This window comes from Rhodnius prolixus, unplaced genomic scaffold, assembly GCF_049639745.1.
Source record: "Rhodnius prolixus isolate KJV_2025 unplaced genomic scaffold, Rpr scaffold_3, whole genome shotgun sequence".
Lineage (NCBI taxonomy): Eukaryota > Metazoa > Arthropoda > Insecta > Hemiptera > Reduviidae > Rhodnius > Rhodnius prolixus.
The window spans coordinates 35,604,022-35,725,917 of record NW_027411603.1 but is presented as its reverse complement, the minus strand read 5'-3'; the positions used below and the strand labels follow the sequence as shown (position 1 = coordinate 35,725,917).

General features: G+C 31.7%; 6 protein-coding genes across 8 annotated transcripts; 3 read left to right on the top strand and 3 right to left on the bottom strand.

Annotated features, from left to right (window-relative positions):
• Nucleotides 1-744: 744 nt before the first annotated feature.
• LOC141452246 (ADP-dependent glucokinase) lies at nucleotides 745-13,506 on the bottom strand. Its single transcript, XM_074124177.1, has 8 exons — nucleotides 12,963-13,506; nucleotides 11,756-11,946; nucleotides 8,544-8,640; nucleotides 8,286-8,422; nucleotides 6,195-6,358; nucleotides 6,013-6,119; nucleotides 4,292-4,469; nucleotides 745-1,031 (listed from the first exon to the last, which is right to left on the bottom strand). Exons 1-8 carry the CDS (start codon nucleotides 13,289-13,291, stop codon nucleotides 804-806), a joined length of 1,431 nt encoding a protein of 476 aa, XP_073980278.1. The 5' UTR covers nucleotides 13,292-13,506; the 3' UTR covers nucleotides 745-803.
• Nucleotides 13,507-17,549: 4,043 nt separating this feature from the next.
• On the top strand, nucleotides 17,550-20,894 carry LOC141452242 (heat shock protein 83). Its single transcript, XM_074124170.1, has 4 exons — nucleotides 17,550-17,689; nucleotides 17,903-18,044; nucleotides 18,305-18,423; nucleotides 18,799-20,894. The coding sequence occupies exons 2-4, from the start codon at nucleotides 17,904-17,906 to the stop codon at nucleotides 20,720-20,722; spliced, it is 2,184 nt and encodes a 727-aa protein (XP_073980271.1). The 5' UTR covers nucleotides 17,550-17,689; nucleotide 17,903; the 3' UTR covers nucleotides 20,723-20,894.
• A 1,436-nt stretch (nucleotides 20,895-22,330) lies between these two features.
• Nucleotides 22,331-51,433, bottom strand: LOC141452241 (sortilin-related receptor-like). Its single transcript, XM_074124169.1, has 34 exons — nucleotides 51,072-51,433; nucleotides 50,692-50,937; nucleotides 50,442-50,594; nucleotides 46,753-47,022; nucleotides 46,380-46,636; nucleotides 41,846-42,056; nucleotides 41,549-41,734; nucleotides 41,205-41,478; nucleotides 39,808-40,000; nucleotides 39,520-39,723; nucleotides 37,912-38,086; nucleotides 37,594-37,832; nucleotides 37,286-37,511; nucleotides 37,021-37,173; nucleotides 35,677-35,866; nucleotides 33,813-33,919; nucleotides 33,179-33,305; nucleotides 32,211-32,360; nucleotides 31,991-32,127; nucleotides 30,655-30,783; nucleotides 30,376-30,571; nucleotides 29,943-30,170; nucleotides 29,261-29,409; nucleotides 28,838-29,135; nucleotides 28,496-28,710; nucleotides 27,469-27,706; nucleotides 27,293-27,391; nucleotides 27,045-27,200; nucleotides 26,697-26,956; nucleotides 25,638-25,741; nucleotides 24,110-24,283; nucleotides 23,805-23,995; nucleotides 23,428-23,625; nucleotides 22,331-22,745 (listed from the first exon to the last, which is right to left on the bottom strand). Exons 1-34 carry the CDS (start codon nucleotides 51,294-51,296, stop codon nucleotides 22,684-22,686), a joined length of 6,420 nt encoding a protein of 2,139 aa, XP_073980270.1. The 5' UTR covers nucleotides 51,297-51,433; the 3' UTR covers nucleotides 22,331-22,683.
• Nucleotides 51,434-52,019: 586 nt separating this feature from the next.
• LOC141452244 (beta-1,4-glucuronyltransferase 1-like) lies at nucleotides 52,020-55,384 on the top strand. 3 transcript variants are annotated; one of them, XM_074124172.1, is made up of 8 exons: nucleotides 52,020-52,160; nucleotides 52,962-53,052; nucleotides 53,168-53,386; nucleotides 53,464-53,664; nucleotides 53,737-54,072; nucleotides 54,638-54,829; nucleotides 54,911-55,078; nucleotides 55,155-55,384. In XM_074124172.1, the coding sequence occupies exons 3-8, from the start codon at nucleotides 53,222-53,224 to the stop codon at nucleotides 55,347-55,349; spliced, it is 1,257 nt and encodes a 418-aa protein (XP_073980273.1). In that variant the 5' UTR covers nucleotides 52,020-52,160; nucleotides 52,962-53,052; nucleotides 53,168-53,221; the 3' UTR covers nucleotides 55,350-55,384. The 3 variants fall into 3 exon arrangements, with proteins under 3 accessions (XP_073980273.1, XP_073980274.1, XP_073980276.1); XM_074124173.1 differs by having other exon boundaries at nucleotides 52,962-53,076; XM_074124175.1 differs by lacking the exon at nucleotides 53,464-53,664.
• Nucleotides 55,385-56,759: 1,375 nt separating this feature from the next.
• LOC141452243 (uncharacterized) lies at nucleotides 56,760-59,239 on the top strand. Its single transcript, XM_074124171.1, has 2 exons — nucleotides 56,760-58,368; nucleotides 58,890-59,239. The coding sequence occupies exons 1-2, from the start codon at nucleotides 56,892-56,894 to the stop codon at nucleotides 58,892-58,894; spliced, it is 1,482 nt and encodes a 493-aa protein (XP_073980272.1). The 5' UTR covers nucleotides 56,760-56,891; the 3' UTR covers nucleotides 58,895-59,239.
• A 2,111-nt stretch (nucleotides 59,240-61,350) lies between these two features.
• On the bottom strand, nucleotides 61,351-62,898 carry LOC141452245 (nuclear pore glycoprotein p62-like). The gene has a single exon (XM_074124176.1). The coding sequence runs from the start codon at nucleotides 62,670-62,672 to the stop codon at nucleotides 61,578-61,580; it is 1,095 nt and encodes a 364-aa protein (XP_073980277.1). The 5' UTR covers nucleotides 62,673-62,898; the 3' UTR covers nucleotides 61,351-61,577.
• Between the last annotated feature and the right edge of the window lie 58,998 nt (nucleotides 62,899-121,896).

Sequence of the window (121,896 nt, the reverse complement as noted above, 5' to 3'; positions counted from 1 at the left end):
TGATTTTTTTAATTTATTTACATCAAAAGATTTTTTTTATCATTATGTAAAAATTTCATTCAATAACAAGAAAAAACAATGAGAAAAATCTATGTTAAAATTCAATTTTTTTTAAACTTATAACTAGAAAAACAAAATTATATTTATATCACAAAATACCTAGCGAGGAGGCAACTTTACACAAATGTAAAAATTCTTTTTCCTACTATTATGAATCTATTATTTATAAAAATCATTTTCAATTATATAATTTTGAATAAGGCACGGTCAGTAATAGAGTGCAAATTCGTTCAATAAATTGAAAAAAAGTTCAATTTCAAGGAATGATTACAATCAAAATCAGAAAGTAAATTGGAGCAAATTTAAAAATTTTATTGCAGCTCGTTAATGCAATAAAAAAAAGATTTAATAATAATTAAGTATTTAAATATTACTTATTGAAATTACTTAGATCAATAATCAAAAACTGGAAATATAATAAAGTAGAGAAATGCTAAAAAATGGTCCCAAAGATTGCAGAATAAATCTTCATAACACCTAATAATCATAAATTATTTTAAAGTCATTTTTAAAAAGGTTAACTCTAAATGAACGAGAATAAAGAAATAAAATGAATATTTAAGGAAATATTTAATAGTTAAGGTGGGTTGAATGCAAAAATATCTACCATATTTGCACATCAAGTGACATCAAAAAAACCTAAAACGTTCTCGAAATAATTTAAAAACAATTTATGACTTCAGATTTTTTTTTATTAATGAATAGAATTTTCTTTATTCTCAGTTATTTATTTAGTCTTAACGCTACAACTGAACAGCCAAAGCAGCAGCAGATATATTATCTCCGCCTCCTGCAGTTTGCGCAGCATTCTTACAAATCAAACCTGCTGCTACGCAGAGTAATATGTTTTCCTCTTGCCAACAGGGTACCGGTCGTTCAGGATCTAGTTCAACTCGTCCAGCATCATTATCTTTTAGAAGAGATCGCGAAAAACCATCATCCATGAGTAATGTCGCACTTTCAGCATCAATCTGAAACATTTTAAATTATTAAGCAATGAATATTGAGCAATGAAAAAAAAAGAACACGTTTATTTTTCATCAAAGCTATAATTTGTTTTTAAGCAATCCGGCGATCAGCCTTGTTATTATAGATATTAGCTTCAGATTGGAGATAGGCTGAACATGTTGTGAAGGAGCTCACATCTCTGTGAAATCTGTTATATGACGAAGTTATGGTTTCGCTTACATCAACTGATAGCAAGTGTTTATAATATGCCTCCAAAAAAATCATTCATCCAGTTTTTAGAAAATATCCGAAATATAAATTAAAAAACTTAATTAAGAATCCAACTTCCAGATCTCTTCTGAACAATGACTTTCGGAGGGGGAGGGGGACTCAAAGTAGCTTGCCAAAGTAGGTTCAAAGAATCCCGTTCGCCTCCATACGAAGAAAGTCGCAAAAGATTGAAAACAAGCATTTAACAACCAATTTCATTTTAATCACCTTCGGAGGCTGAATAATTCCGTTAGACAAAACTGTGTCTCTGACCATCCAAAATCTATTTTTCAGAAGTCCTTTTTTTTCCATTCTCCTCTTTATAAAAGATTCCTCAAGAAGAAATAAATTTTCTAAACATTAAATCCTGGTGAAGAAATATGTTTAGACAAGAATCTGATGATGTTTAAATGGAAATAGAAGAAAAAAGATGATAAGAGTTTTTAAACTTTAAACAGAAGCAAAAATTTTCTTTCTTCTTAGGCACCGGAATGAAGACCTAGGCCTATTGAAACTCAAAAACGAGGAAATTCCCTAGAAACAAGAAAACAAGTGCGTTACCTTGGTGTAACCCTTGGCACAAAATCACATGGAGACGGCACATCAACACAAAACTTCAAGAAGCTTTCACTAAAACTGTTATACCTACTAATTACCAGTAACACACCGCCAAAACACTCTTGGCACTGTTCTGCTCTACAAGACCCTCCTGAGACATCTTTTAACAAAGCCCTGTCCAGTATGAATTACGCTAGCAACGCTATGACGAAAAGACTACAAACTTTTCAATATAAAGTACTACGAATTGCACTAAACGCCCCCATGGTTTACTAGGAACACACAAATATAAAGAGAACTCGACATTCAAGCCATTCACACCCACATAACCAAACTATCTGACAACTTTACCTCCTTAGCGAGCTTACTTCTTTAAGAAGGCCAAGACTAAAGACCTTTGAAGAACCCCATGAATCACAATCTGTTTAAAGCTAATAGTGAGCTGGCCAATATTTAATTTGTAAAAGTAAATTAAATTCTAATTAAAAAAGTAAAATGTTAAAGATTACTTGATATATATATATATATATATATATAATCAAATTTTTACAAATCGAAAGAGAAAATTCCACTTAGTAAAGTTTCAGGGAGAAAAAAATAATTATTTTCTGTACATGTACAGGGTGAACCAGTAAGTATAGGCCTGTGTGTAGTACATCTAAAGTGGAGTTCAATGACGTATTGGCCAACTTCATATTTTCCACTGTTCTTGAGTGACGTCACTTTATTTATTTTTTCTAAAATCATTACTTTTTTCCAATAAACATGTTATTACTCAGAAAGTTTTAGTCCGAATTCGATTCCGATGACACGGTTAGAAAGTCAGATAAATTTTCTAAAAATTGATACCATTTCGAAGCATAAGTTATTCTCAAAACAGCCTTAATCTTCCACCTAATGCTGGAAAAATAAAAGTAATCGAAATTTTTAAGAAAACTCGTTAGGCCCTTACGTGATCATTATCAGACCTAGGTGCTAGCACTTTTTATAAAAGTTTCCTTATTTAATGGGCTTTCAAACGGTATATCATTTTCCAGGATTCCTTTTATCTTCATATGGGAAATTACGATTGTTTTACAAGAAAACGTATCCACGAGCACTCAACAGTGTTAGTTATCAAGTTGTTTAATTCATTGAAAACTCTTTTAGATGGACTAGTAGTCAATTTTTAAAGTAGATTGTCTTAAAATAAGGAAGTCAAAGGTCACAAATTGCACTGAAAAAAAAGAAAAAAAAGGTGAAGGTTTATTCACATTCCCTTCCTTTTCAACAGTGTAGTGTGTGAAATTGTAATTTGGAGTAAGTACACATGAATTTTTGTTTATAAAAATAGTACTTGTTTAAAATATTTCCTAACATTTTCTCAATTATTTCAGAGAGATCGGAAGTAATTTTATTTATTTTAATTTTATTTAAAGTGCAATTTGTAACCTTTGACTTTCTTATTTTAAGACAATCTACTTTAAAAATTGACTACTGGTCCATCTAAAAGAAACTTGATAACTAACACTGTTGAGTGCTCGTGACACGTTTTCTTGTAAAACAAACGTAATTTCTCATACGAAGATAAAAGGAATCCTGGAAAATGATATACCGTTTGAAAGCCCATTAAATAAGGAAACTTTTATAAAAAGGGTGCCAGACCTAGGTCTGATAATGATCACGTATGGGCCTAATGAGTTTTCTTAAAAATTTCGATTACTTTTATTTTTTATTTTTCCAAAAACTCATTTTCGTCAAAATTGGACTTAACCCCTTTTTTCCGTGTAGTCTTCATATACATATATATGTACATAAATGTTTTTGAAACCTGAATACAGATAAGAAGAAACAAATTCTTTTATTGGAAACCATTTGAGATGATAAAAAGAATATTTATTGCCACAACTGATAAAGCCCATCATAAGATAAGGACCTTACTAAACAGATTAAAATCAAATTGTAAGTGTAGGCCATGAGTACTTTCAATTTAATAAAGCTTTTTGAGATGTTGTTTGTAAATCTCAATGAAGTGGAACAAAAAATGTGAAATACCACTTTCAAGAATAATTTTCTAATGATTTGCAATTATAATAATTCTTTCATTCATCTTCAACAAAAAATATAAGCGATAATCTGCTAAGACGGCACTTCAGAAGAGGTCCCCTCTTGCAAAAATACCTTTCATCTAATTTAAAAAAAAGAAAAAAAGTTATAGAGCTAGTTTCTTGAAAATCTCAACAAAACAAAACAGTAAACTATTTGGTAAAGTGGCAGTTAAGGGATTTTCTTAGCTAAGTTAACTAAATGAACTTTGATTTAAGTTACTTGATAAACGCACACCCTAAACACCACTTTTTGGCCACAGTAAATCTCAACTCAAAATAAATATCACCACCGGTAAATAGAAGACATTATCACCATTTTTTTTTTTTCAAATAATATTCAACTAAATAATTTAAAAAAATAAAAATACCTCAGGCGAAGCGCATACATGTCTATAAGCCGTTAATGAAGCTTTGGCAGCAGCAACATCAGTCTGTTTCCAAGTGGAATCTATTTCAGTTAAAACAGCTTGGAAAGCTAAAGTGTGGACGTGTATCCTTGTTAGCGGCCTGCTATCACTAATGTCTTGAGTTTCTTGCCTTATATTTCTAAAAATCGTTCAGAAATTTCAAGTAGTTGTCAGAAGCATTACTAATACTATAATTATTTTCTTAAGCTTAAAATTTTGTAAAAATAAGGGAAGGGATTAGCTATGAGGTTAGCATACTGGACTCCCGCGCGGAGGTCCCGGGTTCGAATCCAGCTGCTGACCCTTAGATTTTCTCTTCCTAGGAGCTTCTTACAGCTCACTGCCTGGGTGATGGACAGTTTTGTCTGTAACGAGAGAACACTGTCCGGAGGCCGGCAGTGCACTGAAAAAAGCTCCGGGCGCCAATAACCTTAGATGTTGACGCGCCTTAAATCATAAAAAAAAAAAATAATATCGGTTTCCATAATTTTAGAACACAGAAAATAAATTTTGAGTCGATACATAAGGCAAATATGTTCAATGAAGGCAAAGAGTTCGATGAAGAAAAAGATTTCATAAAACTATTATTGTAAAACCAATAATTACAAATAATGACGATTGTGCCCTTATGCAACTATCCTACCAATTAGTTTTAATTATATAATAAAGTATAATTTTCAAATAATTATGTAAAATAATTAAATTTGGCGCCACGGTAGCCGAGCGGTTAGAGGCGAGACCTGCGAAGCTAATATGTATTGTGGTACTGGGTTCGATTCCCTGTCTTAGGCCTTGGATTTAATTTAATGGTTAATAAAAGAAATTTACAGTAAAGTATGTTTGCTAGTCGCCTCCGTCCACGACACCTAATTGGTAGTTGGACGTTAAGCCCCACCTGAAAAAATAGGCGATTACTTTACTTTATTAATTAAATAAGAATAGAATCCACAGTGAGATCATTAATAAAGCTGAACCTATATTTCCTTGCTTGCTGGGCAAAGTTTGTGCAAATATGCAAATCATTAAACTGAGGTGATACATATTTCGCAATTAGACATCCCTTTTATAAATCGAATTCAAAGAGAATGAAGCACTCATTCTGAAAACAATACAAATCGTTTCTACAATACAAATCGATTATTCACGAAGTATATCGAACATTTTTCTTTGTGTCTAGCTTAATCAATGCATGGTGCACAAGTTAGCCATCTCAGATCGGACGTTTTCAACTGGTTAATCGAGTAGAGTCAACTTACTGTTTTATAGAAATGATTAAGCAAGCTAGAACGTTTAAAAAAAACTCTTTACATGACTTGACAAATTGGCAAATCTAAAGGGACTTTAGAGAAGAGAGAAGCAATCCATTCGACCCAAAATTCTTTGGCATTTCTCATCTCTCATTTAACCATGTTTCTCAACGTTAACCGAAACGATGAAATCCTAGCGTGATCTCTTAATTTCATATAAAAACTAGCATAATTGTATTCAAAAAGCCAGGTAATATCATAAACTTAGGATCCACCCGAAGATTTTAGCATTTTAATTGAAAAATAAACAAATATATAATACTTCCTAACTAACAAAATCTCTATACTTGACCTAAATAGGAAAATCAAATACATTAAAGAATCTTTAAACAAAATTATTAATATCTTGAAAATAAAATCTAAATTGCATCTTACCTATAAATGAATCTCATTTGATCTAAGACAGAAGCCACTCGTGGCATAGAATTTGTTACTATGCTAACATTACCGTACATATAAACACTATACAAATTTGCAAGCTCCTAAAAAAACGCAACACACTTAAAATTAAACAGACAAAAATGAATTCACAATTGAAAACAAAACAAATTCCTTACTTGTTCATTCATTCCTAAAGAATCTGCATAAGGAATTACATATTCTCTTAAAAGTTTAAGAAGTTTTTCTTCAGTAAATGATGCCATTTCAAAGTGTATTTTCGTAGATTTAGGTACACTGAATATTTGGTCTCGAATTTGCCTTATTTTACGTTCACGAACACCTTTAAATTATAAAATAATTTTTTCAATGAGTGCTGAGGGTTGCAAAATACTAAGGAGGCCTAATATGATTTAGAAACTCATAGGCATGGTGATTTATAAGTTATATAATTTATAATTAAACTACATAAAATTTAATTATATAAAAGAAACAAGTAATTCCATTCCTATTTCAAAGCATTCATTGTTCTTTAAACCAAGGATGAGCAACACGCGGCCCGCCAAGCATTTCTAAAATTGAATTTATTTTAACGACTTTCTCCCATCAATATATTGTTATAAAATTAATTATAATAAAATGGTAGTACATACTAAACCGAAATATTTTTTTATGGCGAGTTACTTGTCGACGACGTTTTTAAACATGCAATACGATCGCGCCGCGTCTGCGCGACTTTTTTGTGACGAGATACACATTTGTCGGTGACTTGTCAAAAATGCAATACGGACGTTTCGTAAATTATTAATAAGAGTTAATCTATGTGCGGCCTGCCAAAAAAATTTAAATTTAAATTGGCCCATTGATTAAAAAGGTTGCTCACCCCTGCTTTAAACCAATAACTAAGAAATTAGAATATAAAGAGAATTAACCCTTTTTTATAATTTGTACAATTCAAAAATACAATTCAACGTGATTCTGCGTAAGGCGCTTCACTTATTTTTAGTTTTTGAAAATTATGCAACTTTTTCTGAATTTCTTGGAATTCTTGGTACGATCTCTTGGTCAGAAAAAGTTAGATTTTCTTAGCAGACCTATCATCCTTCATTCATATGAGATATCCCAGTCATTTACAGCTTCTATTCTCAAGAGATGTGCCTATCATTTATGACACTGTAGTCTTACAAAGAAAGATAAATTAATGCAAATCATACACACTTCTAAATCACCATGTAAATTGTAAACTCTTCCAAATCGCCATGCCTTTGAATTCTGACTCATTTTAGGTCTTATAGATCATATAGTTTTTCTTCGCACCATATTTCATTCCCCTGTAAACGCCTAAAATATTCCTCACCAAATTAGCTGGTTTTCTTTAAGCTTTTAGGATTCAGATGTGTAGGTTTCGACAGGCCTTACTAGAGTTTTGTAAACTCTTGTGGGTAAGTAAATGTAAAACTGCAGTGACTGATATGGCGCTTTCTCAGGATCTTAGTGCGATTAAAATGCGCCCTACTATAGAACCGAGATATCAGAAGCTAATAACCGTGTGTAAAATATAGTGTTGCTGGCGTTAGGATTAAAGCTATTTATCTTCTAAGCACTGGGTTAATTACAGAACCAAGAAACAGGAAGTTATTAGCCGCGTGTAGTATATGGGTTACAATTAGATAGCCTTGCTGGCGGTGGGTTTGAAGCATTTTTCTTAGCACTAGGTTTTTTTTTACCAACATTTAGACTCATTGGTTGTGACTCAACTTCCAGCTTTTACTTTTCCTTAAATCCTACCTAAGATGAATATATCGTCAGCGTAGGCGAGGATTTACGTTGATTTGTTAGAAATGTATAAAGCAATATGGAGCCCACTTGGACTCCATGCCTTAGTCTAATTTTTACCTTAAACGGATTCGAATCACTCTAGGACACTTATTTTGCAAGATGCCTTGTCATGGAGCGAATAATGGCACAAATGATTTTATTATAAGCGTAGCGAGGAATACGTGAATTATTTTGTTGAAAACGATGTATCAGAAGTTCTTCTGAATAGAGAGATGTTTATATTTTATATACGTTAGCTTAATGGCGCGTAAAATTAAAAGAAAATATATGATTTTTTTAGCTAATAGTTTATGAACATCCAACAACTCTTATTAATAATGGTTATATTAATAACACATTTGGCAGTCACGATATTAGAACTAGAATTAAGGAGTTTAGTCAACTATTTCAAATAACTGTAAATAATGAATCACAAAGAAAACTACACTTACCTTCAGGAAAGTAGATATTATCCAATAATTGAAGGCCACTAATAATAAATAAATCTGGATTGAATGATAGCAATGGAGTCTTCAAATATTTCATGGAATGAAGTTTAGGATTGTGTTTATCATTATGAATGATATATCTGAAGATTAAACAGAAATTATTGCATAAATTAAACATTAAATCGCATAAAATTATGCTAAAAAAAGAACGTATTAATAAAATACATTAAATTAGGTAACGCACATTCCCGGACTTCTTACCGATTAGCTCTAGGAGAGGTATAAGGGCCCCACGTTTCGCCAGCTTTATACTCCAATATTAAGTGGATATCATCTCTTTGGACAGAACCTCCAACAACTATGGAACAATGTTATTACATGGCAATCACATGCTTTTTAAAACGCTTTTATTAAAAACAAATTAATAGATTATGTAATATATGTTAAAATATTTAAATAATATCCAAAAACTTCAATTTTAGTCACACTAATAAAACACATTGAAGTAGAGAATTGATTCTTAGAAAACAATTTTCATAAAATTATTTCATGCAACTTTTGAGTTTGAACCATAAAAATCGCCGTCAGATAGAATTAAACTTAATTGTAATCTGTGTTAAACGTGCAAGACTTCAAAATAATTCTGAAAGAAATTGATATACAGGAAATATAGGATATATTTATTACATGGAAAAAATTTAAATTTAATATTTGAAAACGTCATTTTAAACAGTTTATTCGTCCCTTCAAGTAAAACACTAAAAACCCTGCCTATCCACAGTGTTTACCAGCTGTAAGATACGAACTAATTTTAGAAAATTAATGTAGAATTTTATTAGGTACTTGAAAATTAATCGGATGGAAAAACTGAGTACAGTCAATATATGGGAGTTATTTGATAATCATATTCAATATATTTTTTAAGAAATTAGTTTTTACCATCGCTGCTAGTGACTTTGATAACGTCAAGACTAAAACGTCACTTACAAATTCTTTTAAGGAAATTAGACCGAAATAAATTTTGCCTGAAGCAACTAATGTTGAACAAATTTTACTACGTAAAAATTTAATGAACGTTTATTTTGAAAGTGGGGCAAAGTCCATTTTTGAAAAAAATTAAGATAATAGTAATTATAGATAAAACTTAGTATGATCTTTTTATCTGTAAACAGAGTTTAAAAAAATTCAGAATCCTAATATTTGGGAGATGGAAGTTTTAGCTCTGAACAATATTGTAAATATTAATTTGAAAATGGTGCAAGTCCATCTTAGGTTGAAATTATTTAACCGTACAGCAAAATTCAACTCTGGTTGCTGTATGGTGAAGCAAATGTGATGGTTTAACATCATGTCTTATCTATCTATCTTTGGTATTGGTAATCGGTGATTGTACAATATTTCATAAAATTTATTAATATTTAATAATAATATGTACATCTTAATTTTGTGTTTCGATAATAACACCAACATCCGGAAATTTTAGTACTATTGGCAACACTCTGAAAAATAGTAAATTGTATAACATTCGACTTATATTATCAGGCTATCAAGTAAGTTGTGTTGTTTTGTGCTCGGTATACGAAAAAAGTTTCATTAATTGAAAATTAATTACGGATTGTGGTTTATTTTATAAAAAGAAAAAAATGGCTGAAACCGAATACAACGGTAATTATAACTCTGATGCATCTAAAAGTGAATTTGGTAGGTAACAAAAATAAAAATACTTTTCTGGGTAATAACACCATTTCAATAAAATCCTCATTTGCTAGTAATTTTATTATTTTTATTATGTTTGTAGAAGTAAGACCCATGACAATCGATAATAAAAGAAGAATCTTGGAATCAGAATACAATTCAGACCAAAATGATTCAAAAAAAGAAGAAGAATAGTTGAACTATTGATTAGTATTTTGTTAAATATGAAATATTATTTATTGGAATCAACGATTACAATAATTCATTAATTTTGAAAGTGAGGCAAGTCCATTTAGTTATAATAAATCTTTATTTTTCTTAGCCAGCACTATAAACACTATTGGATTATAAACTTACATTATCTAACACCACAAAATACAAAAAATATGTCTATTAATATTTACCAATATTTTTAAATTTATTGAACCACAAAACCTTAAATATCTCGAAATAACAAAAAATGGACTTGCCCCACTTTCAATATAAACGGCACATATACAGATATGAAAGGGTAAGATCCAATTAAATTCCAAAGATATTAAATTGCAGACAAACCTATTTTTTTTAAAAAGACCTTGCTATTTTTCATTCATTCAATTAAATAATATGATTATTATTACTCTTCTTAAATACTAAGAGCCTTCCACACTTATGGGTCTGCACTGAAAACAAACGTTCAATTGGATCTTCTGTAACTCGGAAAATATTCTGAAAGCCTACATGGTTAGGAAAGAATCAATTTAAGTGAATGAATTGCAAGTACTCATTGGTTCGATGAAGAAAAAAACAGGCCCATTTGCCCTTTACAAAAATAAATTAAAATTTTTAGATTTATTATCCTAAATAGACATCCTAAGGTAGCTTAAAAAAAAAAGAAAAAGAAAAAGATAAACTAATTTTTAACAGTTGGGAGCATGGTTACGAAAAAACTGTGTAAATAAAAAAAGTAAACAACACAACAAATCAAAATTTTACTGTTACGATTAGATAAAAAGGTTAAATAAATTTTAACATGTGTAAAACGATTGGAGATACTATACTTCTTCCACCACAGTAATTAACTTCATGTACTACTATGACAAAAGGGTATACAAAAACGAATCAATATGTTATAAAGTTATCACGAAACATAGATTTTAAATCCTAAGCTTTGGAAGCTGCTCATTCAATGAATTGCTGAATCATGGACTTGAAAAAAATAGCATGACCAAATGTATGTATTTTTTGAATTATTTTTAAATAAACACGTTTCCACAAATTTCTCGAAAATCTACTTCAGCAATGATTCCGAATGTTGCCCATCGACAACCAAACGTATTCACTTTTAGAAACAGTGATGTAAAGTACAGCACAAGGTAAAGTTATTGATCACTTAAATGATGTGCAATTACTCTTAAGTAGTCTTATATGTAAGTGATCTGCCCCTTGCATAATGCCAGTCGACCTGTCAATTCATGAAGAGATTTGATGAAGTTTTGTAAATATCATTACAAAATCTACAACTTTTGCTACGTCTTCTTGCCAAATATCGGTTTAAAATTATTTCTCATAGCAGCATTGGGGAAGGGGATTGTATCTCTGTGATTCGTCCTCCAAAAAAAAAAGACAATAACGTTTCAAAGAATTCATCATTTCAGTTTGTTAAAAAAACTGTAATAATATTTTACCTTTTTAAGAAATGTTGACTCAGCTGGCATGTATAGGAGAATAGAGATGTCAACAGTAACATTTGCATAACGCCTAACAAACATTTAACCATTACAGTAAAAAAATAATACCTTTTGTATACGGCGCAATAAGTTCTAAATGCCTAGATGTAAGCGAGGCAGCTAGTAAGACTTCACAGCCTTCCTGGCTCATTCTCATCGCCATTACTGCGGCGTTTCCTCCAACACTGTATCGATAATGTGGTAATTGTTCTGCTTCTTTTACCAACAGATCAAATAATGTTGAATTTGTCATATAACGCCTGAAATAATTAAGTTATGTATATTTTTTAAAAACATACAAAGTTCATTATCTTTATTGCGAGATATTAGAAAAAAAATTGTATTACCATCTTTGAGTAATCTTACAATCATGTAAGGCATTACTTCTTCTTTTAAGTTACAAATTAATAAAAAAAAAAATATTAAGTTAAATAAGTTATAGAGGTGCATCTTTTAAGAAATAGGCAGCTTCCGAAAAAATAGACTCACTGAGCAACCATCAAGATAAAACTTGATGAGCTGCCGTGTCAAATCGAAGTACAAAGGAATTTGCTACAAACTAGCGGGATCTAAAAAAAAACACCGTTAGGAGCCATTTCCAAATTATGGGAAAAGGAAAACAAGATGTAGGATTGTACCGCATGAATCCTAGCCTCCACGGAAGGAAAAGAACATGCATAGTTTCTTTTAAAAAATTCAACAACTTGCTTCAACAGAAGAAAAGTGACTTAACGAGAAGTGAACTTAAATGGTTGGATCGCCTTAAACGGTATTGCAACAGCATTTGTTACGTCAGAAACGAGAAAAATTTATGGAAAATTTGATGTTTTCCGAAACTATCAAGAAGTAATATAACGAATTCCTTTCCAAGATCTTTCTATGTATTTCAATTTTTCTATAATTAGGAGAATAGAATACTAAAACATTTCTTAAGTCGCAAAAAGTTTTGATGCACCAAAGAAACTTGACCACTCTTTTTCCATCCGAATAAGAGTTTAATCATAAATATTATAAAACGGTACCCTTGAAGCTGTTGTCATTAACGGCCCCTTCTTAGAAATGTGAGTTTAATAAATAAAAATTATTTCGGCATGAAGTAAATTCGTTTTGCCATCAAAAAAAACTCCCACAGCTAGACACACTTCAAGGATAAAACATTTCTTCCGGAAATTAAAACCCAGGTAAAAAATAAATAAAATATATGGAACAATACAATTAAATAAGCGATTAATTTAATAAACATACAAAAAAATGATCAAGATTAAAATATGCTTACTCTGTAGCCGCACCATTTTGAAAATAATATGCAAAAGATTTCCTTAACTCTTCCAGTGAATTAATGTTATCAAAATGTTTTGGAGAACCAATTTCTTCATCATATGCAATTAATTCTTTTCCTTTCACAAATAAATCCACGCAAGCACCATAGCCGACAGCAACTTTAGGGGACAACTTTGTATGTTGTTCTTCAACCAACATTAATCCATTGATTACATCCTTCAGTCTGTCTTGTAAATCATCAGAAGGATCCCTTATGTATATGGATAATAATATGCATATTACAGTGCAAGTACCAACACTAAGAAAGTGATCCGTGATACCCATTATGGAAATTCTTGAATGGAACTTATTTAATTTGAAAAAGTAATATTATTTAAATTAACTATCTCTGAAAATAATTAAGAAATGACAATAAAAAATGTAAACTCCATTTTCTAAAATATAGAAAATAACTCGTAACTAAATCACTCTCGACCACCACCGTACAAGGAAGTCTCGGACTTGACTGCTTCCTCACTATAATTTCAATATAAACTAACTATAACCTTACCCTACTTGAGTTCTTATCACAAGGTTAATACAATCGACTATCGAGTACCGCAAAGTGATAGGCTATTTGAGCAGAGTCGGTCCACTAGAACGAATCCGATGGTGGAACGAGTTGATTCAAATCCCTATTTTAAAAAAGTGATTCCGCCCCGCCCCAAAAAATTAAGGCAAATTAATGTGAAAAAATTAATACTGAAGTTACTTTGACCTATGATTAGAGTAAGAATATCTTACCAAGGATAGGCGGGTGTTGGTCAAGAGCGAGGCTTTGTAAGTTGGGAGATCCCCAATTCGAATCTCGCGTATGCAGTCATTCATAATACTTAATACATAATACTTTTTTTATTAAAATGTAGTCATACGCGGAATTCGAACTGGGGATCTCCCACTTAGGCTGGAAACATAGTGGAGCGGCGAGCAAAGCGGCGATGATAGCGAAGAGCGAAGCGGCGAAATCAAACACAAGTAAACATATGGGACCGCGCATAGTGGCGAGCAAAGCGAAGATAGAGCAACTCTATCTATTTCTAGTTTTTGTTTTTGCCGCTTTCCTCTTCGCTATCATCGCCGCTTTGCCCGCCGCTCCACTATGTTTCCAGCCTTACAAAGCCACGCTCTTGATCACTAGACCAACACCCTGGCAAGATATTATTACCGTAATTTTTTTATTATTTTTTTTTTTTTATGATTTAAGGCGCGTCAACATCTAAGGTTATTGGCGCCCGGAGCTTTTTTCAGTGCCCTACCGGCCTCCGGACAGTGTTCTCTCGTTACAGACAACACTTTCCATCACCGGACAGTGAGCTGTAAGAAGCTCCTAGGAAGAGAAAATCTAAGGGTCAGCTGCTGGATTCGAACCCGGGACCTCCGCGTGGGAGTCCAGCATGTTAACCTCATAGCTAATCCTTTCCCTCATATTACCGTCATAGCTAATCCCTTCCCTCATATTACCGTAATTAAAGTTCAAGAAGTCTTGTATACGGGTTACATTAAAATGATGTGATGGTTGCTTTTATTTGATGATAAAACAATTTATTCTGATTCTCCCACAACCATTACACTACATTGCTTAAAATCTTCAATTATTATTTGCGTCACAAATAACATTTTTTGCAGTCAGAGAACCTCCTAAAACGTGTAATTCTGTTGGAAAATTAATATTGAAAACCGATCATGAATAGATAAAATTGTAACTTTGATCTTAAATATCTCGACAAATACGAGTATTAGGGATATCGAAGCGTGGTCAACGTCATTTTTCACATTTTTTTTTAATGTAGTTTTCATAATCATTGTCAAAACCAGTGGTCCTTATGAAGAAACTCCGAACAAAGGTTTTTGTTCTTAACTCCGCCAAAAATGAGATACAGCATCGGGAGTGGAAAATTTGAAAAATAGACTAAAAGAATCATATAGTTTGTTTAAAGAGTTTTTCCGGATTTCCGCTTCCCTAAAAAATTATTAGCGATTGGAGCGTTTTAAACAGATCACCCTGTATATTACACTTTTACGGCAAAAAACTTGCATTTCCAATGGTAATCAATTTTGAAAATTTGGCAAGAACGTAACACCTATTTATACATTTTAATTTAGTCATTAAAAGAGGTTAACGATGAATACTTTTGGTTAAATTATGAAAATGTGCTCAGAAAACTTTAGTTTAAAATGGTCACTGATTTACATATTTTCACGTGGAAAATATACTTGGACGTTTCTTTTATAAAATAGATTTTAAAAAAATGTGTAAAGTATTAAAGTGTTTACATACACTGGGCCAAAAAAGTCTGTGAACACTAACCTAAATTTTATTACTTTTATTATTATCTTATTAGAAACTTCTTTTATTTTCAAATGAAATATACTATTCGATAGAGAGAAACCAGAGTTTTTCATTTTATATTCAATCTTTTATTTTTGTTCAGCAGGAATATCACAATTAAATGTTTAACAAAACAACACCCCAAACGAATGCAAAAAAAGTCTGTGAACAGCTGTATAAATATGTAAAAACATTAAGATAACAAACAGAAAAACGATTGAATAAAGTTTCAAAGTTCTCTATTGTATTGTAGAAACCACTACAGTCAGTTTTGTGAATAAATAATCTAATTAGTACATATTTAACCACTAATATGGAAGTTCCCAGACCAATTCGAGAACTTATTGTGACGTTGCGAAATGAAAGAAAAAGTATTCGAGAAATAGGGAAGATAGTTCAAAAAAACCCTTCAACGGTGCATAATATAATTAAAAAGTACGGAAATGTGATTAGTAGGCCACGCAGTGGACGGCCACCAAAACTTAATTCCTTTCATAAACGGCAAATTCTGAATCTGTTCGAGAAGAACCCAGGACAAGCGCTCAAAAAATCAGTCAAGAATTATCAAGTGGTTATGTGTAAGCGTAACACCACATACAATTAGAAATAAATTACATGAATACGATTATTGCGGTCGAGTCCCGAGGAAAAAACCTTTAATCAATAAAATAAATAGTAACCGCCGATTGGATTTCGCGAAAGAATATGTTTCTAAGCCTTCTAGTTTCTGGGAAACCGTAATCTTTTCAGATGAGTCGAAATTCAATGTATGTGGGTCTGATTGACGACAAAAAGTGTGGCGAAAAAGAAATGAAGCTATGAAAATGAAAAATATGAAGCCTACTTTTAAGCATGGGGGAGGCAACATTCTGGTGTGGGGTGCATGAGTGCTAAAGGAGTGGGCAAGTTAGATCTAATTAATGGTATGATGGACCAATATGTGTATGTGGATATATTAAGACGCAATTTAAAAGAAAATTCAAAAAAATTAGGGTTGGAGGGAACGTTTGTCTTCCAACAAGACAATGACCCGAAACATACCGCACTAAAAACTCGGGAATGGCTTTTAAATAATACACTCTGGCGCCTAAACACCCCTCCACAATTGCCAGACCTTAACCCAATAGAACATTTGTGGGATGAAATCAGCCGCGAAATAAATAAACGAGGAATAAGAAACCGTGAACAACTAAAAAACGCTATTTTAGAAGAGTGGGATAAAATTCCAACATTGACGACCACAAAATTATTAGGATCGATGAAAGCTCGCTTGTTGGAAGTGATTAGGAACATAGGAGGTCCTACAAGTTTTTAAAATTTATAATTCACGTACAATGTGTAAGAATGATTTATTTCTGCAAAGTGTTCACAGACTTTTTTTGCATTCGTTTGGGGTGTTGTTTTGTTAAACATTTAATTGTGATATTCCTGTTGAACAAAAATAAAAGATTGAATATAAAATGAAAAATTCTGGTTTCTCTCTATCGAATAGTATATTTCATTTGAAAATAAAAGAAGTTTCTAATAAGATAATAATAAAAGTAATAAAATTTAGGTTAGTGTTCACAGACTTTTTTGGCCCAGTGTATATTTTAAAGATTTATTCTTTGAGTATAAATTGATGACTAATTCCTCAAAACTGTTGAAATAATCAATAAAATACTAAGTAACTAAGTTAATTCTTTTGTTGGCTTGTTATTACTAATTTTCCTTATTTTAGATATTTTTCAGTCATAAATTTATTACGTCATAAATTATAGTAAAAATTTCCCACTTTTTTTTTTTACTATAAAGGACAGGGTTAGCGCAGAATCTTCTTGAATGTTCTAGTCAGTATCAAATTTGCGACAAGTACCAAAACATTTTCAGATATTTTTCCAAGATAATTAATTATTTAATTACTTGTTATTTTAGATTCTTTTAAATAATTCCTGAATAAAAAGTATTGTTACTGTTGTGTTGGTTCTACAAAAAATAAAAGAATATTAATACTTTTTAGAAAATGTTAATGTGGCGGGAAATGCCTAATGTATCTAAATACCTTCTTAAAGCTTAAAAAATAGTTTTAAGGGTTAATTTTGTGATAATTAGAAAGAAAAGTTCAATATTTACTTTTGTAAATACATATGTCTATTCAGAGTTTATGATCCCATTTTTGAATCAATAAAAGAATGGTGCTACGAAGACGGCGCAAACGCCAATTTTATTCCGCGCCTAGAATATTCTGGAACCTTCCAGACTCTTAGTTATGTATAAAAACGCCGCTCTCGCCCGCATTGCGCCATACGTATAGCAAAATTCCCGAAGTGGTCAACGGATTACCGTGAACTTCGTTTTTTAAAACCTAACTAAAAGTAAGAAATTTTTTCTTTTTTGAATTATCTTTTTATTGATTAATTTATTTACTTATAAATTCACCATTTGTTATATTTAAATTTTCGTAAATGAAATGATTAATCATATGAGTTGATCTTTAATATTTACTCATATGTATTAATTAGTCTTTTGTTTTTTTGATCCTTTTGTGTCCAGTTTAGCTCTAAGAATTTGTTTTGTTTTTGTTACAGAATGCCAGAAGACGTAGAAATGGGCGAAGTTGAGACTTTTGCCTTTCAGGCAGAAATTGCCCAACTTATGTCTTTGATCATCAATACGTTCTACTCAAATAAGGAAATATTTCTAAGAGAATTAATCTCAAATTCATCTGATGTAAGTGATTCTGTAGTGTAAATTAGCTTTTTCACTTGAAATATATACAGGAACTTCATAATTTCTAGATTTTCGTAAATTTGGAATATTTCCCGTTTTACTTGCTCTGATCAGCGGAATGCCCTTACTTCGTTTAAGACCAAATAAACCAAATCCCCCTTTCCATCGAACTTAACTAGTGGTACGATTCTAAAGTTGAACCTATGATATTATTTTTCATTTAGTAGGATTTTAATTCTTGCAAATTTTACATATTGTAGGCTTTGGATAAAATAAGGTACGAGTCTTTGACGGACCCATCAAGACTGGAGAATGGGAAAGAATTATACATTAAGATCATACCTAACAAAAATGATAGGACTCTTACAATCATTGATACGTAAGTATTATTTGCATCAATATTATACTCAATTTTTTGGGTTACAGTTACAGGATTGTCATTTTTCCAAATCTGTCTGGTACTAATTATCTATTCTAATGAGAAAAATGCTAATTTTCTACAAAATTTTATGTTGGTTCGAAATTTCTTCAATTCAAATCGTTAATCGATCTGAACTTAATTATATCTATCACGTGAAGTACTAGAAGTAACGCCACCTGAAAGTAAAAACCTTTATTCCCCATACGATATTTGGAATTTTGTCTATTCCACAAAATTTAATTTTGGTATGAAAGCACATTGCTTAGTGTAAAATCAACATTTTATTCTAGAAAGACTTAGGAAAGCTAATTATAATTTTTTTTTTTTTTTCAGAGGCATCGGCATGACAAAAGCAGATTTGGTGAACAATCTGGGAACCATTGCTAAATCCGGAACAAAAGCATTTATGGAAGCTTTGCAGGCTGGAGCTGATATATCCATGATTGGACAGTTTGGTGTCGGTTTCTATTCAGCTTATTTGGTAGCTGATAAAGTCACAGTAAGCTCTAAACATAACGATGATGAACAATATCTTTGGGAGTCTTCAGCTGGAGGATCATTCACCGTTCGACCAGATCCTGGTGAACCACTTGGTAGAGGCACAAAAATTGTACTGTACGTTAAAGAAGATCAAACAGAATATCTAGAAGAAAGAAAAATTAAGGAAGTAGTCAAGAAACATTCTCAGTTCATTGGATACCCAATCAAGTTACTAGTTGAAAAAGAAAGAAATAAGGAAATCAGCGATGATGAAGCTGAGGAAGACAAAGATGATAAAGGCGAAGGAGATACCGACAAAGAGAAAGCTGAAGATGACCAGCCTAAAATTGAAGATGTTGGTGAAGATGAAGAAGAAGATGATAAAGAGGGCAAAGATAAAAAAAAGAAAAAGACGGTGGTGGAAAAATATACTGAAGACGAAGAATTGAACAAGACCAAACCAATTTGGACTAGAAATCCTGATGACATTTCACAAGATGAATATGGAGAATTTTACAAATCTTTAACCAATGATTGGGAAGATCACTTAGCTGTTAAGCACTTCTCTGTAGAAGGACAATTAGAATTCCGTGCACTTCTGTTTGTACCTAGGCGAGCTCCATTTGATTTATTTGAAAATAAGAAGCGTAAGAACAATATAAAATTGTACGTCAGGAGAGTGTTTATTATGGATAATTGTGAAGATCTTATTCCAGAATATCTCAACTTCATCAAAGGAGTTGTTGATAGTGAGGATTTACCACTAAATATCTCCAGAGAGATGCTGCAGCAAAATAAAATACTCAAAGTAATCCGTAAAAATCTTGTGAAGAAATGTCTAGAATTATTTGATGAACTTGCTGAAGATAAAGATAACTACAAGAAGTTTTATGAACAATTTAGTAAAAACCTCAAACTTGGAATTCATGAAGACTCTCAGAACCGAAAGAAACTATCCGAATTATTAAGGTATTACACTTCAGCATCTGGCGATGAAGCTTGTTCATTGAAAGATTACGTTGCTCGAATGAAGGAAAATCAGAAACATATCTATTTCATTACTGGTGAAAACAAAGAGCAAGTAGCAAATTCATCATTTGTCGAAAGAGTTAAGAAACGAGGATTTGAAGTTGTTTATATGACAGAACCAATTGATGAATATGTAGTTCAGCAAATGAAAGAGTTTGACGGTAAACAGTTAATCTCGGTTACCAAAGAAGGTCTTGAACTACCAGAAGATGAAGAAGAAAAGAAGAAGAGAGAAGAAGATAAAGCAAGATTTGAAGGATTGTGTAAAGTAATGAAGGATATATTGGACAAAAAGGTAGAAAAAGTTGCTGTGAGTAACAGACTAGTTGATTCCCCATGTTGTATAGTTACTTCACAGTATGGTTGGACAGCAAACATGGAGAGAATAATGAAAGCTCAAGCTCTGAGAGATACTTCCACAATGGGTTATATGGCTGCTAAGAAACATCTAGAAATAAATCCAGATCATCCTATCATTGAAACTCTTAGACAGAAAGCTGAAGCAGATAAAAATGATAAGGCTGTAAAAGATTTAGTGATTCTACTTTTCGAAACATCTCTATTATCTTCTGGATTTGCGCTAGAAGAACCGCAAGTACATGCTTCCCGTATTTATAGGATGATTAAACTTGGACTTGGTATTGAAGATGATGATGTGGCAGGAACTGAGGAACAGCCAGTAGTAGAAGATATGCAAACCGTTGAGGGAGGAACGGAAGATGCTTCGAGAATGGAAGAAGTAGATTAAAAATATATCTATTAAGATATTATAAGAAATACCTGACTGATTATTATAAGTTATTTCTATTTATTAAAAATGTACTAAGTTGTAATAATTACTTTTTGTTGCTTGTACAAATAACATTTAAGTATTGCCCTGTGATCTACTTACTTAGTTAAATTTTTTTTAAAAAACATAGTAAATCCATTATTTGTATTAAATAATTTCGTATATTTTTCAATAAAATCGTTTAAAAAAAAAATACTTTTTTCTTCTTAAGTGAAAGACTGTCAGTCTGTCAGAGTTACTGCAGTGAAGTAATAAAGTGCCTTTCAAAATGAAAATAATAAAATCTTAGAGATTTACAAACTTTTCATAAATACAATACACTAAGCAAAAATGATCTATATTTGAAAAACAAAACAAACTGGTTATCTCGTTCAATAAGTAGCAAGCACTGTATGACGATTTGTTCTAAACTGAAAGTGCAACAATAATTCATAAACATTTTTAATTTATTAATGGTTCTTCTTTAATTGCCTTGGTTAATAGCGATACTGTTATACTGGGATTAAATTCCTCGTGTTTATACAGGGTGTTCATTTTAAGACGGCTCAAATGCATTTCATGCTTAAACGGTTGATCTGAGTGGAAAATGGGAGAGGAAAAATTTGTTGCCCGTCACCTCTAGTTTCAGAATATGTGACTTGATTTTAATTCCTGCCCGCATACGCGGCTGACGCGCGACCAAAAGTGAAGGGTTCGCAGTTGACTCCCATTTTCATATACACAGTTTTAAAGAGTATAAAAAGTAATGAAAGAAACCGGAAACCGCAATTCGATATCTTCCAAATTAAAGGTGCTAGGCCATTTCAAAATCTGGTATTTATTAATCATATTTCAATTTTTTAACTTGTTATCAAAGAGAAAGAAGAGCACGCGATAGGTCACTTTTTCATCCCCTTTCTACTAAAAATATTGCCAAGGCGGTAAAGCTAGTATTTTTCTTAATATTGGAAAATAAGTAGTTTTCTGAGTCATTTTTCTAAGAAAAATCAAATGTAAATCAAAAGCTTTAGATGTTCTCATGCATACAAAAAATGGCTAAAAATTAATTTTACATCTGTTACAAACAAGGTTTAATAATTATTTAGTAATTTTAAGAGTTACGTTTAATTACCACAAAAATTGGAAACCTCCTGCCACATACATATTTACGTGATCAATATATCTTTCATTTAAAGGATTAAACTTATTCCTTAATTTATCAAATAATGCACTTTACTCAACTTGTAAAGCATGTACTGTGGCTTCAAAGGTGCCTCCTCAGACTCGCAAGCCAGGTTAGCCAGGAGGTTATCAACTGCTCTCTGTATCTGAGGAGGCACCTTTGAAGGCACAGTACATGCTTCACCAAAAAACTTAAGCAGAAATGAAGTAAAAAAACAACCATCCATTTTTTAGAGTCCACACAGCTCTTTTCTTCATAACGTTACGAACTACATATATACATTCACTCGCCTCGTACAGAGCGACGTTTTTTTTTTGTGAACTTTACAAATGTGGAAGATGCAAGCTGTCAGTTTTGTAACAAGTTTGCTTTTATTGGCTTTAGTTTTAGAAGTAAATTAAATATTTTGAATGAAATACCAGTTTTATTAGTTCAAAAAGTACATTTGCTCACTTTTGCTTTTATACACCAATTTACATTATAAATACAATAAAAACCATTTGACATGCGAATCTTCTGGCTTCTAAATAAAGCAAACATATTCTTTTAAAAATAATTATATCAATACTATAATAAAACCTCTTTGGTAAACTCTATAAACTTATATAATACAAATTTAAACAAACAAAAAGTAATTTACTCAGATTTATAATCTAGCAATATAATCTTCAATAGTCTCATAAGTCAATCATTTCTTTTCACACAAATTAAAATACTGGTAAAAATAATTATACTTTTATCACAGGGGCAAGCCTTCTCATGCGACGACTAGTGGTTCGTCATCAGAAAAGCCACGTATCACAGGGGAGTCTTCATCATCTAAAATAATTGTTTTATTTACATAATATATTAACACATACAAACACTTGATTTGAAATTACAAAAAGGAAAAAACAAAACCTTGTGCCTTATGAAGAGATATCTTTTCAATTGTTAATTAGCACTTTACTGAACGCTTGTTTAAGCGCAAAATAAACGAAGCCTTTTGGTTACGGGGTTGGGAAGCACATGTAAAAATGTCTAAACATTACTAAATAGAACTAGAATATGAAGAGGGTTTGGGAGCAAACTGGATTCACTGAACTGGAATGATAAATGGCAAAACTATGAATGAGCATGACATTAAAAAAAAAAAAAAAATACCGGTATGTGTCTCTATATTTTGCTTGAACACCATCAGAAGAGTTTTCAAGTTGTGCTTTAAAATAAATAATTGCGATATTTAAACATTTTTTTGTTTATTGCGATCTAATCCAGGGATTCGGGCATTTAAACAATCAGAATATTTTTTGTCAAAGAAGAAATTAATAATCTTTATGTTCATTTTACCACAACGATATTTAATTACTAACAAACACTATTGTGTACCAAAGTTTATCATAAAAAAAAGTAACCTACAGTTTGCAAATTGACATTCGTGGAACATAGATAAGAAGCTCGTGAATACCCAGAAGCATTAATAATACAATTTAAATACTATACTGCTTAAAACCATACTCACCAAGACCATCTGAAGTAAAAGTTGCAGCCCCAGATCTGGTACTGTAGTGACTGTTAGCAAAAGAACTAAACGTATTCTGCAACCTGCGATGTCTCACTATTAACACTGTTAATAATGCCAAAAGTAGCGCTATGACTAGTGCAGATACAAATATGGAGGCATAAGTAGTGGATGTGATTGCCTGTGCTGCCCAATGTTCTAAAAATATATAAGTTTTATTAAATATTTTATTACTTTTAGGTATAGTTCAAAATTTGATTTGACATATTTCTAAAAAATAATGATAATATTTGAAAATTTTAAAAAGACATAATGTGCAATTAAAATATAATATTCTAAAAGAACTCTGGAAGATTTGATTAAAACGTAAATATTACCAATCGGCATTGAGGTTATTTCTGACAAAGGTGATTTAAACCCTTTATCGGAAACCGCTCTGACAGCGAATGAATACATAACACCGTCTTTTTTATTATGAAGAACATATGGCGATTCATTCGCTTTGTAAATCTCAACCTTGGATTCGTCAAAATCGGGCCCTTCACTAACTAAAACTTCGTAATAGTGCCTAATAGAAAAAGGAAAAAAAAAAGTAAAACGCTAAATTCAAGTATCTGTTAAATTTACGATGTGGAATAGGTACAAAATAAACAATTTCAACTCATAAAAACCTTTTACTCACTTAGGCATTTTCGCAATTCCTTCAACCTGAAGAGACCAATAAATAATAAAAGATGAATTTTGCGGTTGTAATTCTACTACTAATTGATGGGGCGAAGGTAAAGCAGGTGCCCAAACTTCCACTTCTTCACTTGGAACTGAATTATCCACATCAGTTTGGACACTTACTCTGTACCTGTAGCAGTACATAGAGTTACACAAATATTAATTACCAAATCTCTTTTAATTACTAAACATTGATTTTGTGTTCAAAAAATTCCTTTTTACACTTTAACTACAGCAGAAATCAGCGCAGACTTTTACATATTAACAATCTGCACAGTTCTTTCGGATATTTCTGTACTCTGTCTAATTTTAACCTCCTTTAAGGATCTATCAAGCAATGAATGTGTAAATGTTTAAAATAAAATGATATTTAAGTAATTTTGCGAATTCAAAATGTTAAAAGTTGCGTTTTTTTTATTATTATTATTAATGTTTCAGTTTCCAGTTAAATTTTTGTGGATTATGGTACTTTATTAACACCACCGGAAAGGCCATCTCACTGCTGAAGAAACTTATTCATTCAGAAACATTTATAAATCAGTTTTAAAAGTTCAGGTATCAGTATTCCAAGCCAATGTTTCTGTAGTAAACTAAGGATTCTTTAAGAAAATCACGTAATAGGAACTGAAATTTAATAATAAAGTTCTCCTAAGTTCAAGGGAGAGTTCATATTGGAGTGTTATATCTGGAAACTTTTGCAGTCCAGAAAAAGACTATCAAGTTGACAAATACACGTACAAAGGTTACCCTTCTCACTGTAGCGTTTTGGAGAAAGAAACTATAACTAGTAGAAATAACGTGTATTCTCTTTAACTGCCAGTTGGAAATGGATTAACTCATTTATATCGCGTACTACTAACTATGTTAGTACGAAAAGAACAAAACTATTCACGTTAATTGCGAACATTTTCAATATAATAACTTTTTAAAACAACAACATCTGACTTAAGCTGATAAAATTTCTCTACTCCAGATTGATGATGATGATGCTGAGCCCCACATTAAACGACACTAATTTAACTTGGATGGAAATTTTTTTTTGACACAATACCCTGAAAACATCCTCGGTGATAGGGTAGCTGCAGTGTAGATTGTCGACAAAAGTTTGGTTGGGTGTATCCCTTGTTTTCAAGTTGGGAGGGAGTACCTCGGCTTTTTGATTTACATAAACATGATTTAAAATGCTGTGACTTCAGATCAAGATTATAAAAAAAGAAATCAAATCGGGAAAAATAATACCAGAAATCTTTTGTAAATAATACAGAAAAAATAACCGAATAAAATAAATTGTACGTAGGTGATACACCAAAAGTGGAATTGATTCACAAATTCTAAAAATTGGTGCGAAAAGGACAGGTTCATCACGAACGTCCATTGAAAAGAAGAAACTAAGTAATTTGTGAACAAGATACTAAAGGAAGGAATAAACTTTAGAAATGGTTTTTACGTGTACAGAAAGGGTGAAAATATTAAACAAAACTTACTTTGCTCCATAGTAAACATAAATTTGATGAGATAAATTGGTTTCATTTGTGGGTAATAGTGTAATTGAATAATTCCTTCCTAGAGACAATTCTCTCACTGAAATCTAAAAAAAGGAATAATTAAATCATAACAATACAAAATAAGTAAAGTTTAAAATTTTTCAGCAACTGAGTCTGTTCTCTGAGCTGTTCATTTTTAATTATAAAGATAAATATTTCTTATTTCGGGACTTATAGACTGCCTAAGCTCGCCAATACACACCTCACCTTACAACACTTGTGATTGGGTGGGTATTGGATATGTAGTTAGAAAGGTTACCCTAATTTAATGAATTTTTAAATTCAAAAGTGGAAATATTTTGTTTTAACAAATAAAAAAAAAGGCACCAGATTCAAAATGACAGTACCGATTAGTTAGATGAAGTACAAATCATTTTATAAGTAGAAAAAACCATCGACAGATAATTAATTGATCCAAAAAAAGCGCTTTTCACATTACTATCAGTTAGTGCACAGTAAATGATAATAAATAACTTAGAGCAATTTGTGGAGCAAGAAGCACAAAAAATTCCCGTTGGAAACGCAGTAATGCTAGTCGTTCTTAAGATATTCATTCTTATTAAAAATTTTACACTTCCGCCTTAAAAACCAAATATATGAGAAACAATGGGATAATTCTTCCAACAAATACTGTAATTGTTAATTTCTTATAAAGCAATAGAACTATAGATGTCTGGATATTAGACACATTAGATGTGCCACAGAAAAAACGCTAGTGAAAGGGACGATTATTTTGTCCAATCTAATTTCATTCTCTTACAGTTAGATAACAGGTGTAAATTCATAGTTCACAGATAAACAATTAATGATCAAATATGTATGTTTCATTCTGAATGGACTTAAATGATTCCATTTATGAACTGTTCATTCTCTAACAGGTAGATAACAGGTGTAAATTCATAGTTCACAGATAAACAATTAATGATCAAATATGTATGTTTCATTCTGGATGGACTTAAATGATTCCATTTATGAACTGTTAAATTAAATAATGCTTACCATGTACCCCACTTTGTCTCTAATAACTGGACAAGATGATGACCATGTAATCTCCATTAAAGAATCATTTCCAGGAACTGGAGCCAGTCCAAGATTTTTAGGTGGTGCCTTGGCATTATATTCTGTTACTACTGAAACAGGAGAAGCTGAAAGTGGACCTTGTCCTAACGGGCCAAGCACAGATACGTCGAATAAATAGCTTTCACAAGCTTCAAGGTTATGAACAGTAACGCTTGTGTTTGTTGTATCGATTTTGACAGCTAAAACATAAAATGAATATAACATAAAATTATTAGTATTGAGGATAAAATTATGCGTAAGGGGTTTCTAAAAAATTTGAGAGCATACCATCGAATAGGGCTTTAGGAATTTTTGAAAAATATATTCCATAGTTCCATTTCTCTTTCCTTGTATCTTTTGGCGATTCCCAATGAAGTTTAGCAGAAGTACCGAGCTGTTTAGAAACTTGCACAGTTAGTCCCGGAACAACAGGTAATTCTCGACCTAAAATCAAGAATAAATATTTAATACTTATAACTGTATTTGCTAACAAATTTTGAAAATTTTATTTGAACTTTTGAAATTTTATTTCGTACCTGGAGTTTCAACAGTAATGTAAAATTCAGCACCATGGTATTCTTTATTGTAAGCATTAACGCGGAATGTGTATTGTGCTCCTGGAGCCAGATTTTTATCTGAAGAAGTGTAAAGTAAAATATTTAGTAATTGTTTGTTTTAAAAGCAGTAAATATTTCTGCGGAAAGAAACTTACATATATAATGAGAAGCAGTAGTTGTAATTGCAGGAAGTTTCGCATAAGGTGGTGATGTTAATGGTTGAACTAAATAGCCTTCTGCATTCGGGGTTGGATCCCATTTCAAAGATACAGAAGTCTCATGGACGTCTTCAACAACTAAATTATGTATATTTCCTACATTAGCTTCACTATCGCTAACAATGCTCACAACATTGGAGATGTTAGATTGCCCGGCGTCATTAACAGCCGTAATCTGTAATGCATTTTATTTCTGTAATTACAATAAGGTGAAGAAATTATTAAATGACCAGGGCCAAAAAAGGAATGAAGTAAAAGATCCGTCCTCTTTGGTATTAAAAAACACGCGATTGTTAGGTAAGCGGATGGGTTGAGAACACATAAAAGAGCTAACTAAATTCTTGTATTATCGGATTGCAAATCGAAGTTGCGCCTTGGCCTGGGCAAAGATCAATTCCGCAAACTGACAGGTTTCCTTTCGGGGCGTTATTAGCTTAGAGGGCACCTGGAGAAGCTAGGTCCAAAAAAATGAGGAGGTAACTGCAATATAACTGTTGACCTACTATGACGCCATTATCCAAGGAAGGTTAAGTCACCTGAGATGTTACCAGATGCTAGTCAAACGGATGTATTCATTTAATGAATTAATTTTTTAGTTTTTTAAGATTTATAATCCGAGTTTCTTCAAACTAAGTTAAATTATTGCGTGTAATTGGTATTTACTAAAATTGTTTATTTGAAAAAAATTAGATTAGAAGTACTTTTGGGGCGAATGGGATGGTTGGGCCTTTATCTTAAGCGCCATTCCAGTATCATGTAAGGACTTAACACCTATTTAATGTTAATAAGGCCTAACCAAAATTCAAATTTCAACAAATTAAAAGATTTGAAGACTGTCCTGTCGATTCTGCCGGCCCAACTTATACGAATTTACACAATAATATCAAATTTTTTATTTTAATTTTTTCAATTCAATCCTTAGTACTAATTAAATAAAATTTCAGAAAAATTCATCAAAACTTACCCAAAATTTGTACATTACGCCAGAAGTAAAAAATTCTGAAATTGTTGTTTCTACTTTTGTTGAAGGTACTATATATTCTGCAGGTGGTACAGGCGGTGAAGTGAATACAGTATAATGAGTGATTATACCATTTGGCTTTCTAGGAGCCTGCCATTTTAGGAAAACTTGGGTTCCATTTTTTTGTAAAACGCTTAAATTCCAGGGTGGGCTAGGTACTGAAATATAAATAAAATTAATATGAATAGCTTTTTCTTACAACATGAATCATAAATCTCACTAACTATAATAACCTATTTTTGGCAAAAATGAAAGAAATTAATGTAAGTAAAATAAAAAACTCACAATCTTCTGAAGTTGTGGCTGTTAAAAAGAATGCAGGAGGAAATTCGTTCTCTGATCCATTCAAACGAACAAGCACAGTAAGATTGTATTTTGTAAATGGAAGAAGGTTTGTATAAGTATACTTATTCTCTGTCGTCCACTTTGTGCTGTTCATCCACTTGGCTAGTTTATTCAGTTTAGGAACTTCTGAGATAGACGGGAGGAATTCTAACTTTATGCCAGGAGGTGTTTGTATCCACCAACGTAAAGGGAGAGATGTAGAATTTTTTTCATGTTCATCTACTACCATGTGTACCACCTTAAGTATAAGTATATTAAGTAAGTAAGTGCACTTATTTCAATATGCAATAATGCATGAATATTCAATTAAATAAAAATATTAATGATCAAAAGGTAAATTATAAATTTACAAATAAATCGAACCTGATAAATTCTATTAATAGAGTTAGTACAATTAGACTCATCTGTACCGTCGTAACAATCTTGGTGAGCATCACATAATCTACTAAGCGGATGACATCGGCTACCATCACAAGAGAAAAAGCCAGGACGACAGCTGGGATCAGCAGGTTCTAAAATAATAATTTTCATCATATTATAATAAAAAGTTTATAAACGCAAAAAGACTGGTGGGAAAGTCTTTGGATCTCCCTACACTGTACCTACTAGATCTCTAGACTGTACCTACTAGATCTCTACACTGTACCTACTAGATCTCTAGACTGTACCTACTAGATCTCTAGACTGTACCTACTAGATCTCTAGACTGTACCTACTAGATCTCTAGACTGTACCTACTAGATCTCTAGACTGTACCTACTAGATCTCTACACTGTACCTACTAGATCTCTAGACTGTACCTACTAGATCTCTAGACTGTACCTACTAGATCTCTAGACTGTACCTACTAGATCTCTACACTGTACCTACTAGATCTCTAGACTGTAAGCTACTTTTGGCCGCCTGAATTAGAAACAATCCCTTGTTTTCATCTCTAATATCTAAACCTTTATAAATTCAAAAAAGAAATTTTTATGCTCAGCTGGCTTTTAATGTAGCTGCTGATAAAAACAGAAAATAAGTTGGATTTTTATATGGTACTTACTCGCAGCGGCTGTTGTAGATGCTACATTGTCACAAAACATTTCATCAGTACCATCCGGGCATTGCTTAATTCCATCACAATATTGCTTCATAGGTACACACCAACCAGATTTCTTGCACCGAAATTCATCAGTATCATTACAAACGGAAGCATCACAATGTTTTTCATCTTCACCATGTGAACAATCTGGTAGCCCATCGCAAACCCAAGATTGCTGAATACAAGCACCTATGCATACAAAATTTCGTTATGATTATAATTCTGCCGGGCTATTTACATTATCACATCCAAGGCCATAATCAAGTTTACTCGTTACTAGCACTAACTTGTTGTTTCAAGTTTTTCAATTACAACAGTAAATGTTCCACACAAATTTTTTGCGCCTAAGGAAGCTGGGATTTTAAGAACAGTTTGGTTAAGATGAAAATAATACCATTTTCACATCTAAATTTGTTTGCAGAACAAACAGTTGGATGTTGAGTGGCTGATGAGGGCGCTACAGTAGTTCCAGATTCATCACAACCCAATTCATCTGAACCATCCCCGCAATCATCTATTGTATCACATTTCCACCAACTAGGTATGCACAATTTATTGGTGCATTCGAACATCCAATTTAGACAATTTTTCTATAAAACAATATCAGAACAATTAATTTAAAATTATTGAACAAGAATCTACAAATTAAGAAAGTTAACAATGTTTAACTTACGAATGACGGAGTCACATCAGGTACAAGACTATGATTACAATTCTCTTCGTCACTTTCATCACTGTCGCCGCAATCATCGTCCCCATCGCAACGCCAAGAATCAAAAATACAACGGTTTGATTTCTTGCACTGAAATAATTTACGATAAATCACTTTAAAATAATAATAATAATAATAGGGAAGGGAAGGAAGGATTAGCTATGAGGTTAGCATACTGGACTTCCACGCGGAGGTCCCGGGTTCGAATCCAGCAGCTAACCCTTAGATTTTCTCTTCCTAGGAGCTTCTTACAGCTCACTGTCCGGTGATGGACAGTGTTGTCAGTAACGAGAGAACACTGTCCGGAGGCCGGCAGTGCACTGGAAAAAGCTCCGGGCGCTAATGACCTCAGCTGTTGATGCACCAAAAAAAAAATAAATAATATTAATAAAACAAAGATCCATTCTACTAAATGTTTGCAATAGTAAAACACTTTTGATTTTGTTTTTTGTCATTTTACTGTGAAGCTTAAAATAAGTTTAAATTCAATAATACTGAGCTGAATACTTACGTTCACTCCACTATTTTATTAATAAATAAAACATTTTATCAATTGACTCTAAAAGAAATTTACTTTTTATACAACAGCTCTAGGCAACGGAGCAGTGTCCGTAGCGAAAGAACACTATCTGGAAGCCACTAGAGCACTGGTCGCCAATGTCATAAGAAATCATAAATTATTATTATTTTTTTAAAGAAAATATCTGCTTATGTTGAATTCTTCATTAGAAAGTTCTTTTTTATTTCAAGGTCAATTTACCCACGAAAACTGATACATTTTACAGATTTCGGCTGCCAGCTAGCCAACACCAGATATTACTTTTACATTTATCGTGTTGCACAAAGTTTAACTGTTATTAGAATAATTATACATATAGCTTTTAAGGATAAAGTTATTTAGATAAAAGTTTTCTCAACTTAAAAGTTCAATTTCAAATAAAACTTCTGTAAGATATAATAAAATATATAAGTTTAACTTTTTAGAAGAAAAACTCTTATGATCGATCCCTGGTTTGAAAGTGCTTTTTGTACATGGCATCTCTCCCTTATTACAGTTTTTTTTTCTTTTTAATTTAAGACATCTGAGGTCATTGAGGTCAGTGTGCACCATTAACTACTGGACGATGCTTTCCAGTTATCTACAACACTGTCCATTTCCGAACAGTGAACTGCCTCCTAGATCTTCCTTATTATTATTTTATTTAAAAAAAAAAAAAAACCTCAAAGAATTCATGTTTTTGGTTGACTTTGATAAATTTTACAAATAATTTCCATATTTTAATAATAGTAATGTTACCTGGAATTGCCAAGGTTCGCATGTTGTTTGTTCACACCTTTCTTCATCTGAATGGTCAGCACAATCAACTTCTCCATCACAAACCCACAGACGTGGAATGCAATTATAATGTGAGTTCTTGCATGCAAATTCGTCACCTTGAAAAAATAAATAATATTATTGTTTTGAAAAAATTCAGATTGTGGCACAGAGAAACAGAAAATGAAAAAAAAAAACTTACTTGTACAGTTGTTAATCTGAGGAGTAACGGTAGGACAATTCTTTTCATCAGAACCGTCTTTGCAATCATCTTCAGTATCACAAACCCATCTCTTGGAAATGCAGTGTTTATTATCACATTGAAATTTATTTGGAGCACATTCCTTTACAGCTGCAATCAGAATGCGTAGTAAAGTACTTAGTTACATACATATAATAATAACCCTAAATAAAATAAAATACAAATTACATAAAAAAAAATACAGGCTTATTTTCAACATCAAACTAAAATGATTTACTAGCAATAAGTACAGTACGACTGAATATGATTCAATCAAACCTTACTTGATCTTGATTCGCCTTAGCGGTTGTAATGACTACTAAAATTATCAAAAATAAAATTTAAAGGGAAGAGATTAACTCAGTGGTTAGTTTATTGGAAGCCCATGCGGGAATCGCGAGTTTGGGACGAATTTTGTATTTTTCTTCTTAACCAGGAGCCTCTAGGACCTTCTATCAAGTGATGGCTAATACTGCCTTTAACGAAAAAACACACTTTCTCTATCTGAGCCTGGCAGACTGGCGAAAATCTATAAACAATACTAACCTAAATGAATAGAATTGAAAACAATATGAAATAAAACAGTTCTCGAAGTTCTTTGTTATTAAATACTACCATAAATATGTTGATACCTATATTCAGCTTCTTTCCAGAGAACAATAAGCTGCTACAAAAATCGTAGAATATGGTTTACACCATCGTACTAAATCGACAGAGAATTTATTTTGAAGTTAAACAGAAAAGCAAGAATATGTACCATCTGATCTTACATGACTTCAATGCACAGCACGAAAAGTGATATGTATAAACATAAATCTACCTTTTAAATATGTATGTTTAAGGTAAAAAAAAATTAGATCTCAAACTTTTGACCATAACATAATATTACTTCCTAAATCTTATATCAAAATGCTATAATGAATGCTTACTACAATTAAATTCATCGCTGCCATCGTCGCAATCCTGTTCATGGTCACAATACCACGAAGGTGGGATACACTTGCCATCTTTGCATTGAAACGTACCAGGTGCACATGACTTTTCCTCGCAATTTATCTATATTTGTTAAAAGATAAAAAATAACAAATAAATAGAATAAAAATAAAAAATAAAGCGATAAAAAACAGAAATACTATCATAAATTAGTTTGTGCTCTAGCCAGAAATGAGTTTAGATTGGTTAGAGTCCCTTGGAACATAAACAAAAATGGCCTCCCAAAAAAATATGGTCACCGTAAGTATCTTAGCATTTCCCAAAGTAAACAGCAATCAAGGCCATAGTTTTTAAATGGCGTTAAGACACCATGATTATCCTGATCAAAAGTACAAATACAGCTTGTACGAATAATTAAAACAATACTTATTTTTTCAGGCGGGCTTTACGACCAACTTCCAAATTAAGTGTTATGGACGGAGGCAGATAGCAATCGCAAGTCAAGACAGGAATCGTAATTTAAATGTACCTACTTAAAAAAATTTGTTAACTTGCAGCTGTCGTATATCAATATTTTTCTCAAGATACTAGTAGAAAAATATTTAAATTACTGTTTTGATTAATATTTACCTCTTCTGAATTGTCGCCGCAATCATCCTCTCCATCACATTTCCACAAATTTGGTATACAATTATTGTTTGAACAGCTGAACATATTTGCGGCACAAGTTGTGGCTTCTAAAAAAATGATTACATTATAAAACTGTTATTTTAGTTGAATCCCATCGTCTTTCCCTACAGAAGGCATGAGTACTTCGTGGAGGTAGTGGAAGTAAGCTAATAACCACCGGATAGGCTATCAGTTGGAAGTAAGCCAATAACCATCTGTAGGCTATTGATAGAAAAACGAGATCATTGTAACAATAACTAGAAACTGTTACTGATATTTTACAGAAAGCTTTCTGTCGACCTTAATCGTCCCTTAGAAGTACGTCATAGTATAAATGTCAGTTCCTAGAACAAAACTCAAGTCTTTAAACCATATAAATGACAGGAGCAGAAATTAACCTCCTTTTGAATATAGAATAGATGGGAAACAAAGCAGATCTTAAAAGTCAAGAAAATTAATAAATAAATAAGCAAATAGCTTCAAAAATGCGAAACTTAACAAAATTAAGCAAAAAAGGAGCAATATTAGTCACGCTTTAAAGCGTTTTTTCTCTCAGCGGTTAGGAGTTTAGAAGCCCTAAATCCACTTCAAACCAGTTACCAGTTAACTGTTTATGACGATTATATTCGTTATGAAAAAAGTGTGAAATTTTGTTATGACGAGTATATTCGTCATGCGTTTTCAGTAGTGACCATCGTCAGTTAATTTTGCAATTTTAGCTAAAAACTAAAATATATTCGCAAACTGCAAGAAATTTGGAATATTTTAATACCATCTCGAAATAAAAAGAACTAATAGATAGATATACTATGAATTTGTCTTCGTAAATGTATTCTTGTCTTTTATTAGTCATCACTAAATCAATAACGAATTCACATATTGTGTTAGGCTAGACTATGCAGTAAGTGGCGCGCCTGGTAAAATAAAAAACAGGTTGATGATCCTTTTGTTCCCTATTTACCTGTATTCAAGAGGCGGTGTTTTTTTTCTATCATGTGCAGGGTTCAAGATTTAGCGATCATCCAAATTGCATCGTGGGTTACTAACCTGCCAAGATATTTCCCTGAATAATTGTTTGTATTTTATCATCTGGTCAGGGATTCATTTGCATAAATACCAGTCTGTAATGTTGCAACCTACTCGAGATAATTGCAGCAACCCAATTTCATATAAAACATACTCTGGGTTTGACGAATATATTCGTCATCGCTTAATTTATAGGACGCACGTAGGGGACATCTTCCAACAAGATCGAAACAGTTAACTGGTTAATGAGCCCCCAACAAACAGAACAAAAATAGTTAAGAGGCGTTTGAGAGGTAGTGTAATTAATTAATATGTATTTTATAGATAAACAGCATCAGATCCTAAGCCGAGCAATAAAAGTGTATAAGATGCCTGTTGTAAACAATATTTTAACTTTTCCCTGTTAAATATTGAATTTTAAAAACCGGTTCTTAGCGAGCATCTAAATAGAAGAGTCAATTTAAGACAAAAGAAAACTCTATACGCCATATTTGTTTAGTTGAAAAACCAAGTTTGTCGGCCATTTAGCTCGAAATGAGTGAAGAGTATCTGACTTATTAAAGTAATATAGCTAAATAGATAAATAGAAAGAGTGGGAGAAAGAGATCAAATCAATCATTATTACGATTATTTCTGTTTTTCTAATAATAGTAAGTAAAGTAACCGCCATTTTTTTCGACGGGAAACAACGTCCAATCACCAATTAGGAGTTGTTGAGAGAAGCGGAAGCAATACTTTTTTAGATTCAAGCCAACTAAAAATATAGGATGCCAAAAACAGAGGGAGAATTCTCACTTACTCTTTGCACAAGTATTATTTTGTGAAGGAATAGATCCATCTGGACATAAGCATTTCCCTTCTTGCAATATCATTCCATCGGGACATGCGCAAACAGGCTTTTCATTATTGGGTTGAGCAAAACACAAATGGGAACAAGTATGTGATTTGTTACAAGCATTAGTACCTTCCTGAATTCCATGTGCATATACCTGCAATTTGTATGTTTATAACAATGAATTAATTAAATAAAAAAATATTTCAGTGACCATATTAGGCAAATAAACAAGAAAATACGATACTAAAATAATCTAATACAATCAGTTGCAAAAAATTCTATTAGCTTTTATCAATATCTAAATAAGTTTAAATCTCTCATAAAATTTTCTGATTTTTTCGTTTTTCACTCGCTAGATCGAAGTCTAGTAGCACTACTTCAGCAACGTTTTGAAAGAACTGAAGACAAAAAGCTGTAAGAGTAGACTCCAAGCTCTGAGAAAACGGTTTGCAATTTTTTTTTGCCAGTTTCACTTGTTTCATTGTTTTAATTAGGGAGAAGAGGGAATAAATTTTCAGTAATTTTTTAAACGTTTAATTTTGAACCCAATTCTTCATTGGAAGAGAGTAACCGATACATTATGCTGTTGTAATATTTTTTCACTTAGCAATTGGAAAAGACTTGAAAACCACTTTTAAATTCTTAGTGATGATAAGGCTAAGGATGTTACTTCTCGAGGAGGAAAAACCAAGGCCTGTGAGCATTACCCAAGAGTCGCTCTCCAGCATTAAGAGTCTGATTAAAAGGACAGGTCTGGAGGGTGAGCTCTAAAGTGGGGCCACAATAGATCCAAAGGGGTCGCAGTGGCGTAGGTCTTGAGGCCGCTCTAGTTTAATCTAATCTAATCTAGTGATGATAACCTCATGGGTAGCCTTATAGGTTGAATGAAGCTAGTTAGTAGAGGCCCATCGAGATTTATAAGAGATCCTGAACTTCTCAATCAGCACCGAACTGTACGGTATGGATTTTGGTACTGCTTCAGTTCAGAATCTCTTGGCATTTCTGAAATCCACGAGCCATGCAGAGTTAAAAGTTAGATTAGACATGCATGTCTTATGCAAACAGCTTCTCAATAGGAATTTTCACTACTAATACTTTTGGCCTTATTACTCTCCCTAACCACCAGAAAAATATATTTATACCTCTACAACTTCAAATATTTGTACCAATGATCATGAGAGCCATTGCCATTAAAACATAAAAATAATTATATTGTAAAAGCCTGTTTAAAATGAATATATGACTCAGTTGTTGGGATAAACTGTTGGCTTATAATACGAACACCAATATTACTTTAATATTATTTACTTTTAAATCCATCAATCCAGGGAAAAGTAGAGCAATTGGTTGGATTCCAATTCCAAGATCCTTATCAGCGACAAATATGCTATTCTGATTCCAATCATCCCAATATAAATTGTCTTTATAAACAGCTACAGAAAATGGATGAGCAACTCGAGCCTGTTTAATAAATTTAATTTTACCATAATTTTACTAGAAAAAACTTAATTTTAATGACGTTATATTAAAATAATGTATTTAGATTGAAAACAACGCTAGCAAATGGACTCACTTCATTGGAAATAACTTTTCTAAAATTTCTTCCTTCCAAATCAGCAGTTGCAATGTAATCAAGTTTAGCGTCTACCCAATATATATGTTCGGAAATGTGATCAACTGTAATTCCATTCGGCCAAACCACCGTAGGCTTAGTAAATAATTGCTTAATTTTCGATCCATCTAGACTTGCTCTACTTACAGACGGATTTTCTGTGGACCAATCCGTCCAATACATGTACCTATTTAATAATTTATCCGGTTTAATAAAGCCTTTTGTTGTTTTACAAATTATGACCGTAATAAACTAAAAAAAGCACTAACCCTTTTACTGGATGTAAAGCAATTCCTCTTGGTTTAATAAGTACAGTATTATTAAGTATAGTGCGTCGCATCCTTCCAGAATTGTGGATGTCGGTTCTCACGACTTCTATTTTAGCATTTCCACCATCAACAAAATACAGGAGATTTGATATCCAATCTAGTGCTACACCTTCCACTGAATCTAATTCAGATTCTACCAAATATTCAATATCATCTGTGCCTGATTGTAAGCACTGCCTCTACAGAAGAAAATAAAAATAAATGGTTGAATAATCTAAATCTCCCAATACTTACTTGACCCTGGTTAAAAATACTTACCCCAATTTTATCAGTAAGAATGTCAGCAAAATAAACACAATTATTTTTCATATCAAAATCAATAGCTATTAAATTTTTTAAATCTTTAACAGGTAATACTTCAGAGACTGGATTTGCAATATCGAATCTCACTATTCTTTCTTTTTGTGCCAATAACAGGAATTGCCTTTTCTCACTGAAATATTTTTGAATAGTACATTAAATTTTCATTAAGATAATGTTACTTACCTAAAAATCTTATGAATGAAACAATTTTATCTTACTACAACCTACATAATTAATATTTCTTTCAAATTGTAATTTTTACTCAGATTTATTTTAAAAATTGAAAAGTTTACGTTATTCTAATTACGGAGGTCAGAGTTAGATTTAGTCAAAAGGTTTATTCCACTGAAGAGCGATCCGCTTAAGGGGATTCTCCGGAATTTAGAGATTAAGGAAAGCTCACGATATTGCAGGCAACCTGGTAGTCTTCTTCTGGGGGAGAAACCTTGAAGGTTTTTTTTCCTGATTGTGGATAAGTTTAGAGGGATAAAAGCAATAATACAGTTAATAATAAAAAAATATATCCGATAACAAAACTTCCATATTCTTTTTCTGAATCTATCAATATTCATTTTTAAGAGAAGAAAGAAGTTTATTATAATATTTAATCATTACATAATTTTTTTGATCTGTTTAATTATATGATCACCGCACTTATTTTAAAACAAAAATTAACCGGTCAATGTGAATCTGAAAAAACCTGTAATAGGCCATCTTGCTACAATGATCAGCTTACGCTAGAATACAACTAATTTTTTTCGGGTCAGTATATCTGCAAATATTATCCGTAAAGCAATTTATAAACAAATTTTATAAAATTATGTTTATAAATCAATTATGTAAGTAAATTATATTAAATAGTAAATTATAAATTTTGTTCTCTCATTACCTCACTTGTAAAGCACCGAAAAACCTCATGATAAGTTAAATTTAAAAACTCTATTTAAAATTGTTTGTAGCCATTTTCATTTATAGTACACATTTTTGCTTAATAAAGTAAATCTACTAATTATGATCCAAATTTAAATTATTTATAGAAGTGTAATTTTATCGTTACTATTGAATAAAGCGATATTTACTTTCCTATCTTTACTTTATCTACTTTCCACAAAGTAGTGAAATAATAATGCAATTAAATTTAATATGCAAAAATAACATAATGGAAGAAGAAATTAAATAAAAGAATTATAATGACGGAATTAAAAATGTGGTTTATGTAATTAAAAGCAGATATTGTAAAAGTAATTATGTAAATACACTAGTACAAGCTGTGATAATGGCCTTCATAGAGATCCAAAGTTTTAATGAAGAAATATGGTCACGAATATAAATAATTTACGTATTTATTGTATTTATTGTATTGTATTGTATTTATTGCATTCAGAGATAGATATATATATTTTGTTTTTAGCTGCTCAGTTTTTAAGAACTGAATCTCTTTTATAAATATGAAATAAAGAAGAGACTGGTCGTTCATTCTTTATATAATTTTGACGGAGCCGCTCTTACACAACTGTCCGGTACGATATCTTGAATAGATAGGAATAAAATTTTATCACTTACTCATATGGACAGGGTAGAACGTCAGGGAGATAATTTCTTTCAAATCCTCCTACACATACATCTCCGTCTATTTTTCTGTAACCTTTTGTTCTATTATAAAATTTGCCTGGTTCACATGGCGTTGGAATTTTATAAGGATCATGAGTAATAGATCTGTTTCTAATACATTCTGCCGAAGAAACATGACGAATAAATCCGAAATCACTAAAACATATTCAGACAAAATGCATTACTTAACAATATTAAATTTCCCATGAATTTTCATAACGCAATTATATTCTGCCATACCATTCGTAATCTTCTAAATCGCACATACAAGTTTCAACCCCAACAGGACGATCATAATCTCTACCATTAAAACATTTTGTGTGACGTATCCTGCGTTCATAAGTTTCTTTTCTACCCATGACACAAGCCATTTTCATATTTGTGGAACTTGATGGAGACCACATCTTATAATCATCCTTGGTACAATTAAGTGCTAAAAACAAAAAAATAAATAAAATTCAAATATCTTATTGCAATGCTCAAGTTGACTTCTCTAACGAAGTACATTTACGGCCCAACTTACACAGAATATTTATCCAAAATATCTAATAAATAGAAATTATAATATTTTGAATGGAAACCATAAAATGTAAAATTAAAATGTCACTTTTGGAATTAAATCAGATCCGTGTAAACGTCCTCGTATTGAAATTTTAATCAGTAACAGCTGTAACTAGAGAGCTCTTTAATTTTTTTTGGTAGAAAATTACTAAAATCGTCATCACTAATTAAGATCCTTCTTGAATAATGATTACTGATCAGATTGGCATTTGGTATAACAATTATTGCCAATAGAAATTCTGACATTCAAATAAATTCTGCTTCTTCATTATCCAACCAAACCACAGGCGTTCCTCAAGGTCCTATCCTTTTAATCCCATACTTTGGTGGTCGGCAATCTATGACCCACTGGGAAAATTTTAGTGACCCAGTAAAAAATTCTTAATTACGACGATCGGTAGGTATTCTTGCCAACGAATTAAAGTGTGCTGCTATTAAGATGTGCAGCAAAATGTGATGAAATTCTATTATCATGCAAGACAAAGTAAACTCCTGTACAATGGCTACAATATTACTTTTCCCTTTACTCTTACAAGCCTCGAAGATGACAATAAACAAACTTCTCCATTACAAAGTTGTCATCAGATCGATGTTACTCTACGCCTGCTCTGCCTAGAGTACGTCCAGTAGTAGTAACATCAAGAAACTCTAGACAACACACAACAAATTTAGACTTGCGACTGACTCTTTTCGACGCACTAGAATCAACTTCGTCAGATTCTGAAATTCCTTTCCACTCGAGATTGTCACGAAATAGCCATTCCCTACAGACTCAAAAGAATTAAAAACATGACTTTCTCTACTTTCTCTTCTTGCTGCAAGTTTTTCTATCCTTTTTCGCAGCAAATTATATTCTTGCCTCACCCTAAACGTTCCATAAACTGTAATGAAGGTTGTAATGTCAATAGACTGGTAATTCATTTTTTGTAAGTTACGTTCACATTTAGTAATAAAGTTTTATCTATCTATAAAGGCCAAAATAAAGCATTCATCTACCATTAAACAGCATCTGCTACGCGTTCAGATGATATAAAATTTTCTTGGATGAATTTGTTCTCATTAATTAATGTACTTACAAAATGCATTTCGTAGATCAATATTTACGATCAGCCATTTATGTTGTGTGGGTTTTGAGCCAAATAATGTAAAAACTGTTGTGTTTTCACCAGGTTCAGTCATTAAACCATAAACTCTAATATTTTCTTCAACAAATACATGAGCATTCCAAGTTTCACCTTCATCCAATGAATAATGAATTTCATTAGTTTCACCAGCAGTTTTAAAACCTTTGACTGCAGTTATAATACCACCATGATCTCCAATATTGAATAAATAATTTTCTCTTAAGATCTGCAATATAAAAAAGTGTAAATAATATAAATGTTAATTAGGCACTTTTAAATTTGAAAATATAATTTACCTTAATCCAAGAAAGGCCAGCATCTCTGCTAATGAATATACCTGCATGCCCCTTTAACGAAGTACCTATTGTTCCAGCAGCAATAATTAGACCTGGCGCTGATGATGTCGTAAGGATCGGGGGTGATCGAGTTACTGGGAATAAGTAACTAAACTTTTGGGACAGATGAAGCCCACAACCGTTGGACTGCAAATAAATATTAATTTTATAACTGAAAATATCCTGGCAGCCGCCATATTGGTTTTGCTGTCGGCTTACATATAATATATAAAAACTAAAATAATTTTTATTACATACAATGTTACAGTTGAGAGATTGTCCTCTTTCATCAACTTTTGGTGGTATAAGAGGTTTCCATTCACCTCCCCAATCAAACGTGATCACAGTTGTTAGATGTTCAGGATTTAGATTTGCACTTTTAGCAGTTGACGTAACTTGAGAAGCAAGAAATATGCCATGCATTCCTTTTACTTTGTGAATATCAGCGAATGCGCCATCAGCTACATCACTTTAAACCAATTTATGCTTTATATTAAATACATATTTATACTTATATGTGAATAGATAGAGAGTATAAATGGTCGAAGTTACAAATATTTCCTCTTAAATAAAAAGTTATGAGTACAACAAAATTCTATAAAATATCAACTTTCAACCTTTTACTATATTTTAAAGTGTATAATAGTGCTTCTTTAACGAAGGTGGGGGCATTTCGAGGTTACTTGTGGACGAGAAAAAATTATTGGTAAACGAGTCCCTTCATTTCATCCCTTTATCTGGATATCTTAAGCGAGTGAATGAAAAACAAACAAAAAAATGAAAACTCTTGAAACATTACTGGATTTGACAAGTATATGACAAATTCGATTAATTAAAAATGTAACTTTGATGTTTCTTTTTCAATTATTTTCTTTCTTTAAAAAAAAAGTGCATTTTTACAATAGTGATTCCGAAATATTACTTTCTTCAGTGTTACATTTCTTTTGAACTTCCAAATTAACCATTCCCTTCGGTTTTCTATCCATTAATTGTGGTTGTTTCTCAGCTTGGTGTACACCTAAAATTTGAACGTTCTCGCTGAGTTTTTATCTGTACCGTTAAAATAATTTTCTTATTTTAAAATAACAATAATAAAATTGTGTACTATATTTTTTTACGTTAATGCCATAATTTTAGGGACTAGAATATTATAATTTAGCAATAATATACTTATGTGAAGAAGAATTTTCATATTCAACGGTTATAAAAAATAAATTTAGAAAGTAAGTACATAGAGCTTCTTGGTGTCGAAATTAGTTAAATTTAAGCTATCAAGAGGTTTTTATTTTTTAGATATTCTGTTCGCACACACGCGCGCGCACACACACACACGTAGCGTGCGGCAGGAGAGAGGGTGAGAGAGGAGAGAAAGAGAGTGAGATCTGGAAGGTGGAAGTATTGAAACGGTATCAAAGTGAAGTACGATCAATCTTGCTACACATTGCGACATGTGTGGTGTGGGACCCTTTACCATTAAAATGTTAAGACTTCAACTAAGAATACCTTAACACAATTAGTTTTATTAATAGATGATAATAATAATGATTGACTCAGAACACCTGGTAAAAAAATAGCTCACAACGCATCACCATCAAACAGGCACCAAGATGACACGATAGCGTCTGGTTACTCGCGGAAACAGTAGAGTTAAGATAAATTTGGTACAGGGTATCTCTAATCTAAGCTTTGGATTTTTGTAATAAGATAAATATACAGGAAAAAGTAAACTGTACGTATCCATCAAATTTGATTGGTAGTGTGACGTAAAAACCGCCTAAAGAAATGGAATGCTTTAATTTACTTAAAAAAAAAAACAAATTTATTAATTGCTGTAGATTTTAGATTTTCTTATTAAACATTCGTCTACCTGCGAGTTTTCGTTTTGTGAAAAAAAAACCACCTACATACACAGGCCATTTTCCAAAAAAAAAAAAAAAAAATCACTTTTTCAGACTCAGCGCAATCAAAACGGGTATTTCCAGTGAAAATTTAAGTTATACAATTTATTATGATGGCACTTACTTTCTCTGACTAGTAAGAAAATAAATAAATAAATCTGAGAAATTTAAGGACTTCCATCCTTAAAAAACTATTCATAATTTTGTCTGTTTTGTTTTTGATAATTTTCATCTCGGCTTTTTTTATTTCTGTCACACATTTTTTTAAAATTATAATATAAACAACCTCCAAGGTATAATAAACAATAATGATTAAATAAAAGAACTTAAGTTACAAATAACTTAATGTTTGTCTTAGATAAATAAACTCATCATATTTTGTTTACAGAATTTTAGAAGTGTCTTGGTGTTAAAATTGCGTAATCATTTACATTGGTGCTGCCAATAGTTGTAGTCAATAGTTTTAAAATAGAATAATATCCCTGAGACAAAGGAAATAATATATTCTATTTCATTCAGCTTCGCTTATCGTGATTTCACTAGTTACATTAAAAAATGAAAAATATAACTTTTGTTATATACGTCAAACCTACTTCCCGCTGGCCTCAGCAATAAATGGCACCCGGATGCATTCAATGCATTCCACGTCATTACTGAAATCCGATAATAAAATAACTAGATCTTTTTAATACAATTTGTTTTTAACTTAATAAAATATCTTCTGAATTCTGATGGAAGTTATAATTCAAATTATGAACTGCATAAAATTTATGACGAAAATAAATAATATTTTATATAATATTTATTATTTCTAGAAAAATGCTTCAAACAGAATAAAATGTACGGATTTTTTTTTTTTTTAAAGCAGCAAATATTTCTGTAATCCTACTTCGTTCCATGCTCATAATACAGGCTTATGTTAATATTTTTATGAGGATTTGACCAAGTTATTTGAGAATTTTATAAATTCAACATGCTCAGTAAATAATCTGGTGTGAACTCACATACAACTTTCTCTTACTCTTAAGTTTCATAATTTTTTTTTTCTTTCTAACAATATTCATATTTCACTCTCATAATAATGTTTGTATGTGAGTACAACACATGCATGCTGTAGCTTAAGTATATACGAAGTTGCCGAAAATCTAATGGAGTAAAGAAAGAAATTTACTTCAAACTAGTATTTTTAATAACAACTAAAACCCTCGCTTATCAGGACACCAGAGATATGATCGTACTTATACAAGAATGATACTTAAGAGGGGAATCTATTCATCCCCTCCTAGGAAAGATGTAACCCTAATAGAATTTGCCGAGAAAAATTGTTCAAATAAATATTTATAAGTTTTTCATCATTGCACGATGTTTTATTAAAGTGTCCAGCAATTTTAGAGAAAATTTCAAAGTAATGAAAAACTTATTCAGTTACGTAGAACATTCGGTCAAAAGATTTTCATGGTATCTGGAAATTTAGTCCCACCTTTGATTATTTTTAACATTATATACATAGGTGATAAGATAGTATGATTAACAGTAATACCACCTTAGAAGAATCCTTTGATCACATCAAAGTGCCTTTAAACAAATTTTTCATAAAAAATGTTTTAAATAAAAGTTACATACTACAATCTCAGAAAAAAAAAAGGAGAAGAATAACTTATATAATTTTTCTTTAAATTTCTTTATCTTTTTTAATAATAATGGGAGAAATTATTATGTCAATAATTCTTATTAAAATTACTATGAATCAACTAAATGTTTAATTCATTTTTAATAGATTAGAAAAGATAATGTTGACTTAACAATAAAATATTCTCTAAATATTGCTATCTAAATATACAATAATGTATATTTCGAACTGCCAGAAAAACTGTGATTTTATAACAGTCACATTAAATTGATTAAAAATTCTTAGTTTTCGCTAAATTTTAAAGAATTTTTAGAGAGTTAAAGAGTTAAAGTTTTAAAAAAATAAGGCTAAGATTTATTAATTTAATTTGAAATTGGATTTCTATTTTTAAAATAACTAGTAAAGAAAGAGCTATATTTTATGAAATTCTTTTACTCGGGAAATTCATCATAACAAATATTACTGTCTATGCTCATAACTAAACCAACTAGATTATCTTCTCTTTTTTTTAAAAAAAGGTGCGTCAACAACTGAGGTTATTATCTGAGCTTTTTTTCAGCCTCCGGATTGTATTTTTTCGATATCACAGTAAGCAGCAAGAGAAAATTATCATTATGTATCAATATTTTTACGAAATCAAGTATTTTTTTTTTCATAATTTGGTTTTATACCGTCCTTGCCTTCCAATGATATTTACATTTGAATGAAATGAAATTTATTTGATAAAATTGAATAAAAAAATCTCATTGTTACAGTAGATCGCTTTCTATTTATCATTTAATACCAAAGAGGAAATCTCTGAAAGAAAAACATCCTGCAAATATGTTTTTAAAAAAAAACATGCTGGTAAAGAAAACACAAACCGAAAATCAAACTATTTTCTCGAAATCTACAAGAGGTTAGAGTACTTCCAATTCAATTTAGTGGAGGGGGAAATAATCTAAAAAAAAAAAAAATTAAATAAATAAGCATGCTATCTTTGACTCAAAAAAAAAAAAAAGACAAGCAATTAAAATTTAAAAGTAGAAAATGAAACTGTTGGAAGTTTTAAAAAAAGTCTAATAATAGCAACACTTAAAATATATCGTTCTATTAGCAATACTTTAGTTGATTAAGGTTTTTTATATCACTTGTCACTAGAATAATAAAAAGTGAGTTACCTAGTAAAATAAAGACAATAATGTTAGATAAATAAAAAGTAGGTTGAAAATGACACTATTAAAATGATAATAAGTGCATAATTAAATATTATTGCAATGAATACCTTAGCCAAGATTCTTTCCATGTTGTGCCAGGAAGATAACAGAATAGTCGCTCTAGTGAAAGTCTGAAAAGGTATTTATCAGACGAGGTAACTTCGGATACATAAAGATTAGAAAGAGTAGCAGTATGTGCAACAGCTACTAATAATCTTTTATCTGTAGCGTCCGCTACATGAAATCCAGCGCATTCTAATTCTGAATCAAATATTGCTTTAAAAAATTTACCTCCTTGATATGAAATATACAATTCATTATGAGTCTGAAAATAAATAACAACAAAACTAAAAATAACAATGAATAATGAATGCATTACCATGAATTATCTAGGTTATGTTTGTACTAATATTATTTTTAAAAAAATCAAAAGATAATTACGGGAGAAATCCTTCTACTAGCGAATAAGAAATCACCATTATTAGTGAACTGCTCGATATTAGAAATAAGTACTTTTAAACGTGGTTTATCAGTAGTATAAATATCTATCAATGCTATAGCTGTAGAAAGTGATGGCTCGATTCTCTGAACTAAGAGTGATCTGAATGGCTCATCAGCCCAAGGGTCATACCATCGTTCAGCCCAAAAATACGATTTAACCATCTCTTGGGCTACAGAGAAAGACTGACCAAAATCCCGTGTAATCCAAATCTAAAAAAATAAACAAATCTAATAATAATAAATCAAATAATTATACAAAATTCATTTTTATTATGTTATTGTACAAAAAAAAAAAAAAATCGTAAATATTCTCTTGTATGTGTTTTTTCGAGCGTTCTTATTTCTGACGTCTTATTAAGTCAAGATTTTATTGTTGTTCTTTGTCCTTTTCCTCTTTAACATCAATAGTGTACAAGCAATAGTGAACCTCTATTTACGAATCGAATACTAATTGGAAGGTGGTGAAAAACTAGCAGATAACAAGTCAAGCAAGAGAGACACTGAGTGAATTGAATGTAAGAAAGAGAGATCAGTAGTGAAGATTATGTAAAAATCTGTAGGATATGACTAATCAAAAAATAGGGTTAATAATAATTGTGAAACGGTAGAAGACTCTGCTCTTTTTAGGAATGTTTGACAAAAAAAAAAGGAAGGGTATTGCTAGGAATTGAAGGGAATTCATTGGAAAAACGTTGCTGATAGTAATTCTGAAATTGCTGTTATAAAAATATAGTTACAATTAAATTAGTGGGTTCAATGTGGATGGGCTGAATAATGGAATATAGGCCAATAAACTGCTGACTTCTAATAAAATTAATTAACAAAAACAAAAATGTAACATTAAAAATATATATATTTCTTTAACTGCCCATTTTTACAATAGTAAAAGTACAATAGTAAGGTTCCAAATATCCATTTTTAGTTCCCATAAAAGAGAAAAATGATTTTTTGAAAATTACCTCTGTGTATGTTTACAAATCTCAAAAACAAAAAACAAAAAATCCGCAAGAAGTTGAAACTTGATCTTCGCTTAGGTGCTACCTACCAGAATGTGCGATAAGTTTCGGATCAAAAATTAAGCGAGGTTCTTAGGGAATGGGTGAATATACGACCTCCTATAAATTCTTGATTCAGAATATTTTACGGTTCTATCGTTATTATTTAAGCGTATTAAATGTGTAGACAAAAAGTAGAGTTAGAATGATAGTACTTAAACGAGTTTTCTGTAATTATCTACATCTTGATGGTAGCCTAAGGGTTTTTTTTAAAAAATTTGAACATGAATGTAGGGTATGATATTTCTTTTTTCGCGGATTTTAATCAGGATTTGAGGAAATTACGACATCCGCTTCCTTTAACAGTATCATTTACTTAGACTTATCAGTGTGAAAGGAATTCCCCAAATTATTCTAGTTCCTTCAAAAATCATTTTCCTAGAAAAATGGATGGGAATCTGTTTGTTATCTTTAGAATAACATATGTGGATACAATATGTACAGTTATAAAAAAAATTGGAACCAGAAAATTTCCCTCAAAAAAATAAATAAATAAAAAATAAAATAAAACAATCAACTTTTTAAAATTGCAATTTAATTGGTTAATTATTCCTCAGAAACACTTTATAGCAACGTCTATTTAGTGCCTTCTCCTAGGTACTTCAATTTCCTCAGAAAACGTTTAAAACAAAATATGTTCCAGTAATGAGCGACTTTTAAGGATTAATCTTTTGGGCTACTTTTGAGTGAATCGCATAAAACTGAAAAAATTGCTTCAGAAAAACAAATTTCTAGAATTTGCCAAAAACTTAGTATGAACACGACAATAGTATAAAACGGAATAAAAAGTTATAGAGCTTTCTATGACTTCATTTTATATTCGGTTCGAAAACTCGATTCTACTTCTAATTAGTAGATACAGGTAATTATATATTTTATAAGGGAATGGAATTGGTTGTATTTATTAAATATACTAAATGTAAAGGTTAACTTGAATTTAATTTACTTAAGAAATATTTTGGAAAAGAAAAATTTTGTTTTTATGGAAAAACATCCTTATCATTAGCAAATATTAAGTCAGATAACAATTCATTATCTATTTTTAAAATAACATTAAATAATTTAAATTTTTTTATTTCCTTCTCAGAAAACTCAGAAATACGAAATAAATTTCTCACTTATGTTTTTAAAATTGCCTAAAACAACTACCCCTATAAAAAATATTTAACTAATAGTTATATAGCTACGAATAAAAATTTTTTTTACAAAGTTTAGACGAAATTATAAAATTAAAAAAAAAAATTGTAGAAGCCGTTTTCAAGAAAGTCTCAAAAATTAAAAATAGAGGTAAAAATCCATTCAGTACATTGATGCTTCGAATCGGGGGATTTTCAACTAACTCAGAAGTTCAGCAATTCATTGAACCTCCTTCAATAATAAATGAGTGTTTGGAAAACGTTTTCTAAAAAGGGTGTAACCTTAATCCTTCTCCCAAGTGAAGAATTTTTCGAGAAAAAGTTCAAATAAAAGTTTTAGACTTGTATGTGTGTAATAAGAATACCAACTTAAATAAAAATTGAAGGAGAAAGAGAAAGATAACCTCAAGAAAGTAAAATGCTACATTCGCTTTCTCGAAATATAAAATTTCAGCTTTATGTGATTTTGCGTTTTAAGATATTTTGTAAATAGTTAAAAAGTCACACAATTCCCCCCCCCCCCCAATTCTTACTCAAAAGACCAAAACAGATTTCCCCTGTGAAAAATTAGACCGATCCTAAAAGTATGAGAAAATGAATAATAAACGGTCAGCCAAATTTTTCTGTTTCTGTAAAAATAATTTCCCTCTATCTGTATCTCCGTCCAGTTTATTTTAAAGCCTGTCTGCAAAAATTTTCCTTGTTTATAAAAGTGATTGGTCCGCAGAGAAGGTGACACTGATTCCATTAGAGAGTTCACTTTCTCAAATTCTACCTGGTTTCAGATTTTCATTCACCATTTTGGAATTTTAGTATTCACAAAACCAAATTTAAGAATCAACCTCTGATGACGGATGGAAAACTGAATGGTTTACTCAATTATAAAGTTCCTTCGAAAAATATTTCACGTTTTCCGGAAAAAATATAAAATAAGTGATATTACTTCTTGGATTATGTTAAAGAAAAAGGTCGGAATTCTTTCGCGAAACTAGAAACTGATAAAAGAATAGTTGCATTTTCGGTGATAGATTTTGACGTGAGTTACTCAGATCAGTAATTTTCAGAACTTTCTTTTTTCTTTTTGTTACTCACTCACCCGGCTTCCCACAAAAAGTGATGAGAGCGGCGAGGCTACAGAAATACTTCTTTACTAGAAGTACAAGAGCAATGAAACAAATTGAAAAATCGATGACTCATATTGTCGCAGTGGCTACAAAACAAGGCCACTAAGGGATAGTGACGTCACTTTTTTGATAGCTTCAAACCTATTATCACTTAACTACACATTTATCTAACCAATTTTATTTCTTAATAATCGTGAGTATGTCTATTACGAGAAAAAAAATACACTCTCACAAACAAGCACACAGTATTTCCAAAAATACATGCCACCAAGATACAACACCAATATAAACACACTTAAACGAATAATACTTACGGTTTTGTCAATACTGTAAACTAAGAACACTAATGGATTTTCTGGATAGAACAAAATATTTGCGGGCTGGAACTTTAATTTTATTTTTGTAAACACTTTTCCAAAATCTTTAGTAACAAAAAGTGTTCCATTAGTTTTGTCCATGAATACAATCTAAAAAAATTAAAAAAAAATATATACTAGAATTTTTATATCTGAATTCTTTGCACCTTCATGATGTGCTCAGTTAATATACAATAAAAATACTCACAAATTTCCTTTCCTTATAATACGTGAAAAATTTATCAACAGAGGCGTATGTTTTGTTATCCAACTTAAAAGAGTCAGTTTTATTAATGAAAGTGTTGCCATAATCGTATGAAATGTATACTGCAGAAGGACTTGGCTGACTATCTACTGCTGGCAAACTATTTCGTGCCAAACAAATTAAAACGTTGGACCCTTGACCAGCCCAATGCACCAGTAACTGTTGCTGAAATGTATTCAGACTAGTGACCTGAAAAATAAAGCAATACAATTGAAAATAAATTACTTTGCTTAATTTTCTGTTAACAGAATATTTTAGAAATAAAATAATTAAACTCTATGTTACATTAAGAAGATACATTACACTGCACATTAATTACTCACCGCAGTAGTTATATTCGTTTGTTGTGGAGTGTTTCTCTTATGTAAATAATGTTTAACAATCTTAAGATCGTCTAATGAATTAATTGGTTCACTTAGTTCAAATGTAAATATATCATTATTTTGTTCTTTTTCAACGGATATAACATCATATCCACTGACAAAATTTGTCATTAGGATAATATAAAAAAAGTTCATCCACAATAAATACCACTTGTCCACAGTCATTGTTACACTAATCTTTAAAGCATCGATAAAAAAAAAAGGATATATAAGTAACGCAACAGTCCGGGGCAATACTATCAGGGAACCACAAACAATGATTAAGCACTACTCTAACACTAGGAGACAAATGCGTGTATTTACCGCAATAAGTGACAGCTGAAAGAATTTTTCACAACTCATGTATCGTTAGATGTACATCGATAAATCGATGATTAATTAATTGAGTTTTTGTTTTACGTTGCAGCCTGGAGTCAAATAATTAAATAAACTAATCACAAGTAAAAGTTCAATCACAACGATTAATGTTATTTAAACATTTTTGCAAGCATGCATCTAATTCTATGAATGAAACAGGGATTGTATGAGTAAATTGCTATTTTTCTAAGCACGTAATTTATAGTGTCTTTAAAACTGTCACACTTTAATAGGAAAAGCTAATGATGAACTTTAAAAAAGTTTTTAAATAAAGGGTAACAAAGCAATACGCGTTTGAGGTACTTAAAAGTAGGAGTGATTTTTTAAATTATTTTACAGTAACATTTATTAATTTTATAAGTAAGGTGGGGCTTTATTTTTTCCCAAAACCTTTAAAACATTGTACATTTACGTTTTATATCTTAAAAATCACTGCATGAATAAATTTGAAATTTTCATTAAAAAAAAAAGTGTCTTCGAATCATAAGAAATTGAAGGGAATTTTTAAAGCGTTCTTGCAAACGTGTTTAAAATATTATTTGGCTAATGTCATGTTTAAATAAGAAATTACTAAAAAGCCGAAACCTTATATTATTTTGTATTTTGAGGTGTATTTGTACTGCCCTTGATTTGACAAAAACTAAATGGGACAAATTCCACATAACAATGATGGTAAAGACTTATGATTACTATTCAATGTTTGTTCTTATAAAATTAAGTAAGACCGTATCAATTTTGTATTAAACAGTAATAATTGAGTTGAAAAATAATTAGAAATAGGATTTAATAACCAAGAGAAATTATGATTTCCTTTGTGAAAACAAATTAGTGATTCTGATGCATTGTTTGGGTTTTTGTTTACACTGGTAAAGATACTGTACAAAATCAGTATCCTTTTTCAATATTTAAACAATACTCAAGAACTGCCCTCAAATTTTTCTTTTAAACTCCAGTTAGTTCGTAGCATTCGATGATAGCTATTTTTTATGATGAAGTGAATCCACCTAGAAGTAGCAATGCAATGATCCGATGTATGATACTTGTAAATGAAACTGATTTTCATATGTTGGTTTTCATTGAAAAAGTTCAATATTTTTTAAAAAATAAGACTCTACTCTTCAATTTTGCTTTGAAGTCTGTTGATCAGGTGGTCGTCTGGACATCTGAAATTTTGCTCATCTAGTCTGTTTCTTTCTGCTGACGCTGATGGTACTCAAACTAAGTTTAACTGTGCAAAAATGTTGCAGTGATGAATTGCAAAGCCAGTGGTTTCAATGACTGCATATAGGTTCAGATCATGTGTCTAGTACATTTTCGCCATATATTTTTGTTTCTGAGGAAAGAGAATTTCAAAACTGTAACGGTAAAAGAAGGAAGCAGACTGAGATGGACAAGATCAGGGGTGTCAAGAGTCGCAACAATTTTAACATTCTACTTTTTATTCCATCAAATTAACTAATATGTTTGGATTAGCATATGCACTGAATTCTGTACTTCTTGCTACTGAAGCTCGCCTTTCAATTCATGCTGAGGATTTGGTCCGACTCCGATGACGTGTCACGCTGTAAGTTTTTGGGCTGAATTCAAGGTTTGATAGTATGGCATTAAATTTAATTTTCATGTCCATTAAAAAGCTTAGTATTTTCACCAACCAAAATTTTTTAAATGCCTTTGTCTAGCTGGATTTAATATCTTCCTGGAAATGAATATTAATACAATGGAAAAGGGCGTATATGATGATAGCAGGATCTTGTACCAAATTGATATTGTTATTAACAGCTGTGGTTGCAATTTTACAAATAATTCATCTGGTCCTTTTGAACCATTTGGATTCAATAAAACTTCAAAATAAAATTTTAGTTGGAGTTAAAGAATCTTCTGTTTCCCCTGAAATTGAGGTAATGACATTTATTTATTTTTATCCATTTTATGTTTGTTTATGACTACTATTTTTCATGTTTTCTGCGAAAATTAGGTTAGATCTTTATATTCTCAATTGGAAGCTACCTTAAAAAATAAACATATACTTGACTCAACCGGAGTGTTTAGAATTGCGAATGTGGAACGTATTACTAAGCGTGCATTTTTTTCCATTCCAACTCCAGATGTAACGCTTGTTACTCAGTGTTCTTTTGACCATATATTTAAGCTTGTTCCGCTGTCTAAGAGGTGGCAAGTATGTTAGCTAGTATTTGTTATTATGATTATATCATTGATTTCCTTTTTTGTACCACTCTTATTTGTTTAGGGTGCTATATCTGTAGCTGTATATGCTGAAGAGAAAGATGTTTATGAAGCTTTATGGAAAATTGCACATTTACAATCATGTTTTCAAGTTTTTAAAGAAAATGTAACTTTTTCAATAGTATCCCCGGTACCTGCCAAGTCTACAACTCCTTCGTCTCTACCTACAAGCGTGGAAGACAATATTTGTAGTTTCTTTAGAGAAGAACACGTTCAAAATTACGCATTTACTCAAAGATATCCAAATAATTTATTGAGGAATGTTGCTCGTAGAGCAAGTAGCACTGAATTTGTAATTGTTATTGATATAGACATGATGCCAAGTGAAAGCTTAAGACAGGTTAGTTTTAAGACACGAAGTTTTACAGGGTAATGCCTTTTCTTTTCATTTGCATGTTTATCTTTGTTTATGGAATGAATGAGTGGTCCTCATTTATTACGTTTAGTGACTTACAAGGTATATTTTGGATCCTACGGGAAGTCAATATTTGAACATAAAATTATTTAAACGTTTATTTGAAGTTACAGGGATTCTAAATGCTGTTTTAACTCGGACAAAAGATACTACAGATACCATTTCTATCCATTGCCTTTCTTTTTATCATAATCTCCAGCAGGTTTTACACTGGGAAAGACCCTTGTACAATGCTTCAGGTGGCTGGTTGAACAAAACGCCTTTGTTCAAACAAAGCTGCTTTCTCATGCAGCTCTTTAGCCTACTAAAAAATCGGGAAGTCGCTCTTGTCGTCCGCTAAAAGATTCCTGTTTTGCTGAAACATGATTACCAAAAAATATGTTCATTATAAATTATCAGTGTCTTATACCAACCTAGTTCTAAATTAAATTAAACCATCTCATGTTCAACCACAATAAATAATAATTTAATGTTCTTGTACATTTGATAGGATTTTCTACTATTTGCTACACAAAAAGGTCTATTCAAGAAAAATCATATATACGACAAAACTGCATTTGTAGTACCTGCTTTTGAAGCGAAAGATAATATTGAACCGCCACTTCACAAAGCCCAACTTATAAGTCTCGTTGAAACAGGAGAAATTAGGCCCTTTTATTCACAGATTTGTTCTAAATGTCAAGTAAGTTCTGTTTGTTGATAAAAAAAAAGTGCTTATTTTTCTTCTTTTTTTTTTGTAATTGAAGAAATTGCATCATTACAGGCATTGACAAATTATGAAGTTTGGTTAAATGAACCCATTGGAGCAGAATTGGCTCCGTTATATGATGTAATTTGGAAGGATCCTTGGGAACCCTTTTACATAGCGAGAAATAACGCTCCTCTTTACGATGAACGATTTAAACAATACGGATTTAACAGAATCAGTCAGGCAAGTTTATTTAAATTGTTTGTTACCAAAATAGATAAAAATTATGGATTTGTTTTTTATAAACTGTAAATTTCAGGTATGCGAACTTCATGTAGCTGGGTACACATTTTCAGTGTTGAATAACGCATTTCTTATTCACAGAGGCTTTAAAACATCTGATTCCTTTCATGAAGATAAGGACAAAGATCAAAATAATAACAGACATTTATTTCGACAGTTTAAAGCAGAATTAAAATTTAAATATATAGATTCTTCTAGAAGATGTTATTAATTACTGATACTGGCTAATATAATTAAGTTTTTAACTATTGTCTTTTAGCTCCATTTACCTTTGTATTTTTTTTTTTTTTTTTTTGTTGCACCAATCGGCTTAAATGGTTAAAATTGCAATTTAGCCCAGTTAGTTCATTTTTAATGAAAAATTATATTCGAACATTTTGTTCATGCCATTTAAAGAAAGAAAGGGGATACTTACTACCCGGTTCAGCAAATTTTAGAGCAGGACTTGGACCTCCTCAACGATTTTTCCCTATTCGTTTCAGTCGGCGGCCTTAAGGCGCGATCTTCTCATTTCAACTTGACGGAGATCCACGTAAGAGCATAAAAGAAAACAAATCTCTACGAGAGAAAAGAATTCCATAGCATTTACTTTCTAACGTCAGTGTCAGTTTATAATATTTTCATTCGAAAAAAAAAATTCTCTAAAAAATGCACCATATCTTTCCTAAATTTGCTGCATTTACTGTATATTAGCGGAACTGGCCAATTCCCACAGAATCTAATCTAGGAAGGTCATTAAGCCATGAAAAGGAGCTTCTATTAATTTTTATGAGGAGGATCTTACTAAAGTTGTTATTGATCCTTGAGTACAATATCCGTTGACCCTTAACAAGAAAGCTGTGATTGCCCAGACAAAATGCTCCTTTTTTTTCTATTTTTGTGAATGAAAAATTTTCACAATTTCAGACGGAGATGAGTAAAAATACCAAAAAAACAATGTTAAAGAAAGTTTTATATTCCATTGGAGACTGGTAGGCTTACTTGAGTGAGCATTACGGTTTATAATGACTCCTTACAACTAGTCATGGTTCTTTAAGAATAAATGCAAGAATTTCCATTCTTTATTGAAGAGAAAAAAGCTAAGTTGCTCTTTCGTGCCACATGGCTTTTGAGGAATTTCTTAAAGATTTAGATTGTCACAGACAAAGCTTTTTTAAAAATTTTATTATTATTTTTTTTAATCTTTCATATTTTCTGAAACTTTACCTTCTTTATTTACCTAGTAAATAATTAAAGTTAACAATTTGTAACTGTTTCTTGGTGATTACTTTGCTTATTAAAATTTTATCTTGGATGGGGCGCTACCTACGGAACGTACAAATTATATTTTTTAAACTTATGTAAACAAAATTACTATATGTATGATACGAAGCCGGGAAACTGTCTTAAAATGTTAATGACGAATTTGTACTTTGACGTTAATTTATAATTGGAAAACATTGATTGCTTGTTAAAAACGGTATTTTAAAAAATTAAATTTAATCATTTGCTTTAAATATGTTAGAAAAAACGTTTTTTATTTATTTGGAGAAATAAATGAATCTATTTATTTATTTATTTAATTGGTAAGAAAATCACTTAAATAACAAAATTATTTGTGAATAAAAAAACTTGAATATGTTGGTATAATTGTACAATTAGGCCGGTGTTTTGGTACACCTTCCGCGTTCTATTTATTGTTTGATAACCTTGTCTTACATAAAAGTGTTGCAGTGCTACTAATTTTTGAAAAGTTTAGTTATTGAATAAAACGATGGATAATGCTGAAGAAGTAATGCACTCTTTAGAAGAATTTTCGAAGCTGAAACCAAAGGACATTCCTCGTGAATTAGATGATTATTTAGGGTATGTTGCTAAGACAGGAGATCCTGTGTTTAAATGGTCTATTATTAAATGTCTTTTTAGAGAAAAACTGTTGAATGTAATTACTGATTTTTATGAAAGTACTTTGACAATTGAATTACCACCTTGCCCAAATGTTGATACTTTCAATTATGAAAGAATGAAAGCGAACTTGTTAGAAAAGTTGGATTCATTTCATGGTGCACCTTTTACTGTTCAACGAATCTCAGAACTACTGACGAATCCTAGAAAGGAATATAACAGAGCGGATAAATTTATGAGGGCAATAGAAAAGAATATTTTAGTTGTTAGTATACGTGAACCTGGTAGGTATTCTGAAATTGATGGAGATAATCAGTCAGATCCTTCTTTTAATGGAATTCCAGAACCAAACGATTCTTCGTTGGAGACTAGTTTTACTTGTAATGATTTAGCTGATCCAGATTCTTCATCACAAGTTTATGAAGTTGTTAACTCGGAAAACCATGATCCAGCGTATACTGTCAATGTTGATACTAGTGTAGTGTCAGAAATACAAATCTCTGTGGAGGGTGAGAACTTAAAAGAAGATGGTAATGGTTCTGGTACCTCATCAGATGATTCCCAAGAAGAAAACGTTATAGAAATAAGTAGAGTTCCCGAAAAAACTGAAACGACCAATGGAAGCGAGAAGGAAAATGAAAGCGTAATTTGTTCCACTATAACATCTCATACAAGTGAAGACGAAAGGCAAAGCGATAACGCTCAGAGTTCTGTTAATGATACAGATGAAACAAATTGCGATTTGGTTCCAAACACTTCATGTGAAATTTCATCCATTTGCAGGACTGAAACTGAAAAAGATTCAGATATAGGTTCTTCAACTGAAGACAATTCTGTAAATCCAGAAACATCTAAAGCTGCATCTGTTGACGTGGAACCAAGTAACCAGTTAAATGCTGTTTCAAGTGTAAGTAACGTTGAAACTGACGCTGAAGAACATGTCTCCTGTGTAGAATCCGTGGATAATAAATCAATTCAAAAAGAAGCAACTCCAGTGGTAGTTTGTGGTTCTGTTCTTTTGTCAGCAGATGATGCTTCACTAGTTTTTGTTGATGATAGGTCTGTAGAATGTGATACAAGTAATTCATTTGATTGTGAGAATAACTGTGATTCAGAGAACAACGAACAACACAAAACAAACGAAGAAAACCTTACTTTAAAAGATGGTGAATTGGAGGATAGTGAAGTTTCTTCATGTGTTGATAATTTAGAACAAAAAGATGAAGAAATTGGAAATGATGATAACTCAAGAGAAACTTCAGTAATTCATACGACCAGTATCCCGGAATATACAGAAGCTATGGAAGTAGAAGAGTGTCAAATTTCAAATGCTGATGAAAGTCCAAGTAAGTCATTATAAAATAAAATTCAATAGAAACTTTATAGCCTTTTCGGACATAGATATTCACAATTGGAACATTATTGTATATAATGTTGAAACTTTGATGTGAAATAGTAAGGATTGCTTTAATTATGATAGATGAATGAAACATACTTGATAATTTTTTGATACTCAATGCTAAAAAATTTTTTTTGTATATTTAATTACCCATTATATAACCTACAACCATCATAAGGTAGTCTTGGTAAATGGGTACAACTTGTGTAACCCAGTACAGACTCAGCGAGTGTAAACATAAATGATTGTGTACTATGGGTTTACACCGCAGCTTACCATGTATCAAGGCAACCTGATGATGAGTAAATGTCTGAAAGTACAAAATGAAAGCAATCATTTTAGGTAGGACCGTTGTGTAAGGGTTATGTAGTAGGCTATAATGGAATAAAGAATAAGTTCCCCTTCATGTACAATTTTATATATATTTTATCAAAAAGATAGTGTTATAATCTTATTGTTGCTTTGCAGATTGAAGATGCAAGAAAGTAATGCCACATATACACAACGTATCTCACTTCCTAAACTTCCTCTTCTCTATTGTATTGCAAATGCTATTGTTCCTGGAAAGAACAATACATGTGTACCTTAATTACGTCAGAGTTTATTTATTACTAGTTTTTAAGCAGATGTGATTTTTATGACAAATTCTTATTTTTGTAAATATATTATGAATTAAGTAACATTACATTGTTACGTAGTCTCTAAGTACTTGATTTTTTCATTTAATGTTATTTTAATTGAAACAAGAAAAATAAATATTTTTTATAATTCCCCATAAGTTTACAAAACCTTTAATGGGTTTAATTTAAAAAATATATCTGGGCGTTCGATATTAATCCCACGAAAGGTTGTTAAATGTTTATAAACACAATGTGCCTAAAGTATCCTAATATTTATGTGTTTGAAATTCACTTTTAAAATAGAATTTTTTATTTGTCGAGCCTTATTTGCAAAATTTTTATAAAAATTTAAATTTGTAAATATCGCCAGTTGAAAACATACTTTTACAACTTTTTTTTTTTGCAGTTCTAATGAGTTTTGCAAGATATGTTTAAAGTTTGTTGTTAGTGACTCTTAAGAATTTTAGAAGTAATTTCTTTAATAGATTTTAATAAGTGTTGTGTATGGTACAAAAGATTAAAATATCTTCATGCTAAATTTGTATGTATTGTACAAACTAAATATAAAAGTTAACTTATTAACCCATGAAGCATTATTGTTGATAAAAAGAAATCACTGCCTGCCAATAAAAAATTTACTTCAAACGAACACTTTCTGGTTTTAGATTGCCATCTAAAATAAAAGTTATGTATTTTGTTTGTTCATTCTTATGTACCATTACAAACCGTTACACCTTGATAAAAAGCCAATTTTTGATAATGAAATTTTAAAAAATATCGTCTTGTTGCCCAAATTTTAAGTTAGACTACACTACTTTGCACCTAGTGTGTCAAGTATTTCAGTATTTTCTTCATAATTCATAGTTTTGTTGATAAAATTTTGTAATATGGTTTATGCTTTTAACCTACGGTTTTAAACCTCTCTTGTTAAAATTTATTGTCTATAGTTCGATTTAAACTTTATTTGGACTTAAAATTTCGCGGATGAAAACTGTTTTGACCTACAACTTCTCGGTCAATTTCTCTTTTTAGTAATTACTTTCAAATAAGATACATTTTCTTAGGAATTCTATGTGAAAAAAGGGAAAAAAATGAGTTATAAATAACCGATAATGAAGCAAAACTATATTAAAAAATATATATATTGATTACAGAAAATCGAATAAAAACAAGGGTTCCTAAGGTAGCATTCGATCAGCAGTAATTTATAATATTTTGGGTATTTGCCGATTCTTTTGTTTAATTTGGAATGGATAGCACTAAGTTTTGCAGGCGTTAGTGCGTTAAATACTTCAGAATTGATAGCATGTATCATTGTGCTCTCCGACAGACACCCCAGTAACACATTTAAAGTCAAGCCAGAACTATTTTTTTTTTCGGAATTAAGTAACTGTACAGCTCAAAGTAAATAAAATATACTAGTTAAAGTATTGATTCTATGAAGTTAATGCAAGAACCATGAATAGCTTAAAAAAGAATATGATTAAATAAAAAAGATAATAATAAAATAACTTTCAATGTACACTTCCAATATACATAAATTTACAAAAATGTTTTAAGAATACTTACCTGGAATGATTTTATTTGTTTAAAAATTTACTTTGAGGAAGTTAGCCTTCCATATTTTATCTGCCTCTCGGACAAATTAGTCAATCTTCCACTATCTTCTAGGCAGAAGATCACTAATTGATGATCACTGTAGAATTATCAGAAAAAGCTAGTTTATTGATTTCAGCTGAATTATAATTGTGCTTAATTGAAAAACTCTCATTTATGGAAACATTGAATAGTAGTTTTTGAAAATACTAGAAGGTGCAATATTTTAGGATAGTTTAGTTTTTAGTTTTGCCTTCATATTTCAGACCTCTTAAGAATATATTTACCATAAAATTTCAAATGTATCCATTCAAGAGTTCATGTCTCACTATAACTGGAGATTGAACAAAGCAATAGTACATTACTTTACGCTTAATTAAAAAAAAAGGTGCTGAATGCATGACCAAGGGATTAAGAATAAAAGTTAGTAGTAGACAACAATTTATTTGTATGATTCCAGTAGTCCACTTTTTTTTTCTTTTAATTAAACATTACAAAACTTTTATTTAAGCTAGAAGAAATATAAAAAAGAATTTTTCTAGATCCAATGAAACTAAGCATTTTTCCTAGAAGTTAATTCAAGAACCAATAGTTTAAAAAAGAATATGATTGAAGTAAATGATAACACAAAGTTTGGTCACTCTAAACTTTCAGAATACCTACATTTACAAATATCAGTTATTACAAATTCTTCCACGGGATGGGTTTGGCAGTTACAATGAGTAAAAATAAAACTTGTTTCAAAGCTATAACTTACCCAAACCTCGTTACTTTACATAATGGACAAGTTACTATTGAAACACACGAATTATTGCTGGATTAACTATTATTAGGTTAAAAGAAAGAAATACACAAATCACTAAGATCTTTGAACTTGAGTGAAAGTTATAACATTTTCATCAAATAGGTAGGCACTTAAATATTTTGAAACTATGGCGCTTCAATTCCCTACCTGAGGTAGATTTTTCTTCATCTGTTCTTGAATCTGAGAAAGATAAGTAATATAATCATAAATTTGGGTAGTACTTTCATCGACCCATTTAAGAGATTCCATATGTGCGTTGAGTACTCTTCCAATCTGCATCACAGGATCATCACTTTCACAAAACCGCAAACGGTCGTTTAAATGTTCAATAACCTCTCGTAATTCTTCGCACATCCTTCTTATTTGAATGTCGACATTAATAGCTTTTTGGTAGACATCATGACGTGAAGGCTGTGAGAAATTATAATTTTCTACTTCTTTCTCACATGCTGAAACAATTGATTCAAAATCTTTATGCTCTATAGCGATAAAATCAAGATCATAACTAAGTTGTATCTGTGCAGATTTAACTGTCTTCACAGTTTCTGTTAACAACAATAACTTTTCATAGTTTTCATTTATAGCTTTATCCCAGTCATTTAATTCTCTGGCTAACTTAGCGAATTCTTCTTCATTGTCTGTAAGTTTGCCAATCAACTTATTAACTGTGGTTTCAAGCTCTTCATATGTCATTTGGGATACCTGTTTGTCAGCAGTAGTTTGAGAAGGCAAGAAAGAAGAAGTTCCACTTGCCTGTGTAGTACTAACCGTAGTTGTTTGTTGCGGTAGTTGAGTAGTTGTAGTCTGGGTAGTTCCACCGGATATTGTAGTCGTTCCGGTACCCAATTTTTTCTCATTAGAAATAACGCTAGGCAAATTAGGTGGCTGGGAGTTACTGGCAATATGCCCCTTCAACTGGTTGAGAAGTCCACCTCCAAAAGAGAAACCCGATGAGAGATTTGTAGGTGCAGAGCTTGTAGAAGTTGTACTGGTACTTAGTACTGTTTGTTGAGTAGGTTTAAATTGAAGGGTTGACATTGACCCGGTTGTAGCGACTGCAGGAGTTGGAAGAGTGAATGAAGGTAATGTTGCTGGTGTTGAAGTAGTAATTAAAGTACTGCTGGCTGTGCTTGTGGTGGAAGATGTTATAATACCTGTAGCAACCCCAAGATTCTGGGCAGCTGTAGTCGTAGGGCCAGGTTTCAGTGGTTGTTCTGGATTAAAACTCATGCTTAGAAAATGATAGTATCGAATTAGAGAATGAATGAATGATAAATTAGCAAACACGAATTAAAAAGTTATTTATAATGAAAAATAATTTTTTTTTTCATTACTGAATGAACTTGACCACAAATATAGAAATTTCATTTACAGAATTTGTATGTTCACCTCAACAATATCAATGTATTACACTACTCGAACTTAATTGTAGAATTTAGTGGTTTCCGAAGTAGAAGGTTATAAAAACGTAACAGCGTGTGTTTACAATTTACTATATTTTTGACTAATAAATATATTTTTTATTTTATACTTTTTAGATGAAAAGGTGTTCCATTTATTAAAAGAATAGATCTTATTCATAAAACAATTTATAATAGTTTTGATTTTGTTTTGCGGCGTTTTTCCTTAATTTTGGAAATTAAGATTATATTAAGATAGCTCCTTAATGTGATTTAATTAATGAGTAATTCAATAATTTGATTAATTTATAGAACGATATTAATCTTTTTAGAAGAGCAAACGAAGGAAGAGTTAGGCTCTTTTTGTTAATTTTAATTTAGCGAGCCCCCACAATATTTTTGAATTTTATGTCACAGATTGTGAAATGCAGAATATGGTAAGGTCTAAATTACAAAATTGGCGTTCGCCTTACGCTTCTATAGGAATATATTTTTCTTTAATTTATACATATTTATAATTATTTCTTCTGTTGAAAAAACAGTGTACTGGGGCAAAGGAAGAATCAAAGGGTTTGGTAACTTTGGATAATTTCAACTAGCTTTGGTTCAAATTAATTTTGCCACTACTTTCGATTATAGGACAATTTTTGTTGATCGTATCAAAACAACAGATGTAAATGATGAGAAATTGTTTGTAAGTCACGTCCCAACTATTTTGTCTTAGTTCTCTTGATCGAGGTATTATAAATGTACATTGTTCCGAATCAGGACATGGGACACTTTTAATTAGCGCCCTTCCTACTTCAACCATTCTACAATAATGCATAACAAGATAGAGTACGAAAAAAGTCAACTGGATGCTTTTTGTGACCTTAAAGAATGAATGTTTGAAGACCTAACCCTTCAGAAGCTCATATCCTCGCTTCTTTCTATAAAATCCGTTGAAAAACGGATGAATATCGTTCATCCAGTTTAAATTGTTAAAGAAGGTTTTTTAAGAAGTGAATGAAAAGAAGGAAGGCCAATTATCGTTTTTGAGAGAAAAATGTTTGATAAATAAATGTTTACTCAGTCAAAATTTGAAGGAAGCCTGGTATTGGTTCAAAATTATTATACCAATTGGAGGGTGGTAAAGGTCTTTCTTGATTATTAGAAAAGAATTACAGAAGTATTTCTAGAAATTATTAAAAGGCAAAAATCCAATTTAAAGTTTTAACAATCCTTTTTCGAGAAACCGGTGGATCCAACTTTAGTGGAAGAAGTAGTTAACGCATTAAAAAAAACAAATCCCTAGGCCCATAAAATTAGGAATATCCATAGAACTCTACAAGTGATTGAATGTACCGCTGTTTGTCAAAGTTACTAATGAAATATTATTTAATTTTGAAATTAGATATGAAATCACGTTGGAAATAGAATAGGAAGAGAGAGCGTTAGCGGGACAGGCGTTTTAGAAAAGAGAGATTTTGTGTATATAATGTATAATATCTCACTCACTTGTTAGGAAAACGTTTCGCTTGTGATAACCAGGTAAACATGGTTTTTGTAGACCTTCAGCAAACTTATTTACTTAGAAAGCTGTTACTTATATGCTTAGGCTTAGGATTTCAGTTTGGCGATGATCAGTACATGTTGTGGAAACTTTTGGAATAACTTTGTACGGGTAAGTAAATCTTAAAAAAAAAATATATTGAAGAACGCAGAATATCATATCTCAGAAGCAAAAAATAACAGAAAGATATCTACTTCCACAATTCGCCACTAGGTTGCTGCACTTTCGTGCAGTAGAGTTTGCAACATTATTTCCATGTAGTATAGAAGATACACTAACTGCCAAATGAGAAGACTTCTTCTTTTTTTCTCTAAACATTTCGTAGGAAGCATATTCTATCACCTATACTCTGTGCAGTGCTATACAGTATAATTTATTTAAATGACAGTAGCTTAGCTTTCTAACTAAGATTAGGGAATGGTTTCGATTCCCTTTCTTGGCCTAGTTTTTTATTAAGAAATTTTACTGTAGAAATTTATAGTAAAATATTTTTGCTATTTGCCTCTGTACAAGACATTTGGTAGTTGGGATGTAAAAGACTCACTGAAGTGGAAGGCAAAGTTTTGTCTTAAAAAAATCATATATTTAAAGTGACAAAATATTTCAATTTAAAACAAGCTCTTCTGGACTTACTTACTAAGAAGTAACTAAGTTTTGAGTCAGTGAACAACACGAAAATCGGTAGCCGGCCATAATGGAAGAAAGAAGCCTGTACGACAGATACATTCAAAGATAACTTACAAAAATTCTTTTAATATGGGCTCTCTCAATATCTCGGAATTCCTCTGAATATCATCTCTCCGAAGCTTCCTTGGCTTACCTCTTCTTCCACTTTTGTTCAGATTCTGATGCTCTGCACCTGTAGAAGTTCAATACTAGATTTTTAGTTGCATAGAATAGTAATGGTAGAAAGAAAGTCAAAATATAGTATAGTTTATTAAATATTTTAAACTTTAAATTGTTCGACTGCTTGTCTGAGAGATTTAGATAATGCTTTGAAGAGGCGTTGTTTTGTAAAGATGTATCTAAAGGAGGCGTTGTGAGTATCATTATGAAATGAATACTATTTGGAAGTTTTACGCCGATGAACAGCCACATATTCCAGAATACTTTGCTTTCAAATATTGGTTGGAAAAATGCAGTTCTGCATCACGATGATGCGGATTAGATTTTATCATAATCTCATCGTATCAAAATTACCTAACACGCATGGGCCTGCGGATTCGGAAAGGGTAAAGTAATTTTAAACTACTATATTTTTAAATGATGTAATAAAAGTGTTAGAGCCTGTTTAATGCCTTGACAGTGTTTAGGATACAGGGTGTTTGGAGTTGTTCATTGAATATTTGAAGCTGAGTAGGTGTATGAGTATTAGTGAATGGAATAGCCTACCTCGCATGTGGGTCACGAGTAGGTAGAACAACCCACAACCACTACCCTTTTTTTCTACAAACACTGAAACATTTGAAATTGAGAGTGTCATATCTATTCACATCCACTACATGCTTACATTTAAAAATATCAACATCACTAGCCTACGTAACTACCTATTGAAGTGTGGGCAATTTCAATAAAAAAGTGTTTAGATACATATTGCTATTTTTAAGTTATTTTCATCTTTTTAAAGCCAAAAGTGTAATTATTATTATTTTTTTAAATTTTGCCGAAAGCCCTAAGCTAAGACGCGGTCTTTTATGAAGCGATTTTTAATCAGTTTTTTGTTATTTTTAGATTTAGGGTAAATTTAGCTGAATTCTAAAACTTACCAGGTTTACTCGTGTATAAACGCTAAGTTCATTCACATATATTCATTCATAATATTCATTATTCATTAGTTCAGGATAAATAGAGAAATTTATTTTTTTTTATTCAGAAATATTTTTTTTTCTCATCAGTATTACAAAGTTCAACAAAAAGTTTACATTATTGTTTTATATATATATATATATATATCAAAATATTACTCTTAATTCTTACTAATATTTCGTCAGCCTCGATTTGTACATCCTTCAATGGAATAAGAACTCTTTAATTCCTAATTTCTTTGTAAATTATTTTTTCTGACTCCAAATTAGGCAGTGTTATAAGTAAACAATTAAGATTTTCAAGGTCATGTACTGCATACGTTAAAAAAACAAAAAAACAAAAAAAAAATGGCTTTTTGTACTGTTTAAACCTTATGCAAATTCTGTTCAAGTGAATAAAAGCTAGTACCTTTTTTTTACCCTCAATACTCTTTTTTGGCTTTGATCGGCAGAGATTCACTTTCCCACAATATCAGTGCCTGAGTGGGACATGTTCTTGTGGAGAATTAGAAGGCGGCGTAACTATTCCCGAAGGCAAACCATCTTCCTGCCACACAATAGACCATGGGGACTCTACCATCATCATTACGATACCTCGACCACCACAAAACTCTTTCCTCAACTCGTGAACCTGGAAACAGAACTCAAGCGGGCTGACTCACGATCCTAGTAGAGATAACGTAGAGAGACTATGTCTCCTATTTAAGGCCTAGAATGGTCACTGGCCCAGTTATGCAAAACATGGCCTACGGTTTCTTCGAACCTTCTAGAATCAGCTTGGACTTTCAACACCATTACAGGTGAAGATGGTTTTCCGTAGCAAGCCTGAGTGGACAGCGCAAAGTAGACTGACATCAGTCTCTCTACAATCATAACGTTACTCAGTCGTCTCATCACACAAGCTATCCAATTCCTCGCCAGTGTCCCTATGTGATTCACTGTAATTCAATTTATCATCCAGGTAATGAAGAATGCATTCGCTGTTTTCCTCGAACTAGAGAACTGTGCCTTTGATTTTCTTTATTGTCAAATGATTCTCCTTGCTGTATCTATAAAACTGAAAGAGAGCTTATTCTGTTCGTTCATATCTCAGCAACAGTTTCTATCAACTAGTGACTTAAAAGGAAATACTTAATTCAAAAGTTTTTGAGGTTTTAATCCAATAACAACAACAATCCTATTACAAATCTACTATTAAATATATTAAACCGTTCGCGACGGATTCAATTTAACTTACGACTTTAAGTTACACCAACATCCAATCTTCATAGTACTTTAAAACTACACATCAAATTAAGAGTTCTATAAAGCAGAGAAATGTCTGAGTTGGTGATAAAATTTTAAACTATTGAGTGATCCATACAAATTGTTAAAAACAATAAATTACAAACGTTTACAGAAGCAAATAATCAAGCCTAATCTTTTTTTTTTTTAATTATTATTCAGGATCAACAGTCGTATATATTTTTTTTCAATAATAATAACAGGTCCAATTATGTAAATAGCATTTTCTTAATGAATTAATTTCAAACTGTTTATATAATAATATGAATAAACATTGTTATTAATTATACAAATTTATGCAATAAACTGCCCGAATCACTTCACCAGTTTGCACAACATTTACTTCTGTTTACATACAACTATTGTATAAATAATTTTGTCAGACTAAATATTTATATGTTGTACATGTTTCTAGGTTCCTTCAACAGGTTCTTTATGTTTTTGTTTGTTTCTACTAAAGATGGCCATTTGGAGATCAGATAGTTAAATTTATACAACACATTTTACTTAAAATATTTTCTTTTTTTAAAATTAATTTGTTATTAAACCGCCTACCTTCCTAGACGACAATTTAGATTGTTTTATTTTGTTTTCTTAATGATCAGCATAATTTCCCCCCCAAATTTTCTATGTTTTATTAAAATGTTAAAAGATATTATTTTTGAAGTTATTTATTACAGCCTTCTAAAGAAATTGTTTTAATTAGAGCAGAACTCAGAAAAGAAGACCATTATATTTTATTAAGCACATCAAAGCATTTTTTGTTAAATTTAAGTGTGAAAAACAAAATTAAAACTCATGGAAGTTTTTAGAATGTATTGCTAGAAACCATCTCGGTTCTTGCACTCTTCAAGAACATATGACCTTAATCATCAAAAACTAGGAAAATATTCTGTATTTTATTCAAGAATCCCGTTTGCTTATTGTTAATTTACAGTTGCAAATAAAGAAACTTACATTGTTATATGTGATCTTAAAACATTTCAGATAATACTCTTTTCTAAACATGACTCAAGTAAATAAACTAGAATTAAGCGGTATAAATGTAAGGTTAAATAAAAGGGTCAAAGTAGATGGCCCATTGTCCTCTGTATGTGATATCTTAATTATATATAATGCTGACAAATTGTTACCCATACTCTAGTGATATTCAACAAACACACTTCTAAAAAAAAAATTAATTTTAATCTAGAGATACAATACTTTACAATATGTGAGGGTTGATACTCACTGGTTGATTCAAAACTTGTCATAATGGTTTCCTACTTTCTACATATGTATATAAATAAAGAACGAACCGCCAAAGAGTTATGAAATTATGTTTTGTAGTTTTGTATTGAGTTTTTACTTAATATTACAACTGTTAACAGGAATATCAAACATTGCTTCAAATTTTCGATAGAAAATAGAATTTTCAAAGGAAAAACATATTTTGAAATTCCTGAATTAGATAAATTAGTTTTACTTGAGTCTGTCAGCTTTTAGGTGGGAAAATTCTAACCAAAAAAAAAAGTAAAATCGCAGTAAGAACCAAATCCATTTTTATTTGGGTATCCACAACCTTTTATAGAAATTGAGACAATGCAGTTATTAAAAACCGTATTTGAAAAGCGCTTGGAATATAAAGGATTTTTTTTAGATACATTTTAGGATTGATTGAGTGTAATCTTAATTCATTGTATACACAATTCAGCAACATTAAATTTGATCTAAATATCCTTATACTCCGTATTCAAAGAAAAGTAAGGAAAGGCGAATATTTTTTTTTCAGGCAGATTACCATTCCTCCAGGAGAATTAATTTATTCCAACACGTGTCGTTGAGTAGGTAAAAGCATTATTTACTTATCTCTACGATTAAGAATTCTTTTTTTAAACAGTATAAATTTAGCAGTAACCTGTGGGTTTCTTACTAGGAATCGACAACGCTATTCAGTAATCATTGTAACAAAGTCCACCCCTAAGAACGAACCGCCAAAGAGTTATGAAATTATGTTTTGTAGTTTTGTATTGAGTTTTTACTTAATATTACAACTGTTAACAGGAATATCAAACATTGCTTCAAATTTTCGATAGCAGTTTTTAAACTGAATTTAAAATGAAAATGTAGTTAAAAAGTTATCTTTTATTTTAAGCGAAAATTATAATTAATATTTATTTTACTTTTTTTTTTTAGAGAAATATCCTGATATTAATGATCACTTGGTATGAATGGACTTACAAATTGTACACATAAAGGGTTGCAAACGCACGGAGTATAGCTAATTATCGTTAGCATCCTAACGCTCTGTCAAATAGATTTAGATTTGTGTAATAGGTTATGGAAATGTCTACTTGTGTATTTGTTTATTAATTCGTTTCTCAAATGTTACTGTTGATAAATTATTTTGTGCGCACTACAAGTTTAAATATTCGGTACATATTTACAAATAAATAAATAAGTTACTTCATATTATATCAGTATTTCTCTTTTATCCATATAATTATTATTTCTTAGATACTATTTTTTTTAGTAAAAGGCGAAAGATTTATGCGAGAGACCAGAGATCAGAGGCCAGAAAGACCAGAGAGGCGCCACGGTAGTCGAGCGGTTAGAGGCAAGACCTGCAAAGCTAATATGTATTGTGGTACTGGGTTCGATTCCCGGTCTTAGGCCTTGGATTTTATTTGATGGGTAATAAAAGAAATTTACAGTAAAGTATGTATGCTAGACGCCTCCGACCACGATACCTAATTGGTAGTTGGACATAAAGCCCGCCTGAAAAAATGGGTAATTACTTTTACTTCTATTTGTTTTCTTAAAATGTTGCTTAAAATCAGGAATAAGCTGTTTTCTCATTATAAGTATGAGAACGTAATTCTATTCTTTAGTTATAGAAGTAAATTTCCAAACAAAATTAATTTATGTAATTAATGTTCCTTCTGGCCGAACTTGAAAGAACAGCTAAGTATTCATAATGACATACCCAATGCAAATCGTTATTAAGTTTAACATTTAAATTAGAAAAGGCTGTACAAAAAAATAGTCGCGACTTTTAGCAAATCCAAGAAAAACTATGCGACATCCAAGTGTTCACTCTCTGAGGGTATTCAACAGCACACAGGACCACATTCCTTTGAAAAAGTGGCACAGTTTATTCATCTAAATTGCCAGGTAAAAATGGACAGCAGTGAAGGCCAAGAAATTGGGCAGAAAATATTAGCGGTTAATAAGTGCTACTATGAGTTAGCAAGGCTCCATAACCTGGATTTAGTGAGTACTTATAATTTGATTCATCACATTATCTAAAGGTAAAGCAGTTTTTAAATTTAATCAGGTTTTTAAAAATTTAAATCAATTTTAATTTCAAAGTGATAAATTGTTATGAATAACGAAAACATTGATATAAAATTGAATTCAACAACATTTCTAAAGCAATAAATTTATTCATTGTAATAAAATGCCGATAAGGTACGACGTCTAAAACAAATGAGGCCCTCAGGGCGGTTTATATTTTATGCTGAACATTTGCCCGCCTGGATAATTATCCGTTTAGTAATTAAAACAGTAATCATAAGTCAAGCTACAGCAAAGAAACATTTATATTGCCTTAAAAAGTTATAGTAAAGAGTTGAGTGTATGTATAATTATTTATTTTCATTGTTAAACTTACAGTTGTAAAAGTTGATATGTAAAAAATTAAAAACTCTTGCTTGAGGTTTTTAAAAAGTAAAAATTCTTTGACTTTATTGAACCTTAAGTTAAACATTGATTGAATATTTTCTGCCAACAAAATTAAACAAAAAACACATAAGTATACAACATGTTTTATTTATATTCTCTAATTCTAAAACAGTATTTATATTTTATACTGGAACATTTTGTTTAACAAAAATTGCTTCTTGTATTCTTCATTATTCTAAATCTAAGAGAGATTATTACAATCATGCTGATTTTCAATTTTGGTTATCACTAGAAATATCTGCTTTAAAGACTGAGTCTGAAAAAGGGGTTTGCGTGGGGTGACAGTGCGTTACTGCAGAACTAGTCTCTCTGAAAATCTCTGAAATTTCTTCCCTTTTTGAACAATATTATTAGTTTTATTCTATCGCATTAGTAAGTTAGGGCAATTAATGCGTTGCGTTTCACAATTTTTCCGCTCAAGCTGGCAAATGGTAAGAAAATATTTGATTTTTTGGGTATATGCCTGTGTGTAATGTTGAATTAGAGTTTTCCAGAGGATTCACTAAACCTAATAAGCCATATACGCCCACTTTCGTCGAAATGTCTACATGTATTGGCTAAATGTTCAGGGTGTCCATGGTAAACACGTTATTGTTAGACTAGGTAACCGCAGGAACATCAAGTTATATAAAGAAGTGACTATCAGAGCTCGTAATTCTAAGCAAATTAAATTTTACACATTTAAGTAGGCTAACCAATTTGTTTGGCACGAATTTTGACTCATCGGCTTAAACTTAAGATGCGTGCTGCTAGGATTTGATTCCCACGCTGATACGAAAAATTGGTTTGATGAACTGTGAGCTAATTATATAATTAATGTAGAAAATATAATTAGTTTGTGCTCAGCTACAGTATGCATAACTTTATTTTTATTTTAATAGACAATATGAACAGATAATTAGTGTGGGATGACTGACTACAAGATATATTTATTTGGAGGTAAGTGTCCCTGTAGAGTACTGTTTAATGTATCGCTATTTAACATGCATGGAAGTATGCGCTCAGTAACAGCAATTATCAACAACCACACAAATATATATAAATAAGAAGATAAGATCTTAAGTACAGATAGGTTAGTCCTACAATAGAGGCAAGACTAAGTATCTAATAGGTGACGATCTTTTATCTCATCCATAATTTTCCAATAATTAATGATTTCCTCAAGTTCATTAAAGATTGATTAAGGCAGACTGAATGACTGACATTCTTAAATAAATTTTAACTAACTGTTAAAATGTTTTTAAATTACTTAATTACTGCTTGCCGAAGACAACGCTCTGTACGATATCAAATAAGTAAATTACAATCAATTATTAATTCAGAAACTACTTCCATCCGCAGGGCATAATCTAAAAAAAAATAAAATAATAAATTGTACGAGTAATATTAGTTACTTGCTCAAGAAAAAACAATGTTAACTATAAGAATCTCATTTTGCTAAGAATGTGCAATCATCATGCGCAAAAAAATTGATAGTAACCAACTCAGAGGTTAATCTAACGATATTCTTCTCCGAATTTTAATTATCAACAATAGAAAATTAGCAAAAACCCTTCTTTGAAAACCCAGAGTGATTTTTGTTTCATTAAAAGAATTATTATTTGTGTTGAAAAGTGGACTAATCAATTTATCTGGAAAAATCGGATTGATTAGGCCGGTAGTATCGACCTCTGAAGTGTAAGATCATAGGTCATAACAATCATAACAATGATGTTATTGGTTTGATGACATTATAAGGAACTCGTTTAATCATATGGTCCCTACATGCCGTGCAATTGAATCAATATAATCAGATATATCCTATATCTTAGATTAGATTAAATTTAGGTGGCCTCAAGGCCTGCGCCACCGCGACCCCTATGGATCTATTGTGGCTCCCCGACTTTAGAGCTCACCCTCCAGACCCGTCTGTTTAATCAGACTCTTAATTCTGGAGAGTGGCTCCTGGGTAAAGCTCTCAGGCCTTGGTTTTTCCTCCCCGAGAAGTAACATCCTTAGCCATACGAGCCCCTCACACTGACACAACACGTGTAGTGCTGTTTCTTCCTCTTCCTGACAGAACCTACAAAGGCTATCATCTGCCAGGCCCATGCGATGCATGTGCTTTCTGAGCCTGCAGTGGCCCGTTAATAGGCCTACAATTATCCTTATAGCCCCACGGCCTTGACGGATTAATTCTGCGGTCAGCCTCGGCGAGTAGCCTCTGATGAACTCCTTCGCCTGTCGCAGCCCAGTGGTAGCAAGCCACCACTCCTGAGCCTTACTCTGCACCCATGCATTGATGGCCGCAGACTTAACACATTTCGAAACCCCAAAGCAGGGCTCCGGGCCAACGAAGTGTCCCGCAGAGCCTTCCCGGGCCAATAAATCTGCCACTTCGTTCCCCTCGTGTCCTGAATGTCCAGGTACCCAAACTAGAAAGACCATATTCTGGTCACTAATTTCCTTCAGGGCACCCAGACAGTCCCAAACCAGCCTTGAATTGACCTGGAAGGAACTAATTGCCCGTAGAGCAGCCTGACTATCCGAGAAAATTACGACCTTAGAGTTAATAATTCTTCGCCCTTTAATCTCGGTAGCACAGAACCTAATTGCAGCTAGCTCAGCCTGAAAAACTGTAGCTAGTTTTCCTAGGCTAACCGAAAAGCTACATTTCGGTTTCGCCCCGTACACTCCCGCTCCTACTCCCTCCTCCAACTTGGAGCCATCTGTGTACCACAATCCTATATCTTGCTATACCTTTCTTTATTTAGAGGACTGAAAAAACAAAATTATAAAAGATAGGATCCATTAATTTGTTACCTTCTGAACCACCTCCACTTTTTTTTGAAGAGCAACGAATTGTAAGCTCTCACATATTAACAATTATACTTCAATTCTAACGTGGCCCCTCAATTACAGAAAAGGTTAGCTAAATTTCGAGAAGAAGATTTATAAATTGTGAGTAACTAAAACAATTTTGAGCTTTAAGCTTAAAAACATTTAAACACTCTGGTATTGTATAAAATTTACAAGTACTTAACGGCACTAAAGTTGTTTAAACAATTGTACGGTTTATGTGTTAAGTTTTTAAGATTTCAGTGTGAAGTTGATAAAGATCTCAGTACAAAAAAACGAAGCTCTTGTCTTAAATTTTTGAAAAATAAAAACCTTTGGTTCTTTTTATAGCTAAAGAAAAGCATGCTCCTTTACTTCTATCGCTAAAGTTAAAGTTTCCTCTAGCAGGCTCTATGGTAAGATGTTAAAAAGAAAAGCAATTCAAGAATAGAAATTTGTAAGTCAGCCCACGGTTTGTTTCGATACTTTTTTTTTCACAAAGTCGGAGGATTTTACCAGCATTTCAAAGCGCTTATTTCTTTCTTCTTAACTCTATTGAGATGGTTATTTTATTTTTCTTTAATTTTTTTTCTGTTCACCTCAATCTATCTCTCTCTCTGTGTCAGGCGGGACCACTAACTGTAAAGTAGACAAAGGTGTAAAATAGGAACAAAAACAATGGTATAACGTCTCCGGAGTCTTTGCTAATTTAATTCAGTTCCAATCTTGTTAACACGTGTTTACCACTCATGTAGCATTCGTTTCAAATTGGGTGCCGCGTGTTAACAACCGATATATGCGCATAAGTTGTGAACAATGTTTTTGCGCACAAAAGTAGTAGGGATTGGTGTTGTGGAGCTGTCACAATTACCACTACATAGTCCACAATTAACATACAATATGGGCAACTGGCTTTACTAACGAGCTGCCAAAACGGTTCCTTACGGGATTTATATTCCTTCAGAAGCAGAACTTCTTCTCTCCTCTTTCTTCACACCCTTGCCTAACTTACACCAGTCGGTCTGATCTTATCTCTCTTCTGTAGTTTTACCACCCTTCGTTCTTAAAAACATACTCACACATATAAGAATGTAAATATATATATAAAGATTCTTACGCCCTCGTTCACCTTTGGCTATTGACACTCTGCTAAGCAATAACTTATAATCAAACAAGAAAGTATAAAACTTCTGCGTTTCTCATAGTTAACTTTAAAACGACTCTGCTCGAAAACTCATCTCTTGTCATATAAATATTCAGACCTCACAGCGGCAGAAGTAATAATAAAAAAGAGAATATCTATCCTTAAAGTGACACTTACGTAACATAAATATGCACGTTTATAAGATAGTTATTAAAATTTTATTATACGTTTAAACATTCCAGTTCATGTATGGGCTTAGATAAAAATATGACGACTACCTGGAATCAGAACCTGTTAGATAAATACATATCTAGCTAAAAAAAAATACTCCCAAAGTTTAAGCCCCATAACTAACAGTGGCAACGTTTTGTATTGTCAGGCTACAGTTTATTTTAATCAATTATACTCTATTGGTTTTTAAATATTAATTTTTTACTCCAATAGGATAGGCATAAAAATTGAAATAAAATTATGCATTAAAAAGAGTTGTAAAAATTAACTTATTGTATTCCTTAATTTTTGTTCTCTTATTTTCATTATTTCTTGAGCATTAAACTTGATTTATGCTTATGTGTGACGATATTTGACAATTAAAAAAACGAATGACAAAACATAAAAGGAGTGTTCAAAGAATAAGTAGTTTTATTAATTCTAGGTTTAGTTCACGATTAAACCACTAGATAGCATAAGCATTCAATTATTTGTAATATGTAGAGAAAAAAAAACATCTTGGCAGTAGTGAGTTTTATAAAATAAAAAAGGGGTAGCCCTTTGTAGTAGAATTTCAAAAATAGAACAAATTTAATTTTATTGTGGTCTATAGGATTAACTCAGAATGGGGGAAATCTTAATTAAAAATATTTAGAATTAGTCAGTGGATTAACTGAAATCTGTGCTGAAACTTGCACTAAATTTTCATTACTTATGCTTGTTGCTGAATGTTTAACTTAGAATTAAAGATAAGTAGATAAATTTCTCTGCAGTAGGCGTAAAACTTTTAAGTCTGGCGAATTTTACCACCATAAGACTTGACAAGGTGGATTACCACAGTAACTGTTTTTGATGTTCTGAAGGAGTGCGACCATTCGGTAGTTAGGCAAAAAATAGATTTAGATTTATGGAAAAGATAATTATAGCGGTCATTGAAGTAGTTACTTTTTTGGGAATCTTGTAATTGTAAAATAATAATTCTTCCAGCTAATTTTTGAATGTCATAATTTTTTAATTGTAACCTGCTGAGCGGAAACAATTTTAATTATAGCGCATGATTAAAATAATAAATTTCTACTATAAAGACATTTAAGTTCATGTTCCTGTAATATATTCGAGGTGCTTATATCACGAAGTTTCTAGATGAAGATGGTTAAAATAGTTTAAAATTTGATGGAATGATTATTCTGTCCTATGACTAAGTCTCACAACAAGAAGAAAAACAAATGGGTCAACAAAGAAATGTTCACCAAGAACAGTTCACGTGCCACAATTTCTTATTATCATGCTAATATCTATTAAATAACTATTTTATGCTATTAGATCGTGTTGTTTAACTATCGTGCTATCTACTCCTTCTTGCCCATCTCTGGGTTATGGTGACTCTTCACATTCGAGTCATCATCTGCCTCCCTCTTTTGACTATCAAATATTTGTAATATTCCGTAAATATTTATGACTCTGCACTGTATTTAATTCATTTTTATCGTCTTTCTGTTGCCAGTACAATATCTCAGACTTATTTACTACTATAGTCTACTATAGTAGGTTCCAAACTGTTGGACACGAGGCAATCACAAAGGGCGAGTTTAATTTTTTATCAGCAATAACTTTTTTTAAGTTCAAAAAAGCCATAACATTAGAAATATTAGGTAGGTACCTTATTAGGCTATAAAATAAATAAGGAACGATAGAGAAGAGATAAATAGTATTTTTAAACTGAGAAATTCGCTGCCTACATAATCGATTGCACTATAATAAATAAAGACTATATTTTTATTTTCTGTTGCAAGATAAGGACATTATTGCGGTCATGCCAAATTTTATAAATTGATTTTTCACCGAAATTACCAGTCTTAAGGACCCTTGAGTCCGGAAAAGTGTTTTTTAGAAAATGATCCTTTTGTGGGTATGTTTTCAAAGCCTTCATTTGGAAAATAAAGTAAAATAAGCAATGAATAGTCTTCTATAAGGCGCCACGGGAGCCGAGCGGGTTAAGAGGCGAGACCTGCAAAGCTAATATGCCTTGTGGTACTGTGTTCAATTCCCGGTCTTGGCCTTGGATTTTATTTAATGGTTAAATGAGAAATAGTGCAGTACGCTTGCTAGTCGCCTCCGTCCACGACACCTAGTAAATGGTAGTTGGACGTTAAGCCCCGCCTGAAAAAAATATGCGATTACTTTACTTACACTTACTTACTTTTTTGGTCTTCTATATCGACCAGAAAGAGGCTATTTCTGTCTCTGTCAACTATTAAAAATAATGCTAAAAATAATAATAATCCATTAAACATAATGGTTGTTAGCTCTTATTTGGAACATTAAAGATATAAAAATGGGGAAAAATACCTGTTTCAATGGTGCATAAACTAAAGATTTTCATCAAACGTTTTTCAAAATGCAATCCATTCATTTAATATATTCAAGCCCTTTTAAAATTCTAATTTTTAGATTAGATCCTTCGGGAAGTTAGCCAGTCAGCTTTTGTTTCCGCTATAGCAAAGGTTTCTGTTGCCATTCTTTTGTTGGAGCTCTCCTGCGTTCATTTCTGTTTCATTACACTTAAAAGTCAGAAGAGGAACTCCTAGATGAAGCTTGAAGGCACAAAATTAACCGTAGTTGGATCATCGCAAACTGCTGATAGATTAGTAATCATAGAAAGATTTATTTATTATAAAGGAAACGATTTTTTGATGTGCATACACCAGCATGCATATGTGAAGCCAAACTAGTTTTAACTATTCTTAAAAAAATAAATTAAAATCTGTTCTATTTTCTGCATAATTATCAGAATAACCTATACATTTATTAGCCTTTATTCCTTAGAGAGAACATGCTGCTAGATCTACTTTGTTCTGGAGAGACGCTGCCTTTGATATTCTCTTAAAGGAAACGCCCTTGATCGTGTAATATCACCATCATATCACCAATTAAAACATTTTTTGAAACTAACCAGCCAAATAGCTGAATAAGTTTAGTGTTATATTTAATTTTGAAACGAGGCAATGTGTACTGAAACAATAACCAAAACTCCCACAAATATTTATACCGTTTTAAACAAAAAGGCTAAACTATCTTATAATATATTTACAAAATATTTCTAGATTAAATTTTTTATATTGATTAGTTAGTAAAAAGGATTGTTCATGTATAGGTTGAATGCTGATGAATAGATTGAATGGCTAAACTCATGATTTGTGAAATTTCTCCCACCCAATAACCTCGTTTTATTGATTCTTTTTTTGGGGGTAGTTGAGAAGATTACGCTGTTGTCTTTTAAATGGACATGCACCCTTTTTTATTACTATGGATTTCAAAATTTGCTGTCTATCGCCAAATATTTTCCTTATCGTTAAAACCATTGCAATTCATTCAATCAATTCTTAAAAATTTTTATAAATCCACTTTTCTGCTTTATTAATAATGGAATTAAAACAAATTTTAATGTAAGAATAATAAATAAGCGACAATACAACGTTAACTTTTTTATTAATATAAACATTTCTGTAGTATAGAGAAAAGTATTTATTAATGATATTTAACTTATGTCTGCAAATACATAATTTTCCATTAGTAAAAGAGATTACCTGTTGATGTACATTAAATAACAAAAAACAACCCACTCATTGTTATAAAGTTCTATGGAAAAAAAAATAATTAACGAGGTTTTAAGTTATGTGAAAATGATGTAAATATCATACATACATGCACGGCCATATACAATAGTAGTGGGTTTGGTTCGGTGACGACGGGAGATAGAAATTATTATTTCTTGTGTAGAGGGCAGAAGTTTAGTATATTAGAGATAGATTCTAGCTCAAAGTTTTTTTTTTTTTTGTTGGTAACGATCAATGTGGTGAATGCTTTGGCAAAAAAAAAAAAAAAAAATTGGTATCTATCTTAGGTGCTATCATCGGATTCGACCTCCAACTTAGGGTATCTATTAGCCGAACGAAAGAGCCACTTTAAATAATTGATTTTTCAAATTTTTGAGCAAAAGCACTTCTACAACTTTAATTACAAAAATTTTCCATAGAAATTTTGTTTAAAGGAACTTCTAAGCGAGAGGGTAGTTGGCCATTCTTCTCAAGTGCCAAAAAGTAGTGTTATGTTTGGACTTACCATCTACCTATTTAATGTTAATAAGAATTAGTTCCAAAAGTTCCATTTCGAAAAAGAAAATGGCTACCGAAAGTGCCACTTTATAGAAAAGCATTTTGGTCTTAAAATATTTAATTAAAAGAAGTGTGCGAAAGTCATAGCAAAATTAGTAATTTATAAAGTTTAATTCACAAGTATAGTTAGCGAAAGAACAAAAATAATTTATAATGTACTGGTCAACAATAAATAAATAAATGTTATTGCTTTGCAGTCAAATTCAAAAAACAAATTTTGTCAACAAAAAAAAATATTTTGTTTGAAATTTCGATTTCTTAAAAAATGTATTTCTTTGTTTTTATTCAATATCAAGATCTATTTCATTCATAGTAAAATTTTCGAAACTTATACCATTCATTCACAATTTACTTATTTCTTGTTCATTTGAAACGATTTAATATGAATATAAATTGAGACATTTATGCTAGTTGAAAAGGCAATCTATATTGCAGGTAACATTTTAGAATGCCTACCACCGATTCCAGGAGCCAAGCTGTGATGTTCTCCATTTATTTTACACTTTCTTGTTTATTTGTGTGTGTGTGTGTATATATGTCTGAAGCACTTTCTAAACATCGTTTACTGTGGGAAATATGTAAATTTATAAAGACCCACAAGACCACAAAACTCTATCGGAAGCCACCTAAATATTTAAATACAAATGTTGATTTCTTTTAAATGATTTTTTTAAAAAAAACAAAATCTTTTTGTATTCTTTTGTTTAGTATACGTTCAATTCATTTTTATAAAATATTTTATTACAGATTTTTATGTTTATTTTAAATAATAAAAAAGAAGTGGCAAAATATATTTATTCGGTAATAATTTTGTCTATTATTTTTTTTTTTTCTATAAAAAGGATTCGATTCCATTATTTGTTTGTCTTGCTTAGAGTATAAAATGGCAGGAATGGAAATTAGTAACTTACAATAAACTTATTAGGTCATTTGTATGCAGATAAATTCGTGAAATAAAGTAGCCAGTTTCATTTCTAAGCTCTCAGAAGGAGGTTAACATTTTTTCAAAATCCAGTCAATCGTAATTTTCAATACATTTCTATATGATCCTATTTTAAAAATCTCATTTTGAGATGTCAACTTCCGGCGTCTGTCATTTAAAATGAAAACATATTAATGAAATTTCAAATAATTTAAACTCAATTTTTTCTAAAATTTAGAAGGGACTAGTAACCTGAAATTTGTGAATATTTAAGCAATATCTATTTTATTTTATTAAATGTAAAACTTGTGGTTTGAATCAAATCTTAAGCATACTCAGCGGGGTGATTCTATGCATTTAAAAAGTATTTATGTTAATAATTTAAAAAAAAAAAATATTTATTATTCAGGCTACCTTGAGGTTACTCAAAATACAAATTATCTTTAGAAAATAATATTTTAAAATTAAATTAATTGTATCCCTTGAAAATAAATTAGTAATATATATAAACCTCAAATTTTATATAATAACTTCATAAAAAAGAAGTTCAGTAAACTGACCATAGAAAAGTTTAAGTTTAGCTTTCTCTTGTAGTTGTTTTGCTGAACTGTTTTGTTGACCATTGTAGACCATATTTGTAACATGGGCTTAACTGTAGAACTCTGAAATACATGAAATATTTTATTAAAAACGGCTACTACAGTTGGCATAATTTGTATTAGAGTTCTGGAGTCTTGTTTGCAACAAAATGCTCGTGCTCAATTGGTGTTACGAGATTTCTAAGCTGTGAGATTCAGTTTAATTTCGAGAATTTATAAGTTCATGAGTCTTAAAGAAGTATTTACAAAAGATTCTAGCGCATCTGGTGGGCCCTGCCAGTAATTACTGTAATTACAAGTCTTATTTTATTTCTCATTCAATGCAAAAAAGCTTTATTTGTTTAAGTCTACTTTCCTAAACACTAACCATAAACTTTTTATTATAGTTTTATTAAGAATGAATGATTAAGTTCTCTGTTTGTAATGAATTTAAAACCCAACATAACATTGGCTAAGTCCAAGGAGATTATCATGACAATAAAACTACTTACTACACTCGGTATTTATCTTGTAAAATGAAAATACCAACTTGTAAATGTACATTATATTATAATTTAAGTAGGAGGACTTGGGGGTTATACCATTACAGATGTTATCTTACCATTCGTTGTGAACAATGAAATTTTCTTAAGTATTTTGCACGCTGCCTTATGTAAGGCAACACTACAGTTTTTGTATAAATCTTCCCATCAAAATTATTATTATTAATATATTTTTTTTTGTCTAATAAAGTAAAGTTTGTTTAATGCTCTTTATTTTACGATATGACATTCAAGGTGCTAATAAAATTATATATTAATATATTATATATTTATTACTTTTATCTAGATTTTTATGTCTTAAACCCTTGTTAGTAATAAACAAACGTTAATAAATTTTTTAACTTCCAATTTAACCAAACACGGAAATTCTAAGCATTACAGTAATAAAATTACCTATGTCACTCGTTATGTTTATTTAAATTTCTTTTTATTATTTTGTCATAATTTTAATTTTTATTAAATTATAGTATTAAGGTGAACTTTGAAATATGCGCAATGGAATGTGCTATCCTTCTATTATAATTTGTTTCTGATAAATATTTTTACACCTAATAGAATTAATTTTTAATGAATGAATGAATGAATTATTATTCGGTAGTACCCTACAAGCAGTATAATATACAAAACTAGCTGAATAATTGTAACGAAAAAATGGATTAAACTCTTCAGTCTGCATTTCATTTACAATACGTTAGGTTGAAACAGTCACAATTCCTAGATTAAAGATTTAATTAAATCAATTTGCACATTTTCTAATCTCTAAAGTTGAATCCAAGTTCATTTGAACTTGATGGCAATCATAACAAAAAGACTAATCAGACCTTCATTTTTGAAGTGAAAAGATAGAAGTAAAAAGCCCAAGATTACTTCTAAGTTTTTTTCTAATTGAAAAACATTAGTACGAAGAGATTTTTTTGTAAATGACTCAATTATAATGGTGAGTAATTTCAGTCTCTGCAGAGAAAAGAGACAAAAGAATTCTCTTAAGAATATCTTTGGTTATCCTAAAGGCTGGTGAATTCTTCATCTCATTCTTTTATCTTCATTTGTAGTTTTTGGGTTCTTTCAACGACTAGGCGGTGGTTTCAGTCTTATAAATGAATATTTCAGATATTAAGAATGCTTCAGTGCCTTTTGTTATGATTCTATCTGCTTCCAGAAACAATATTGTGACTTGCTTACTTGAAACATATTTTTAAAGAATACGCAGTTGAATAATTGTTTTTGCGAAAATGATTGTTCGCTAGAAAAACAGATTTTTCTTGAAATAAGTTGGAAAAAATTGAAATTTTTAAGAAAGAATAATTCAACCAGAAAATTAAATTAAGGATATATATTTTTGTTTAAAATGTGATAATTTCTGAAACTGAGGAAGTAAATTGGCATTTTAGGATCTACATTCTAAAACTATCGGTAGTCAGTTCACCATAGCATAACCTACATACTTAGTACACCTTCATGTATGACAGAACCAGAGGAGGTACTGGAGAAACGTCTTAAATTGATTTAAAAACGATTTTTCAAGACAAACAAACACCAAACAAATTATTTCATCTTCCATTTCATTTTTTGATTCGTCTTATTCTTTACTTATTAAAACTCTCTCAAAATTTGTTAGATAAATAATAAACGTTTAGCTGAGATGAAGTTAATATTTAATCAAATATTATTTATTTGTCTATTATTATTATTGCCTAATATTATTATTGGTCTATTAATGAAACTTATCTGTCCATTGTCTAAGAAAGTCTCAACTATTTCGACTGCGATAGCCCAACTTCTTCAAAAGGTTTCCAAGTTTCAAATATTATTGAATTATTTGATTTCTCCAGAGCTATCGGTTGGGACAATCTCGCTCTATGATTTACATAATCTAGGCTAAGAAGAAAAAAAAGTTTGAGTTTAATTATTTAATTCTAAACCATTTCTTAACAAGAAAATAATAAATATTCAATAAATTTTGTATTAAATCCCCTCCCATATTTAAATTATGATAAGAACGGTATTTAGGCCACCCTTTGCCAGAACTGCAATGTCCTCTAGCTTCTATTTACCTGCTTTAACACAGAAGAGTGCTGTACTGATTTTAGGATGAGTGGGATGAAAAAAAGGCCTCATTTTTCACCACCCAATAAATATTTTTCAGCAACAAATTTTTCAGAATTTCCACTTCAAAAATTTTAAAATTGTTTATATTTTTGGCATAATGCATCCTTTTGTCCTTGCTAATGGAACAATTCTCACGATGCTCCCACATCTTTGCATACCTTGTTAATCAGCCTATTGTTTTATGTCCTCTTAAATTAACTAAGAATTAACCCTAATACTAAATGAATGCAGTTTTTTCTCCTCTTCCATCCCTCTTCCTTGCTAATTAACATTTTTAAATTTAACGTTAAAGGAAGGGCATGTCGTTTATCACAACAGCTATTTACGTATTCTAAATTCAATAATAGTATTGTAACATTTTACTACTGTATACTTTAAAGTTTGAGTGGCCCAATCGAAATAGTTTACCAAAAACGCCCACTTCATTTATTTTTCTTCCTTCATTGTGTTTACAAAACCCTCTGGTCATATGCAGATAGCTACATCTAGGCCGGCCTACACAAGGTCGGATTTCTTTCTACCTCAAGGATGTTAATATCTTTTCTAATAAATATTGAACTATCACAAACCCTTCCGTTGTACTTCATGTTTGATTGATTAGCTAGTTTATATGGCGCAGTCGATAGGACTGGAACCTACGCGTTTATAGAGAGAACCTGATTTCCAGACAATCACTTAAGCAACGAAGCTGAGCTAGTAGTAATAAGAATGAAGCGACTGAAACAGATGACAAGGAAACAATCACACTGCAGAGTACTACAGATAATTGACGGGGCTCTAAAACAAAAAGGATCTACCTGATTCGCTTTCAACATCTAGAACAAGAGCTTCATTGGACGAAACATCTACAATTAAACAAAATATGAAAGATCCACGTTTCACCCAAAACATTAAAAAATTTGACGGGTTGAGGATTACCCTCTTTTCGGGAGTAATTAAGACTTGAGATAGCATTCATCCCAAAGTGCCGGTCCCCAGTTATTGGGGCGAAATTAGTCCTTCGTCAGAAATGTGGTCTGGCACTAGCGATTGTTTATCACAATAGGCTGGTTACTCCTGAGATTTGACTAAAGGTACTTGGCAGTTATCAGGCAGAGAGAGCAATTCTTTTCCTAAAATTTTAATGTAGAACATTGTCTTCTTTTTCTGAAGTGAGAATATCATCCTTAGTACTGATAGAAGGAGATCACTGAGATGTGGAGGTGAATACATTATATCCTGCCTAGAAATTCTCTGAAGTAGCTTTCTTGTTAATATTTAAGGACGACGATTGGTGAGAGGTGGCTTGGCTTTAAGAAGAGGTTATTCCTTATTCCTTACTGCTAGCTTCCTAATTTTTGCTCCTCGAACTACCCTAGATACCTCTGTATGTTGTTTCATCACCTGGAGCTTCGCCAATGTTCCTGTAAGGGCAGGGAAACTAAAGATTTAATTAAAGGTCGCAGTTCAAGAAAACAAAATATATATTGCAAACTCTTACACCCAGCTAAAAATTCAATTATCCTTAATTTCCAATGCACATTATGTAAGTATTGGTATATTATAAGGTTAAAGTTAAAATGATAGAAGTGATAAAATTTGCATAGATTTCAGATTAATAGATTATTATGGTTTAATGTAGTTCTATTCTCTATGTTTGAATATAATTGTCAACCATTACAAAGTAATATAGAATTATGTGTACGTTCTAAAAACACAGTAATAACTTCTTATACATAAACATCTATTCATAATGTACGTAATAAATAAAGAAGAGATTTTTTTATTAACAGATATTGTTTTTATGATAAACTTTAATAATTACTATTCATTGTAAACATTCAAATTAAACTAATAAGTAGAAAAGTTTTAAATAAGAATAAAAATAAATAAATTTGTAAAAGTAAAAATAAAAAAAAAGGTCAGTAAATAAATATCAGAGTGGATTTCTCCAGTTGTAACAACTAAATGGATCTGGATAGATGTAGCTGGAAGAGGTCATGTATTTCCAATAAGGTTGGCGCTCGTAAAATATAAAAAACAAGATACAAGAATCACTAGAGTCAAAAGCGGTCTTTGACTACAAGAAATACAACAGAGGAAGCGTGGGGATGGAGAGGATCTGAAGAATCCCGGCAGGATATCTTAGACCTAGAATGTACAAGGCTCACTATTTAGACTATAGTTTATTATAAGAAAACTATGTATAAATGTTTTGTGTGTGAGTGTCTCTAAATATATATATATGTATAATCTAATTTTCATGCAGTAATACATTCTGATAAATTATTTATAGAAATAATTTAAATTTAGAAAGAATTTAACATAATTTTTAATATCCTGCCGTGTTAAATTCTGTATTTTATCGATGGTAGATAATTTGCTGTTAGAATGAACTACTATTTTACTTCTGAAATGCCCTAGTCTCTGGTTGTACCTAAAAGTACGAGAGCGTTAGCAATAACTCGTAAACAATGATCTGAAACGCGTTAGAAACTAAAAATATTTTGATTTTATACATTTATGATGATTAGATGAGACCATGAAACCCGATTTTCTTTTTTAAAAAAAAGAAGAAAACTTTATTGGTTCAACATTTCTGACAATCTCTCGGGTCCTTCTTCAGAAAATGGTGAAGAACGCTGAATGCTTTATTTTTTTGTCTCATTCAACCATTTTAACGTATAATGTAACAATGTCTAAACAAAAAAATCAGAATACAACTATTTTTATACAATATTTGAATTTGAGACACTTTTTGTGCCGCAGAAAAAGATGTTTGAAGTAATATTGAATGAGGAGAAGAAATAAAATAGCGAGGCAGGACTTGTGCCCCATGGCATTGCAGCCAAAAGAGGCTTATTGTGTCTTTCCCCTTTGTCCTACTAAACAAGTGGAGGACTTTCCCTACTAGTTCTTTTTGCGCTACTATCTCCTTTGGTCTCAAAGTTCCAAAGGTTTCATAGTGCAATCACTCAAGAACAACAAGTGAGAGACCGTTTCCTCCTCATCCTGACACTATCTACACAACGGTTCCAAGCTAATAAGCCCCACCTTGTACAGGTGCTTCCAGAACCTAACATGTCCTGTGAATAGGCTTGTAATCAGAGTAATCTGATTTCTGCCCAAGCAGAAATCTTTGGCTCTTTGTTTACACAGCCAAGACCATCATAGTCTTAATGTGTTTGACCCCCCAGGACACATTACCCAGTTCTTTTCATGTTCACTCCAAATCCAGTCTCAGGAAGGTGCACGAACTGTACCCTTGGTGTTTCCCAGGTCGTAGGGGCACTGCTTAAGACCCCCGTAAGCAGACAGGTCAGTCTCTGCACCCTGGCAGAGCCTTGATGGCCGCCTATGGGGAGAAGTCATTTATTAGATAAACCATATATCTTCAAACGTATTCAATAGAATTTTTTGTTGTAGGTTAGGTAAGGTTAGGAGGTAATTTAGCCTGTTACTACTGTGAAGTACTGCAGTTTTGCCTGCCCTCTACCCATTTTGCCTTATGAAGCTAATCAACCATTAGCTGAAGAAACTTCTTAATCTTCTAGCGATCACCTCATAATTAAAGAAGCATCCTTAATTTTAGAACCCAATTGCTTAGAGATACCAAACTATAAAAAAGATTTTTTAAACAAAAATGCATGTTAATTTGCACAAACTGAGCTGCTAATTGCTTAAATCTTATATTCACGCTCGGTTTTGGACTATGTTGCTCAGCCAATCGCAGACAAAGAGGAAAAATACCAGAAATACCATATACACTCTCTCATTGCTCTAATCCAGGGGTCGCCAAACTTTTTTGATCATGGACTCCTATATAATTTTTCGAAATCTCCATCGACCCCCATAAAAGTAATTTTCAGTTAATTAAAATAAAACTATCTATTAGGTACTGTGTTTGTACATTTATTTCATGATTTTAACATTTATTAAAGTAATTTAATAAAGTATTATAGATTAGATCGTTTCGATATAGAAATTACGCGTGGATAGGAGATGAGAATTGCCAAGATAAGAAGTTGGAGAACATTGTGTAACAATAGTTTTATGAAAAATATCTTAATGTTGAAATTTAAATACCTTAATGTTTATTAAATAATAAGTAATTATAAATAAGTAAAGTAACTAGAGTATTGTTTCTTAATTAATGAGATGGGTGTGCCTGGTGTTTCTTTGCAAGGTTCGCAATTGTTTTCTTTGATCCCCTGACTCAGATCGACCCCTACTTTTGTTAAATAGATCCCTGGGGGTCTATATAGACCACTTTGGCGACCTCTGCTCTAATCCTTTCGTACAGTCGCTTCTCTTCCTTTTTCCGGCAATTCTCCACGTCTTTTGAACTGCGAGATTTCGTTAAGGTTTAACCAGTAATGTGAGTATCACATAGGTACTCACATTTAACTGATCGCAATTCCGATCTAATTTGCATATGAACTTACGAACACAGACTTTAAAGTTTCATTTATATAATTGAAATTAGCATACCGCAAATGAGAAAGTTGTCGCACTAGTACCGTAAAGTAAGACAATTACGAAAGAAGTAAGTACATTTCTAAATCCGTAACCATGCTAGTAAACAAGTGTTGCTATTTTGCATGACCTAGATGAAATTTTTGTACAAATATTGGTTATAAATTAGATGAATAAGGCTATTTGGTGACAATAGGCTAAATCGTGGAACCAGCGATTGAATACATCGACGTCACGAAACTGTACCGAACTTTTGCTGCGTTTTTTTATGATATTCTTGTGTTTTTAATATTATAAAGACTTTTTAGTCACACTTATCTTACATAAACTATACATTTCTAAATGTTTATGCATAACTAAGTTCTAGTTGATTACCTTGTTATCATTGTATTTTGCATAAACCTTCCGTAGACATTTTAATACAAGAATATCTGTAGAATTGATTAATATGAAAAGCAAATACATATATAAGAAATTTTAATGGCATTCTGTAATTAACTAGTAGCCGGTTAGTCACTGTCGACAAATCGCTGGCGACCATTTGTCGGCAAATGCTAGACTGATTTTGTTTATTATTATTTATTTTGTTTTTTAGGTAATAAACAGCCCAAGTTTGAAAAATTACATGCACACTACAACCTTAGACTGAAGAACATTGTATTTTGATTTGAGTTTTGCACAAATACAAACAAATAAATTTTTTTAGTTTTATTATTTAAAAATTAATATGAATTATTATTTATTATAAAAAAATATTATTTTTGGTTGGAGACATTTTTCCAAAATGGTTGGTTAATGTCTGGGTTGACACATCGCCTTACAGGGGGGGCCATCTAAGACGTTAATGTTTAATCACTGCAAGAAACTCTATTCGGAATAATTTTAATAGTACTTTTCTTAATCTCAGGTAAAAGGTGAACAACCAACCATTTTTTCGCGATGAAAATGTTTATAAAAAATCATGGCATCAAACAAATTATCATTTGAGGCTTGTTTATTATTTTATTTTTTCTCCATATAAACCATGCGAATTATATGGAATCCAGATGTTCTTCAGTGTTTTTTACTTTGCCATTTTGCATTTTACTATAATAATTCTATAATCTGTTTGCGCGTCGCATTATCAGGATCAATAAAATTGCATTTGTGATTCATTTGGCAGTGAAACTAGGTAGCTTTCGCTTTATACAAACCCCTTTCAATAGTCCGTCAATTGAAGAATCCATCTTTAATGTATCATTTTTTTTTTAATTTCGTCTCATTTGGTTAGTGTTGTTCAAGAACTGAGCTGTAAGGCTATAAGGTTCGAGCCTTGAGCGCTCGAGTCAGAGCTCGAGCTGAAGCCTCACAGAGAGCTCGGTGAGCCTCCAAGGCTCGACTTAAAAGGATCGAGCTTTTTTTTTATATGAAGTATTTTGTACTAATTAATAAATTCATTTCTTAAAATAAAATCAACTTATAGCATCTAATGAATTTTTTAAACATACTTTTGTATAAATGAATACAATAATTTTTAAAATGTTCGTTGCTCATTGATTACTCGTCATTCCTTAAGAATTTAAAAAGGCTCGCACTTTATGAGCCTTCAACTCCAGGTTTGTGAGCCTCCAACTTGAACTTCACGGCTCCAGCTTCCAGGGCTATAAGGCTCGAGCTCTGAAGACTCGACTCGGTTGAGCCTTCATCTTGAACCTCAACTGAACAACACTAATTCACGATCTAGCACCATGACAAGAAACTATTTCCACTTGTGTCACTGCAACGTTACAAGAATAAACTACTGTGACAACAGTAACAAGTTGATTGGCTTGCATTGCCAATAGATGGTTCTTTGTTGCTGTAGTTCTGGAATTTTTTGCAACAGACTTCGTATCGTTTTAAGATAAGTGACACAGATTCATAGCGTTCAAGCGTTGCATTAAAATGTTCTTCCCCTTAAAAACCAATAAAATAGAACATGAAGCCTCCAACACACTGAACATAGTTTATAGAACTATTATTATTGGTCCATGCACATCAAAGTTTTCAATACCGGCAGCAATATTGATAAAGTATAGATTTTCCGAATTTTTTACTGTAGATTTGGAGGTAAATAATATATGAAAGTGACAATTTAAATCCTTACATAAGCTTGATGTTTGTGATTTAAAAAATAGGAAAAAAAGAATTCATGGTTTATGATTGGTTATTCTGTATTTGTAGGTGCACGCCCTCCGCTGATAACAAGTGGACAAGGCGTTGCACCGGCAAGTGTGGGTGGTTTTTGATGGAAGATTTGACAAGATAAAAGGTGGGATATTCTTGACAATAACCAGTTGTCCTTATGACGTAGCATTGTCTTTCACTAACGCACCCCGCCATTAGTGTGTGTTTTTTTTCTTTCTTTTGTATAATGGTGTTCGTATGTGAGTACAACTTGTCACCGGCCCAAGTTTCTATTCCCCCCTTCCCATAAAATATCACATCTCTCTTCTGTCTCCTTTTCTACGTCCTTGTTTGCTTGGCTTCAGTTCTTGACTACCGCCATTCAGTTCGCCCACGTCCCCTAGTAACATCACTTCCAAAAAGATGCTTTATAAATCACACATTTACAAGCACTCCAAACTTCCTCGAACTCCCTGACAAGACGCTAGGGTCATCCATATTTATCTGCCATTGATGTCACACTTCTTTCAAAATGTTGAAAGAAGATAAAAAATAATATCAATAAAATTGCCACTTGTCAAGCTCTTCCCTTTGTTTTATTTTATAATTTATTTCTTTACCGCCATATTTATTTTTAGCAGATTTAATATCATTCAGAAATGAACAAGAAGCTGTAAACGTTCTAAAACTGTGAAGTGGACAATTCTTGTCAACTAACTAGCCCCAAAATGAAAAATATAACCACTGCTTTAACCTACTGTAGAAGGACAAGAATAACCTTTCGTTTCTCAATTCTTTTATTCATTTTTTTTTATGAAAAGCTATTTACGGATACTTGGAAAGAAATCACAAAATTTATAAATAAAACATGTTACCATACAAAAATATTAAGGAGAGATCGGCTAAATGCCAAATATTGTCATTAAAATCTATTGATCTGCTAAGACTATAATTTAAACACCATATTGGTTTGGTACTCCCACGATGTTATATTCAAATTGGCCTGGTTATAACCATTGGAAAGGAGTTTACACTTTCCAAGTATTAACACGAGGGAGGAGTGTCCACAAAATGTCGACACTTATTCATTCAAACAAATATTGGACGTCCATGTTTGGCTTTTATAGTTTTTAACAAAGAATAAAATTCAGGTATGTTTTATAAACTTTTGGCCTGATTTTTTTTTGTATAATATTTCCAACTATAAATAATCTGTTTCGATAATTTCTATTTTTTTATTCTTCTTTACAAATGTTTGTACATATTGAACGTTTTAACGAAAATTAAATATGCATTTAGTACTGTCTGAATTCTATAAATCATTAGGAGTGCATAAGTCTTTGATTGATAAAACAATTAGTGGAACACTAAAAGTGGTCCAAAGGTCTAAACAAATAGGAGCCATCAGGGAGGTCAGCAGTTCCCCTAGAACTCTAATCATGTTAATAATGAACAAGAAAATAAAAGGAACATGGAAAATTTACGAAAGAAATACGTTTATATATAATGGATACCAAGAATAAAATCCCAGTTCTCAGTTTATGTTAAAAGAAGTAAATAGTGCTGTACTCGTGAGTTAAACGATTAAATTTATATCTGCGAATATATTCATACGAACGATGAATTAGAAAAATTATTACGTTTTTTTATAAAAAAACTTTTTTGCTTACCGTCAATAACCCCAAATTTTATATTGTATTTAGAGACTGGTGTGGACTTGTTGGAGGTGTTTACCCTGAGACTGCATTTCAAATATTGTCTAAAAGTTTTGAATCTACCTGAGTACCGCCTTCCTAGAATACTTGCATTGGAAGTAATTAAACGTAAAGTATTCTGGTTTGAACACTGGATCAATCTTTTTGACAAATATTCTGCTGGTTTCTTCCCCTCAGTTGAGAATATGCATCTATGGAGTGGTCAGTTGCCTGTTCTGTTGGATACTGTTAGGCTGGCGCATCGGGAAGAGTGTGTAGAAAAAGCCAGATCGTCGACAAAGTTCTTGTTCTATAAAAAACTAAACTTCTCGTTAAATCTTTTTTCTTTTGAGCGGGATTCCCAGGCCAACTCTTACCCATTAAAAGATCTTTGCTGGTTTTTTAAATTGAGAGGAGAGTTGTTGTTTTTAAACTGTACTCCTTGGGTCGAAAGGCAAATTGAACTCTGCTCTTTATGTAATTTGAATGTTAGGGAAGATATTATGCATTTTTTGGCAGTGTGTCCCATACTGTCAGAATTTCGAACAAGGTATCTGGGTGCGTCTACCTTTTCTGAGGCTGAGATGGTCACTTTACTAAACTCTTTTAATAAAAATTTAATTATATTTGCTAGTCGTGCATGGCAGTACCGATATTTCCTTGTCCAAGAATTTAATTATTAAATTGCTGGAATATTGCATATTTCTGTTTTTTCTTGTTTTATTTTTCATTGTAGTTAAATTATTTTATTTTATTTTTTTGGCACTTTTTGATTTTAAGTATTCTTATCTTGTTTTATTTGTTAATAAGTATATATATATTTGATATTTTGTGTAACCCCAACCTCCGGCTGACGGAATTTATTCCAAGCCGTACATACTTTGTATTCAAGAATTTTTGTTCATTTTCTTTTCTATTTCAATAAAAGTATATTATTATTATTATTATATTCATACGAATACATACACCTTTGCAATGACATATTTATGCTATTTATCAAAAATTTATCAAAATAAAGTGCCGCAGGGGAGCATACTTGGCCCCGTTCTCTACACAGTATACACATCAGACATACCTGTACAACCCTCTACACTACTCTGTACATATGCAGACGATACAGCCATACTAGTCACAAGTACACATCCTTCATCAGCTTCATCCTGGGCAAAGAAGTGGCGAATTAAAATGAACCCACAGAAATGCCAGCTTGCCACGTTTACTCTCCCGGCGGGGCTCCTGTCCACCTGTCCTCTTCAACGGCAATCCTCTTTTGCTTAGATCCGGTGCGCTGGGCTCTACATAGACAAACGACTCACGTGGAACTTACACACTAGACTTAAAAGACAAGCAATGACAAAACGTGCGAAACTGCTTTACAGACTACTTGGACGACTCTGCAAATCGCCCATAGAACTCAACAAACTCTTAATATACAACACTATCTTCAAACCCATGTGTACTTACGGACTAGAACTGTGGGGTTCAGCCAAAGCTACAAACATACGGACAGTACAAGCATTTCAGTAAAAGCTACTCCGACAGAAGCTGACGGTCCTTTCTACGAGACTAACGTTACTCTTCACAACGACCTCAACATTCCTCATTCGTACCAGCTCGCCAAGACTAAATACCAAAAGTTCCATACTCTTCTCTCTACTTGCTCTAATCCTCTTATACTGTCTCTCGCATCCTCTGACATCCCTTCTCGCCGACTGAATCGCCAATGGCCCTGCGACTTCCTTGTAAAAATTGTCAAATTGCAAGTAACTAAATAAAAAATAAATTAAAAAAATTATCAAAAATACAGTACGACCCGGACAGAGTGAAGTTAAAGACTTGTATCTTTCACAGTTAGTTCACTTACCATAAACCTTAAAAGTAAATGATTCCACATTGCACTTAAACATCTATCCACCCTTGTCATTGAGTTCTTTGACTTGTAATCAAAACGGTGTTTCGATAGTTCAAAGTTTGCTATATCTTTTAGAAACAGCTCTCAAGTTTCTAGTTTGATTCCTTGCCAGGCTTTAAGATTTACAAGATCTTTCTTCATGATAGAACTTATATCAAACATTTATTTTTTGGATGAAAAGGCTTCACCATTGATCTGTAACTGCTTAGGATATGTGCAGGTCGGGTTGAAGGACGCTGGACTTAGTAGTGCAGTAGAATTTAGGGTGTTACTTTCCGATCATTAGATATTTCCCTAGCATTGTACTTCCAATACTATCATTCAAGTAAAAGTACGTCTGTCGAAAAGAAGATTTCCATCTGTATACTGGATGTTGCAGAATTTTGAAGCAGTGAAAATATTTTATATTGGTGAGCTAAATATATTTCAATTTTTAATCTTCCTTCTGTCACTAGGTAAAGTTGTTTGCTCCTGTTTTTACTGAAATTGGCTACAGTTGCTCCCGCAAAGTTAAGCTTTCCTTTTCGAAGAAGAAACTGACAAAAACCCTATAAAACGTTCCGTAATACAATAAAGAAGATACTGCTTCTTTAGATGGATTTAGTCAGATGGTCGCTCTACGATCAGATATCCTTTTCTTCAATGTCAGCTTTCGACAAATTAAAAAGAACATGGCAGCTCTTTCGCTGTCGAATTGCGGGTCCTTCTTACATTTGACGTGTGATTGATTGCTAGCTGTTATTGGAGACAATGTGAATACGTGTCCCATTTCCTTTATTAAACTGATTTCATTAATGGGCCCAATATAAAACGATTCAGAACAAAGTCTATTACCCCACAGAAACTTTTTATAACCATAATAAAAATCTAATTCATTTGTTTTTTAATAGTTATTCTTTTTATAGATAATATAATTCAAAAATATCTTTAATTCATTGAATAAAAAAGCAATGAAAATAAATTATTCGATTAAATTTCATAGATTGGATGCTGCGATCTTTTTGATGCTGCAACATCCCCTACTTTCAACTACTTGAGTCGTGACTTACTTTAAATTCAATGATTGGAATAATTTTTTCCTTTTTTTCCCCGCTGCTCCGTGTTGTTTTTGATTAATGTACAATTCAGTAAGTATCTTCGTTTTATCCCTGTAAACATCTCTTACATTAAACATTTTATTATAAAAACACATATATTGACTTTTCATTGTAAATTTATCTCTGCACTAATCTCTGCCTGTTTATATATATCTTCCAAGAATGTCAACAATATTTTTGATTAATATTGAAAGAATTTTATATCAGAGAGAGACTGCATTGATATTTTTCGCTCTGAGATCCTTTAATTGTAATAGGATACCAAAATCCGACCAAAATTATGCCCAAAAAACTGAAAGAACCACATTAGTTTTACGAAATGTACGCATATTAGTTTAAAACTACCTGATTGGTTTAAATGATAAAATATGGCAAATAATTGGCGATTGAATTTGTAAGAGATGTTATAAATGGATGTAATACGCATTAGATTGACTGACATAATTGAAAGCGTCCCAATTAATTGGTGGTAAAGTTTATAAATGAAATTACCATCAATGAAATGTTTTAAAACTTCGTCTCAATGTGCACTACACCACGCCGATGCATAGGGGCAAATTCGAATCATAACGCATGTATTTATGCACGACATCCCCTTCTTAGCTAACCTAAGCCGACTTCAAGGTGACGTTTTGAATGTGTTCTATGTCACTGGTTACTTAGATTTTTTTTTTTTTTTGCGTTAATTGTGCTACAATCAGCGCGTTGGCGCAATAAGTAACAATAACAGTGGTAAATGAGTGGAGAAGTTACCCAGTGGTAACACTCCAAAACATTAGATTGTTAGTCACTCTCTTCACAGGAGAGGAGATCACAAGACCACTGTCTCTTAAGGCGTCTTGTCCGGGTTGTCAGGAAAAGTTCTAGAAGAAAGATTTTGAGCTAGAGGATTTATATGAGATTGCAGGCTGAAGTGGAGTTTTCTGTATCGTGTTTTCAGCGACTTGTGTGATAAAAGGAATGTTAAAGTCAGTGTGTATAGTCAGGTTGGAGACATAAAATGGAGCGTTTATAATAGTTCGAAGTATTTTAGATTGTAGCGATTGAATCCTTTGGAGATTGGAGCGTTTGGTTGAAACCCACAGTTCTATTCCATACGCCCAGATGGGTTTTCAAAATAGTAGTATAAATCAGTCTTTTGTTGCCCAGAGAGAGTTTTGATCTATCGTCTAAAAGTATTTTAAAGAAGTCAATAGCGTCTGTTTAGTTCTGTTCTTTTAAGTCTAGTGTGGGGGTTCCAAGAAAGTCTGCGGTCTAGGTAAAACCCAAGGTAGCGGGCAACGTTCACTACTGGTAGAGGTGTTAGGTTATAGAAGACTGGAGGAAGAGTAATGCGACGAAGGTTACTTAGAATAGATGAGAATATCACTGCAGACGCTTTGCATTGAATTTCAGAAGTTACAAATCCATGAAATTTGACAAATTGACTGAATTTATCGATTATAAAAAGACAGTTTTAATCTAGAGTGATATTTCTAGTGAAAACGTAATTTCGAAACTACGGCACGATCGCTGTACTTCCTTTCATCTGCTTGTAAGAGAAAGCAATAATAAAATAATGCTTTTACGTATTCTCTTTCAATTTAGCATATTTTAAACTTAAATAAATGATCACAGAACAATGAATACACCACGGATCTGAAGTGTTATAAAAACAGATTTCCTGTCGTTAACTAACAATACAAAAATTCAGAATAAATCTTTTCTTTTTTCTCTTTATAATAGAATAAAACCCAATTTTCTAAATTAATGCAATTTTATTAGAGAAAATAAAGACATTAACTTGTTTGGCGTTGTTCTTTTAGCAGGTAAAAACATGAAATTATAATATAGATTATGATCGTATTTGAATATTAGCTCCATTGTTATTTGCCGTCTATATCATTAAATAATTTTTTGGTGTAAAATTGCTTTTTTATTAATATTTAATATTCTATTATAGGACTACAAATAGCTTTGTTGGCTGTAAAGAAGTAAAGAGTAGTTTTGTAAAATCTTAATAAAAACTACATTGTTTTAAATACATTAGGCATAACAATTGACTACCCACGTAATTTTCTCCTTTAAATAATCTAAATATACATATATTGTTAATATTCATTCTTAGTTTACTAATTAATCATTTCATTTCCATTTTATTAATTAATTTTAAAATTAAAAAAATCAGATAATAAGAAGGCGAAAGAGTTGTTACAAGCAAAAGGTTGGCGGAGGGGTTCTGAAATAAAGAAGACAATGGTACGTTTGTCAGTCTTATTTTTAAAAAGGAAATGAAATACGTTTTGAAAGCATTATAACGTCATTAGTGTGAGGTCGTCACCAATGTTCATCCCTCCAGTGCCTCTTATTTTGGTGACGAAGCGTGTTTACAGACCCAACTCAACTATATTATAAAAATAAAACAACTTATATTATTCTCACTCATTATGTTTTCTAGTGGGACAAAAAAAAATGAAGAACTAAATCCTTTTACACGCACTCTTTAATGATAATAATATCGATGAATAATTCAATTAAGTTACAAAGAAAGGAGATGGGAAAAGTATTTAAATATGCAGTGAGTTATAAAGTCTGGAGTTAAGGTTATAAATAATAAGGACGATATAATATTTGTCCCTTTTTTTTAATCTTCACTAGGTGATGTTGATGAGAACATAACTTACGTATTGTTTTTAGACAGCTCTTCAGGAAGTTATGAACTTTAAGAGGTCCCCATTTTTACTCGAATTTATATGATCAAAACATTTTCACTTTGTTGATTACCTTTCTCAGCTGCTAACAGTAATTTCACCAGAAAAAACGGAATAATTTAGTTTATAGAGAAACTTAGGATCCAAGATTGGCGAGGAATCGGTCAAATAAAAAACAAACTCGTCTTTTTTTGCCAACGTTTCGACAAATATATTGTCTTCTTCAGGGCCTGGATATTACAAATACAAAACAATTTACAGAGTCAGTAACATAGATAATCAGTAAAAATCAGTAATACAAAAGTAAACAGTAAAATACAATAAATTCTTTATAATTATTGAAACTTACGTGGCTATGCAGGTTGGTTGAGTTACAGAAAACTAATAGCCAGAACTGGAGAAGCAGGGTCGTTTGAAAAGTCCGTGCAAAGTCTGAGAGATAGCACCACTGGCGCGTATCGAGGTTATGTTTAGTTAGTAGCATCTCTTGGAAGAACACACACCAAGTTTCAGCCAGATCGGTCTATTTCTTTGTGTCTGGCATTCGTTTGAATCGAGGAAGTCGAGTGATTTTCAAAAAATGGACGAAAAAGAATTTCGTGTGTTGATTAAACACTACTTTATGAAAGGCAAAACGCCTCAGGAGACTAAAGAGAAGCTTGATAAACATTATGGTGACTCTGCACCTTCGATTAGAACAGTTTATAAGTGGTTTCAAAATTTTCGGAGTGGCCATATGGGCACAAGTGACGCTGAACGTTCTGGACGCCACTGTTGAGGTTACTACTCCAGAAATCATTGATAAAATCCATGATATGGTGATGGATGACAGAAGAGTGAAGGTGCGTGAGATTGCTAGTGCTGTGGGCATCTCGAATGAACGGGTACATAATATTTTGAATCAACATTTGGACATGACAAAGCTATCCGCAAGATGGGTGCCGCGATTGCTCACGCTTGACCAAAAACGAAATCGTGTGAAGTGTTGCAAGGACGGTTTGCAGCTGTTCCAGAAGAATCCGCAGGACTTTAAGCCTCGTTTCGTCACTGTGGATGAAACATGGATACATCACTAAACTCCTGAGACCAAAGAACAATCTAAACAATGGGTTACCAAGGGGGAATCTGCGCCAAAAAAGGCGTAGACCGTTCTTCCTTCGGCCGGAAAGATTATGGCGACTGTCTTTTGGGATTCGCAAGGAATAATCCTCATCGACTATCTGGAAAAGGGTAAAACTATTACAGGTGCATATTATTCATCGTTATTGGACCGTTTGAAAACCGAGCTGCAAGAAAAACGCCCACGATTGGCCCACAAAAAAGTCCTTTTCCATCACAACAACGCACCAGCTCACACCTCAGCAGTTGTGGTCGCAAAATTAATGGAAATAGGGTTCCAACTCGTTTCACATCCCCCCTATTCTCCAGACTTGGCTCCCTCGAACTACTATTTGTTCCCCAATATGAAGAAATGGCTGGCGGGAAAAAGATTTTATTCAAACGAGGAGGTGATTGCAGAAACGAATGGCTATTTTTCAGACTTGGACAAATCCTATTATTCGGATGGGATCAACAAACTAGAGCAGCGTTGGACGAAGTGTATAAGCTTAAAAGGAGACTATGTTGAAAAATAAAAAAAGTTTACCCCAAAAAATTAAGTAGTTTTTATTTTTGCACGGACTTTTCAGATATAGCAGGACTTACACGGGAATTTTGGTAATTACAATGGGACAGGTACAATAGACTAATTACAACAAAAGAGTAAATAAAATAGATATTGGGAAATTTCTTTTAATACAAAAACTGTTCAAAACAAAACACAGGAAAAACCAAATAACTCTTACGAACTAAGTGACAAATAACCAAAAGATTAGAAGTTAATTAAAAAAATCCAGCAATAATTATGTACGAATTTTGGTTATCTATTTATTTTTTAATGATAAAATTGTAGCAGTTGGCTAAATTCAATGTGTCTGTCTTAAAGTTAACTGTGTTATTCTGTTTTACTATGTGGCACATTTCAAGAAAATTTCGTTTGTACTGGTTCTTTTCCCTATCGAGTACTGTCATATTCTGAAAGTCAAAATTATGTTTGTTGTCCATGTGGTGTCTAAGTAGGTTTTATTTAAATTATTTTTATTATTTTTTATACTTAAAAAATTAAGTAGTTTTTATTTTTGCACGGACTTTTCAAACGACCCTCGTATTTTTAGTACTCATTAAAATGAAACAACCAAAACACAGAATTCTGTTACATCCTTTAGTTCTGAAAGTCAAAATTATGTTTGTTGTCCATGTGGTGTCTAAGTAGCGCGATGGAAGAAGACAATATATTTGTCGAAACGTTGGAAAAATGACGAGTTTGTTTTTTATTTGACCGATTCCTCGCCAATCTTGAATCCTAAGTTGAACAATTTACGGCCACGAAACCTATATATTCATATTTATAGAGAAACATTATATGGACGTAAAGCGCAAATCTTTATCAAGATTTGATTTCAATGAAAGTAAAAGCAGATGTCCTGTTCAAACTCGGTAGAATATTAGTTGCTTTTTTTTATGAAAATCATTCGAAGTATTTTTTCCTTTTTCAAATTTATTAATTTTCTTTTCTTTTTCTTTGGGATATATGAACATTAGCCTATTTAAAAAGGCCTATGATTAAATCTTTACTTTGGTCAAAAAGTTTTTTTAACTTCATGAAACCACCGCAATATCCATCAAGAATAATTCTTCTGTAGTAAATATAATTTTATGCAACAATAATTCAACTTTAAATTGAAGCTGTACTAATAATTTTAATCACAAGAAGCATAAAGTTTACTTTCTTTAACCTACCAGCGGGCGCGCCCAAAGTTACAAAAACAGGCGCGCGTATCTTACAGATAAACTTTGGTATTTTTAATTTTTTTTCTATCAATAGAAGAAATGAAATTAATTGAATAACATCTGTAATTATAAATAATGAAATAACAATAAAAAAAGACTCAGAAAACGACAGTACTTTTTATTTTTTACAAGCCAATAAGTGTCATAATTACACTCAGCATGTTCAGCCACTAGACTGTCCGAAAGTTTTCGCAGATATTTCCTCCTCGTATCTGAGATATACAATGACTTTTTCTGTCAGTAGAAAACAATATTCTTATAAACAATGTTGAAAATAGTTCAATTTGATGGACATGTATAAAAGAAAAAATATAAATAATTGAAAAGTCTGGAAACTTACTCGAATGGTCGCGAGCATATGTCAGGCACGGATCGACAATTGCAAAGAAATGTACACCCCCAAACAAGATGAGATTAGTACTGAAGGAAACTAGTCGTGAGGGTGTAGCATTGCTTAAAGGACATCACCCTCCGCCGCTCCATCACTAAACTGCAGTTATTTTAGTCTTAGTCTGTATCTGTGAGATACTCGGTTAAGTTATATTTAATTTAGTCACCATTTAATTGTACAATTTTTTTGTTTTTTTGAGGTTTAGGAAAATTTTTCCCGTCGTTTAAGAATCTTTCCAGTCCTTATTTGTAACAAGTGTATTCATCCACTGATGAATGGAGAATAAGAGTGTGTCAGGGCTAAAGAGTTAGAGAGAACTTGGAATTCTGATGTGTGAAATCTGATGTAGAAGGATATGAAAAGCGTGGGTACGAAGGAAATGATAAATACATGGGTAATTTAAGATTGAATACATAGCATGGAGGCGCCACGGTAGCCGAGCGGGTTAAGAGGCGAAACCTGCAAAGCTAATATGCATTGTGGTACTGGGTTCGATTCCCGGTCTTGGCCTTGGATTTTATTTAATGGTTAAAGTACGTTTGCTAGTCGCCTCCGTCCACGACACCTAGTAAATGGTAGTTGGACGTTAAGCGTAGCCTGAAAAAATAGGCGATTACTTTACTTTTTTTACTTTACATAGAATGGACAATCAGTGACAATCAAAGGATTTTAGTTTGGAGGCGTCCAGCTCCAAAAAGATCGCTGCCCAAAATTTGTCTTGATTAAGTTATTATTGGTAACACTGGTTTCAGAATATTCTTTTCTACTCATCCGATTAGTATTTTACAAGACCCAAACGGACCAGATCCCAAGAAAAAGGGATGTACTTTTAATAAAACAAACTAAATACGGACGTCTTCATTTCTCCCGTCTAATAGAGTTACTAAAATTCCCTTTAACCTTATCATATTAATTTAAGAATTCTGTGTATATTTCTAAAATGATCCATATCTCCAAGCAGTACCAAAAAACGTTCTTTATCCACCGCATTGATCCAAAAGAATGTTATACGCGTAAATTTTGTGTGTTTTAATATTATAAAATTACAGTTTTAAAACATTTAAGATCATAAAGAATTTGATAATAGGAGAAAACATTTCAAACATCGTCAAAATAATGAATACCAGTTTTCTTCATTCACAGTTACCGAGTAGAGTGTAGAAATTAATGTAAATGAAAAAAACATTTGTTGACAAAAGTTATTTTTTTAAAAAATAAATAAAATTTGTATAACATGAAAGTTGGTATGAATACATCGTATTAAAAGTTTTGTTTCGTTCATTCCTTAATTACAGAAGAAGGTAAATGGAATGTCGATATGCTATGAGCAGGGATGCACATGCCATATAAGTATGGTATCGTAACCATAAACGTCTTTGTGAACAGAGCCTGCCTTCTTTATAAGGTACTGGCGATGAAGTCCACCAGTTCTCCAGTCAATGTCCCGCACATCTTACATTCCTACATTATAATTGCTAACAATAATACCAACGTCATTCTATTTCATAGGTAAAATGAAAACTTTTTTCTTTATATCAAGGCTTTAATTTATTTTATACAATTCTCATAAATCATTGGAAACATTAATAGACTTCGTATTAAATATATTTCCTTAAATAATATGACTTTTTTTTAGTGATTCTCAAATACGATTTCTAGATCTTTTCCTAACAATATCATTCTTCTGCATACATCAATCAGCAGTAAGAATGCCTGAACTCAGGCCGGCGTCAGCACCCGGCTTACCTGGGCAAGTGCCGGGATTCACAACGCTTCTTGGAGCCCCCGGCACTTGCCATCCCCCGAGTGGAAGACCTAGAAGAAGTGATTAAAGCGAATCAAGAAGTTAAAGCAACTAAGTACAAGGTACTTTGGTTTTAAACCGAATGACTGCCAAAGAAGACGTTGGCTAATCTTGTGAGTAGCGAACGGGGATGTGGCCTATTTATTTATAATTTTTGATCTAAGTTGGCAGTCCCCAACAAAGGGGCCAGTTGAGGCTCTGACCCTAAAGGCCCATAAAAACCTGATACACAGGGTAGCCGGAATTTGGCGTTATGATTCTAAAATTAATGGAAAAATTAAATATTCTCTTTTAGTTTTTGAACAAATGAAGGAGAAAGATTGCATAAGAATAAAGCAAGAAATATCAATCTTCCTAGTCAAACTAGACGAGAATTCTTAATTTTTCCATTAATTCTGCAATGGTAATTCCAAATTCCGGCTACCCTGTGTTTACAATCCATTTTCGTCTTAGTTATTTATAAATTGAAGCAGAAATTTCAGAAATTCCTGTCAAACTAGACGGAAATTCCTTATTTTTCCATTAATTTTGCAGTGGTAACTTCAAATTCAGGCTACCCTGTGTATACATTACATATCTGGCTTAATTATTAATACCTGAAGCAGAAACTTCAATCTTTCCACTCAAACTAGACAGAATTTCTTATTTTTTCCTTTTATTTGGCAAAATAACTTCAAATTCGAAGTACCCTATTTGTACAAATGCAATTCATGCATCAATTTCGAATCACCTTTACAAAAATAATTGGAAAAATAAGTAATTCTTTTCTAGTTTTGAATAAACGTATTTGCTTTCTGCTTCAATGTGTTAATAGCTAAGACAAAATTGGATTGTAAACACAAGGTACCCTTTTATAGGAACTTACGATTGTATGATTAATGGAAAAATGAAGCATTCTCGTCTAGTTTGACTGGAAAGATTGAGATTTTGGCATCAGTAATAATTAATCAAATGAAGTGGAATGTATACACAAGGTAGCAGAATTTCAAATTACGTCTGAAAATTGAAGGGAAAAATTAGAAATACTCTTCTAGTTTTGAAAAAATGAATGAGAAAGTTTGCTAAAGAATAAAGCAAGAAATCTTAATCTTTCTAGTTAAACTAGACGAGAATTCTTTATTTTTCCATTAATTTTGCAATTGTAACTTCAAATTCAGGCTACCCTGTGTATACTATCCACTTTCGTCAGATTTATTAATACACTTATGCAGAAATCTCAATTTTTGCAGGAAAACTAGATGGGAATTCCTTATTTTTCCATTAATTTTGCAATTCTAACTTCAAATTCTGACCACTCCAATAATTTATAATTTATGCGGAAAATTAGGAAGATTTTGGAAACAATTATTGCAGAAGATCTCGAATATATCTCATTGTAATGTTACACCGGATAGCTGAGTAACAAAGAAAAAAGATGATAATAAATAATAAAAAAAGACATTTTCAAGTTTACATATGTTATTAAACCCAGCTATATATATACATTTTGTCTGGAAGCCAGTGACATGCTAATTTATACAGGGCTACCGTCAAAAAATTAACTGCGTAGGCGTTGGAACGGCCGACGGCAGTTTTTAGTAGCGTGGGCGCCAGTCCTACCGAAATAATAGCGCATGCTTCTTTAGATTGCTCCGTTATTTAGACGGTGCTAGAAAAATGCAAAGAAATAGAATCAGAAGAAGCCGGACTTATAGAAGAAGTACTAAAAGAGAAGATTTGAACAGGTGGACTTCGAGGGAATATTGTTGCGTGGGAAGAGCTCGTTCAGCAGTCCCATTTCTTCCATGGCGCTAAACTTCTGTCAACCCACCTACATTAACACGAATATCAACTAATCCGTTTTCTACATCGATATACTTAATATATTTCCTTTCAATATATATTTATTTATATTATAAATCTAATCTTGTCTGTTAGAAATTTATTGACTACACTCTCAATTATATTTGACTTTTTTTTTTGTGCATTTGTCAAATCTAGATTTTGTAATTCCATCTAAATATTTAAATTATGATAATCTGAAATTAATTTGGAACCTTTCTTTTTAGGAGTATGATGATATCATAAAATACTTGTCAATTACTAAAATAACTGAAGCCGACACCCTTGTTCATATGCTTTGGGAATGTGCAGCTTATCAACCACTGAGAGATCTTTATCTGAAAGACTACAGCTCCGATATACTTCTCATAACCTCACATAACTCCGTTAGTTCTGTTTATAAGTACTTTTTACATGTAAAATTTCGCTCAAACATACTCAATACTTAATTAATTCTCAATTCTAATAACTATTGGTAAATTAATAACTAACAGTACATTGCTTTCTGATCTGTTCAAGTTTAATTAACTCAAATTTAATTCCGGTAACAAAAGAGAAGTTAAATAATTTATTTTTATTTTTTAATGGAGTTTTAATAAATTTTGGTAACCAAAAGTGGTGATATAACTTTTATTTTAATCATTGGAAACATTTATGTATTAATAATCTATCATAATCAACCTCAAGGTATTATTAGCACTTTTTACTTTTTCGTATTACTTTTCTTGTCATCTCAAGAATGTATTAAGTTCATTTTAAAGTAAATTTCCTTTCTATTAATTGATTATATAAAACTTTTTGTTCCTCTTTAAATTTAATTTCAATTTAAATGTTATTTGCGAAATCATTATGTTATAATCTAGATGGTAGAGACAAACTCTTGTAAAAAAGTTTAACTTATGTACAATAAAGAATAATAAAAAATAAAATAACTGACTTTATGGCATTGTTTAATTTTATTTAATACTGTGTTTTCTTATTGAAACTGTCCGGTAGGACAGCAGTATAAGGGGTGTTCGCCAAAAACTGCTCGAAAAAGCTTAACGTTGAAAAACACCCAACTTCGCAATTTGTTTACTCTTTTTCTATAAAAGATAAAATTCCCAAATTTTCTTTAAAATTAAGGGTATATTCTCGTTTATAACTGTATTTTTTTGTTGTTGCGTGTCAAGGCACATCCAATTGATTTCGTGATTTCAATCAGAATGTTAAAGTAATTTTCGCCAACTGAGAACTTTAAACCAACTAATCTAATACATTTTGTAAGGTAGTTTTCATTTTAGCACTTCTTAAAAAAGAAATAATTCGCCTGTTCACTCACATCACTTTTTCTTACTGCTTTTCTCAAGGTCATACAAATTTTCATCAAATTCCTAGTGCTGCACGAGACCGAGACGAGGCGAGACTTTATGCAGTCTCGATCTCGGTCTCGGTCTCGGTTGCTCAAGTCTCGGTCTCGGTCTCGGTCTCGTCGAGATATCTCGGTCTCGTTTTTTTTTAAATTTTTGTTTAAGTATTAAAAGCGGTTTGCTATTAATAATCTTTTCAAAAAATGTTATTATTTTCTAATAATTATTTTAATTTATATATTGGTAATGAAAATGTGTGTAAAAGAAGACAACTACTTACACTTCAATGCATCATATATTACTATTACTGTTATATATCTTTATATAATTTCAAAAAGATGTTAAAAACGCGCCATATGAAAGACCCAAATAACATATCTGCCTCCTATATCAAGTCGATTCGTGAAATAAAAAATACACCTCCCAACAAACTTCCCGCTCCATTAGTTATGGCTGTTGGTGAAGATAAAGAATCTGATGATTCACCTTTTGACGACGACGACGACTGCATCAATATTTTTGCACCATTTGCTCAAAAATCAGCAAATATCACCGAAGCATGGAAGACAGAAATAATTAATTATACCAAATTAGACCAAGCACCAGTAGACGTTGACATTTTAGAATGGTGGAAAACACTTGAGAATTCCTTCAAAAATTTGTCTAGAATGGCGAAAGATATTTTTAGTATCTGTGCAACTTCAGTGCCATCGGAAAGATTATTTTCGCAAGCTGCGATGATAATGACCAATAGAAGATCTTCTCTAACTTCTGACTCAGTAAAAGCTCTTTAGATTTGTCTCGTTTCTCGTGCAGCACTACAAATTCCAAATATTTTAGCCTTATACACTCAAATTCTAACATTATACAGTTTTTACAGCCATAAATTACACTGAAATTTAAACTTCAGAAAAGCCTAACTCAAGCCCTTACCTGAAAAATGTTTTCTTCCTAAAAAAAAGGATAAAAGTAAAAACCAAAAATCTGTGGGTGTGGAATGTAATTAAATTCGAAGTTTTAGAAAAGCCTAGGAACTATTTTCGAGAAATTTAAAAAATCCGTTGAATAAAGGGGCACTTCGAGTAGAAGAATGTGCTTCAAATCTAATTTTAAAAATAAGTTTAACCACTCACAGAAATAGTACACAGAAATAGGACCGTACATTATAGAAAAATAACTCTTTAGAATGAATCTATTCACCCATTCTGCCAGAAATACGCTGTTTATTTTAGCTCTTTTATTTTTTGATCTTCAATACTTGTCAATAACTAAAACTAAAACTAAATAAAACTCCGTCTAACTTGAGTTTTTGTAATCTTGAAAATGGTTTTCATTTCTTCAAAATTCATTTTTCAAATTCCCTGCTTTTCGTCACTCTGCTGCCATTACAAACATTTTTGGTCATTGTGAATGGTTTGAACCACTCACCGAGGAAATGCATGTAAAAGATGTGCATATTTCTATAATTTATACTCAGTATACCCTTTCAATATTCCAAATCAATAGCCCACAGTCCCCCCCCCCCCAAAAAAGAAAGTCGTTTATGTAACCTTCTAAGTTTTCATAATTTAAGATTAATCCTACACACTTGGTATATCTTCGAGAATGTATTTTTTTTTTGTTCTTCAAATACATTAGAGAGAAAATTTATTTCAATCTAATCATATTGAAAAGTGATAAAACCTGTTAGACTATATAATGTATCAGAAACTGTCTGATTATATAATAATGTGCATAGACATTGGCAGAGCATCTTATGTGCTAGTATATTGTATAACCTAGATCTAAATATTATAGTTCATGTGTATAACAGCTTATCTATTGATAGACATATACCAGACTTTAGTATCCATTTGATTCATCTTAGTTTAGATGATAATAGCTTACAGTATCATTCTGTCTTAATATTCTTTCTTATCCTGTATACGGATTACAAAACTCAACTTGTAGATAAGTTGTACAACCTTACGTTCCACAAAATATGCAGCCAGAACACCTCCAAAATAAATAGTAAAAAAAAAATTTAATAATGTTCATATGTGATTTAGTTAGTACTAGGTTAATAAAAAAAGATGACTCATCCTTTAGGAGCAGATGTTACTGAGTGTTATTTTCTTGATCTGTAGACAGTTCCGTCAGATTAAATATTAGATAGATTCTAAATATTCTTCAGGTAGAAGTCATCTTAAAGATTTGTTATAATGGAGATTCACTACTTAGGGACTTATTTTTGATTAGATTTGACACTATTTCAATATAATCAGTCATTTAAAATCTTTCAAATACTCAGTACTTTTTAATTTAACTGTGGAAAAGCCATACAACTTGACTGATGAACCATGCAACCCAAATTTGGCAACAAGTTTCTTGTTTTTAGATAGGATTCAAAAGTGAAAGGACCTCAAAGAACATGTTAAAATACCAATAATGGAATCGTAAACCAGAAACAACTCCAAAAGAAAAACTTATTTTCTTAATAATGAGAAGGTCTAATGAGTTATCTGTTATATAAAGCAACTCTCCGAGTATAAGTTAGTAGGTATTAAAATCACAGTGTTAGCTGAAAATAATCATAAACTGTTGAGATATGATAGATACGTGCAATACTAGCTGTCGAAGTGTGGTATCTAGGTAAGAATCTTTTATTTATTTGACATTTAAGCATTAAAAGGAATTTTGAAGACTGACCCTGACGAAAAAAGAAAACTACATAAAATCCTACTTGCCACAATATGGACGTACGGAAGTGCCAAAAAATCGAATATTAACCGACTTCAAACCTTACAGTCTGAAATTCTAAGAACAATAGTTACCGTTCCCTTCTACGTCTCCAATCATACTATACACTCTGATCTAAATATTGCTCTCGTCTCTGAAATAGCCTCAATCTCGCTACACAAAACTCCACTCAAATCTACTCAGTCATTGCAACCCTCTGATCCACAACATCTCTACTACAACACTTCCTTCAAATCCACAGCGTAGACTAAAGCGGCCACACGACCATCACTGGATGGTCGTCGTTCACTTCATTCATGTATCTTGGTGAACATGCATGTGCGTGTGTTTTACAGCATTTCCTTACCCTCATCTCTTTTGCTTGATGAACATTGATTATAGTTACAAAATAAATAAACAAAAAACAAAAAAGCATTAAAAGTACAATTATTTTTCAAACCTAAATCAAAAACTCTCACTCGTGGAAACTGTTCAACTATAAACGACAGCTTTATGTATTTTAAAAATTAAAAATATCTTTTATATTTACCATAATTTAATGGTATCTTTCATTGAAGATTTAGTAAGCACCTAAAACAAGAAATTTCATTTCACAAATCTCTTCTCAACCTAATTCTCTCTTAGAATAGTACTTTTCCAAAAACTACATGTGTCAACTGAGTCGGCGATTACCACGCGTGACTCTCATAATAAGTTAGACTTTATCAAATACTGCACAGGCGTTAAAATTGTACAATAGGTATCTGAAATGGTACATTAAAGAAAAGCTTCACCTCTTTATAAGAATTGCGCATAAATGCAGTGGTCTTAAAAAAATATTAATGTTGCAATGTAGTATTTATACAATGATTGAAGGAATTGACCGAATTCATTTTTGTGGAAATCACGATAAAATGTGAACCAATTTTCTTCAAATGGGAATTTCATTTTCATAAATGATTTGTGTCAACATTTTATAAATGGTAAGGCTGTACTTTACACTAAATAACATTATAAAGGTAAAGCGTTATTCATAGTTATTTTTAGTACTCATTAAAATGAAACAACCAAAACACAGAATTCTGTTACACCCTTTAGGAAGTAGCCAGCGACGAAGATGATTAAAAAACTTTATTTGCGATATTTTTATTTAATCACTTGAGATTATTACGGTTTATATACTTAATTATTCAGTTTTGGAGAGTAAAGGACTTCCACTAAGTAGCATTGGTACTATTTTTATAATACTTAACTAGTTACAAATACAACAAGAACTAAATATATAATACATTGGGCAGGATATAAATATTGGATAAATATCTGTACACATAATTTTTAACAGGTAGTAGAAATAATTTTAATTTAACCGCACCCGACCCATGTTCAGACGTATTGGCGGCTAACAATAACCAATTACTAGAACGTGGCACGGGATTATAAGCCCCAGGGTTTCTATAACGAGTGACAGTCAGTCCAACGGCCCTCTCCTCTTCACCCAAAAAGATTTATGTTGTAGTTCGTTACTGGGTGTCCGTCAAAACATCCTATTGTCGTTTTGCTTTAGTCCCTGTCTTATTGTACAACGCAACAAGAAGTTCTCTCTGTTCTTGTCAGCTACTCCATCAAGGTGTACTCTACCGTCTCGTTACACAGGTACCTGTCTTGTGCTTGGCCCATCCATCCATCTGGACTTGGTACCGTTATATCAGCTCTATCGTTTGCTTTATCAAATTTACATCAGCACTGGCTACTGCTGCTGGAGAAATACTTCTTATCGGAATATATTTTTAGCTAATGAACAAAACAGTAATTTATTACAACATGCAACAAAAAGGTGAAATAATGATATACTTACTTCTGAATAAGATTAATTTTTCTGGCACTAGTAAGAGAGACACAATTGATCTTGAAAGGTTGCCGTGCATAATGAAAAAAAGTAAAAATTTTAATTATTATATTTCAGTAGTGATTTTAGTTGTACTCAAATTTTTGGTTGCTACGAGTATTTGTGTAATAATTGATTTATAGGGCATACTGCTCAAGTTGTGAAGCTAGACTTTGTGTAATGAACCAAATATTTCTTCTGTTTTAAATAATTATCAGTGTTATCTAAGATACTCGGACTTAACCAATTGTTTACTCATGCAATCTATATTACTTAGATTTTTTTAAACTGGTTGTAATGTTCAAAGTTATTTAACTTCTGATACCAAATTTTTATTTAAGCGCTTTATTGCACAGTTTAGATTATCTGAGAAATATATATCTACATTTACCGATCAGAGCACCTCATTAATTTTGAAAGCATTTTGAAGAATGTGTGTATTTTAAGAATAACGAACTAATGGACTGTTTTCATTTTTATGTTAAATGCCCTCTTTTTGCCTCACAAAGAACACATTTTGTGCCCGAGTTAGTAAATGTAAATTCCTTATTACGATTTGTTAATACAATGAAAACATTCTTAAGCAGTAAGTCTGGTTAATTTGTTTTTATTTACAATTAATTCATTGAAATTTAGGAATTTCTTATTTAAATGATTAACTATAGTATTAGTTAAACAGATCACTTGATCAAATCTAAATAAAAATTTCTTTTAAAAATATATAATTTATAATATTTAGTTTTTTTAAGATTCAATTATTAGTTCTTTTTATTTTATTTACAAGTCTATTGTTTAATAATTATGTTTGCAAATGTAAATTTGGGTTAATCCCACTGTCATATACATATTTGTATCAAAACAGTGTTAAATAATAAATAAATAAAAAAATAATGAACCAAAAAAAGCAAGTTTTGCTCTCTAAACTCTTAAAAAATATAGTTACAAATTATAATAATATAAAATAAATTAATAAAAAAGTATAATATAAATAAAATAAAAGTAAATATAGTTATATTGTATATATAAGTATAAATAATATAATATAAAATAAATTATAACAATAAATAAAAACCTAATCTTATTGAGCGCTATATATTCACAATTATGACACACCGTTTTATGTTACTCGTTAAAAAAATGTACGCATGTCGCAAAATAGTTGTGAGAGATCAAAGGCTCAAGAAATGCGTAGGGGTTGGCACGTGAAACATGTAAGAAGGCGTAATCACCCGGCCAACAATCAATAATGATATTACCATAAAAAACAAATATTAATATCGATCCGGTAAAATAGGTTGATAACATTATTATGAAACGAAAGCCAATATTATTGAATATATTTGGGACCTGTAAGTATGAATGATTGACTTTCCATATGGATATATGTAGGTATATAAATTTATTTTTGTTTATTAAAATATTTGTTATATTTCTTAAGACTAATAAAGGGTAATTTGGTATTTTTGTTCCTTGCAGGAGAAAGAAAGAAAGCGTGGCCAAATTGAGCACAAGACTGGGACAGCATGAGGTGGCGTACGACTCCAGCCGAGCCCATAAACGCCCACGGACTTACACTTTGGGAATTGATTAATATTTTAATCAGACGTGTAGGTGACCGGGTTTCCTCTATAAATTGGAAGTCTCCAAGAAGAGATTTAATAGAATGAAGCAGCCTTGTGCATTAGAGGAACATAGATATATGCGTAGGATGACATCTTTGCTGCTGATGCATTCATTCATAATTTTTTTTTTCTGTTCATTCATTAATTCTGTCGGATTTTTAAGTGTGTTTTTTAATTTTTTCTTGTTCCTTACGTTAAAAAATAAATAATAATAACCGTAGTGGTCTCAAACATTTGTTAGGACATTTTTGGGAGATAGAAAACTGTAAGCAGTTTAACTTTATAAGACTTTTAACAACAAGAAGCAAAATGCACTTCAAGTTTGAAGTCCTATTTCAAGCAAGAACTATTAACAATGAATGTGACCACAACTTACAACAAACTATTTTTTGCTTAAAGCATTCATTCATTCGTGGATTTAAACTAATAGAAGATAAATAAATAAGTCCTTTAAGAAAAGGTTAGTGCTAATACACGAGTGGAATTGTGTAAGCTAAGTTGATGTCAGACAACAGGTGACAATGTCGAGCACGAGTTTGGTGTACATTTGTGCTTACCTAGTGAGGAAAGATCCTCAGTATCTCACATAGAGCACCATACTGGTGCTTCAGTTCACGTGACGATTCTTCACGTCTTCATACACTTAGCACATCAAATGTCGGCCAGATCATCATTCTGTTTACTTGAATGCTTGCTGATATCAGTCTAAATTCAATAAAACAACGTATTTTAATTTGAGAATTGTTGCTTTCAACAGTACAGAACTGTGGTTTTACTACAATAAGCGAGCTATTACCTCGCCATTCTCTTTTTTGTAATCTTTCATTCTGCTCTTGAAAGTATAAGCTACATGTTTGAATGTTCAACATTATTGCTTTCAGTATTATTTACTTTGATAATTTAAACTAAAACGCGAAAGCACCACGGATGATTGCCTGAGAAGTTATTTATGAAAGGTAGAAATACAGATTAAATTGAAATCACAATGTTTTCTAACACGGATTATTGTCTGTAATAATTCGAAATTGAAAATCTACTCACTTGCAATCCTGCTCTAGGTATAACTTATTCACATCCATCATAACCCAAATAATTGCATTTTATTTCATAATAAATTCATCCGCTTTAATTGGTTTTTAATATTATTTCGCATTCTTTGTCGCCAAATTTCATTTCTGAAACGCTTCTATTAGGGTGAAGTTTATTAGCCAGACTTACAATAGTTTGTAAAAGTAATGCTTATTTTTCATGCAGCAATCACCCTAACTAAGCGATTAGATGATGTAGATTGAGGGGAATAGTGCAGCTACTTTACTACAAATCTCCTAATAAACACATATTTACTAAAATCCAAGGCCTAGATTGGGTATCGAGCCAGTAATACAATATTTCTTAGCTTTGCGGGTCCTTGCCTTTTATCTTATTTTGACCATGCTCTACTAGGTTTATTTCGTCATCTTATACTTTATTTTATTACCTCACTTTTTGTAATCTAAGGTCTTTAAAATGATTCCCGAAAAATACCTGAAAGAAAAATATTTTACAATAAAATTACTCTATTTTAATTAGTGACTTGATTGGTGCTCAAGTGATGAGAGTAACTAGTACTAATCAGGATGTGCAAACAAATAGTCATCAACCTGACAAAATGTCAATCATAAACCACTATTTGTACCCACTCGCAAGGCAACTTCCTTTGGTTGCTATTTTGGCCTCAAACACTATTTCAAGAATTAGAGATCCTCATTGGAGTTTTGTTAAATAAATTAAAATTAATGTAAATTAATTTAAAATTTTTTGAAATCATTTCACCAGGGCCTAGTAACCATCTATTATTAAAAACACTTGAAGGCGCCAAAATAGGATGTCATTCTGAGTATACTTAAGCTAATTTCTAGCTGAAGAAGTTTGTCTGCCTTCAAAATAAACAAAGACATACTTAAAAATAAATGTTCTACTTGAAAACAAAAACTAGCTTGTCAACTTTTGTTTTATTTTTCTTTTAAAAAACTACTTCCTCATTTTAGTTTAATTCTTTTAGATTTTCATTTAATATTAAATTGTATTGTTTAATTTTTGTTCTATTAATAACACTTAAGATTGTTTTATTCAAACAACTAAAGGGATTAAGTAAATAGACATTTGTACATACATAAAATTAAGGAAATGTTTATTTATCTTGATTTGCATTAATGTTAAATTCTCTCAGTCAGTCAAGAGCACTTAACCTTCTTATTTTACCACAACTCAGGAAGTTTTACAAATTTGACCTTCATTTTTTTAAATCTCCATTCTTGTTATTTGTTGCGCAGGTTCCTAAATGATTTGATTTCAGAAATTAATTTACTTTTATAGAAGTTTTCTTTTTTTCTCGCAAAACATGCAAAGTGAAAGCAAAAGAAAGTAAAAGTGTGTCCGTAACATGGAACAAAGTCCTACGCTGTACAAAACCCAAAGGAAAACAACCACACTAATACAAGCCTAATGTTAGGTAAAAATCAAGTCCCACGAATGAACTACCTAAGATTCACAGCTATCCGAACAAATCGAGTTACAATCTTAAGAGAAAATAGCCTCAGCTGTTCACCCTACTAAATCAAAGATCCTAATAACTTGGCCTCCCTACAAATCCATCATAAGCTGGATGGGTGTTTTCTTCTCTGTCTCAAAATCATACAAAAAAGAATCCGGCATCAGTCCTATTTCGTAGAGATGCCTCTTTAAACGGCAATGTCCAGTTTGAGAACCAACCAAGCACTGTAGAGAATCTATTAGAGACCGAATGGTATTTCACTAACAATTCTGTACGAATGAGGAATCAAGAATTTGGGCCGTGCACAACCAAAGAGCATATCCATAAGGATGGATGCTGTGAGGATAATCAGGATTAGAAAACCCAAAAATAGTGAGCCATGCTACATTTAAACTGATGTTTAAATTAAACATAAGATAATAAAATTTAACGGTTTAGCGTTATGCTGTAAATTTAAGGCTAATAATTATACATACCGTGTGCTAAAGTAAAGTACTACAGTTCTGGTATAAACCAATAAGACAGGAAATTATGATGAAGTTATTGTAATTCTAGGTCAACTAATGTTTCTAATTCTAATTCTTTTCTAACAAATTTTAATATGGTTAATAAATCATAATGCAAATTAAAAAAAAAAGCATAATTTGTGTTAATTTTGTTTACAATAAAATTTAGGTAACAGGAAGATATTTTTTAAACTGGTTTTGTTAACAATGTCATATGATTTACATAGTAATAATAATAATACTAGAAAGTATTATTATTATTACTATTATTATTAAAGAAACCAAAATGCTTGAAGTAATTTTTTAATCAAACTATTTTTAAAAATAGTTTGTACCAAATCGTTTCATCTTCTATGAGTAACATTAGTAGCAAGCAGTCTACCAAAGCCTTTATGGTACATGCACCATGGTCACAAACTATTCTAATAAGAAATCAGAGTAAAACTATTTTTAGAAGAAGCATCCATTGTTGCTAGTACGTCATAGAAGATAACTGACATGATTTAATATTGTAGTAAATTTAAGAAAATGGTGTGCGGCATATGTTACATCTTGTGAAGTAATGTTACAGTTTAATAACATACTAGAATCTATGCTTTGGACTAAATTATTTAAGAAAAATATTGAAGTTTTAGACAACATTAAAGAGCGCTTCATCACTTGATATAACCATCATTATATTTAAGGTACTATACTTATTTTAAGTCATATATTATCTGATTAAATTTATTTCTTTTTAATGTTATATGATTAAGGTAAAATTTAGGTTGCTAAAAGAGGAGGCATAGAAAGGGAGAAATGGATTTCATAAATAATTCAGTTTAAAAAATAGAAGAAATAAAATATAAAATTACATATTAACTTTCAGCTAGTGCCGCCGAATTAACTATAAATTTCAATAGAATTAAATCATAATTCATCAATGCTGTCAAATTAGGCTATGAAGTATACGATATTTGACACTACTGTACCTTTAAGTAATACATTTAGGATCTTTTAAGAGATGTAGAGCAGATCTTAAATCACCAGGCGTGTCCTTCATAAAATATGTTCAACAGATGAAATATTGCACTGTTTCCTTCTCTTGTTTTTTATATTTTTATTGTAACTTATAAAATAAAAAGAATCAAGATAAAAAAGCATGAAATTCAATGTTACTAAAAAAAGGTAGTAGCTGGAACAGTGCATCTTTTAAAAATGTCGACTGTAATTTAGATATTACAATATGTAACAGTCCTCATTGGACACGAGGCAATATATAATTGGGGAATGAATTATTGGTGAGCCGGCTTCTCTTATAGAGAAACGATCTACTAGACCTCAGGCTACACATCTCTGGATCTAAATAGTCTTATTATGTGTCTAAGGGCATAGAGTATATACATGAAGGCTGAAGATCGGATCTGAATAGTATGGTTGCTTAGTTAACTCTAAAACATTATTTTTAAAATTTAAGAGGAATACTGTGAAGAATCTTGATAATTAAGAGGTTACGCTAATTGAAAGTGGGTACCTGGTAACAGCTTTTTCACACAGAGAATAATCATCAAAACAATTGTCATCCTCATTTATTTAGGGTATTCATCAAGAGATTCCTTGAAATAGATCAAAGTGAATGTATGAACTGTAAATCTGGTGTTAAATTTTTGTCAGACGCTCAGAGTGGCCGCGTTGTGAAGATACTTAATTCTTCCGTAATTGAGAAATTATTTGGGGGGGGGGCACATACCCTAGCTTAGAATAATCGACGAGTTGCATCGAAGATGGTTGAGCTGTAGGAGGTTATTTGTAAGGATAAGAAGATATTGTTGGTCTAAATACCACTAGTGTTTCAGTCTAAATTGAGTTATAGTTAAATTTTAATGTGTCCTGGTATAAACGTTACAGGAATCAGATGAGAAATTGTTCATGAGTACCTAGTTAGTTCTTTTATTTAAAGGCTGCTGACCCTTAGATTTTCTCTTCCTAAAAGCTTCTTACAGCTCACTGTGCGGTGATGGACAGTGTTTTCTGTAACAAGAGAACACTGTCCTGAGGCCGGCAGTGCACTGAAAAAAGCTCTGGGCGCCAATAACCTTAGATGTTGACGCGCCTTAAAACATTAAACAAAAATAATAACTTTAAGTCCAAACTCCCCACGATTGTAGGTAAAATTTACATTGGAAGTAATTAAAAAATTATAAAAACTTATGTTAGACGGAGTTTTGGTGAGGTTAGCAGGTAATTGAGTTCAAAACACAAAGGGTTTTACTCAAAAACCTTAGTTTTTTTTCCAAAAGGAAACTACATGAAGAAAGCAATGAACCACCTTGTGGTAATAACCCGAGAGAAAGAAATGTAAGTTTTCCCAGCTTATAAAAGAATCTATATTCAGTCGTTATCAACGCGGTGTAGGTCGTATCAACCCAGTTTGTCTAGGCAGGATAATAGTCTAATCTAACCAGTACTATGGTTACATGTGTCAATTTTTCGTCTTATTTTAGTCATTAAATTAGTTATTTTAAGTGTTCTTTACTTCTATATTCTTAAATTTTAAGTCCTTAGATTCTGATTATATTTCTTCAAATAAATTATTCCCTGTTGTCAATCTAAGTAGCTGTTTCAAAATACATCTAACATTCAACCACGAAACAATACTGTACCTTTTAAAAAATGAACAGTAAATAGTTGCAAATATTTTATCATTACGCAAGATAATTAACCCACTAGAGTTGAATTTAATTAAAAATCATAAATAGTGCTGCGTGATCTTAAAGCTTCAACACATTTCTAAACTAAAAGCATGTCTTTAAACGCTTACAACTATCAAAGGAGGCAAATACTTTAGTAACTTAATACTAGAACTATCGCAACTCGAGCCAATGTCGTGAGACCACCCACACTGTACTACAACATATTGTAAATAAATGGACTGACTGTTGATATTCATAACGAATTAGATGAAGAAGAAGAAAAAAAAGAAGTAAAATAAAGAAATACATTAAGTAATCACGAAAACAAACCGACAGTCGACAAAAGTTGATATGACAGAAGCACTCTTATAAATACACGCAACACCTTTAGATCGTGAGCACTCTATCGGGCACGTGCGTCTGCTACAAGCAAAGAGCCGAAGATCTTTTCGTATTAGTGTGTGCGTCAGTATATCGGCACGTTCTAACAAGTTCCACAATTATTACTTATACATTATTTCTATTTAGTCAGTTGTCTGTAAAGTTTTGCTTTTTTTTTTGCATCGTTTACTTTTTGGGAACATTTTTCTGTAAGAACAATTTACTTAATAGCTAGTTTTTAAGACTACTGAGCAGAAATGTTCAAGCTTATGATAGGCTGCGACGGTATCTATAGCGCAATGAGTTGCTGGATTCATGAATGAAAAGATTCGTGAAAAATAAATTCTAAGAAAAATCTAAATTACGAGAAACAAACAAAAAAAGAACTGTTAAAATTTTACAGAAATATAACAACTTAATTATTTTTTCTTTGATGATTTTTTAAAAAACAAAATGTAGTACAAAATTCAGAAGCTGTGTAGTTCCAAGTGAAGAAGTAACATCATGCAGTATACAATGCTTTTTTATTAATTTTACAGCAAAATAAAATCCAAAGCACTTGTTCTCAGATAGTAGGAAAGCTGAACTCCAGGTCGTAACAAGTGTTAATTGGAGTCGTTATTCAGGCTTAAAGCCACCATGTTTATTCCATCTTCTATTTATATTTATTATTCTTCAGTTGTTACTTTCTTATGAACTTGTCTCCACAGTTTATTTTTTCCAATTTATTAGATTGCCCTTATTTATTAGCCCTTGCGATGATCCTCAGGAAACACCTAAAAAAAACATAAAATTAAAAAGAAACTAATTGTAACCCAGTAATCTTTGTAATTGTAATCTTTACTTTCTAAAATAAATTATTTATATGATTTTTAGTAACAGTAATAAAAACATCATTTCAATGATTTTGATAGTCTGGTTTACCTGTTGAAAAATTATAATGTAAATGTTTTCATTTTCAAAATTCAGCAGCATCAAGAGTTTTTAATGAATGTGTGGTTTGATCAGCAAGAAATGGACAGTGCACATGGACTATGGTATGGAGTGAATAACTTAATTCCACGGAATCTAATCTTAATCTGACCTTGGATCCAATTTTTAGATTAGGAAATTATGTTTACAAAATAAGCATGGATTCATGTTCGTGGAATTATGTTTAATCTTAGAGATGGTGTTGATGATTGTGTTAGACTACATTTCTGATAATGAATGAAGTCAAATTACAATAGCACTACTAATTAAAGGATTAAATTTATTAAATAAATGTCAAATTTATTTTCACAATAAATAATAATAAAATAAGTTTCCGGAACCAAAGAGAATAAGGATAAATTTCAGAGAAGGGAGAAAAGAAATAAGGTAACTAAAATATAATGCAATAATTTAAACACCATGTGATTTATTATATATTAACAGCTCAGTTGAACTTCCGCACCAGATACCCGTGGAATTGTCTTGCTTGTTGGATGTAGTAGCTGACGATAACTCTTAACGAGGAGAATGATGCCTGATTAAAATCTGTCGAAGAGGAGCACCCTAGATATGTATAAAACAATGCATTAAATTATTTTAAGAGAAGTAACTGTTTTGCAAGAATTTATTGGATTGCGGATGTTAGTTATCTTATTATAAGATGTAAGTCTTTCATTTGGCTCTAGAGTGGACAACTTAAGAAGTACTGTTAAAACTTAACTTTTAGAATGCTTTTATCTGAGACTTTGTTATATTGAGAAGATAAACCATAAAACTGGGCTTTTCTGTTAATATGGCGTTCTTTATTGTGTTTTGCTCTGTGCCAAACCATAATTATTTCATTTCCAATTTGTGAAAAAAAATTGTCAAGAGTGCAGTTCCTTAACACCGTAGCAATGAGAATAACAAATATAAAACTTTAAAATGTTCTTGTTGATTAAGCATGTAATTGTATGAGAAAGTTTTACTAATATTTGCTCTAAAAAGAATAATGTTTATTTCAACAGGTTTCCAGAGCTGCCCATAGTCAGAGCTAAGGAAAAAATACTGTCTGAAATTGCTGAAATCTTTCAAAAAATACAAGTTTTTATTCGTAATATGGAGAAGAAATTTTGCTGTAAACTAATAAGCTGGGACATGCGCTCAGAAACAATAAGGTGATAAGGTATTTAGTAGATATAATTTAACTAAAAATTAATATTCTCCGACTAAGGTTGTTTTTCTTAGTTTAACATTTATTTTGTTTGAGAAATGTGTCGAGTTTCCCTTTTAAGAATCACTCTGATTGAAATTAGTAAATCAATAATTACTTCAGGAATATAACTACTAGATTTCATTGTGTGCGTAAAAAAAGGAGACATAATGAAGCTTAATACCTGTTCATTGATCTAAACTGCGATATATATATAAAAGAACATGTTTATTAATGAGTTGAGGTTGCGGCAGGTGATTACCTCTAGACATAATCATTTTGATTATAGGTTTATAAACTTCTTGCATTTGTAAACATTCAAGAAATTAGTTTTTTTTTTTGCTTATCATTATTTTTTAATTTTTCCTCCAATTAAAGGGTGCAAGTTGCGTTCGCATTGGGTTTTCGAATAAGAGAGTTTGCATGAGAGATAATATTTTGGAGGTCTTAAAAAGAATTGAAGTGTTTCCAAAGTTTAGGAGTGGGTGTTCTTAATGGTCGCAAATTATTAAATAAAACGGATTAAGAAAAAAAATAAAGATTATGTCTTCAGGCTGGAGATTCAGGTTCCAGTGAACCAGTCCTGCCCCTGAATTAGTGTTTCTTAAGAACAACTTTTGGTTTCCAAAGAAAGCCCTATAAAACTGAATGAGTATAGTAAACTTTATTGCTAACTTTTTACTGTTAATTTTTCTTCAAGGTTGCACAAACACGTTTGGATGCTATCTTCGCTTTCGGTACCCCAGGAGTTTCTTCAGAATCCATCTACTGAAAGTGCAAGTGGGAGTACAGTGCACTATTCCATACTTCAAGCCATCCAAGTCCATCTTTCTCGGCATTCACCCAGCCTGGCATTTGGGGCACACCTCTTGCTTTCAGTTTTGAACCATTGAGTAGTATTCCTCAGCTCGTGTCATCTTTCTAAGCCACTAATCTAGATGGAGATAGTGTTTGGGGGTTAGAAGGAAGTATATGGAGCTAGGGATCAAGAAATATCAGACTGCTACACTCCTCTCATTCCAGCATTATCATAACACAATCCAAAGTTTATGTCAATCGTGGCGTAGAATAAATAGTTGAGGGGTGGCTAGGTCGCAAAAGGGAGCCATCGAGTCAGCAAGTCTCCTTCTTGAAGTAAGAAGCCTTTCTTCGTTTACGATACGGTGATGGAGGCCCGCCGAGGGTCCATCGACATGGATAGTATATGGCCCGCTATAATTACGTTTTGACGGTCGAGAAGTATAAAGTAGATTCTACTTAGTAGAATAATAGATGCATAACCTATAGGTGAAGCTAAACTAGCCGCGTAGTTACACAAGTGTGTAATGCTGTAATGTTTTTATAATATTATGATTAAAAGCTTTAACACAAAATGCATTTTTTCTATAATTCTGGCCCTCCTCTAGAATTTCTTAAACTTTGTGGCTACCCATTTTTTTTTTCT

Excerpts from the sequence above, each read along its gene's own strand:
- LOC141452246 (XM_074124177.1), bottom strand. The coding sequence starts at position 13,291 with ATGGGTATCACGGATCACTTTCTTAGTGTTGGTACTTGCACTGTAATA. Across the intron at positions 6,120-6,194 it reads CTTTAGGAATGAATGAACAA|GAGCTTGCAAATTTGTATAG; the intron begins GTAAGGAATTTG and ends GCGTTTTTTTAG. Across the intron at positions 4,470-6,012 it reads CAAATGAGATTCATTTATAG|AAATATAAGGCAAGAAACTC; the intron begins GTAAGATGCAAT and ends AACGATTTTTAG.
- LOC141452242 (XM_074124170.1), top strand. The coding sequence starts at position 17,904 with ATGCCAGAAGACGTAGAAATGGGCGAAGTTGAGACTTTTGCCTTTCAG. Across the intron at positions 18,045-18,304 it reads TAATCTCAAATTCATCTGAT|GCTTTGGATAAAATAAGGTA; the intron begins GTAAGTGATTCT and ends TACATATTGTAG. Across the intron at positions 18,424-18,798 it reads ACTCTTACAATCATTGATAC|AGGCATCGGCATGACAAAAG; the intron begins GTAAGTATTATT and ends TTTTTTTTTCAG.
- LOC141452241 (XM_074124169.1), bottom strand. The coding sequence starts at position 51,296 with ATGACTGTGGACAAGTGGTATTTATTGTGGATGAACTTTTTTTATATT. Across the intron at positions 30,171-30,375 it reads CAAATTTAGATGTGAAAATG|GTGCTTGTATTCAGCAATCT; the intron begins GTATTATTTTCA and ends TTGTATGCATAG. Across the intron at positions 24,284-25,637 it reads TATGTTTACTATGGAGCAAA|GTACAGAGTAAGTGTCCAAA; the intron begins GTAAGTTTTGTT and ends GTACTGCTACAG.
- LOC141452244 (XM_074124172.1), top strand. The coding sequence starts at position 53,222 with ATGATGATAGCAGGATCTTGTACCAAATTGATATTGTTATTAACAGCT. Across the intron at positions 54,073-54,637 it reads CAAGTGAAAGCTTAAGACAG|GATTTTCTACTATTTGCTAC; the intron begins GTTAGTTTTAAG and ends TACATTTGATAG. Across the intron at positions 55,079-55,154 it reads GATTTAACAGAATCAGTCAG|GTATGCGAACTTCATGTAGC; the intron begins GCAAGTTTATTT and ends TGTAAATTTCAG.
- LOC141452243 (XM_074124171.1), top strand. The coding sequence starts at position 56,892 with ATGGATAATGCTGAAGAAGTAATGCACTCTTTAGAAGAATTTTCGAAG.
- LOC141452245 (XM_074124176.1), bottom strand. The coding sequence starts at position 62,672 with ATGAGTTTTAATCCAGAACAACCACTGAAACCTGGCCCTACGACTACA.